Raw genomic sequence first — 135,517 nt, 5'->3', positions numbered from 1 at the left:
TGCGGCAGCGCTGCCCCTCCGCCCGCCTCGCCGCCTGGGCCGGTGCTCGGAGCCGCGAGGGGTCGGGGCTTCAAGCGAAGGCGTCCTTAGTGGCGGCTGACGTGGCTCGGTGCGGACAGAGCCCAACGGAGCCCGCTCGTTTCGCATCGGCCGTCGTCAGCGCTGGCGTCACCGGGCGCGAGCCGCGGTTAGCGCGCCGCGGGGCCCGGTTCCTCTTTGCCGGCGCCGGGTCGCCCTGCGCATCTCCCTTCGCAGCCCGAGGGCTGGGCCGAACCGGCCTTCGGAAGGAGCGGGCTGCTGGCGAAGGCACGGGAGGCAAAACCCGCAGATGGGGAGAAGGGCTCAAAGCCCGGGAGGAGAAAGGTTCCCTCGCAGCGCCTCGCCGTAGCTGTGCCTGCAGCCGTGTGCCCTCCTCGGCTGGGACGACCACGGTGTTCCCCCTGCACAGCCCGAACGCCTGGGCCAAGGGCCGTGCGGAGGGAAGCGGGCTGACCGCTGGCAGGCCCCGAGTCGCTTTGTGCCATTTATAAGCTCCGTAGCTGGCCACCCCAAGTCCTAGAATCATAGAATCATAGAATGGTCTGGGTTGGGAGGGACCCCAAGGATCATAGAGCTCCAACCCCCCTGCCACAGGCAGGGCCACCAACCTCCAGGCCTGGAGCTACACAAGGCTGCCCAGGGCCCCATCCAACCTGGCCTTGAACACCTCCAGGGACAGGGAGGACACACTGCATGCGTGTCCTTTCCTCTCACAGAGGGTGGCTGTAGATGTAAATGGCGCTTCTTCCTCCAAAGCATCATCCTCACAGTCCCCAAGTGGCAGGGAATATGTTGGCTCTTCCTAAGCCCAAGTTAGCGGCGTATGTAGTCTTATTCCAAAGAAACTCCATCAGTTTTTTCCTCAGTTACTGAAAAGCTTCCAAGTGCTTAGCCCTGGAACAGCACAGATGGCTGCTGCTGAGAAGCAGGAAAACGATATCCACAGGAGTTACCTGAGCTGTGGAGGTCCTGAGCAAAAGGGCTGCCAACTGAAATACGGGTAGAAGTGTGGAGAGGTTACATTTAAAACTTTCACACTCATTGGGAAAAAAATAATGAAGAATAAGCAGGAGAAGGAACTCATTTCTCTGAGATGGAAAATGTGGGCATTTCTGCAACAGGTGGGAACTCAGGAGGCTTTCTGGCAAAGGAATCTCTTGCATCGGCAGGGACAGAGTTAATGATACAGTACAAATATTAGCATGAGGAAAGGAGTCCTAGACTTCTGCCATGCAATCTTTCACATCTCATTCAAGGCAAGGAAGGGTCAGGATAGAACTACAAAAGCAACTTTACATACAGGAAGATGGGAGATAAAAGCACCGGACGGAGCAGAGCTCATCCGCTCAGCATCAGGTCTCATGTTGAGCTCCCTGTTCTCTTGTGTGCTGATCACCAGCAGCTGAGCAAAAGCCTGGCTTTGAAAAATGAATGGAATCTGCAGCTTGGAGTAAAACGTGCCCCTTAGGAAACTGCTAGATCTGAATACTATCAAGTTTTATGAGCAGGAGACTCCAATGAAACTTTTAACTCCAAATATGGATTTGTTGTAAAGTTTGTATTTCAGCCTCAGCTTTATTACAGGGTACTGTAATAAAGTGCATTGCTCTGCATGTTTTATGTTTGCCTAAACTCTTGTGGTATTTGAAGTCCAAAAGCCAGCAGTGTAACTAGCTGTATTTATTCCAGAGAGACTCAGCTATCGGCTGTACCCTTAATAGTCTTCAGGGTAAACAAGGAGCTCTTGAAGACATGACACACCGATGAGATGGTTTCAAAAAACTTGTAAGGCCTTTAGTCCTGGGGTCCCCCAGCTCTTTCTGACTTTGTCAGGGGTGGGATAACACTAGTTACCTGAACCAGCACTGCTCCCCTGTCAGTGAGGAGCTTGCAAGCCCAGTACAGACACCAAGCAGCTAAGTACTTCCATCACCCTGCAAATACCAACTGTCCAGGCCCACAGGGATCTCCCTGTGTGCTGGACCACAAGTCACATTCATCACAGCACGTTTGTTATGCCTCAGAAAGCTGTCCAGCCTTATACCTTAAGATAATGTAGATAGGAGTAAGCAAGCCATTCAACTAAAACAAAAAATACTGAGAACTAACTAGCACATCCTAACAGCTTTTTAATTCATCAGTATTTAAACTGATTTCCAAGCAGTTACAATGAAAAAGACTGAACTGCATTCAATCTGTTAGTCTATGATGACATTCACTAGATTTCCTCCCACAGTGTCTGCTGCTGGAGACGGTACCCCGGGCTGGATAGCCTCTTCCCAGGCAATCCCTCTGGCTCCTAATTCAGCTCAGCATCAGAGCTGAAAGATTATCTGGAGCCCACGCTGGTTAAGCAACTTCAAATTTAGAGACACCTGAGTTTTAAAAAACAAATCCATACTAATAAATCAGTATTTTCTTGAGCTTCTTTTCAGGTTCCTGTTGTTTAAACAGAGCATAGGCAAAGCTGTTCATGATAGTGGGGATTTTCCCCCATCTTTTCACTTAAATGTAGTTTTTAACGGAGCGGGGCTTTGGAAGATAGCGGTGTAATGTGTCAATTGCACCGCAACACTTCCCTCTTAAGACACTCGGCTGAGTATCCCATAAGGAAACCAAAGAACTTGGGGATCTGTAGCAGACACAGTAGTCACCTATAAGATGACTGATAGCCTGTGTTTAGAACTGGAAATTCAAATGGCACTAGAGGTGTACACTAGTGACCATGGGAGATGCTGACCTTTCCTATACGAGCTGTGCACAATGATAGGAAATAACAAGTTAAAGCAGTAGCTGATTTATATTTTAAATTAAAAGAGCACAATAGCACAATTAAAGGCAGGAAAGAAGTTATTGTATCACCCCAGAGCATTCCGGCAGGGAAGGAGTATCTGTGAAAACACTCGGCTCCCACTAGCCACATTCACAGATTCACAAATGCTTATCTGGTGCTGGTTGTTGTGGGGTTTTTTAATTTCCAGAAGGAAAAGCTCATTAACTATTTTCACTTTCCCTTGTAAAAAGTTTCAGGCATCCAGTCAAAGAGGGGGAATAAAAAACCAAACACTGCCATATGTTTTGATCAGCAACAGAGAATGAATAACAAGTAGTAAATAGCAGGGAAGCTTGCAAGTGATCTTATGAAAACACTGATTTGGAAGTACAGTCAACTGACTCACCAGGCAAGAGAACAGAAAGCCGATGTTATATTTGGCCAATTCTAGCTAACATCCAGGGGGAATTAATCAAAACAACCCCACAAGCCACGCAGAAAGGGGACAGCCTGTGAATGGGTAAATACGTGCGGAAGGTTGGCATTAATCTTTGATGAGCAGGCTGCTGCCTACTGATACCCAGGAAGGAGCCAGAAGGGGAAGAAACCAGCAGTGTGACAGAACAGATGTGAGAGCTTTTAGCTAAAAATCCCCCGAGGAGCACAAACAAAATTAAGGACTTTGGGAAGGTACATAGGGTTAAACTAAAGCCAAATCCACTTCTTACGTGAAATTAGGGAGAAGGTTAAAGGACTTGGGTTGGACAAAGCTTGTGGCCTGGATAGAATGTGTTTCATTGTAGCCTTTGTACTTGTGAAAAATAAATGACTCTATAATTAGAAAACTTTCTCCAAGACTCCTTAAATAATTGAACTCTACAAATTAATGCAATATTACTCTAAATCACATGAATTTTAACTAAAAGCAAGATAGTGTTTTTAAACTGCTTGCTTAGAATTTATTTTGCTTTAGCTACAAACAATAACCACTTCAACAAATGGACTCATTTCCCTCATCATTTTTAATTAAACAATCAAACTGGCATCATGACATTCTACTTCTAAAGATATCCTGGCACTTTGATTGCCCTCTTAAAATGTAGAGAGTGCTGAGCTAATGCTGAAGGGGCAGGGAGAGCCAGCTGTGATGCAGGTTCTTGGCAGAGAAACAGCCTGTGTTCCTGAAGTGATCCTTCCCAGAACTGGTAATTTTGGGAGGGGGGGGGGTGGATTGTAAGATGGGAAAACATTTCTAGAGCAAGCAGCATGAGGTTTCAATGCTCAATAGTCTCCCTGTACGCATCAGTATATTTGACTCATTTTTATCCATGAAGCTTTTTGTTTCCCAATAAAGGAACGAATGAGTAAGTTGCTAAGATTAAATTGGAAAGCAGCAAACTCCAGCAACGTGCCCCAAACTATTCATTATTTAGAAGAACATTTGGTGATACGGGCATGCCCAAAGCCGCTTTCTGCACAGAGAGATTGATGACGTTAATAATAAGGTGAACAAGGGTATAGAGTCAAATTTATCACCACTTGACACAGTTCAGCTTTGTTAAAAAGCCTGGGTACTTCTTTAAATTCCTCACTTGTGTTTTCTCATCTCACAGGCACACATTGCCAACCTACAGCAATAAATCAGAGCACCGTTCAGGTGTGAATAGTATGGTAACTCCTCAAACCTGGAATTTCCAGCTAGGGGAAAGCATGTAAGTGGGTTAGGATCTGTGAAACAAGCTGCGAGGCAGGCTCAGCACCACCGCCCCAGCCTGGAACCTCCAAGCCACAAGGAATCATGTCACCCATGGAAAATCAGAGGCAGGATTAAAAATAGGATTTATTTCTGCTCTTGAACCTTCTTGCTCAAAAGCCACCTGTCATTTTCTAGGCCAGTGAAACGTTACAGGGGAGCTGACAGCATCAAAGGCAGCCAAGGGGAATCAACAGCATCCAACAATGAACAGTGACTTGAGCCTGCAGAAAAAGAAGTGATCTCCGTGGGCTCCAAAGGCAGCCACATCCTGAGCGACCAGTGTCTTAATATTGCACTTTGATCATCAAATGGACCATAAAAACATCCCAGCCCTGGTCCCAGTTTGTGTCTGAGCCCTCCACACCACTTGTACACCAGCAGTCACCCTGGCCTGGCCCCCTGGCACCTCACTGTGCACCCACACATCACACCATGGACACAGAAGCTTTGGGCACGCTGCAGCCCCGTACCCCAACACCCCTGCCTGCCTTGGGCACAGCCCCAATTTACAACTGCTTCTTCATGAAAGCAGCACCCGCCCCAGAGCCCTTTTGCTTTTTAGACCACCACAGTAAGACCTGCCAGATTTGTCTGGATGATGCTGTGTCCATGAGAGAGGCAAGGCAAAGGCAAGAAGGCAAAGGCAAGGCAAGGCAAGGCAAGGCAAGGCAGGCAGGAAAGGAGGGACTTTCCCCAACAGATTTGTTCTCTTTGGCAATTCTGAATAAACCATCATGGTAAACAAGAACTGTCACAGACAGGGCTGGTACTTACAAACCCTGTGATGTGACAGCAAGTGGCTCAGATCTGAGAGCGGAGCAGGTGAACCCTGCAAAGGCTTCTGATATTTTCCTTTTAATTTCTTTGTTTGGCCAACCACTGTGCAACATTTCCATAAAGCAAAACCATTTTACAGTCTAAGACTTCAACCAGGAAAGAAAAAGTGGCCAAGGGGCAACAGAACAGAAGTTAAATCTGGCTTTGTGCATATCAGATGCTTGGGGTTGTTTGAGAAAACTGAGACAAACTGCTAAATATTCATGTCGTGATTGTCCTGAAACCAGGACAATCTGTCAGTTTGGGAAACACCATCACTTCAGTAGGTGTCTGACTGAACCAGACGTGTTCTGGGGAAAGGTCCCCGGTTTACCTGCCTGCTATGCCAACCGCCTTCCCGATGGAACTCCTCCCTCACATCTGCAATGGGCTTTTTTTGTTTCAAGAGGGTCTGAGGCTGTTTCACAGCTTCACAGAACAGGCCACGACTACCCCATCATATTGGTGTAGCATTAATGCCAACGTTCAAACCTGAGAATCCTCCCCACAGGAGGATTCTCAGCTGAGAAGCAGGAAAAGGGTGAACGAATGCGTTTGCTTTCTCTGGGATGCCAGGTGGAGACAAACAACACAGACGCTTCAGAGCAGACCTGATTTCAGAAACAAAGTTGTGACTAAGCACAACAGTACTGAATTAATTCCTACTGAATTTGGCCATATTGGAAATTAATTCAGAATTATGAAGGCAGGAGGGAAAGGACTTAGAGGCTTGCCTACGTCATGAAGAAAGCTGTGGAATTGTTCCAGTGATGGATGCATATGGTGCTGGTCCATTGGAAGGTGAAGCTCTAACTATGAAGAAGTTATTCCTGGAAGGTACAAAGGTGACTTCTGTATACAAGCAGGCAGTTGCACTGCCTATCTTGAGTTGTTTAAGAACTAGAAGTATAGTACATATTTCAGAAAGAGAAAGGTATTGCAGCAAGTCCCAGGTCTGGTGTGTAAAAATCCTTCTGTGACTCTCAGACACCAGGGTGCTGTCAGTCCATACACTCAGAGTCCAATTATTCAAAGGGCATTATGAACTCATACATTAAATCGATTTTGAACCCTAACACCTGCATCTGATTTTATTTTGGCAGAACAAATTGATCGTTTTAGCATCATTTTAGTCAGCAAAAATGAAGTTCATTGAACACATGTGGATTTCCTTTGCAGTGAAGCACAGCAACATGTCTGTGGAACTGTGCCAGTTCAGAAGACTGGCTTTCCAGTGTGTCCTGCAAAGAGGGAGCATCCCCTTTGCTGCTGCCAGAGACAGGGAAGGGAAACCACCCCCCTGATTTCACTGAGCCCCAACAGGGAATCCCTCAAAGGGGAATCCCTCAAAAGGTCCAGGACACAGCAGAGGAGCCCAGTGTTGTGGGGATGCTGACCACTGCCAGGCTAACTGAGGCTTGACACCCACACAGCCACAGTGCTTGTGCTGTGTGTCCCTTGCCCACCACACCGCTGGAGACCCTGCAGCTGCTCAGCCGCCAAGCAGAACACCTGAGACACGAGGGGGAAAGTGAGAACTATTTCCTTAAACCCTCGTTTTCTGACATTGCTACATGTGTAACAGCAGGGATTATTCAGGGGTTTATGTGTCTGTGGGTTCTTCTTGGCAACGCTGTGCAGAGTGTCAGCTCTGCTCAACTCTACACTGACACTGCTCCTCACGGATTGTGCCCGACAGCCCGTGCAACCCACTGCTTAAGGGAACCTCCCCTCTTCAAGTCACTCCTTGGTAACGAGAACTTGAGGGATGTGCTGCTTTCCTTCACAGCAGTCACTCTTGTGATTGAAAGTCCAGTATCAGAGACAGCAGACAATGAAATAGAACTTCTCTAGCCACTAGGTTTTACGTGCTTAATAATTACATGCTAAATAAAGTAAATGGAAAGTTCAATAATTCAGTATAAGCAACTGCAAAATTCAGTATGTTTTAGGGGTATCCTTCTGCATTACTAAGGAAAGGGATCAAAGGACCAAGAAAAATAAATTCTAACTCTAAATACTAATACACTTACATGCACTAACATCCCATTGTATACTACAGAAGCGGGTTAGAAACCACAGAGAGCATTACAAAGCCTGTGGAACTTCACACTCACAGCTACAAGTAAAACCAGAATATATACAGAGAATAAAAAGAAAATACACAGAATGTAAAGGCAGGAGGATTCAAGAGAAAGGTCTCATTCAAGGATTCACTGCTGAAGGTGCACTAATGACAGCATGGTTTTATAATCCTCCTACACCTTGGCACCATTCTGAAGCCACTCTAAGGCAGCATACGTAACCAAAGACAGCGGGATCTCTGGTGACTGGAGTGATACATTGCTCTGAGTTCAGCCCTGGGGAGCTCTGGCTCTGGGGAAAACAGGCGGGTGGTATCGGGAAGCACACAGCGCATTCGTCCTCCCCTGACACAGTAAAGGTCTAAGGATTAGCCAGAATAAGATTAATGCAGACAGTTCATCCGTGAGGAAGACTACAACCACGCTTGCTTAGCTGCACACACAGAGGACATCTGCAGACTGTGGTCTGCATCACTGCCAAGTGTTTGTTTCATCAGCTAGTGGATCGTATGCCTGCTCTTCAAAGCACTGCATTGTGTACCTCTTCGCTCCTCAACCTCTCAGGGCCACGAGCACTTCGCAAGTAGGATACATGCAAATGTGTATCAAATTAGAAACAGCAAACCCTTTGTGTGTGCAGTGAATATTTTTTTAGGGGCTGTTTCCCTAAATCTGTCCCTTCAGAGACTATTTGTGGGAGAAAATCATAATTAAAACAAGTTTGAAGCCATGAAAGGCGGGTCCAGCTAAAACATGAGCAGTATTTCCTCCTGAATACTGTATGCTGGACCTTTCTGGAGACAACCCATGCTAACAGTCCTAACCCCAGTCCAAATACCCATTACCTTTGGCAAGAAGACAGCAAACATGAATGTATCCTCTTAAACTCGAGATCACTCGACACAATACCTTTAGGGTTGGCCTTTGTTAGCCAGTTGGGTTACTGAGGCCACGTACCTCTTGGCCGGCAGCACCACAGCACGGGTGCTCGCAGGGACCTCCTGCAAACAGAAACACACACTGAGCTTTTGTGCTTAGGCCTGCCTGGGAAAAACTGAAGGCTTCTCAGTTTTTTAGCTGGTGATCCCCTAAGCCACTCACTGTAACATTTCTTAATCATACCTACACATTGCCTAGCGTTATTTGGGCTGGTTTTAAGGGCATTTTGTCTCACCTTTTTTTTCCCTTGAGACAGAAGCTTGGAATTTTAAATCACAGCCATTAGCACAGCTCACCGGGGTCATGTCCTCACATAACCTGTTTTGCTCCTGGGAGGCACTTCCAAGAGCTCAATTGCAGTATTCCTCCAGAACTGAATGTGAACACAGGCAACAGCATTACTCCCGCCTGTAGCAGAAGCTCCCTCTGTACTGTGGGAGGGTCTGGCAATAATCACTCCCTATGTAAACAAGTAGAAATGAAGGATGTTTTCTGGAGGCCTAAATAAAAGTTTTGGCAATTCCTTTAAACCTGAATGGATGCAACAACTCAGACCTGGTAAATAGTCATAATTCATGTAAGAGTCTATTTCATCCCTTACACTAAAGTAACACAAGCAATTTGTTTCGTAGTATGCTGATGTGTTAGGAATGTCTGCCGACTATGGGGCTGGTTTAGCACACAGTATTTCTAGGATAAATTGGAGCCCTATTTTTGTCAAGATTGCAAGTCATTAGTAGACAACCAGACCGACTCTAGTGATACTGTAATTAACAGTCATGTAAGTGTAACAGTGAACACTGACTGTAGGTACTGAAATTGTGGAATATCTCATCAATGTGTGGAATCTGGATGCCTTTAGGATATGATCAGAACTGTCATTAGCTGTCATTTGTCTTGTTCCTGCCAAGGCAAAGGAGGCAAACCATTGAGAACTAATATTAACTCAGAAACTTATTCTAAAAAGCTTTCAACTCTCTCTATTACCTCCTTTCTTGCACAAGGTTTTGTAACAACTTTTAAGTTTCATCTGACTATCTCAAAGAACAAAACTCCTGGAGGAAAAAAAAAAAAAGATGCTTAAACTGATCCATCATTATTTCTATCCTTAACAGTTCACAACACCAGTTTGTGAAGCCCTTGATACTTTTTTAATACTCCATCCATCTGCTCTGCAGTGCGCAGCACTGAAGGTAAGAGTCGACACCACAGCCCTGGCACCATGGGAAGAGCAGTTACTTTTTAAGCAAGGAAAAAAATGCAGCTCACAGTTTTAGTTTAGCAGTTGATTAATAATTATTCTGCAAATAAACAAAGAATTGTGCAGTGTGGAGCAGATTACACCCCATCGCACTTGTTTAACAGTTTGATATGGTATTTAAGAATATCTTTTGTCTGGAGGAATACTAAGAAGCCACGCTCTAAAAAGCACCAAACGATCTCCCAACCTGCTGCACAGCACCACTCCCAAAGCGCTGCCAGCCCTCACAGCCAGCCTCTGGTTTCCCTACGTTTCTCTTACCTGAGTCAAGTACAAAAAAAAACTAGTCTTCACCTAAAAAACCCAACCACCCAGCAAACAAGACACCAGTGCTTGTGTAAACAAAGCCTGAAATCTTGGCAGGTCCCGAATGCCAGGGCTGCCACCTTACATTTGCTATTAACATGGTTTGGATTTTTTGTGGCGTGAGTAAAGACTTCAAAATCCAGTTAGGGTTAGAGCATGGCTTTCAAGACACCTACTGCCCACAGAGCCCAGCTTTGGATTTTGGAAATGCCTGTAGCTCTGATACCCTGGGAACTGGCTAACACAAGTCCCGAAGAAGTCGGGACAGAGCAGCCCAGCTGTGCCCAGCTGTGCCAGCAGGCCAGAGGGCTGCCACTAGCATTTCCAGAAGGTGTTACATTTCCACAACGGCTCTTTTAAAAATGCACAACAAAGCAGGGGAAGGAGAGGCCAATGCACAGGTAATCCTCCTGTTGAATTGTCCCCAAAAATTCCCATTTTTCCCTTCCTGCAAGACCCCTAGTCCTCATGCACAGCTTCACCTGGAGCTGCCTGCTCCTAGGACATAACTCACATGCTCTGACTTGGCTGCCATAACCCCACTGCCCCCATCACCTTCGCCCTTCATCACTCCTTGTGGTACATGCTACACAGCCCGTGATCTTACTGCAGCTGCCTTAGACTAGGATCAAAGTTTAGAGGCTGGCAATTGAGCGTAGGGAGGCTCCAGCCACGAGGAAAAGGCCTTTGCATATTTGAAAAACCACACACATACTTCTGCTGCCAAGTAGCTAAAAACATAGTTATGGTCAGACACATGATGATGAGTAACAAGGACATGGATTACTAGTTCTCGAGTGCACGGAGCTGTGCTCACGCCACCCGAAATGCTGACAGCGCCAGGATTCACCACTTGCTTTTAGTGACACCTCCCCCTACCTGCTTTTGGTGACACCTCCCCCTACCTGCTTTTGGTTTCCCATCACAAGCTACACTTTCAAACTGTGACACTAAGAGGCAGTTGTGTCTGTCCCGAACTGGCAAGCAAGAGGTTACCTGCAGAAAGCCGGATGTATCTTTAAGACAATGGAAAGCCCTACACCTGTATCCCATCTCATGGGCGCTGCTTGAGGTAACAGCCTCTCTTGGTAACAGGGTTAATGACCAGGGCTGCATTCCCTGCCCCTTAGCTTGGCTAACTGGTGGCTGACCATGCTGGAACAGACAAGGGAGGGGAGTCACAGACTGCATCCAGCTCTCCAGCTCTCAGTGGTTCAGAGCAGCTCTTGCTCCTGGTTATCGTTCAGTCCTTCAAGGGGTGACAGAAGAAGACAGGACAGTGGGCCTTTGATGTCATTCTTGGTGTAATTCCAGAGTGTGCAGCTGGTGTTGGCAGAAGGACACATCTCATGGGGGTCAGTGGAAGCACGGCTGCTCCCCAAAGCCAGTTGTTTTAAGTCACATCTAAACAAGGAATTATCACTGAAAGCCAGCCCTTCTCTGGCACAGCAGCTCCAATTAGATGCAATACTTGGTAACTATAAACTAAAATCTCATCCCTCTTGCTTGGGCCGGACTCATTGGCTCCAGCAGGTGTTGGCTGCATCAAAGAACATGCAGCCCAGCAATAGGTATGTGGGTTGGGACCTGGGAGGGTGGCGTGCCCGTGCTCCTCTGCCTGTGTAACTGGGTACCAGCCCCGGAGCCAGAATACTCATGTGATGTGCTGCTCTGTGTGTGAACTGCCAATGTCCCTGACTGTGGGGGTGGCCGACTCTGTGCCATCTCCCATGCCACCCACCTGGCAGCACCTCACTTTCTGGCGGTGGTGATCTGCACTCTCTCTAGCTCATCCTGCGAGCGAAGATCACCACAGCCCCCAACAGAGGCTGTCACTGGACTCCTCATGCTTCACAGCCTGCCCCACACATGCTCATTCCCCCAGCGCTCTGCGTACCTGGCACTTTCAGCGGTATTTGCTGCTCAGCCCTCATGCATTTAGTGGCAGTGTATCCACACCAGGAGTTCGCGTCAGGCACGCTGCTGTAGTCAAAGCAGAGGCTAGAAGCCTATGGCAGGCGTGGTCTTAGCAGCACGGAGAGGTTTGCAGTAGGGAAACCAAACCAAACCAAACTGCTGGTAACACACTGGTGGGTTTTTTTCTACAAAGCTTTTATGTGGCTTCTTTTAATCCACCGCTGTGTCACCTACACAGTGTTATTCACCTATGTACCAAACAGACTGACATGTTATTTCCTACCAACCGAATCCCAGCATCTGTGTGTTTGCGAGGCCTAGCTCAGGAAACCTCTTGCTGGTCTGTACAGCTGAGCACCAGCCCAGGGCTCTGGCAGAGGTCTGTGCTGTGGTCACCACCAGACTAAAGCAGCGTGTGGACACCCTTCCCCCCTGTAAGACAGAGCATTGCTATTGACACTTCCCCCCACAGCCACGTACCTCTGGAGTCCAGGTGGGTGCGGATCGAGGGCTGAAGCTCACATCTTATCCACAGCCAGGTGCTTCCTCGCAGCTTTACCAGCCCACATCTCGGGCTGTGGCTCCATGGAGCATCTCGCCCAGCAAAGCCCCACTTCTTGCCACTGTGCCTCAACCCAGGTCAGTCCCTCCAGCTCACTCTGGGCAGATTTCAGAAATGATTCACTTGAGGAAATACAAAGAATGGAGCTTCCCCTGGGGAAGAGGCATGAGCAGCAGGTGAGCAGCGAGAATACCAGCAGCCTGCCGTCACAGCCTGGCACTGTCATTACCTCACATTGCATAGAATTAAGGCTGCGATGTAGCATCGCTGAGTTAATTTGTTTACTCCTCATTCACCTGCTTTTATTGGAGGGGAATGATCTGAAAGGAGTTGAAATCACAGCACCGAGTCGCTGCATTCAACTACCTGCAGGCTCCGGCTGTGAAGTCAGGTTCCAGATTTGACCTCCTCAGTGTGGAAAGGAGAAGACTCCAGCCCAGACTTCTCTCTAGTTCTTTATGCCTGTTTCTTCAGTTGCCAAGATCTGTTTGAAATGATGAATCAGGGAACTTTCGAGGCATCTGACCAGAACAGAAACCCAGGTGAACTTTGCATATAGACATCTGGAAAGATTTCCCTTCATTTCATCAGCATTGCTGCACTAAGCACAGTGCTGCTGAGAACCCAGGTGTGCACCTCGTATAGAACAGTGGAGGCAGCCAAGGACTGGTGGTGGGAGTGCTGAGGGAGCTGATGCACCTTTAAAGCATCAAGTCCTTTCCTCCCATATTCGTTTGGCCTGGGGCATAATAGACCAAGGGCAGTCCTCAGACTGCTTCACACACCAGCGAGGCAGACTTCAAGTACTTTACCAGAGAGCTGCAAAAGCTCATGAGAACAAAAGCCATCACTCAAAATTTCTAAGTGCTGTTAGGAGTGGAAATTTGTTGCAGGAATTGTATCATTTCACTGCACAAACGTACACACATACCTGTTCATGGAGCTGCTTATTTACTCATTCATTAACTGCACTAAAAATGTACCCCTGTACCTTTCGGGCTGAGGGGAGAGGTGAAGCCCTGCAGAGGGTCAGCTGGTGGGGTTTTAATTAGTTCTGGCAACCAGGCTACAGCTCGGGACAGTGCCCAAGAGCGCAGGTTTCGCTTGCGATCGAGAGGGCAACTTGGAACAGAGGAGGAATCGAATGTCCCCTGCACAGTCAGGCCTGAAGAGGGAACTCACAGGTGGCCACGGTGGAGCCCAGGAGCTGGGGACAGTTGTATGTCACACTCCGATTCTTTTCTCTTTTTATTCTTTTTAATGTGAGTGATTAAAAATACAGCTGCCCACCTGCACCCCCCGGTGCCAGCTGGCTTTGCCTTCTGCTGGCTTTGCCTTCTCCCCAACTACATAAAGCCAACCAGTGTCTGCAGCCCCGAGCCCACTGCCTGTCACTGTCCCTGTTCTCCCTCCCCCGACTCTGAGCCACAGGGCACTGCGGTGGGACATGGCCACACAAAAGCAGGCTAGATGCCCTCGTAGATCCCTCACGCTGGGGAGGCCATGCCTGACCACTCCTCAACCAGCATGGGACAGAGCAGCCCTCCCAATGCATAGACAGGGTCAGGGATGGCATCAAGCTGAACAGGGATTGCAAGAAAACCCACAACATCGCACCCCACAGCCTCACCTTGCAGGAGCATCCTAAATCACCACACAGAGCTGCAGTTACGCCCTTTGGCAAATTCCTCTCTGCCATAAGCAGAGAAGCTGCATTTATATCAGGCACCACGAGGGTTCTGCAACACAAGACTCAAGAATGAGATCTCTTTCAGTGCAAGGGTGCACAAAGCACAACGGCATGGGATTGGCAATTTCACGTGGAGCGAGGTGATTTCACGCTCTGCTCTATTGTCTCCAGCCCTGACCATCTTGCCCTGTGAAATCCTGCACAGCAGACACAGTGGTATAGTCAAGCAGTAGTGGAAGCACATCCTTCCAATGCTGAAAAGGACACATCACATACAGCACTAACAATTTGTATAGTAATGTCATGTAAATATCAGCCACGTCAGAATCACTATCCAGCTGCCACTGTGAAGAACTGCAGACATACAAGGTAACAAATGGGTTTAAGAACAGGGATTTCCATGCAGGTACCCAGATCAGTGACCTGTTCCCCAAAGGTTTGGAGCGCCAGGCTCTCACCGTACAAAACCAGGTGAAAAGATTCTTATAGAAGACAGACAGGCTTAGGATTCCAGACAGTAGAACAATGAGTTGAACTCCAAGGTGACTTTATGCTGTTACATTCATGCTTTAGGTTTTGCTCTTTCAAGTGCAGATCATTTTCTTATACGCTTTGGTTTTTACTAGCAGTTTCCCTACAAATAATGTGCCCCTTTCATTTTTCCATCTCTTATAGAAGAGATCAGTTGTGGAGTTTATACCAGCCTCTCAAACACAAATTATTGTCTAAAGGAGAAATCTAGGAACTCTCCCTGCTTTGATGCTTAAAAAAGAAGACCTAAGTTGGTAACAGTCTCACGTACTAGTTTTACCTCCACTGACAGTGTGCCCAGACTAAGATAAGGACCTCACCCACCAGTGGTTGTCTTCAGAGGGAGATGAGGTGCTCCTGGGACATATTTCCATGTACTTCTGGGGATGGATGCCCTACAGGCACCAAGCAAAGTCCAGAACCTGAGGATAGCGGCTGGGGGAATTAACACCTCTGCACTGGCATTTTATTCCAGCACAGAGATGCACACCCAAACTGAATTTCCCAGTTGTAATGGTAAGAACTAGTTTAAGTTATGATTTGTGTGAGTCAGCACTGTAAATCTGGAGGAGTAAATTCCTCAGCATGGCTCTGCTCCCCACCTGGGAATGGCACAGGACTGGAAGGGGCCATTTCTTCCCAGGAGTTGGGATTCAGCGAGGCCTGTGGGTCCCAGAGCCCACACTGCTTTGCAATGCCCCCATGGGACATTGAGCACGCCCTGATGCCTCACAAATGGCAACGGATGTTTGGGCTTGGCTGTGTGCATTTCCCTTCTCCCTCTCACTGTCACTTGCAGCCGAAATTTCAGCTTCATTTTGCCCTCCCCAGCTCCCCAGCACACTCTGCCCACCTTGCAGAGCCTCTGCACTGCCATATACAGGATGTGCTGCCATTCAAAGGCCAAAAGTTGCTAAAGAGCTTATGCAAGTTAATTACTGTGCCTGTTTAATCCCACGTAATGCAGATTAGCGCTGTCGGCTACCGTTGGGAGCGCAGTTGATGTAACAGGCTGGGAAACTGCTCTCTGCACGAGCGTCACACGCGCTTGGAGGCAGGAGATGCCCATCAGCGCCGGGAACAGGAACCTCTCCCGCTGCTCCGCCGTGGCTGTCAGGACGTAGGAAGCGGACACAAAAGCTAGATGAGACAGGCAGGTTTAGGGAAGGCACCGCACCCCTTGCTTTGACCCCTTGCCCCACTTCTGCACGCTCAGGTGAAAAACGTGGAAGAAGAGTCCCAAGAAAGACAGCCTTTCCTTCAGGACATGAGCTGGAATGACATCACCCCGCTGGCTGCAGTGTTCATACTGCGCCCCAGATCCCAATACAGCTTTCCATCCAAATGAATTCCAGCAGACCGAAGCAAGCCGCACAGTTTGAGCAGCCAGCCCTCCCGACAGGCAGGAGACAAGGGAAAGGTGAACAGCTTCTGGGAACTGCAGCTTCTCGCAACTCTCATCCCGCCTAATTAGATTTATCTACAGCCAAGAGCCAGGCAAAGCGTCCTTTGGCTTCAACGTGCGTTTGCATGGGGCCTGCTTACGCCCCAAGAGAGTGCAGATGCGGTGTGCTCAGATGGGTAACTCCAGAAATTAATGGCATGTAGTATTTCAGGGTTTCCAACAATGCTTTTCCTGTTCTGGAGGGGACAACGCTGCCGGTTATCTCCATTCGTAAGCAGCAGCCAGGACCACAGCGTTTCACACGACACCACTGGTAACCCAGCTATGGTGATAACGCCCAGTTCCTCCCCCCAAGCATTATATGACAGTTAAGCAAAAATTTTCCACTGCAGCAGATTTTATGGCCAAATTACAGCCTTTTCTCTCACTGCTTTGCAGCTGAGACGGTTTTGTCCGATGGAGGCAATAGCGACAGCAGAGGTAATACGGCTGTCTGCTGCTGGCTGAGAGTCACAGCATGAGATACTAAACATCCATATTTTAAAGCCTTTCTTACTCTATGCAACTTGTAGATGCAGTAAAATTGAATCACTATTAGATAAAAAGTAATTGAATATAGATCACATCACTAGGTTGTTGTGGGGTTTTTTTAACATTAGAAATCTAGACATTTGTGTTCTGAAAAATGACGCGTAGCGAGGAAAACAGACGTGACATTAAAAGATGAACAAGTGTCTGGAAATTTCTACCTTGCACAGCACGCTTTGGCTGGAGCCCCAGGGCATGGGGATGCACAGAAGTTTCCTCGACCCGCGGCCACCTACCTCAGGCTGAAGCTCAGGTTGCCTTCAAACCTCCCAGCTGGGACCCCCATGCACAGTGTCGCAGCGATGCTCTCCCGGGAGGCTGCTCACAGGTGAATGTGCACAAGTCTTGGTGGCAGCCAGAGACATTCCTACCTACACCTGCCTCTTCCTCACACCACTGCCAGTTGCTGCCAGCTGGAGAGTCAGTGATGGCTGAGGTGAGATGCCAGGCAGAGATCTGGACAGGCATCTTGTCCTACCGGCTCTGCTAAGGGAGTGCTGACGTCCATCGGGAAGCTGGGGCAGGCAGCAGAGGGGTGACATCTCAGCCACCACGACAAGACCTGTTTCAGTACCAGTCACCCCACTCCTGTCTGCTTGTCCCCAAGGACAGCGTGAACCCCAAGAGGCGGGGGGTGGGTGTTACCTCTGACTTGGCAGGAGGAGAAGGCAGCCAACATATCGACTGGTCTTCCGCTGAGCCATGCACCTCACGCAGCACTGGAACAGACAGGAGGAAAAAACATCCCATGGAGGCAACATGGCAAGTACAGGGTGGCAGAGCAGGCCTTAGGAGAGAGGCTCAAAGGATGAACACACTGAAAAATAAACCCTGCTCTGGCAGAAACACATTTCCAGCGTGAGAATGTTGCATATTTTTTCACCAGATCTCTTTTTCTTTTTGCTGAAGATCAAAAAGCGACGACGTGTTTCAAACAGCTTCCAGTGCAGCAACAGTTGTTTTACCTGGGGATTTTTTTTTGCTTTCCCTCATCCTCCCAGCCTCAGGTATAAAAACAACAAGCTAGAGAGTCAGAGAGGGACAGAAATTTTTCAGGCAAAACACTGAGCCAGAAGGAAAAATGACGGAGGCAGATGAGGTAGCAGCAGGGAATGGATGCATTCGGGCAGCACACCTTCCTCAGCACCGGAATGAGCCAGTCAGCACGTTCAACTCTGCCCCAGGCAGAGGCAGCAACTCGCCCCCTCCACTGTTCCCTCTCATCACCCGGCCTCGGCTTCCTGCTCTGGAAGGGAGGAGGAACAGGATTCACTCCGCAGCCCACACTGCAGCCTGGCAGGGGATCCCCGGGGAACCACTTCATCCCGCTTGGGCAGCGTGAGCAAGTACAGGCCAAAACCGCCATAGGGGACAGAAAGGCCAGCGCACCCCACGCTCTCCTGGCCTTTGGCCCGAGGACTGGTCGGTGGCTGTTCTCAGCACCCCGCAGGCTTCACCTGGGACTCTCCTGAGCAGGTTGAGCCCAAGATTCGGTGCCGGTTGCAGAATCTGCTCGATGCCGTTTGGAGAGCCGCAAAGCTGGGCCCTCCGGGGGAGCCTGGCTTCCCCGCCTCGGCTCCGGCGGGCGCAGGGCTTCGCTTCCCGCAGTGAGCGGACCCACAAAGCCCGGCCTTGCCCGCACCTCTCGGTACGGGACCTGCCCCGGGCAGGGACCTGCCCCTACCCCGGGCTGCCCGAACCACGCCGAGGAGCTCCCAGGCCTGCGGAGGCACGGCCGTGCGGGCGGCAAGCGCTGGCGTGTGGCGGGGCGAAGGCAGCCGTGACGCCGCGATGAGAGGCATCCCGCCGTAACTCGCCGCCTGCGCAGGGGGCTGCCGGTGAGCCCGCACACGCCCCGCACACACCCCGCACACGCTACAGAGGCCGCCGGCGCTGCTGCATCCATCCCCCGCCCCGTCCCGCTCTCGTCCCGGTACCGGGCGCGGCGCGGTGGCGCCACCTAGCGGCGAGGCCGGGCGGTGACGCGGCCCACGGACAGGTCTGGCCGGGGATCCCTCCCGGGGCCCGTTCCCGTGGGGAGGGGGCGCCGTGGGGCTCGCCGAGCCCCCTCCGGCGACTCCGAGCTGGACCTCCCCCGCTCTGGGCCGCCCCAGGCGGGACGCGGCGGCGTTCCCGAGCGAAGCCACAGCCACGCGTGAGCTCAGCCTTCCAGCTCCGGGACCCCCCGCTTACCCTGCCCCCGGCGGGCAGGAGGCACCGGGGGGCAGCTGCTCGCTTTGAGAGCTAAAAATGAGCGTTATGTTGGTTACACGCAGCGAATCCCTGGAGAAACGGCACAGATCCGAGCAACCGACCCACCGGCCGGGCTGCAGCGGGGCAGGTTCAGATTAGACATCAGGAAACACCTCTTCAACAGAAGGGTTACCAGGGAGGGGACTGAGTCACCCACCCTGGATGTACTTAACAGACAGGTAGATGAGGTGCTCAGGGATGTGGGTTAGTAGAGGACAGGTATGGTTGGACTCGATGATCTCTAAGGTCTTTTCCAACCTAGTGATTCTGTTTTAGTGGAGGCTCTTACTCCAGTGCATTTAAAAGCACATACCGCTCCGCTTAAGACTCTGCCCTAAGCTACTTGTTTCCCAGGGAGAACACTGCAACCCCTGTCTTTACAGGGGAGCCTCTGCTCTGCCTGCTTTTCCATCACAAACCCATTCTCTCCCTTTCTATACTGCTCGCTGGCTGCAGAAGGGGAAGGTTACACCGCTGCGCCAGCCCAGCGCGGCGACTGCCAGCTTCTCCCAACCTGTTTATTAAATTTCATCACCGCCGTTCAGAAAGCAACGGGGAGGAAACAGCTGAACACCAGTCACACACACAGAGGGTGTTACTTGGCTCACGGTTGTAGCTGTTACTGCTGCCCCAGGCGGAAAAGCACCGGGGTCAGAGGTCAGGCACACTGAGCGTACAAAGGCAGCAAGTACTCCTTGGTCTTGGCACAGGTCAAGGGAACAGACCCCTTCCTCCTTGAGCTGCAAAAGGCTCAGGCCGCTCAGGAAACTCGCTGTTAGGGTATGGAAGGCACCCCATAAAGGATATGGTTCCTCACCTTATTTTAATCACGTTTTTTTAGATGGGTGTATCTCTCCAGCATGTAACCACATTAAACAAATTTCCTCCTTTTCCTCCTCTCTTCCACATCTACAGCTCCCCTCACACCCTGCTGAACTGAGACACAACAAGGGGCTGCTGTCTGCAATACAGGCAGTGCTCCAGCAGCTCAGCCAGCATGAAACCAGTACTGACCAGAAGAAACATTAGCTGAAAAACCAACCATGTCTCTCAGGCCGCCCAGTTCCCTTTGGAGTCAGCTACCTGCGTACGGAGGGAACATCACTTACCTACTGCAAGCAGTCGTCGCTGGGACTGGGGTAGCTGCAGCACTTCAGGAAGTGTGAAGAGTTGGTTGCTCTCCATTCCGTGTTTCTCTCCATTTCTTGGTTTACAGGCACGATTTCCTTCTTTTTAGCATTTCAGCAAAACCAGGATGGGGTGTCGATCCATCGATAAACCATGACACATCTCCTGCTTGCACATACGCAGGTGTGATGAGGCTACTCCAAAGCAATTCAAGACCACTTTCCTTTTAAATCCATTCCCCCCCTTTATAGAATACAGAGGTGCAACATGGGATCGTCCCACAAAGAATTAAAGAGTAACAAAGCGCAATTGGCCTTTCCCAGGCTTGGTAATTCATACCTGGCCACGTCGTTAATGATGATGACAAACATTGTCATACTTGCAAGAACCCCCCCCTGCAGATCACTGGTTTAAGGTGGCTGGTTTTCCTCATTCCATCAGACAAGCACAACGCTTTTTCCACTCCCAGCAGCTATTTATTTCCCCCGTTCGTAGCACTGAGCCTTTGTCCTTTCCACACTAAAGCTACTACTGCTTGGACTCCTTCATGCAAATTTCACTTAAAATCCAAAAACTTATGCTAAAACTTGAGTTGAATCCAACTCCAAAAGCTCCTTTGTCACCAGTTTCTCAGTCACCATCCACTCTGCTGTGCTCCAGCTTCCCTGCTGCACACCCTTCACATTCTGTTCCTGGCCGTGAGATGATGCTGCAGCCCAGCCCAGCCCAGCCCAGCCCTGCCCTGCCCTGCCCCACCATGGACAAGGACCACTTTTCCCCTGATCCTCTGGGACCACCAGCAGGAACCTGGCTTCAGGTGAGCCCTTAGGAGACTGCAGCAAGCAGTCCTTACCCCCATGTTTCTCTGCACATTGTGACTTCAGCCTTGTAGCTCAGCTGTGAGCTCAGTTGGGCTCTGGAGGTCCGAGGGATGAAGCCCTTCCCCATTAGCAGGGATGTATATCCAAATCCCAGCCAACACAAGCACATGTTGGTACAGACCTTTATTATCTCACACCTCCTCGCCACAGCCGTCATGGACACAACTGACATTCATGTTTCACAGGTACCACAAAGAGTTACAAAGTGTAAAACGCTCTGTAGGTCACAAAGTAAAAATTCTTGACGATTGATGTATAAAGACTTTCTGCAAAGGGAATTTGGCAGAGATGTTCACCCCTGAGGGAACAGGCAGGCGCTGGCAGCTGGAACACACTGGCCAGGCAGCGTTTGCCTGGTGTGGAGACTGAGCACCCTCCTGTTGACTGGCACCCTTGGGGTTACCTCTGACAGGAAAAGGCACAAGGAGAAACACCCCACCAAGTGAGGATGTCCCGCCAGAAGTCTGAGAACTACCCCCTTCCTCCGACCACAGCCGGGGCAGTGGGTGTCACCACTCCTGCTGGGACCTGCTCCTGCTCTGCAAGCACGAACTGCAACCCAAGACAGCACTGATACTTACTCTGCTGAACATGGGAACCTGCAGCAGCGGCAGGATCGGTGCCTGCACCAGCCACAACTGCTCTACAGCTTCCAGGGCTCTAGATTTGAGGCTCAGTACTGCAGGGCTGTTTCACAAAGCCACGCACTCACACAGAGGGAAAGGTTTTAGATGACACCGTGCCCATCAGGTCTAGAGACTGCTATTCTATTTTAAATTCCTCCTAGATACACTAGGCAATTTGTTAATAAAAGGTAGTTTGGAAGGACTGTTACCAGCAGAAGTTACCAAGCAACAACATCTATTTAAGTGGCTTGGAGATCGTGTTTTCTTTTCTTCTCCATCTTCCGGTGTTACAGAGCCATGAAAATTTCAGTAGTCAGAGTAACACAATCCCTGCCTGCTCGGCCTGCCCCAGCTATGGATGGCATTCAGAGCCCAGAAATAATGCCCTCAAGGAATTCAGAGGTAAGCCTGTTCCTTGGGTACCCTCTGGACCTGGTATTGCGCCGAAATCAGTACCTGCATATTCCCTAAAAGTGTGGGCTACTTTGATCAACAGTCCCTTGTTAGTTCCTATCCTCAACCCAACACTTTTAAGTTTACATCCTGAGTGCCTCTATCATTAGGATAATGGGTAAAGAGCAGGCTGAGAATGAGAGGACATACCTCATTAGAGCCGATGATCTAGGAGAGAACAATCTGACACAGACTCCAAATTCTTCTTTCATGAATAATCAGCACGACTCACCAGGGCAGGCAGCCAAATAACAAATCCAAAGGAAATTTCTCACAGCTGACTAAGCAAAAATGACTACTCAGGGCTCATCACTTACTACCGTCCTCAGGACCCTAAAGACCTCCTCCCAGTTATCAACCCTGCTGTAACTGACCTCCCCAGATGCATGCCCTTCCAAGATCTGAAGGCCAAATCCTGATCTTAAACTTGTGTTAAACATCCAGAGTCACAAAGCTTTCTCTTCTCAAGCCCTCCTTCTAAATCCTGTTCTGCTGAACAATAAGCCACCACTCAATATTCTGTATGCATACATAGTCCTTCAGAGTTCTTAACCCAGGGAAAGATGGACACAGCGTGAGGAATTAGGTTGTCTACACCATGATGATCATCAGGCAGCAAAAACATGAGAAGGGAGAGCAAGCACATGTAGCAGCAAGAAAGCTCAAGCAGAGTAGAGGTCAACTGTGGGCACATGGACAGCAGTCTGCCAGGGAGGAGTGGGGTCTTCTTCAGGCATCATGAATTCCAGCCACAGCTCCCAGGAAGACCTCTGTCACCCTAGAGAAAACAAGGGCAGGATCCACCGTTCAGAGCTGGTCCCCTCTGACTGGTGGGTAGGCACTAGAAGGAACAGCCCTCCTAAGCAAAGCAACCTGTTGCTGGAAGGGTTTTGGAGCACATCAGATTGCTGTTCACCTGCTCTGTCTGGCAAATATCTCCTTGGCTTTGGTTCATCAGGAGTCCATTCCTCAGGAGCCATGATACTTCCATACTTTTCTCTCCAGAGATTTATTTTTTTCCCCAAATCCCCAGCTGCATTTCTCCTGAGGTGACTGCAGCCCAGCAAGCACACGTGTCTAGTGCCTGTGTGGAACCAGTGCTGCTGTTCCCAGGGTACGCCAGTGCCGAACTGACCTGGCTGCAGTCACTCCCCGCTGCCCACCAAGCCACATGTCCTGTCAGAGCACCTAACTGGTGTAAAATTCAGGCACCAGGACTGGTTAAAGAAACCAGATACTCTTGAATAAAGCCAAATCTGCAAATTCCACATGCAGATACTTAGAAATACACTTAGAAATGCAATAATTTGTCTTGCAAAAAATGCAATAATATACCATAATTCTCATCACACGCCCCACCAGCTCAGAGACCCAGGTATTTCAACTAAGAGGATACACCTTCCTACAAGTGTAGGCACTTGGCCTGAATGCAAAGCATCCTCATAACCTGCTGCACCCCAGAGCTGTGCTGGCACTGCCTCGGCACTGCTTTGCATGTGCTTCCATTCCACACATCTACTAGCGGAAAAGAAAAAGAAAGAGGCACTTATCAGGTACATTTCCCTTGGTGAAGCATCAGAACTAGACTGAACAAACTGGGCTCTCCTTCCTTCCAGGGAAGTACTTGGCATCCGATCATTTTAACTTTGCACGAGAGGAAAAGTTCAGGTGATTCCCCCACTGGCTTCCTCACTGCACCTCTCCTGTCCTGTGCTTGTCATCTCCTCTGAGGCTGGAACTACAAAACCAAGCTGCTGCTTCTTCCAAACTGGCAATCCAAAGCACAGCTTGTCCAAAAAAGAGAGTCCCATCACTCAGTGCTTCCCAAGACCCAGCATGTACATGCACCCAGAACACGCTGTTCTTCCTCCTTTGCTCTGCTCCATGGTTTGGACAGACCACTTTCGGCGATAGCCTGTTCAGGGCAGAAAGCTCCTATTTATTCTTGAATCCACATGTAAATGCCCTGTATGTTTTCAATTATTACACCTTCATTGCTGTGGAAGAGCAGCAGGGGCTCAGGTGTTCAGAGAACAGCCCGATGACATGTTTGATACACGCCGGTAAGTCTCTCAACTTCTAGTCACAGACTTCTCGGGTTTTGGCTTCTCACGCTGGAGCCACGTCCTCTGCTCAAGCTGTGGTTCGGCACCATGGTGGCAAGAACATCTGTGCTGAGTCTCTCACTAGTATCTCTGGTATGGATGAACCTAAAAGGACAACTCAAAACAGCACTGGCTTCGAGGCTTACACCCTAAGGATTATTCCCCCCCCCCCAAGAGTAAGATAAAAACCAATAAATCATCTAATAATCCCCTCTCAACATTATTCCTTACACAAGGATAATTACAGATTGCAAAATACAGATTGCAAGAAAGACATCTTTCAGCATACACTGGTTTTTTTTCCCCGTGAGGTCTGGAATTACAAATTGTAATTTGCTACTCAAAGATGAGAGATTTGTGCTCGGGGATCCCATAATTTCTTTTGTGTTCTTCAAACAATTTTCTCAGTTCCTGTAGGTACAACGCATGTAGCTGTTCAATCTCTTCAGCAGTGGGGTTCAAGTTCCGTTTTACAGGGATGGGGCTTCCCACTGTAAATCAAGCACAGCAGCAGCATTAGCTTCGCTGACATCTCCCTCCTGCAACAGCTCCACCACACCTCCCTGCGAGGTGGCAGAACCCCAGTGCTGCCCTGATCCTGCCTTTCACAAACCCGAGCCCCAGGTCTGGCTCCTTCCTTTTGCTCAAGTTCAGACCAAATGAACTTAAGCCTCCCATCATTCCAGGTTGGCAGCAAAAGAGTAAGGGGGTTAAGTTCTAACTCGAAGGAGCAGTTTACACTTCAATATGCAATCCCATGGCCACGTGCTCTCTTGCACCTGGGGCAGTACAGCACAAGCTCAAAACAGCGTTTAAAAACTGTAGCTTCTCGCTGTGGGCTGTTCTGCATCATCACTAAAGGCATCCAGGGTGAGGGAGATGCCCAAGAGGGCAGAGCTGTCCTCAACCACACAGCCACACGGACAGGGCTGAAGGAAATGCAGGTATCCTCCAATTTATTCCCAACTGGTGTTGCTACACCAGCACCAGGAATGTTGTGGGCGACCGCAGCCTAGAGAGGGGTAGCACATAAAACCCCCAAACCCTGTGAGGGGTCTCTAAGCCTCGTGCTGCCCAGGGGTATCACTCCAGCTGAAGCATTCTCCAGGCGTGAGGCACTGTGCAAGGCCTGCTACCTGCTCTGTCGAGTGAGAGCAAGAGGGAGCATGGGAGGTAATTCCACAGAAGTCCAGAGGGCAGCCTCCTCCTCCACAAAAAGCTATGGCTAAAAAGCCTGCAATATGCTAAGAGAAGCTTCCCACGATCTCAGTCTTCCTTGTGTTGTTCAATCACTACAGATTTTGACAGCTGTTCTTGCACTGGAGGCACCGAGAGCTTAACAGGCCTGACTGAGATTACAGAGGAAGTCTGGAGAAGAGCAGAAAGCACCCAGGAGCTTTTAGAGAGGCACCTGAAAATCCCTTTCAACAGATGTTGCCACCTCAAATTGGATGGTGTTGACTAAAGGGAAGGGAAATCTAGCCAGAACCACAAAGGGCCTGACTTGGCACCTTCCTGCGGCAGGTTTGGCTGCCAACAGCTCTCACCCTACACAGTGCTGAAACTCTGACTTTACGTAGCCAGGGGTGGGAGCCCAGCCCTGGATTGGACAATACCTTATGGGGAGTGAAATCAATGCACTTCCCACACAGGATTTCCAGAAGCACAACTGGAAACACCAAAGCACCCCCCTCAGCGCTTCTGCAGCAGTCTCTTCTCTGAAGAGTGGAGACTTCTTGTGGAAACTGCACTCATCTCCCTGATTTTCTGTGCAGCTCTAAGCAACCTGCCTAGTGTGGGATTTCATAGTAGACTCTATTTCTGAAAAGCTGTAATAGTTTAAGAAAAACAAAAGTACTTCACTCATCAAGCCAAAACCACTCAGACTCCGTGGATCTTGGCTTTGCTGACTTGCATCCCCTTGCTTCTTGGACCCATGGCTCCTGAACCAGGAGGAAAATACCCAGCCATGCTGTCAGCACAGCTAACTGGCTGGGGTGGAGCTCAGCATGTCCCTGCAGCTTTCAGGAGCAGAGGTAACACTTTCCAAGCCGTGTTGAGCCACACCAAGATCTCCCTCAAGAATGCAGGGACACCAGAGGTAAGGGATTTCTCCAGATCAAACAAACTCTGTTGCAAGACTCTGGTCTTGCTGATTTGACACACTCCCACACTTTAGCCATGGACCACCTCTGTCCTTGCAGTAAATATTACAGTGATGAAGATTTTCCTCAAAGTGAAAGACGCTTCAAGCTTCACCACTCTCTGTGTCATCAGCCCAAGGAAAAACTGCAGAAAATATATTGTCCTTGTTCTAATTCTTTGAAAGCTTTTTGGCTTTAAAACAAGTGACATTTTTAGCCTGCCTGTGCACAATGTGGGCTTTAAAAATTAAATCTAGGCGCTGATAAGATACAGATCTGCATGAAATTTAACATAAACAGCTGCATGTTTGTCTTAAATATTTTAATTTGATCCATACTAAATATGAAATCATCCATCCATTAAATGAGAAGCCTTCTTAAGCATCCCTTGTGGAATACCAGAAAAGCTGAAGTTGCTTTTCTGTGGGAACAGGCTTCATTAGTTGACTCGGCTCAGAACATAGGAATTATTTATCCAAAATAGAGAGACAGATAACGATTCCCTTCGCATGATGCCCAGCACAGCTTCTTTTTTTTTAAAGGAGTGGTTGTCAGTAGCACTTATTAAAGCCATTTAAAAGAAAAAAAAGAAATATATAGGCATCCATTCTTACACTTGAGTCAGAGTAGACAACCAGGGACAAAGGCTTTTGGGGAGAAAAAACCTCTCTTCCAAACTGCCTGTCGACATGACGTGCATGCTCTCGACTGGACATGAACAGATCTGTCCACGGGGAAAAAACCCAAAAGGGACAGAAGCACCCTTGGGAGCAGCAATGCCATCTAAGCCACAGCCTGCTGAAGGGTGGTGGCAGAGCTGACACAGGGTGCCCTCTCCCTTCCCTCCTCCATCTCGCCCTGTCCCAGGGAGCACTCAGGTCTGCACCAGCTCCTTCCAGAAGCCTTGCTCTGGAGCACCACCACAGTGCCCGTGCACCAGCTGAAACACCCACACACTGCTGCTCTGCAGGGCTACAAAATGAAGGTAGCAGGAGTCTTACAAAGCTGCAGAATCCACAGCAATGGCTGCAGATTTGCAGCAGCCCTCTGGTACAGGCTGGGTAACCTCTTAGGTTTCCTTGAGGATTGCTTAGGATAGAAGCCCATGAAAAAGTGCAAATGGAAAATAAGATTTGGCCCGGTACAAAAAAGGGAAAAGGGAGGAAAGAATTTTATCCCCTCTTTAAATTGGGGAAAGATGGGAATTTAAGGGGAAAAAAATAAAGGGAATATTTATTTTAAACCTCAAATTCTTGCTTCAGATGCACAATAACCAATCATTTTTCTTTGAACAGAACTATAAATTAACAGAGGTATCAGTAGCACACGAGCATTTTTAAACCTTTGCAAAAGCATTAGAAGTGGCACAGGGAACTTACCAACAGTATGAATAGGTTGCCTGTAAGGTATTAAGCCAAAACTGTACTGAAATATTCCTCTGGCATGGAACAGTGGTAGAGCAAAGCCCATTATCTTTTGCAGCTTCTCCTGTACGTTTCTCAGCCATGAACCTCTGGGGTTTGCCACTTGCTTGAATAGTTCATTTTCACCAAAGGAAAACACCGGGACCAGATGAGCCCTGTAAGACAATGACCACACTGAGACTCCCACAGCAGCCTGCGGTTCACATCAGCAGCGTGGAAACAGTTTCACAATAACCAGCACAGAAAGCTTTGGCAGCTCCAGGCTTCATCAGTAACAGGCATTCAACTCTTCCCATATGCAGCTGCTGTGGGATTTTGGGGGGAGGGGGGAGCAGTTTTGGGTGTTTTTAAAAATCGATTGTCACGTAACTAGCAGCTCGCTTTGGGGCTGTGTTTAGCTGGTTACTACCTGTCACAGCTGTTCATAAAAATGAATTATTGTATATGTCATAATTATGATCTTATCCCCCATGATTTCAGCACGTCCACCCTCCTTCCTGTGCACTGTGCTCTCTCCTCTGGCAAGCCAAGAAGCCTCCTGCTAACCTTGTAATGCTCCCAGCTGGGCAGCATCAAAGCCAGGCCTTGGCTCTCCTCTGCCTTTTGACCCGAGTGATGCCCACGCTTGATTTCAGCACAGAGGCCATGAGGAAAAGCAGACATCCTCAGAGGGACGAGCGCAGTGCCAAATCCCTCTGCTGTCCGACTCGCAGTGAAATCCCGCTTCCGCCAGGCTTCTAAAGCCCCAGCCTTAATCCACTGCTACCAGAGGTCAGATCCTACCCACAGAAATGATACTGATTCACTTGGCTCCTTCACAGCCAAATGAATTCTCATTCAGTTCATTAATTGGCTTGGGAGGAAAGGCACTGACTAGCTCCTGGGCAAACTACTTGTGCTGATGGAATCAGTGCAGTTGTCTCCAAGAGGCAAAACCACCCCTGTATTTACACCCTCAATTGCAGTATGCTTTTTGATTCATGCTTAGTTTCATTAAATAGTATTCTACACAGTCTAAAGAGAAATCAGGTAATTTCTCTAATCTTTAAAAGTCTCTGAAGGATACAGGGGTGTGTTTTTCTGCTTTACTTAAGTCCAAGCTGCTAGATCATAGCTCCATTCAGCCCATGCTATCTTTGAGAAGAACCTTGCTGTAAACCAGCAGCATTGCCATAATACTGTCAGGATGAACTACTGCAGGGCTCTGAGCACCTGAGGATGCACTGAGGAGGGAGCTGGCTGCAAAGTACTGTGGACAATCAAAAGTCACCTGTATGGACAAAACAACTGCTTCTACCGCTTCTCAAGCCATGGGGCCCCCAAAGATTGTAATTTCAACTCGCTTCTGCTCAAAGTATGAGTGTACATCACCCAGCCACCTGTAAAGGAAGCACTAGAATGCCTGGTACATACTGTCCCTATGTAAATACTCCATTTTTACTACAACACTACAACAAACAGGAACATCTTGTGGTGCAATAGCACTCTGAGACTGTGGGATTTGTTTTAATCTGGTGAAGGCTTTTGCAAGATGCTATGTAGGAGGTTGAGACAGAGAATAAGTAACTTTGGATTGTGAAACTAAAGATAAGTTACCTGATTCATCATTTGCTTCATGTCTTTAGGATTTCTTCACTTCATATCAGATACCTGTACTACCTTGGACCAAAGTGTCTTTTCCAGAAGCATGGGGGACATTTGCTGACATAGTCAGACCACATTTGACAAGTTCCTGGCTGAGGAACCACAGCTTCTCTGTGCTGGCAGTGCAGGAGCCCAGGTCAGAGAGCACAGGTCTCTGCATTGCCCTTTCCTCCCTTGCTATTCGATGGTGCAGACCACAAGCACCAGAACCACAGGGGCACTGATGGCAGCTGCTTCTCCTCATCTGCCTCCCGCAAGCCCTTTCATTTCCACAGGAGCTGGAAGCTTATTTCACATGTTGTAAACTGTTAGAAACTAAATGTTGAAACCAGAAGCAGTTACTGGATGCAGAGTCTTAGGGCAAGAGCTGAGGACTGCCAACAGTGCTGCAAGAACGGCAGCAGCTGGAGTCACACCTCCCTGCTGCCCACTGCCACACAGAAAGGAAGTCAGGATTCCTGCGCTTCACGTGGTTTCTCCTGCCAGCACTCAGTCCCAGGACCTCCTGTGTGATTTAGTCTGTGTGACCCTGCTCTGGCAGCTGTGTTGGACTAGCTGATCTTTTGAGGTCCCTTCCAACCCCTAAGGTTCAGTGATTCTGTGCCTTGCAGCCTGGAGGTGAAGGTGACCACGTGTGAGGTGTAGGTGTCAGGTCACTGGGCAGAGACAGGTGTTACAACCCACCAGGAGGGCTCTAGACAACTACACCTCTTTCTTAAAGAGGAGGACCATCATTTGAAACAAAGGGCTTCATAAGGGAAGAAGTGGCCGTTCCTGTGTTTTGCAAGTGCCCTGATCTTGTTGTTGTGCATTGGGGGTGCTTTTGAAATACAAGCCATGAGAGGCACAGGTGTATCTAGTTTCTCAATCCAAATCAGTGTAGATGAGAGATAAACACCAACCTTTGTGATCTGACATTTATGGAGATGCTAAAAAAGAATCCCAAACTCAAAAAAAAAACCCCAAACCCAACCAAAAAAACCAAACCAACTCTCTGCCCCCCAACCCTTCCAACCCCCATCATTCTGTGATATAATCCTGGGAGCTGTTCACAAAGCTGAGCAGGACAAGTCTTTGGCTCCAATATTTCTGGTATACGAGACACCTAGCCCAGTCCAGCACACACATAGTGCTTAATACTGGGTAAATCACTCAAAAGATATTAATACCATCTCTGTTAAGTTACATGCTGATGACTGACTGTTTAATTGTTAAAATAAGTTACTACTTGATATTTTCACCAAAAATTTCCAGGAACTTACTTCTGCAAATAGCAGCCTTCAAAAGAAAGTCTCTAGAATAAAGGTGAAAACAAATCTTCCTTGGCCACAATTTGCAGTGATTTAATAAAACAGGGCCTAGCTTCCTAACATATTTTGTTTGCTTAAGTTAAGAACATTCTGTGGAATTGTAACTTCAATTCAGAAAACAGAATGCCAGCTCCACTCAGCAACAACAGGCTAGGTTTACTAATATTGTTTCATAATTCTTACTCTTTGCTAGTGCAAAAAACGCCAAGCGAAACAAAACACCAAGATATGCTAATAACACCTACTGCTCACAAATTATGAAAGTCAAAGGGAGCTTTCAACACTCCCAGATTGGATCTAGGTGGACAGACTGGCTCCTATGCCAGACAACTGCACGTTCTTAGACAAGTAACTCTTTCAAATACTAATTAGATAAGTTCACTATGTATATTATGAACTATACTTAAGAATCAATTTGTATTCAAAGTGTGCTCACTACAGCAGCCCGGTCAGGACACCTACCCATGTTTCAAGGCCATTTTAATGAAGCCCTTGCGCTTGAGGATGTTCAGGGTTAGACTTCCAGGGTGTGCATTCAGAGACTCCTCTGCTCCTCCGATCACAATGATGGATGCGTGACCCCCTCCTTGGTTATTCAGCACGTATGAGACGCTGTCCTTGGATGCAGAAACCATTCCTTCAGGAGCAAACATTTCAAGAGTGACCACTGGAACTTAATGTACCAGTACAATGGAACTTAAGAAGTATTTTTAAATGTCTAAATGATGTTTCAAAATCGTTGCAGCACAGGACAGGGTTCAAAGATTTGGGTCCAACCCTCTCATTCTGCAATACATGTGGTCTTAGGTAAGTCCTTTGATTTCACACTGAGGAGTTAAATTGCTTATCACAGGAGTTTTGAGATCTTCAGGGAAGAGTGTGCTCTTCTGCCAGCTTAACACCCCTCAGAGAGTCTGTGCCCAGGAACAGAAGAGTCGAATGGCAGCACATACTGCAGAGAGGCAGCAGCTAAAGCCATACAGCAGGTGCATATAAACACAGGCACAGAGGGCTTAGCAGAATGAATAGAGGGCTTGTTAACTCAAACATGTATCTTCAGTGCCAAGCTGATCTCCTTTGCTATGAAGCAGCAGCTCCATCTAAGGCAATGGCACGACAGCAGCAGAAGCACAAAAGGCTCGCTTGTGCCATTCCCAATGACTGCATCAGCTCATTCTCTAGGAACCAGGACCTGGCACTCATCAATCTATTTAGGCTAAAACGGAGCCTTCCTGGTACTCCTGCTGATTCTGATACCTCTGATCAGGGGCACACTGTTGTACAAGCCTTTAACATGGACTTAGGCCTTGCTCTGAACTTGGTGCTTTGGAAAATCCCCTTTCAGACAGATTTCCAGGTAACCCCTTCCAGAGTTCCTTTATGCCATAAGTTTTACTTCAAAGGCCCACAGTGGTACCATTTACCCAGAGGCCACATTAAATTACAGCATGTCAAATTAATATAGTCTAAGTGACAATCTAGAGATCAAGCCTAGTTTGCATTGTTCTGAGTTTTCACAAAGACATGATGCTTTTTCGATACTAAACAAGGACTTCATCCCCTGGTACCACTTGCTTTTCTTCCTATCAGGGACATTACAACCTAGATTATGAAAATCTCCCAGAAGGGGAAGATTATTAATCTAGTTTTGAGAGCTGGCCACCAATAGGAATAGATTGCTACTGGAGCAAACTCAGACCTCAGTAAAAATCTACTTCCCTTTGCCCTGTATGTCTTTATAGTCACTCTTACTCTGAAAAATGCAGCTGAGGCTCCTTGTTCACCAGTCGGCATGCCTTTCCTCTGGAAGGGAAAACAGGCACCCCAGTCTTTCCATGGGACAAGTCCCCTCCCTGCTGAGGCAGAGACATCAGCCTGTGTGCAGGGCCCTGGTCCCCACAGCAGTTCAGCGGTGCTGCAACTGCTCTTCCACATCTTGACAGCTGCAACCTGGCAGGCTTTGGGGATAGAGAGCAAGAGACTGGGGGGATGAAACATGCCAGAAGCATGGCTTCCAGTACACAGAAGATTTTGCAAGTGTTTTATGATTTGACTGATAACCTGTATTATATTAAAGGTCCTCTCTGGTTTATCAGCTACATACCTGTACTGTTCTATAGCATGCTCTTCACTGGAGTTTTTTTTACCTGCTAGATGAGAAACATGTTCCTATGGGTCAAGATGCAAAAAACATGTAAAGCTGACTCCCAAGATAGGCAATGTTTAAAATTGTCCTCTTCCACCACTGCCAATCCTGTAACTTTGCAGAATCCCCTCAGAAATGGCCTTTGCCTGGAAGGGCACTCTCAGGTATGCTGAAGCGGATATGCAATTCTGATGTTAATCTGAACAACATCCTAGGCACACTTCTACAAACACAGCAGTTGAGTAGCTTATCTGAGATCACAGTGTCTGTGTTGCAGGCAGGAATCAGTCTCCCAAACCTAGCCTTGTGCACCAGACTATACTTACTCAAATGCTCTAGCATTGTACTTACTCAAATGCTTTAACGGATTTAAGAACTCCTGTATTAAGCCACGGGGGGTGGGGGGAACACGAGTCCTGAATTCACTCTACATTCTTCTGCTCCCCAAACTTAATTGCTTGTTATTGTTAACTTTTATTACTGCAATATCAGTCATAAATATCACCCCTTTATGACAAGTGCTACTCAGAACAGAGGAAAAAAGGCTCCTGTCTTTACAGTTCACATCTCCATTAAAATTATATGGATTTGCAAAATGGGACCCTGGCCAGAAGCAGGTATTTAACTTTTGACTAGAAAGATACTTGCAATGAGTAGGACTAAGCCCTTGAGGGAAGACAGGATCTTCAATTGTTCTACAAGTGTCTGTGCAATGATTAAATAATGTTATAAATTAATATGCCCCTCTGTTCTTGCAAAGAGCTGATACAGCAGCCCTGTCTTACAGTTCAAGGGAAAACCAGAACTGTTTTCTGAAAGCATAAAAGGCAACTTGTTTTGCAACAACAGTTCATCATAAACCAGAGGTTTATTTCAGCACCAACACTGATCCTTCAGGAGTGACATTACTTACCGTTTACAGGTACAGGAATACCTTTTACACTTGAAGCAGAGGCTGTAACACGGAGCAACAGCCAAACGCTCTGCTTTTACCTACCCGCGCTCATTATGTATTCTCTGAAGAAGGGGCAGCCGAACCAGATAGGCATGATATGGAGATATGGAGTAAGCCCAGGAAATAGATCTGTGAAACTTGTACCAGTGCAAAAGTTTCCAAAGGCTCCAGCTACCAGGACCCCATGAGGGTGAAAGCCGAGTAAGTAGTTGTGATTTGGGTTCAGATCTGTAGTTTTTATAAGCTGAAAAACAGAGGCAGTGGAGGACATTATAATACTCAGCTCAGAAGGATTCTCAAAACCAGTAAGTGTGGAGATTGTACATTGTCAGGACACAGAACTGATGACAATTCATTTCCTTCTGAGCACTTTAAACTCCTGTCCCATTTCACAGTGGAACAAAGTTTAAATAAATGCATCTCAGGGTTATCATGCCTAACAACTACTGCACCAAGGCACTATCTTGTGACCCAAGAATCCAAGTAGAAAATCAGCCCCTGCCCCTTTTTGTCACTAAATCTCGGACTTCCCATGTTTAAAAAGAAGTGAAGTTCCCCCTGGAGTAACTGCTGGAATTTTACCACAGTCTTAGATGTTTTTCCACGCTTGTAGCTATCCAAACTGTCTCTGTTCCAATGTTTACAGTTCTCAGGTGAGAAATCTTTTACTCACCTGAATAGGAAAGTATTCCCGAAAGTACTTCCAAATAGTCCAGTTCCTGACCCACTGGTACCGCCTGCCCCCTGTGCATGGGGTTTCCCAGTCGAGGTAGAGCCATACCAGGTATGGAATAGCAAGGAACCAGAAGTTTCCCAGGAGCAGGAGCACAAAGAATCCACAGCAAAACTCTGCTGCAAGAGACAAAAAAGGAAACCACAGGAAGCATTAATCACACCTGTCTCCTTTTAAGACCTCAAATTCCCAGCCCAGATATTTTTATTATGGATGCTACTCAAAATGCACACAAATTTAAGTTAGTTCATGGTTTGTGAATGTTGTTACAAGGGTGCATCCCCTCGGTCTGTATTTTTTACTCTACTGCACAACGGGACAAATGAGCCTAAGATGATGCTGGTTTACTTTAATAAAACAAAGCCATGAGCTAAGGACCAACACAGTTGTCTTCTCCCCATGGTAAGAGTGAACACTAATCTCTAGTAGGGAGCATCTGGTTTACCTAAGACTGAATAAAAGGAGATGACAAGAGCTAACAAAGCTGCAACGCTCCAGTGAGCAAGAAGGGAGGAAAACTGGGGAAGGAACAATGGGAAAGGGAGCCACAGCAAGATCGCTTTTCTAACGAGAGTGGTGCTGGGTAATCATTTTCCTTTACTATTCCTTAAATTCTCTATCTGTAATACAGGATAGTAGACCTCTATTCCCTGTGAAAAGTGCTCTGGAGATGCAGTAGGTAAGACCAAAACATTAAGAGGCACCACTTCAGCCTCTAAACACACCCCTTTAGTGGGAGCTTGCCACTGGCATGGGAACACAGCAGCAGTGTAAGTCCTGATACTTTTACCTGGTGACATGGTCTAGTGTTGGACCTAGTAAGGCTGGACAGATAGTTGGACTCAATGATCTTGAAGGTCTTTTCCAACCATAACCATTCCATAAATCCATACTATCAGACCCAGGTTAGTAAGAACTAACATCCTACCACCAGGTGGAGGCTGGTGACAGGCGGTGTCCCCCAGGGGTCTGTCTTGGGACCAGTGCTCTTTAACATCTTCATCAAGGACATGGATGATGGAATTGAGAGCACCCTCAGCAAGTTTGCGGATGACACCAAGCTGAGTGGTGTGGTCGACACCCCAGAAGGAAAGGAAGCCATCCAGAGGGATCTTGACAGGCTGGAAAGATGGGCCCAGGTGAACCTAATGAGGTTCAACACTGCGAAGCGTAAGGCCTTGCGCTTGGGCAGGAAGAATCCCAGACACAGATACAGACTGGGAGAAGAGCTCCTGCAGAGTAGCCCTGCTGAGAAGGACTTGGGGATTCTGGTGGATGAGAAACTTAACATGAGTCAGCAGTGGCTCTTGCAGCTCGCAAGGCCAATGGTATCCTGGGCTCCATTAGAAGAGGGTGGCAGCAGGGACAGGGTGGGGATTGTCCCTCTCTGCTCTGCCCTTGTGAGGCCCCATCTGGAGTCCTGTGTCCAGAGCTAGGGCCCCCAATACAAGAAAGATGTGGAACTGTTGGAGAGGGTTCAGAGGAGCCACGAAGATGATTAGAGGGCTGGAGCACCTCCCCTACAAAGAGAGGCTGAGGGAGCTGGGCTTGTTCAGCCTGGAGAAGAGAAGGCTGTGGGGCGACCTCATTGCAGCCTTCCAGTACCTGAAGGGAGCTTATAGGCAGGAGGGGATTCAACCTTTTAAAAGGATAGACAATGGCAGGACAACAAGGAATGGATTAAAACTAAAGGAAGGAAGGTTTAGATTAGATATTAGGGGGAAGTTTTTTACAGAAAGAGTGGTGAGGTGCTGGAACAGGCTGCCCAGAGAAGCAGTGGACGCCCTGTCCCTTGGGGTGTTCAAGGCCAGGTTGGATGGGGCCCTGGGCAACCTTGTGTAGCTCCAGGCCTGGAGGTTGGTGTCCCTGCCTGTGGCAGGGGTTTGGAGCTCTGTGATCCTTGGGGCCCCTTCCAACCCAGACCATTCTATGATTCTATGATTCTACCACAACAATACATGGGAAGTAAATTGTAGACAATTCAAAAAGCCACAAGTTGTTTGATTAAACAAATGTGTCACTCTGGGGCTCAACCCTGAAATAATTATTCAGGGAAACCCTATGGGAACATCACTGCTGCAGGACTTGCAGAGCTCTGCACTCTTGCAGCAAGGTAACCAGCTCTGGCTGGGCTGAAGCGCAGCACGGCAGTACCTGCTGCTCTCATCACACCCTGCGGCAGCCTGCTCACTCCAATGCCTCCGGAGTCATTCAGTGGGTGCTGGATTCCAGGTCTGCAAGGGAGCCAGGGCTTCAGCATCCTGTCTTTGTACAATGGCAAGCAAAACACCACCCAGTCCTCAACAGCAGAACTGTATGGAACAGGAGCTTTTTGGCGTTATTTAAAGCAGAATTAGTACTTTTGCTGTCCCACAATTGACTGGCTTTCAGAAGGGCAATATCCTGTTATGTCCTGATAGGAGTTACCCAGTGAAACATCCTAAGCCCAATACCTAAGCAAATGGAGCAGAGTGAAAGCACACAAGAAGTACATCAGGCAATAATTTGGCTAACACAACAAAAGTATCACCAGAATTGAAAACTCTGCAATAAGCAGGCAGGCTGACAGTGAAACTACTCATCCTAGTTAAGATCAGCTTCATTCAAGAGAGAGATTACTTGGGCACTGAAAACACAAAAGAGGTCCCTATACCAAGCAGGCTTTGAGCTGCTGAAATTCAGAGCTTGACTTGGCCCGGGGGCACTGCTGTGTTTCCTCCAAGCCCAATACTTACTTTTTTCCAAACTTCTGCCAACTTTCCCTCATGCCTGGTCTGTGCTCTCAGAGTAGAAATGGATATATTGTTCCGGGGTCACTGAGAACTACTGCAGAACCCAGAAGCAGACAGAGCAAGCAAAGATGCTGGTTAGAGTAAGTAGGAAAGACAGGGATGAATATTCCCATTTCTAGCAAGCAATGAGCAGAAAAACAAGGAATTGCATTTGCTCCAAGTGAAACAACCATAAACAAAACCAGAAGCAGGATCAAATCTACTGTTTCAAAGGATATTCCATTCTTTAGTACCATCAGTAGAGAAGCTCATCGCTTCCTGCTTAGACAGACAGCCCTGGTTTGGCACAGAGAAGCACCTCTAGAAAAATACCGCAACTAACTGAGGCCCACAGACCTCCAAACTCAACGTGGGAAGCTCCCCAAACCTGCAGCAACTTCTAGGGACCATCATTAATGCAGGACAGTAACACAGGTGAAAGATGACACCAAATTCCCCTGCTCCAGAGGGAAACCTCACTGGGAATCCTGTAGCAGCAGCTCTTCAAAACAGGGCACAGGAACACTGCGAGGGAAAAGCCATTGCCCGTTCTCTGAGAAAGAGATCCTGAATGACAGACATTTCTAAGCATGCCAATCTAGACCAGAGGCCAAGGTTCACAGTCTAAGTCTGAATTAGTATGAGAAGCTTTTTTAATTGCCATAAACCAATTAATTTCAAGTTGTTATGCAAAAAATCTGTAGGCATTTCTATTTCCTACCCTTCCTTTCAGAAGCACTTCTGGCTCAGTGCAGGATCACAAGGCTTTTTACTATCAGCTTCCTAGGCAAACAGCTGAAAGGTGCTTTGGATCAAAGCATCCTAGCTGTGAGAGCTAATTAAATCAGTGGTGGTAAGCGCCAGATAGCACTGTTAAATACAATGCAGACACACATGCCTGAGATCAACAAGCTCACTGCTTTGCTTTAGCTAGAACACGTTCCTACGTGCATGTCAGGTACGGGGAGATAAGCGTGCTGTCGGCACTTCCTAAGGGGAGCTCAGCATCTTGTAGGATAAGGCTGATTTATTACTGCATTTGCAATGAGACATGGAAAGCAAATTCCTTTTTACCCTACCTCCTTATTATTTCAATGCATTAGCAGTCTGAAAGATGAGTTAAACACTGATGACTCAAAACAATGAGCCTGTAACACAAAACCAGTGTATTCCCCTTCCAAGAAGACAGTGAGTAAATAAATGGTATCCACTTTACATAAATTCACAAACGAATTCCAGGCAAAAGGTAAATAACTTGGAATTTGTCACTCTACTGTATCATTGCCTCTTGGATGTAGCTCCAGTATACACTGTAAGCACAATTTTTTTTGCTTGAACTTGAATTAAAGCTTTGAAAGGACATCTCTGTGGTGTAGTGGAACAGTGGGGGGAAGAGGGAAATAAGATGGAAAGACAAATCACTGCCATGAGATCCTGAACACCTGTCTGGTTTCCCAGTCAATCTGGCAAGTCCCTTTTACTCCATTTCCCTGTTTACAATGTGGATACTCATCTGTTGCAAGAAACAAAAGAAAAATATTTATATATAGTGTTGGCTAGCAGCACTGGCAGCCATCCTGCCCAGTGATGTTCAAACACCTGATGTTTCACTCATTAAATGGGCCCCAAGTTCACAGCAGTGGGCACCAAATGCATAACATAGTTGAATACCACAGAGAGAGGAAGCAGGAAACCGGCACATTGGGTGGGGAAATAAGGGTGATATCAGCAATCAGGAGCTCTGAATGCATTTTCAGTTACTAAGGAGTCAAAAATGTTTGAGTAACATCTGCTGTGAGGGCCACCAGATATAGTATCATCCACTAGAAGCATTACTGGATGATGCTCGTAGTTCACATGGCTCAGCTTTAGGTAGTCCTGTGAGGTGCAGAGTTGGACTCACTGATCCTTATGGGTCCCTTCAAACTTCAGATAAGCCTATGATGCTACTCTCAGAGCCGTCACAGAACATGGTTGGCCAGTGCAGGTGTATCGTAGGCGGCCAGGGCACCCACCTCAATCCAACAAGCACTACTTGTAGTAGCTCACAAAGCCAAGCAAAGGGGCTTGCACTGCTTTGGAACGGAACGTTGGAGGGAACACACAAGGAGAACTGCACAATGAGGTTTTTGTCCCTAATGAACATTTGCTCCTCTCTAGAATCCCTTAAGGTACTGCTGATAAGTTGGTTTTGGCGTTAAAAACCCCCTAGGCTTCCCCTGCTTAATGGATTCCTTCATTAGGGAAAAACAAAGTAAAACCTGCTTTAATTTCTGGAAATACTTTCTAAATTATTCATAAGTGGCAGAGAAGGGGATAGAAATGTAAATGCAATAACACAGCAAATGGACTCCCAACAGTCCCACCAAAGGAAGACCTGAGACCACAGGCAGCACCTGAGCAAGGCAATCTGCCAAGGCAACAGTGAGGAAGTCCATGCCTCTGCAGCTCTTATGTATAAAGTGTCCTTTTGAAGAAAACGAAGTCATAACATCAGTACTATCCTCTTTAGATCCTGCTAGTCTGTGTAACTCTGTCACTATACAGGTTTCCACCAGAACCAGGGGAATTTGCTGCCACTTTCTACCCACGTCAGGTACAGATTCCCCAGCAAGAATTACATCCCTATCAGAGAACAGACTGGAACTTTATTTAAACCAACTGCATGGGAAAATTGTTAAAGTCCACATGAATTTGGCAGGCACCTCCAGGACGGAGGTAGCAAGGATATCATCAGCATTTGTTGCCTGTGTACCACCAGTCTTCTGCAGGGGAGAGCCCTACTCGGCTTACTGGTCGCAACAGGGAGTCCCAGTCACAAGGCTACCTGAGCACTCCTACCAAAGGAGCTGCATTTCAACACTGCGATGATAACAGTGCAAACCCTCAGATGCCAAAGTTTGGGAACTGGTTTATAGGCTTGTTGACTCTGAAATTGGGTTCCAGTTCCCAAGCCAGCAGACCTCCATTGACAAATACTGATAAACCAGAGATAGGGAGCATTAGGCACTATTGACTTGCAGATAGAGTGGTCTGGATCCTGTAAATCCCCGAGTTACTAATTACCAAAGCCCGATGCAGCATGCCAGACACTGCCTACGTATTTCCTGCTTCCTTTACTTCTCCTTGGCCATGCCCCACCAGCAGCAGGTTGCTGAGCCAGGGCCCCTGGCCTGACACAGCACAGGCATTTTACTGCTCTTGTTCTTACCAGATACAAATGCACACAGAGAGGGGGCTGAATCCCCTCCCCAAGATGCAGGGAACGTAGGTCGCATTCCTAGAAATACTAGTCAGTCAAGCACCAGCAAACACCCTGTTATTGTCTGCGATCACACAGCAGTCCCTGCCCATGGGCCCACAGTAAGCTGCAGGGATAGATGAGCACACACAGACAGAAACAAGCAGCAATTCCAGCCAGCCTGCTAGGAAAGGCTTCTAGAGCTTACTCGAGTTTTCTTGGGTATCAAAAGAGAGGTTTTTTAAAAAGCCCTTTGAGGAAGAATGAGACCATTTTAGTTAGCCAGGTACAGCTGATGAATTACATCAGCACCAGGTAACAAAACATCTTGACATGCTTGGGGAAAAGTTTGGTATTTGCTTTAATACATTACACTGACACTTGCTTTCCCAATACTTAGGTCACTTATTATTCCAGCAGCAATATTTTACTCTGTAGCAAATGTTTCATCATTTCTATTCTTTTGGGGAAGCCAGATCCACAACTCAGAACTGTCTCCAGCCAGCTCCAATTAACAGGGTGCTTCATCCGACATGCACTGAAGTTTAATCACTAGAGAACAGGATGTACTTTAATATACACCAATGTCTTTAGCCTATTATTTTGTGGCCTCATGCATATTAAAGTATACATCTTCTTATGTACTGATTTTGTATAATTAAGTGTTTTGCAAATAAACAGAGGGGTGCATACACAACAGTCACTTCCTAGGCCCTCAGTAAGGAGACCCCCACACCACAGCTGGACCTAGAAAGTGTGCCACAGGAGATGCACCATTCTCCCCTACCACCACCTTGTCTCAAAACAAAATCCTTGTCCCAGGGTTAAACTTCCTCATTTCCAGCTCTCCCTGTCTGGACCAAGACACCACGACCCCACACAAGTCCCCTAAATCTGCATGTGATTTTGTACATGCTCAAATGCCACTATCCCTTTTCACATCAAGTTAGCAGAGGACCTCACCCACTCACCTTCTACCTTTGTTTTCTCCAAACACTGTAATTTGATTTGTGTACATTAGAGAGGAAGGAAAACAAAAAGGTTGAATTGCCCACAGAGCAGCAGTTAAAACAAATCTCATTGATTTTTCTTTGTTTAAATTGTTTTGTCTTGAAAGGAACCTTTTTGATCTACCTACCACCTCCTGACCACCTCCTAACCCCGTCCTCAGACGCACAGTCCTGAGGCACACTGCTGACCCTGCTGCAGGCTTACATACCACCAGAAGCCACACAACAGAGGTTGCACAGGATGGTGTCCAGGTGGGTGTTGAATCTCTCCAGAGAAAGAGATAGCTGGTTTTATTTTATCAATAAAACTTTCCAGTAAGGCTGACCCGATGATTTGCCTCACTCAAAAGTTGCCTAGTTTGTCTTTATCCCATTTACTTCTGTTGTTAAGCTTATAAATCTTTTTGACTGAATTGATTAAAACCACAGATTTCAAGCTAAACACTAGTGGCGCCTGTTGCATTTATGAACAGTGCCCATGTTGTTTGTGTGTATGTACCATCAGACTTACAGCACAGAAAAGGGGGCGATGTGACCTCTTTGTTCTTGCCCCCAGCCGGTCCAGCAACGCTTTGAGGCTTGGAGATTTCATTTCCCCAGGTGATGTTCTGCCTGGGGCTGGGCTGGGCAGGGGCACAGAGAGCTCTCAAGCAGCACACAGCTTCAGAGGCGGGCACGACATGGGTGCTGTGCGAGCCCTGGAGCAGGGCCAGAGCTGCCCCTGGACTCTCAGGTCTTGGCCAAGCTGATGAACCTCTAACAGGAATTACAAGCACAAAACTACATCTATCGAAATTATCTGTTTCAGCTTTTTTTTTTTTCTCCAAAGTAGGTATTCCAAAATTGCAAAGCTTCATCTATTTGCTGTTTCAGCAAAGAAACGATAATGGCTTGAAATTATGCTTCAGCCTGAAGCTGTTTTGGATTTCTGCTTACCATGGCAAGGAACAGCATCATTTTAGCATTTCCTGTTTTGCAGTTTTCATAGTTTTAGTTTCCTAGATTCCAGGCTGGTACCACTCTTCTTTTAAAAGGCAGAATCCCATTTAAAAGACTTCTCCTTTTCATGGAGCTTTACGACACCGGTTCAGCCTGCTGCATTTAGAGCACAGTAAGAAAGGAAACCACATGGCAGCTTCTGCTGGCACAGGGTGGGAAACTCTTAGATGGACATTTCTCTTGCCTAATCCAGATCACAGTATTTCAGAACTCTTCTTTGCCTCTGTTGTCGTGCTCCTGGACAACTAACAGAGCCAGTGCTACAGTGAAAACTTGCCTGTTCTCTCCTGGAGGGCGAACTTTGGCAGCTTGCAGCACAGAGCAGGGAAGCACAAGACCTTACACCCAGAATTTTAAAGAGGTGCCTTTTGTATGTAATGAAATTCTGTGCACATCTGTACAGCTTTTTGAGGCAGAGGCGCGTTTGTGCTGCCTACACTGTACAGGAGAAGCCATGTATCTGTAGTGCAGACCCAGCCCAGGCTGGGACACTGTGCAAAGCAGCAGAACTTTCTTGTTTATACATCACTCCTGCAGCTGTTGCCTCAGTATTTGTTGACTGATTTGCTCTTTTGACAAGCAGTGATGAGATTCACCATCTTCAGCAACTATTGCATACAGGTATTTTGGGCCAACTTACAACTAGCCTCTAGCCACAGCAGCACAAGGGCACTTTCCATCACCAACTCCACAGCCTCACAAAAAACACACAGCATTACAAGGCAACCCTGGACAGCAAGGGGCAAAGCCAGCACAGCAAGCTTCAAACGTTAAATTCAGCTACTCTCCAGGCTCCCAGCCAGGAAGATAACCCCAATGCTTGATTTTCAGAGCCTTCCACCCAAGTCACATTATGGGTTCCCAGTTGTAACAGACTCACTTTCCCCTCACTGCTCTGTGTGCCAACTCACGTTTTCACATCTCACTCCCCAGATTTAGAGGATACCATTGCCCAACTGAACTTGTGTCTTTCAGGGCACTGATTTTCAGAGTTCTTGCATCCATGATCCCTCTTGGCCCATTTTATTAAGCTGTAGCACCTCACCACATGCCTGCACGGGCAGCTTTAGCAACTGAGCCAGTACCCTATTTACTCTCAGCTCTAAACAGAATCCCCATAATATGAATCATTACTTATCACATGATGTTATCTGTTTGTGTTTTCACATGCAGGTATCTTTGCATAAGACTGAATCTGCAGACGATCTTGCTTGGTATAAACTGGATCCAGCAATACACTGACCCCCAAACACCACCTACCCCTCCAAGCCATCCTGTGATGAATTCACACAGCATGTCACTTGTACTGGGGCATGATTTGAAAGTGTCACTTTTGAATTCAAGAAGTTACACACAAACAACGTTGCCACACTTAGTCTGATCAGCAGGGAAAAAAAGAAAACAAACTGGAAAATGCAGCTGTAATGGCAACCCAGAACATCAGAAACCAACGTGGCCATTTAGGATTCAGCCATCTGCATTTTCCTGGAGCTAAGTGAGACTTTTTGGCCAGATCACTCTGACTATCCTATGACTGAAAGGGTACACCCACAAAATGTCAAGGTCACCTTGGGTAGCTGCAAAGATAAATATCCCCAGGAAAGAAGCAGCAGATTATTATTATCATTAGAATCAAGTTTTCCAAAGTTTTAACATTCTTCCAAACAGATTTCGATCACACACACCACTACATGTTACCAGCCACAGGACCACCCCCTTGTTGATCTTCCTTGACATTTACTCCCAGGCAGCACCAGCTGCAGAAGGCAGCTGCCTACTTCTCAGACCACACTGCAGCAAGAGTGGGTTTTCTGCAGCCCAGTCACTTCTAGTAAGCAAAGGAGGACGTAATTTTCTGCAGCAGTATTGTTACCAACCAGGCTAGGATAAAAATCGCTTCCTTCCACTCCAACTAAACTTCCACTGTATTATCATTAGACAGGAATAATGGGATATGCCAAGATCTAATTCAATAAGATACAATTAAAGGCACAGGCTACATACAATGCAGCCACAAACATGAACTGTTTATAGTCCAACCACATACAGTTTAGATGCAACATAAACCAGTCAAGTGCTAAGGATAAACCTGTGCAGGTGCTTCATACCCTCCATTCTTCCCCCACATACCCAAGCCATTCACACGTGGGCTAACAACCTAAAACCAACTGCCTGAAAGACAGCTCAGCACCACCTGAATGATACCAAATCTGCAAGACGCACACAGAAGACATGCACACAGATTCCTTCCTTCCTGCAAGCCCTAAAGCCTAGATCACAAAACATTCCAGCATTTCCAGCAGCACACAGGTAACCAGTCACTCCACACCTCAGAACAGTGTTGTCCCACACAGGCTACTCAGTAACCGCTTGACAATTTACACAATCCATGGATCTGGTCCCGGGGAGTTGCGGCTTGGCTTTACCTTATCAAGTGACTCATTTTATCAAGTTCAAGATAACAACCCATGAGAGTAAGATTTGCACTGTGAATAGATGTTTAGTGATAGGTGCCTATTAAGGTCTTAGGAAGATTCACTATAGAGGAATGACCAGCGGGAGAAGTTCACCAAGTAAAACTGTCAGGAACACTTCCCTACAGCAAGCGAGGACACTTTTCACAGGTTTATGGAAGTGGCTGTATTTAAGTCAGTTCATCATCAACCCTTAGTAACTTTTCTCACCTGGTTAAATGAGGATTTTATTCAACTACAGTTCATGGGAGTTATTTTACAAAACCAGCAAGGAAAACAGCCACAGCCGTGTACCAGCCTTTACAGTCACGTTCAATAAAAAGCTGTTAGCTGTCAAGAAACGTAGTGGGCACCTCTATGAGAAGATGCAGTAAGCTTTGTAAGATCATATTTGAAAGAGAACCCTCAGAAAGCAGCAGGCCCCCAAAAGATGAGCAAAAGCCATCCAAAGTTTTCAGGGAGGAGAACGGCCAAGCCTGGAGGTGTCATGGGCTTGCCCACCCAGGGACAGCCGGGACCCACTCCCTGCTCAGCTGCCTCATCTCCCACGTGGAGCCAGAGGCTGACACAGACCGAGAGATGCCCACGGCTGACACTCCTCAAGGAAAACACCCGACTCTCTCCCCTCTCTCTGCGGGACAAGGGCAGGAAGGCAGAAGGCAGTTACCCAGCAGGAGGAAGGAGAAGATCCACTGCAACACGGCGACTGTCTGGATCCTCCTCTTTAGGGGGACGTTGATGGGGGCAAACTCGACCTTCATGCTGACGGCGGAGAGCAGCGCGGGGAGGCACGGACCCGCCGGTCCCGCTCCCAGCCCGCCGCACCTGCCCGCCGCCGCGCCGCTCTGCCGCCCGCAGCCGCGGCCCCCGGCTTGCGGCGCAGGGACGCGCCCCCTCCCGCCGCCGGCGCTGCCCACGGCCGCGGGGCGGCAGCGGGGCCCGGGCGCGGCCCCAGCAGGCGGGGACCAGGAGGCGGCCGCTCCGGTGCGGCCCGCCCCAGGCACCTTCCTCCCCCGCGCCGCGGGGAAACCCGATCCCAATCCCGACCCAGAGGCGGGCAGAGCCCGGGCGCGTCCCCGAAGGCGCGGCGCGGCTCCCGCAGCGCTGCCCCGGCTCCGAGCCGCCAGACACCGCGCGCACCTGCCCGCGCTTCAAATAAACGACACCAGGCAGCAGGGGCGGAGGCACCGCGGCTTTATTAGTCCGAGCTGCGAGCCCGAGGGGCCGAGCCGCCCAGCGGAAACCCGCCTCGCACCCAGACCGGCCCCGCAGCCGCCCGGCGGGCTGGGACCTCCTCGCCTCAGAGCGAGCGGCCCCGCAGCCGCCCGGCGGGCTGGGACCTCCTCGCCTCAGAGCGAGCGGCCCCGCAGCCGCCCGGCGGGCTGGGACCTCCTCGCCTCAGAGCGAGCGGCCCCGCAGCCGCCCGGCGGGCTGGGACCTCCTCGCCTCAGAGCGAGCGGCCCCGCAGCCGCCCGGCGGGCTGGGACCTCCTCGCCTCAGAGCGAGCGGCCCCGCAGCCGCCCGGCGGGCTGGGACCTCCTCGCCTCAGAGCGAGCGGCCCCGCAGCCGCCCGGCGGGCTGGGACCTCCTCGCCTCAGAGCGAGCGGCCCCGCAGCCGCTCGACGGGCTGGGACCTCCTCGCCTCAGAGCGAGCGGCCCCGCAGCCGCCCGGCGGGCTGGGACCTCCTCGCCTCAGAGCGAGCGGCCCCAGAGCCGCCCGGCGGGCTGGGACCTCCTCGCCTCAGAGCGAGGGGCCACGCAGCCGCTCGACGGGCTGTCCCCCAACACAGACACACGCCTGGCCGCCCCCCACCCCCCCCCACCCCGCCACGCCTCAGCCCGCGGGCGAGGCTCTCGGAGCGGAGGAGCTCGCGAACTCCGGCGCGGGCTCCAGGTCGCGCCGCACGCCTTTAACGCGCCCGCCTCTCCCTTACACGCCGCCCGCCGGCGCCGAGCCCGCGGTGCCAGCGGCGGGTGCCCTAAAGAAACAACCCGCTACGAAGACCGAGCCGCACCAAGCGCTGAAGCGCTGCCCGGCCGCGCTCGCCTCACCGCGGGCCAGGGAAGGGCCGCAGCCCCCGCGGGCCGGCACGGCCCCTCACGCCGATTGCACCGGCCGCCTCACGCTGCTGACAGGGCGCGAGGATTCCCAGCCCAACGGGATGACGTCTGCGGCGTAGCCGGCCACCGCGCTGCCGGTACTGGGCGGCGTTGCCCACCGCCTACCTGGGGGCGAGAGGCGGGCGGAGCCGCTCCGCAGGCTCCCGACCAAGCTGTGTCTGCACCCTCGCTCCGCGGAGCGAGCGAACCTGCCGGCGCGAGCCGGTGGAAAGGCTGGCGTCCTTCAGGCAGCCCGGCGGAGGCGCGGCGGGGTCCTGACAGGAGGTCGCGCAGGCGCGGTGCGGGCCAGCCGGGGGCCGCCATGCCGACTGTCAGCGTGAAGCGCGACCTGCTCTTCCAGGCGCTGGGCAGGACCTACAGTGAGTGGCGCGGCGGGACGGGGCCGCCGCTCGCCTCACGCCGCCTCCCGGGCGGCCGGCCCGGCCCGCGCCCCGCGGGGTGCCGCCCGCAGCGCCCGCTGCATGGAGAGTCCCGGGCACTCCGCGGGTGCGGTTCCGGAGGTGGCTGCGGCCCTGCTGGGCAGCTGCCTCCCATCACCGCGGCCGCGGGGCCACGACCGGCCGCGGCGCCGTCTGACGGCTGCCCGCCCTGGCCAGACCCGCGGGCGATGCGGCTGTCCGGCCGCCCACTGGCAGCTCCCCGCGCTCCGAACCGCCCCGGGGAAGCCCGGGCTCCAGCCCACCCCCGGTGCCGGTCAGGGGCGCTCCCCGGCCGCCTGCTTCTCCCGATCCCGCCAGGAGGAGCCGTGCGGCGGCCCCGGACCTCGCCGCCCTTGCGCGGTTGGAGTGCCAGGCCCGCGGGACAACCGCCCGGCTGCCAGTTGCGGCTTGTGGGGGGGAGGTTCACCGGGTGAATGAAAAGGGAGAGGGGGGAGGCGGCAGCGGGCCAGCCGAGCGGTTCACGCCGTGTTCTCACCCAGCCCTTCCCCCCCGCCTTTCAGAGTTACGGCTTCAGCACCGTTGGCGCTGCTGACTGGGGGACGGGCACTGGTTTGTCTGGCCCACACGGGTCGGTGGGCTCGTCAGGCATCGGCGCACATCTTCCCTTTCACGTCAGGGATGTGTTACTCAGCGCAGTTGGCCCAACCTCTGTTCAACAAGCTGCCTGGTTAAAAAAGCAGCTGCCAGCAGAAGCTGATCAGTTACTCCTGTTTTCGTTATCTGGTCAGGCCAGCATTACTCTGACAAACTGGGCTGTGGGGCTGGCAGTGAAGCCAGGCTCTGAAGCTCAGGAGCCGTGGCTGTAAGAATAACATGCCAATAAATGCATTATGTACTAAATCCCCTGCTATTCAGGTGCAGATACCAGCAACATTCTTTATATTGCTTTTACTATTTTTTTATTTTTTTTCCAAAATAGCATTTGTTATCTTATTTGGAAACATTCAAATCAAATAAAAAAATTACTTTCAAAGTCAGGTCTGCTTAGTAACCAAAATTCCCTTTCCTTCTTCACAGCTGATGAAGAATTTGATGAGCTTTGCTTTGAGTTTGGTTTGGAGCTCGATGAAATTGTGAGTAACATTTTATTTGTTACTTTTTCAGTAGCTGTAGCCTACTGCCAGCATTTGTATTCAGTAAGAGTTTGTGCTGCCTTATTTCCAGCATATTCACTGGTACAGTGTTGGTCGATGCCCTCTAGCATGTACCAAGAAAATGTCTAGGCAAGGTTTGGAAGATACCACGCTCCAGGTATCTTCCAAAAGCAGCGTGGACAAGACTTGAAGGTCCCCTTGACCTATACACAATCTTTCAGCAGTACTGCAGCAGTCTTTTCATCCTGAAATATCCTCATGCATCTCCATACCCCGCAGGACAGAATACGTAACACATACCTTAAGGTTCTTCTTATAAAATACCGCTGTAACAGACTTTGTTTGGAGTCCAAAAGGAAAACATACAAAAAATACCATCTTGGAGGTAAGAGGCCCCAAGATGGCACATTCCCTGCTTCATGGAGGCCGTCAGTCTGTGCTGTTTGGTCTTCAGCCTCTGGCTCCAATTCTTTTAGTAATGTAAATACAGCCACAGACCATGTATTAAACATGTTTTACCAGATGTTTGGCTCAGCCTTGTATGCATTTTTCTGTGTGATCCACAAAAATGTATTTGTCCTGGACATTGTTACCTAGAGTTGTAACTAATTTATATTTAAAGTTAAGGTTTACATTCCATACTTGGGAAAATTTGCTGCCCCTGTTAACTGTGTCTGTGTAAATATTGGTTAAGTAGACCTGTTTTGGTTTTGCTTTTTAATTGGAATTAATTGATCATTTAATGATTGTTAAAAGACATCTGAATGTCCAATGTTGCACTTAATTTTGTAATAGACTTGATATGACAAGTCATTTGCCGATCTACTGCCAAAAACAAGGTCTTGGTTCTCAACTGGGATCTGCTAACCTTGCTTCTGTAATCTCTTTTTCTAAAAGTTTGAATTCTGATAGTGATTTTTTCTTTTGGTACACTGCATTACAATCTCTGAATCTGAGAAAGCTTTAGATGTTATGTCATTTCTCCTATTCAGTGCGTCCCTTGCTGTATAAATCCAAATTACAACTCAGAGCTTTTAATGAATACAATTTTTCCTATTACATGATCTCACTATCATACTCCTGTCAATGTTAAGTTACTTCAGGTTAAAAAGACATTTTTTCTGCTTCATTTCAGACATCTGAGAAAGAAATCATAACCAAAGAAAAAGGTGAAGGGAAAGCAAAGGGCGCATCTGACACCGTTCTCTATAAAATTGATGTTCCTGCCAACCGTTATGATCTCCTGTGCCTGGAAGGGCTGGTCCGAGGACTGCAGGTCTTTAAGGAAAGGTAACACAGAGCTGTGGGATTCGTGTGGGATTTGTTATTTGTTGCATACAAGTCCATTTCTGGCCAATAACCAAACTTGCCACTGGCTTGGATTTTGAGTATGACTGATTCCTTAGACATTCCTGTTGTATATTTTTAAAAGACTAGACTAGGATGTTACTGGGTTTTAGATCTGTCCTAAAAAATTTTCAACTGCTGGTTTGTCTGAGATTTATCCTCTGTACAGAACACCTGCAGAGGAACTTCCTCTATAGTAAATACCAAAACAAATAGTTTATTTAACTTTTCTGCTATGACTTTATCTCCTTGAGTCCTTCCTTTCTCATTCAGTAATCTGCTTACCATCCCATAGAAAACCAGTTCTAAACAGCTAATTCACATGCTGGGAGCCAGGAAATGTTACTGGAGAAATTCCTTCTCAGAAAGCGTGGTTGGGCGTTGGGACGGGTTGCCCAGTGGTGGAGTCACCATCCCTCAGGGTGTTTAAGGAAAGGTTGGGTGAGGTACCTGGGGATGTGGTTTAGTAAGTAATAGAGGTGGACTAGATGATCTGGAGGTCTGTTGCAGAATGGCTTGAGAAGCAAGGCCACGAGCCTCTGGAGCAGTTGTTCAAGCAGCCGCCTGTGTAGCTCAGTAAGACCAGGCCCCACACTGTCTCGGTGAGAACAGAAGGGTCAACAGTCGGTCAGCATATTCTTGTGTATCGTGCAGCAAGGCCATAAGATGTGGGAGCAGGAGGAGTGATAAGGACTGAGAAAGAGACATGATTCCCAGGCTGCAAGATGGGTGGAGTGTGTAAATGTAACCTCTAGTTAAGAGCCAATTAGAATACAAGTATAACACATGGTAGGAATAGTATAAAAGGAAGTGTGTGCTTGCAATGAAGTTGAAGTGCTTTATCAATCACATTGATTGGCAGCATTCTTCCCTCTCACTGCGTCAGAGGTCGTTTCCAACCTCAATGATTCTGAGATTTCTAAAATTTCCTGAATTTGGGGAGCTTATTTTCGTTCAGTTACAGACATTTTTGGTTTTATTCCAGGATAAATCTCCCTAGGTACGAAAAGATAATACCAGCTCCAGGTGAAGGTCAGAAGCTGATTATCACTGAAGAGGTAAAAGTGTTTGCTGCACCTTTGTTAATTTGTTGGGAGTTTTGTGAACCAGCAAGATAGGTGTCTGTACCAATTTCCTGCAAGCAGGGAGACTAGAAATCATATTTGCAAAACAAGAGCTGAAGCGATTTAAGTACCACTACTTGTTATTTACTTTTAGGGAAGGGAAGAGGGAGGAGCACTAGATAAATTATTTTGGGTGAACCTAGGAGAAGATCAAATCAAAGCTTCAGATGTTCACATTGTATTGACCTCTGTGCCGTTACACAGTGTTTTGGAAACCTCCGTGTCTCTAGCAGACCTGGAGATTTGGGGATTTTCTAGCAGACCTTTGGGATTTTGGTGCCCTTCTATTAATTTTCTTTTGGATTACTACCTTACAAAAGAGGATTTTATGAAGAAAAGCATACATTTAATCAGTTGTAGTGTAGTATATTCTGTGTACTTGAAATGTATAATGTGTTGGTGTTGTCAATTGCAGACTGTCCAAGTCCGTCCTCATGCTGTAGCTGCAGTCCTTCGTAATATAACTTTCACCAAGGAACGTTATGATAGTTTCATTGACCTCCAAGAAAAACTGCACCAAAACATTTGCAGGTTAGTGCTTAAATTAGTGTATAGTGCCCGTGTGTTTGATTTTATCATGTTAAGACTGCAGATCTGTATTGCAGGGAGGCACTAGATTTATATTTATGCTAGGGAGAATCTTTTATAGCAGCTGTCTTGAGCCTTCCTGTTTCCTTGCCTGATCCTGCCCACTCTCAATAATATTATTCCCAACACAAATAGCTGTTAGAGCCTCTGCAACAGTTGAAAAAGAAATGTTTAGCAGCAGTCCTGTTGGATTTGCCTTTGACCATTAGGTGTGGTGTCAACATTGGTTAAAATGTTATTTGTGAAATCAAGTTCTCAAAATCGTCCTTCTACTTTTTCAGGAAGTTCTGTGAACACACTGGAGTAGAGAGCATCATGAGATACTATCTCAAAGGAACTCCAAATATCAGTAGTAAAATCATCATTTTGCCTTCTTTCTTTCTTTCTTTCTTTCCAGGAAGAGAGCGCTAGTAGCAATAGGTACCCATGACTTGGACACCATATCTGGTCCATTTACTTTTACAGCTAAAGCTCCTTCTAAAATTAAATTCAAGCCCTTGAATCAAACCCAGGAGTACACAGCTTCACAGATTATGGATCTGTATAGGGTAAGTGAGAGTTTTCAGACTTGTTGCATTAAATGCCAGAAGATAAATCTCCATGGCCCAACACCTCTCATAGCCTTGTTATTAAGAGTTGTCCTTACAAATAAAACAGCTGTCTTCTGTACCTTCAGCCAGTGAGCATTCCATGTTTTGCTTATTAATGAGAAATTCATGGTTATACTTTATTGTCCATGAAAGATACATCATGGTGTTTTGTGGCTAAGCACAACCCTCTGGTTTATCAATGTGAAGGCTGCTTTTCATGATGTTCTTAACAGTACTGTAGAAGGGTTGTATATTTATCTGCACTGCTTAGATAACTCAGTGTACAAAACGAAGGAAAGCTTGGGGTGAATAATACCAGATTTTTTAATATTACTTTGATTTGGCTGATTTACTTGGGGAATATGTTAAATTTTTTACCTAGCTACTTATTGGGCAAGTGTAGCTGTGTAAAAGGCTCAAGGTAATTTTGGCACTGCTCTTGGCCCAGCATCTTGATGAAAACAGGTAAATACTAGGAAAAGATTTTGTCAGGTCTAATTTTACAGTGTTTATTTGTGCCACTTTAACTGTCAGCATTTGAAAATGATACTGTTATCATCATCACTGCTACAAAATCAGCCCTGCTGGAGCACATGTCTGGTCAGAGATGGATAAATTCTCAATGCTCTGACGAAAGATGAGTAAGGGCCTGGGAGCAAGAGGTATCAGAGACACTAAACGTAAATCGTGGGTTTGTTACAGCTTATACATATGTCACTGGAACAGATGTACATTTTGAATCAAATTTAAGCATAAATATACCCAGTGATTTACAATTAGAAGTATTTTATCACTTCTGAGGAAAGTTCCTGTAAACTAAGGATGTGTGCTCGTGGGATTGGCAGTGAAAGGTCTGCTGAGGTGAACAAGTGCACTGTTTGGACAGCATGGCCTGTGCATTATTGAGAGACTCCTTAAAGAAATAATTTTTAGAACTTCTGAAAAAAAATCCCCAACCCAAAGTTCAAGTTCTCTCATTTCCAAGCTTTCCTGCTTCTGAGAGCAAACAGCTTTTGCTAGGCAGTACCTAGACCTGAGCCCAATCCTTCCTTCTTTCAAAACTCCCATTAATTTCTCAGCAAAGGCTTGTGGCACTATGGAAGTTCACACGTGAGGTAATGTGAAACTCAGGCTGTGCTTTGTTTCTGCAGACTGACAGCCACCTTCGGCACTATTTACACCTCATTGAAAACAAACCACTCTATCCTGTCATTTACGACAGCAACGGAGTTGTTCTGTCCATGCCACCCATCATCAATGGTAAGATAACTTAGGAGTAGCTTATACCACTGCTGACATTCCATGTGTGAGCCAGGGCGACTGACAGAAACACTGATGTGTCGTTCATAATTCCATATAGTTGTCTTTCCTTCTTTCTGTTTAAAGGCAGCCAAATGTTTTGCTCCTTCCATAGGCTGCTAGCATTCCTCTTTTCTCATCCTCATCAAGAAGATGTCAAGGTCCCGCTGCAAACCTCTGCATTTGGCTTCCCATACCCTTCTGCAACTCAGGAAAGGTTCCTTGAGACCTTTGTTAGGAAAGCTTTTTTTCTGTTGTTTTTTGGTACACAAACAGTGCTCAGGAGACATTTAACTAAAGGAAACACATAACAAATTTTGTAAGCTGCTATCTGTAACAGTCAGCTTTGTACTCCATTTTGTGTGGTCATAGTAGGGAATTTATCTCCTACGTCTTATGCCTGGTGTCTTTATCAGCAGTGTGAACCAGTACATGTGGCTCCTTTCACTATCACACAAGTGATTCCAAAAGACTTTAATGTTTAAAAAGAAGAAAATTTCTTGTGTTATTTCTAAACATGGGTTACCTCTGAATGCAAACAAAACTGGGGGGGATTTTTGAGAACCATGTTTACTGAGGTCAGTTAGTGGCACAGCAAAAATTATTCCTTTAACAGATATTTCAGTATCTGTTTATTTAGGTCAAGAATCAGTAACTTTTCCTATACTGATCAATAAAATCTGCAGTGATAATCTCTTTGGATATATTTTTCCTAATTCATCTTATCCATATCTTGAACAGCTAACCCAGATCTTCTTAAAAGGCAGATCAGACTCTGTGCCAGGGACTTGTAAGAACCACTGTTCTGAACCACAGATGGTGTCAACCACTGTGTCTGATTAGGCTCATTCTTTATTTGGGATGCTCCACGTATAGGCACTAATATCATTTACATATTGTCAGTGAAATAAAGCTTCAGTTAAATTCAATACCTGTCTCTATTTTAAAGAACAGTATTTGAGAGAAGCTTCCAGGTTAAAGGTACTTTTTAAACAGATAATGAAATGTAAACACCTGTATTAGGTTTTTTTCATTATCTACAAACACACTTAACTGAAAGGTTGTATTTGCTTTGACATGAGTCCAGAAATGCTGAATACATTCTACCCCCAAAGGGGTGCAGCACAGCATCACAGGCAAGGGAATACAAAATCCCTCAGTCTTAAGACTTTCAGCACACCTAACTCTCAGTCCAGCCATGGCCCAGTTTCTCAGGTAGGAAACTGAAACACAGCAGCTGCATGACTTGCTCTGGGTCAAAGGAATCGAGAACGCCTATGTGCACCCAAGTGTGTGCTTCCCCCAGCCCCTGTGGGGCATCTGCTTTACTGAACAGTGCAAAGGAAGGTGAGTACAGATGAACCCCTAGTAGGGCCTGAATCACTACCCCAGACAAGCCCGTAGTGTGCCAGCAGAGAGTGTTGAGACATCTTGGTTATTCACACAACTTTTTAAAAACTATTTAATTCCTGTACAAGGCTGCCTTCTTGGGCCATCACACGTGTTACTGAAGCCAGGAAAAAGGAGATGCTCTGGAGGTGCAGAACCACTTTGCAGACAGCAGATGGCCACTGTTCTGCTAGTTTGCTTTTTCAGGTGGATACAGAGATACCTGTAGATTAGTGTATCTCTCAATGTAAAGCATAACCTAGCCAGTGAGTCTGGTCTGCCTTTCCTCTTTTTTGATTCATAAATTTTAAAACAGAAAGAGCTGCTGTTCTGGTAAGAATTGTGAATGTTGGTGCAGTAAACAGTGGTTTTTTAAGCTGCAGAAGATGACAGTGATCTTGAATCACAAAAGGAGTTAGTATCTGTGTCATTGTAAGAAAAGTAGTAATGTTTGTTAACATGTTGTTGTCTTCCCATGTTTTAGGAGATCATACAAAAATAAACTTAAACACCAGAAATGTGTTTGTTGAATGCACAGGCACAGATATCACAAAGGTAAATGAATTCTTCCTGGTTTTGATATATTGCAATAGCTTTGTTTTCATTCTGAGTGGTAAGGCTGCAATACAGAGGCTGACAGTAGCCAGACATGTACTTTAGGGAGCCAACCTCCTATTGCAGGAGGGCAGGATAAGTTGAGGACTATGTGGAATTACCTGAACACAGTTTTAGGCTTGCTCTATAGACAATGTTGTATTTTTATTGGATTTTGGTTTTACTATGTCTTTGCATTGACACCAAGTGTTCAGTTTGTATGGGAAGTAATTTAGGTAAATTAGGGGCTCTGTGGTTGAGCACTTTTCTGAAGCTCTGGAAAGCAGTCCAATGCACTAAGGCTGTCTGTTTAGCCAGAATTCTCTTTGTAAAGAATTGTTTTGTCTCCTACTTAAAATTTGGGCTGAGGGAAGGAAGACAACACTTTTTCTTCTTAGTTATCTTTTTCAAGCAGGGATGCTGTGCAAGCAGTTGTCAAACTGAAGCCTTTCTATATGCAAATCCTGTAACTCAGAGCTGCAGCATGAAAGCCTGGCAGTTATAATTGCTGGTTCTCCAGTACAGGTTGTGCTTTCATTGATAGTTTCCCTTAAGTGTGTATCTTGACATTGAGGAGCAGGAATGCTTTTAACCTACCCTACTACATAATGATATGTTAACATAAATTAAGTTGCATGTAGGGGAGTGTCTTTTAAGAAGCCAATAAATAACTGCTTCATGCTACTGCTTGCCTTGATAGTAACAATAAAAATAGTGTTACCCCATTTACATGAAGGAAGTTATAGTGTGAGGCATCAAAAAACCCAACCCTTGTAGATTGAGAAGGTGATCTGAATCTCATTATTATGTTCTGTTATTAAATATTATAAAATATTAACAGTAAACCCAAAGATTTTGCAGATGACATAATTTGATAAAGAATGCACAGTCCTTCAGCCTCTATATTCTCTCTTGAACTTCACTGAAATGATTAATTAGACTAAAGGTTGGGAATACGCCGTTCCAACTGGTAATAAAGACCCTGTGTATCTTTGGAACAGAATTAACCAACATGTAGAAATGCTTCAGAACCTTAAAGATTTCAAGTTTTTGCATAAATGTCTTTGCAGCAGAAGAATATTTTTTAAAATTCAATCTCGCCTTCTAGACTGTTCTGATTTTGATTATTATTACATAGAATAGAAAAAAAGAGAGTGAGAGACAAGATTTCCCCCCTCCCCCCTTTTTTCCTAAGATATTTTATCTGCTTCAGCACAAATAGATGGCAGATTTCAATGTCATTCTTCTCTTTATTTTGTAGGCAAAAATCGTTCTTGATGTTATAGTCACGATGTTTAGTGAATATTGTGAGAAGCCATTCACGTGAGTATAAATCTCCAGGCAGAGACACATTACATCTGAGCCACATGTGAAAGCTGATTTTACTTCTGTGTCTCTGTCTCTCTCAGTGTGGAAGCAGTAGAAGTTGTTTATCCCAATGGGAAGACCCACATCTATCCGGTAAGCGTAATGTTGTGAGATCTCAGCATCCTCAGGGAAAGGATTTTGTTTACCCAAAGCCTGATAAGAGTGACACTGTCTGCTTTTGCTGCAGAGGTGTTATATCCTGGTTCTGAAGTACAGTGTAAAAACTCAGCTGGGCACTCTCTGTGTGTTAGTGAGACTGGGCCTTCTCTAAGCCCAGGGAAAATAACTCCAGCTTCCCCTTATCTACGTGTAACCGCAGTGCCTAGGGACATGGTTTAGTGCCAGTATGGGTAGGTTAGTTAACGGTTGGACTTGATGACCTGAAAGGTCCCTTCCAACCAAGACAACTCTATAATCTGGGAAACTCATTCTGAAGCTCTGCTAATTTATTTATGACAAGGCTCAGAGCAGCCTCACTGTCATCACCTGATGCTCCAAGCAGAGGGGTAAGGTTTAAAGTTACAAGGGGTGACTGCTATGGTGGCTTAGAGTTCATGTGATACAGACTTTTTCAGGAACAAGTAGAGATTGCAATCAAAGGTCATAATCTGTGTCTAAAGCCTTTAAAACCTACGTGCTCCAAATCAGGAAAAATGAATGCAGGCAGGGCTCCTTCAGGCTGAAACCAGTGGATGGCTGAAGTCAGCCTCAGCATAACTTATTTATCAGATCTGCAAACTTTAATATCCTTCAGTTAAAACAACCTTCTAGCACTGGATTTGTCAGTCTTCCACTATAGAAAGGTCTGTAAGTCAGGATGTTGGTTTGAAGTGCAAGTTTTCCTGCATTCAGAGTCCCAGAGGCAGACCTCTCTGCAGCAATAGACTCTTACTTTTTTGTTCTCTTAATAAATACAAAGAAAGCAATTTCTTCTGTTTCCTGAAGACAGACAGAGATCTGGTTGAGTTATAAAATCAGATGTGTCAACCAAGTACAATATTCTTAGAGGTAAGGAAACTTATTTTTACTGAGAGTTTTTCTGGTGGTATTTTAACTTTTGCTTTTAGCAGTGTCAGCTTTAATCAACAGAGGAAGGACCTAGAATCCTGAAAAGATAGCAAACAAAAGAGAAATCTGCAGTAGCCAAAGTAGCTTCCATAAATACAATAGAGCAAAAAATCCCCCAAGTTTTAGATGTTAAGGTTTTTAAGGATTTATGTATCTAGAAGTTTAGAAACATCTAAGTAAATACATACAAAATAACTTTCCTAAATATGTTGTAAACTGAGTCAAATACCATTAGATACTTCTGTGCCAGTACGGAAATAAACAGTTTTCTTTCCTTTTCCTCTTAAAGTCATTTGATCTGTATTAGACCCTGAGATCTCATGCATGACCAGTCACTGCTTTAGGGCTTTGACTGGGATGAACCGGTGACTAGAAACTTTCAGCAACTCTGTTACTTGCATATATCAGAGAGTAGCGGAAGCCTCAGTAACAGGGATTTCACGCTGCATTCAACCTTCTAGCTTAACTGAGAACAGCTTTTGCATCACATACTGTATGTTTTCAAGAATCCTGTTACCTTAAAATACTGTTTAGCTTAATATTCCACACTTGTCTTCCATGAATGTCATTTTAGTATCGTAATTAGAAGCTAGGTTACTAAGATGTCAAAATTGAATCCTCTTAGCTAGAAATTTAGGGTGTTGTGTATGCTGAAAATCTTTGTCTTTATTTTTAGGAACTGGCTTACCGAAAAGAGAAGGTGAAACCTGAACTCATTAACAAGAAAATAGGAATCAGGTGTGGTATTGCAAACAGAAATACAGTTTTGCTTATGAAAAAGGCCCTAGAAAACATTGATTATTGAATTGCTTTAAAAATGTTTACACTGTGTGGTTTTGGTTTGGTGGGGGTTTTTAATTTATCAAAAATTTTGAGGTTCCCTTGTGTAATTCGATTAACTCTGCAAGACTTCTTGCCCAACTTTCAAGGAAAGTGATTGATTCTTTATGGCCTCACACAACTGGTATGAAGTAAAGAAAAGTAACTGCCTTGAGAGCCAGAGTCGGTGCTGGCCCTGCTTGCTTTAAAAAGCCAGTCGATACAGTGCAAGATCCATATATTACTCCTCTCTTGTTTTGTTTCAGTGAAACTCCATCAAGCCTGGCAAAGCTGCTGACTAGGATGTGCTTGAAGTCACACGTCGTAGGGAATGGGAACAGCCTAGAGATTGAAATCCCTCCTACCAGAGCGGACATTATCCATGCATGTGATATCATAGAAGATGCAGCAATAGCTTATGGTTATAACAACATTCAGATGACTATTCCGAAAACGTACACCATAGCTAATCAAGTAAGATTGCCCCTTCAAATAAACGCTCTGTTGTCAGTAAATGACTAGTGCATGCCAGAAGGGCTTTGGGGAAAACAGAACCTAGGAATTAAATATTTTGACATGCTTTGCCTTGAGAAGTATTTACCATGGGTAGGATACAAAACAGATGCCCCACTGATTTGAATAAGTCCAAGACCAGTGGTTGCTGGGACTTGAAAAAAGACAGGGTTTAAGTAAGGAGCCCCGTATTAAATCTCTAATTGGGAGATTCATTTCCTCAGGCAAACCTAAAAGGCAGCTGGCTGACGCTTTCAAAAATTTTAAGTGCCCAAGCATAGTACCTCCCTCGTGAATTCACCGTAACCTAACAGGCAGAATCACCCCAGGAAAGAAGAGGAAAGTGGTTTTAGATGGAAGTTGAAAACTTTTGTTTGTTTGTTTCATTTTAGCTCCCCCTCAATAAGCTCACAGAACTTCTGAGACTGGACTTGGCAGCTGCTGGATTCACAGAAGCACTCACTTTTGCCCTGGTATATTATATTGATTTCCTATTTTTCTTAGTTGCATGTTAGAACAGCCCTGCAGCCAAAACTGCAGAGGATGGTCTGAGGATATGTTGCTCTATAAATGTACCAGTATTATCCATTAGTGTTTTGGCAGATGATTGTTTGCTAGTGCTTTGGAATTACAGTGTATTTTTTGAGTTTGTAGGTCAGAGGAATTGAATGAGTCACTGTTAATGTGGCATGTAGAGATAAAAATAGCTGCCAAACTAATGTTTTTAGTTTAACTATAGGATGAAATCTTAAGACAACAAACCTCTCTTGAGATTGCTCACCAGATGAGAAATTCATCATAGATAATCAGGAAAACAAACATCAAAATAAATACTATTGTGGTGGGTATTACTGCAGCTTACAGATTACCCTGCTTCAGTTTGTCTCTTTTTAGTATTGTCACTTGCCCACAATTCCTTGCATTAGACACCAAGCTGATATGTAGCTATTCAGTAAGCAAACAGTTCATTTTAAGAATTCCTGTAGAAAAGTTATAATGCATACTAAGGGCAGAGAAGTTCCTCTGTAAACTTCACCACAGGTGGGGATTTTTGCATGGAAGAATAAATGAAAATACAGTAATTGTTATCACTGGTTTCAGATAGTATCCATGTTACTTTTTGTAGCCATGCCAATAGTTTCACCAAGAAAGCAGGAGCTGTGCCACTGCAGTACCAAGAGCTGGCACAATTTCTAATACTGGAATTTTGCAGCAGGATTGTTTTGTTGAAGCTGTTCAGTAGGACACACCAGCTGTATCATGGCCAGTTGTTCATACCCCTTTGCCATAGTTGTGAACTGGATCAGAGAATGTGACCTGCTATTTTAAGAATAATGAAATGAAAGGACATCCCCAGGCTCTCCAAGTGTTTATGGTAACCATCCATATGTGCAGATTGGCACAGCCAGCTATTGAAGATATGCTACACATTTTAGAAAACCCTTTCCCTTGTGAGAGCTGCTCACAGCCTGTGCTTTGGAGTGCAGTTTGTGGTCGTTAGCATATGGGGAGCCACCATCACACATTCTGTTAAAACCTTTTCCTGAGCTTAAAACTTACTAGGTGGCTGGAAGCACACATCCCTGAAAGTACAGAATTACCTCCTCTTAGGAGGTAATTATCTGATCACAGATTGGGTTTTGTTGTCTTAAAGATTTTAGGATACAGTGATGCAGGCTCCTACAACACAGCCCAAATTACACTTCTACACACACATTTGAAAAAGGAAGGTATCACAAGCAAGGCTGGTAATCCAAATTGGTTGAATAAAACTTTAACACCTTCAGATTTCATGGAGCTTGAGAAGCAAAATTTGGACTAATTCTGAAGTCTGAAATAGTTTTTGTTATTACCTCACTTAAGAAACCAGGACAGTGACTACAATTACTTCCTGCAGTGCTAGTGTTTGACAGATACTCAGCACCACGTCGGCAATGGCACATGTCATGGTCAAGCTTTTACAGATTTGCCTCATTCATTAATAATTTTTTTTTCAGCACTGAATAGGTAATATCCTTAAAATCTTTGACTACATTACATCACTACACCTGAGGACTGTTAGGAGCTGCAAGCACAGATCTTTGTAAGATCACACAGTGCATCGTGTTCCCACATTACATATTGGTGTTCCTGCTGCAGTATGACAACACCCTCAGTCTCCAGCTGTGTCACCAGCACTTTATCAGAACACCAGTGTGAGGCCTGTGCCTGTGGCAAATAGCATTTAGGCTACAACACTCTGTAGCCTGGTGTTATGTGACAAACACTGCTTACGTATTTCTGCATACAGCCTGTTTCTTGGCTTGAGCCCCAAGTTTCACTGTACACAATGGCATTCCTTTTTGTGAGGAGCTCCAATTTAGTGAAAATGCATTTGGTTAAATCACAGTAATGTGCTGTAGTTCAGATGCACATCTGAAAACTGTTTCACACAGTTTTCTCCTCTTATGGCCAGCATTCATTTTTAGATGGATTGAATTTTTTTAAGTCAATAGTCCACTTTTTCAGATGGTATCATTTCCTCACATTTGGTCTATCAACACACTTTCCAGACAATTGCCAGTGCATAGGGGATGCTTGTGGGAGACTGCAGTATACCTTGAAATACTCATGCTTAGTCTGCTCTGGGTTTCTTTAATACATTAATAAAGCTATAAATTCTAGAAATCTGTAGTGTGGATCTTATCAGAGGCATCTGTTGCTGTGTGTGCAGACATCGTCTGAGCCTGGTTAAAGTGCATGTGCATTGATGTACTGACAGCTTCAAAATGCAGCTTGAGAATCTGGGCTTTAAATATACTCTAACTCAAAAACATGAAAACAGCAACAATGAGCTATGAGAATCCTGTGCAGCTGTGAGAATTGAAGGCTTGGGCATCCAACCTGTTTTTCACAGACAGTACTTAACTTCCCATAAGTAGCCCCCAAGGGATTTTCTGTGTGAGAGAGCTTGGGTACCAGCCCCTCTGCAAGTGCAATTTTCAGAATCAAATACTTGACAGACAGCAAGTCAGGGGGCAGAATCTGAGCCTCTGTTTTTAAAACAAATGACAGCAATCCATGACAGAAGTCTAAAGAAACCTTTTTTTAAAAAAGCCCTAACTTCATTTTACTAATTAACAGTTGTAGATAAACCAGTTTGCCTACGTAGTCTTAAAACTGGGATTTAATTTTTATCATGAGTCTGTGTTGCACAAGAGCATATATTATGGGGCCTGGGAGCAAATGCTAGAATTGCACTGTTCATTCTTGATATCAAATGTCATCGTTGGCTTATTGTCTATTTTAACTACTTGACCTTGGTGGTTTTTTTGTCTCTCCCTCTCAGTGCTCTCAAGAAGACATTGCAGATAAACTTGGCATGGATATCTCTGCAACAAAAGCAGTGCACATAGCAAACCCCAAAACTGCAGAATTTCAGGTGAGATCATTCAGGTCAAATTTTGAAAGCAACATTGTCACAGATTCTATATTTAGTGGGGAGAAAGGAACCAATAAAAAAGAACATTTAGAAGCTATAGAGCTACTTTTCCTGCATTAAGATGTTCATATCTATGTACTAAGCTTGCAAACAGTCATCTTCTGTTATTGCTTCACTGAGAAATACCTTATTTGGTGTGAAATACTATTGGCTGTTTACAAAGTTAAATACCATGCTCTGTATGACAGCTTATGGCAAAATTGAGCCATTTTATTACAGAAAATCACAGGTGAGTAATCAACTCCTGCATTTAGAAAAGCCATTAAAGCTGTTCAGTATGAGGGGAACTACTGGACCCAACAATCTCTAAGCTTCTTGAGCTCTGGATAGGAAATGGTTTTTTACAATTAGTAGCCATTATTACTCTTTTTTTTTTTAAATTCTGTATTGCTCTAAGTATTTAAATACCCATTTCTAGATCGTTTGATCTTTGCTAAAGCAAAGAGTGTGAGTTTAAGTACAGTACTCTCAACATCTCTTAAAATACCTAAAAGTATACCTATAGCTTTTGTATTTCTTTGTGTGGTTTGGTTTTTTTAAAAAAATATATTATTTAATTTACAGGGAAGATAACTTTAAAAGCTTTTTTTATTCCTGACCTAAGATATACAATAAAAAAGTTTAATCAGTGTGTGGGTATTAATGTTTTATGATTTATGGGGGTATTTTTTCCACTCAAGATCATCCTCAGTAAGTTGATTTCTCTTAAGTGTCTACAATACCTTTCTAATTTTTATCTCTAGTACTAAAATAATTGCTGCTGCTCAGATTCAGGAGCAGGATTTTGGAGTACCTTCATGTACTTTCTGCTCTATTTGGTACCACAAATAAGGAGTCATGCAAGACCCTGTTGTGACCTGTTTTATATATATATATATATATCAATATCATTTGGCATGGTGATTACAACTGAGCAGTATAGAAAGTACCACAAACAATACTGAGTAGGACAAAAAAGAGACAAAGTGGCAGCCCTTGGAGCCAGGTAGAGTTTTGGGTTCCTGTTCTTCAAAGGCAGCAGGCCTTTGCTGTAACAATGTTGCTAAGCAGTTGCATTGTTGGCTGAGTATTCTTTATGGCAAAATGAGCCTCAAGCTTTTAAAGTCTGTAGGCCTCCCTGAAAATTGGAAAGTATTCCTCTTTGCAGTGCAGTATAAGCTTTTGGCTTTATGTTAACTGTGATGGGATTCTCAGAATGGCTCTTCCCCCATCTCCTATCCTGTGCTGGCAAGACAAGGGCAGGATGATGTCAGGGACCCTCTTGCAGCTGAGCATGCAGCTGGAGCTCTTGATTGGTTAGGAAAACCAGACAGAATCATTGCAAGACCAATGGTGAGAAGTAACTGTGGCTTAGCATGGGGCAGGTCAGTCAGTCCCATCCCTTTTTCCATTGGACTTACTGAATCAGACTCCTCCAGTTTGAAAAACAAAGAAGGTGCACTTCTGTGGAAGTGTGTGAATGGAGAACACAGGAAACTGTCTCTAAGGACAGTAACATGATGTCCCCTGCTTGATTCTTTGTGTATGTTTTCTATGCATTGCAGGTGGCCCATCCAGTGATACCCATTTCTGTCCCTTTGGTTCTGCCTGTGTCATTGATTGATACAAGGAGGTATCAAGATAATACTTCAGATATCACTTAATATTTCCAAAATAACAGTATTTTTTTCATAAGTGAAATAAAATTTATGGGGTTTTTTTTTCCACTTATATATATATACACACACTTGTTTTTCTGCACTGCAGCTCAAGCCCCTGTGAAATTCTACCTGTTCTTCAGCTCTCATCTGTGCTCTTCCAGGAATTGCAGTATAAAGGACACATGGAGAATGTACACTTCCAGTTTTAATCATTCTAAAGCAAAGATTCTTAGACATAAGAAATAAGCACAGTATTTGCACCTGACTACTTTTAAACTCGAGTTACAAATGTCCAAAACAAAAAATAAATTAAGAAAACTAACTTTACCTATTTTGCAAGATATTTCAGTTGCAGCATCTGTGTTTGTCCTGTAGGTGGCACGGACAACCCTCCTTCCTGGGCTTCTGAAAACTATTGCTGCTAACAGAAAGATGCCCTTGCCTCTCAAACTCTTTGAGATTTCTGACATTGTAGTAAAAGATCCTAACACAGGTAAGAGAAGGTTCCTCAAAACTTTTGATAATGGAAATATGGTTACATAGGTAATGGTAATAATAAGTAAATCTGTATCTCTTTAAAAATGTAGCAGTTGTTACATACTATATTAGGGGCTTCTTATTTATGTGCACAGCACAAGAGACTGGCACAAGCAGCTAGATGTTAGGGTGGCTAGAGATACAGTTGCACTTTAAATGCTCTCTCAAAAGTGCCAGTAGGTATGTTGCAATTTTTTTTAGTCATCTAAATATCCCTTAAAATCTGTCAAGAATTCTGCAGGGGTAAACACAAGGGAACTTTGCACTACATTGCTTATGGTGATGCACCCATTTTTGCTTGCTCTTAATCTACTCCTCTTTTGTATTCTTATCAGGGATGTAACTCATGAGAGAAACTCCCTGCTGGTAATGTTTTCAAGTAGCATGAATGATGAGAAGTAGTAAATATCAAAGGCATGCTGCCATTGCAGTACTGGAGCCTGCTGAAACCGCTGCAGTCTCAAAGACATGCAGTCCTGTGCCAACTGAAAAGCAGGATGCCCTGGGCCTGGGAACAGCAGGCTGTGTCTGCAGACAGATTCTATTCTGTGAAGCTGGAATTCAGAGGAAAATTGTAGGGTCAGCGTATCTCTGCATGAATCCCTTCTCCATCTTACCATCATCTTTAAACAGGATTGTTTGTATTTGTTCTCCAAAATTACCTTCTAGAAAACTGACAGCCAATATGAAGAATGAGATTGGCAGCACAGATAGAGGGTAAAGAATGAAGCAAGTCTATGTGGAAGCAAATAAAAAGCTCAACAGTATAAAGTTTCCCCTCTCATCTATGAAAATAGCTTTCTTATCTTTCCACTTCATCCAACTATGCTAAGAAAGCAAGGCTGCCTTGGAACTGTTCTGTACCCTTAATTGTTTTACATGAAACAGGCAAAGCAGCTAGTTCATTGTTCAAAGCTTCAGGGAGATTCTTCCTGTGTTTTGGGGCCTCTCTGCGCTGATTTCACTCTACAGAACCAAAATTTCAAGTTATCTTTTTTATCTGGGAAAATATATCTGAGTAAAATTAACTGTAAAATGGATTTTTAAATGTTAACAATGTGTCTATAATTTACTGATTAATTTGTTTCTTTGTGGGATATTGGAGGAAAAGGAATGTACAAGCTACAACTGGGAGGAAGTACAAGTACACTGAGTTACAACTCTGATTTAAAGGCTGATGTTACTTTAAATTCAGCAGCACAAATGCTTCTGTCATTTCATTATCTGGTTTCAGATTTTAGTGGTTGTGTTTAAGATATCTGGGGTCTGCAAAACAAAGGTTTATATAAGGCATAAACAAAAATGGCAACTAAATTGCTTTGGTGATGAATTTAATTTGTAGCTTACTTTTTTTCTAAAGAAAAAAAAAAGCCTTGCAAGGCAAAATAAGCAGTTTTAGCAAACCATGTAGACTTCTTTTTTATTATTATTACATACAGACTGTTTGGTGGTGCAGCTCACTCCTTGTTGGGCAGGCAGTGAGCTAGAATACAGAAAGCCACGGTACAGATGGCAGAATAGCACCAGCATTCTTCAGAGCCAAGAGTGGGGCTGTTTATCTTGGACTAAGGAGCCCGTTTATTCTGGCTTTATAAAATTTGCAAGTTAAATCGTTACTTTTATTTCCTGTGTGTTAATTGTAGCTCTTGAAAGCTTTCACTGATGTGGATGGCTGCTTAACAGCTTTATAAAGGCTGGTTTTGTAGTGCACTTAATTTTGATGAGAGTCATTGCAACAGATGAAAGATAAAGACTTGTGAAGCAGCAGCTTTGTACCCTGTGCTCTTGGGCAGCCCTCTCATGGGTCGAGCACTTGCAGGCTGTGAACAGTGTCTGAAATGGGTTTTAATGTTGTGTTTAGAGTAACTACCGTCTTTCCCAAATTTATTTCCAAAATTAAGCTTGCCTAATAAACAGTTTGAGAGGGGAGGGCAGAAAGAATTAACTGTAGCTCTGCAAACACTGAAAAATGCAGTGCTGTCCTCTCACATATGGAATGAGATTTCCTGCAGAAGGCTTATGTCATCAGACTGACTAATTTAATTTTATTATTTCATGATTTTGGCATGCAGAATTCCCAATTAATAATTTGAAAAGTATGGGTCAAAAGAGTACTGACATGAACTGTGTTTGAAATGGCATCTTGTAGTCATTCATGTGTGAATGAACCTAGCTCTTTTAAACACACTGCTTTCCAGTAAGCTGCCTTCCTACCCAGCACTCAGGCTTACCAAGGTGAACAGAACGTGTTTCTCTTCAGGCACAACTGGCAGGAAGGTTTGATGTCCCAAATGAGCAAAACGTGTGCTGGATTGAACAGAACTAAATGGAACCAAGTCTGTGCAGGGATGTTTCTTCTCAAGGCAGGAGGAAGCCTGCTGGTTTGGGATATGTTACACAGCGTTTGCACGGGTGGCTTGTCACACACCAGATAGTCACTCCTGGTAGGATAGTCGTGCTGGTTCAGCATATAAGTCATCCCTCCACACCACCAGTCCTCACAGACACTACCTTTTCTCTTCCTTACCACAGCAGGAGAAGGCAGTCCATTAGGAAGTCACCTCTGACCAGTGATCTTGGATAATCCAACACTGTTACAGTAGCACACATTTATCACACATTTACCTCATTTGCAAGTACAGCCAGTGCCATATTTTGAAGCATTTTCCCAGACCGCCTGGAAGTGTTAGTTACATGTGGAACACAGTTTGGGATTTCTGTAATGCTGGGGGACAAGTTGAAGTGAGCAGGTGCCCCCTTTCAGATCACCAAGTCATTTTTCTGAAGCATCTCTAATTTAGAAGGGGGCAGCACACAACACTGCTTTATCTTCCTCTGCACTCTGTTGGCTCACATCTCCCTAACCAGCTGCCTATCCTTCGGATTGTTTTTCACCAGTGTCCCCAGGAAGTGCTTTGAAGTCTCAAAAGAAAAAAAAAAGTATATATAATTTAGGTTGACATACTTGGCAGACTCATGTAAAAAATAGAAATGTTTCATGGCATGACACAAGAGATCCCTTAAGTGAGTTATAAAGCACTGAAGCATTTCTAACATCCGCCAGCTTGTGCCTCAGTCCCTAATACTTTCTTTTTTTATTCCCATCGCCTGTAGTGAATGAACTTCCATTGTCATGTAACTCTCTGAAGGAGTAAGTTTTACAATGCAGCTTTTCTGAATGCTTGAAAATGCAGCCTTTCCTTTACCAAGGATTTCTGTAGTTGAAAACATGAGATACAAAGATCGTTGTGTATGTTTATTCCTGATACTTTAAGAATAGTGATCTGAAGACACTGCTGACTACCTGAAAAATAATGACATTAAAATTCAGAGTTGTCACAAATTCTGTTAGCATAATGACTCACAGGAAGAGGAAATCACTCTGCTGAGTCTAGCCCAAAGAACATGCTGTCTTAGAGACAGGAAAAGCATTTTCTTCTTTTCTGTTGGTCAGTACAACATGAAAAATCATCCTCTGTTCATGACTGTCTTACTGATTGGTATTGTAGTGGAGCTGGGAAACAGGTACCTTTGATGGGACTGAACAACCAGTGTGCTCAGACCACAAGTCAGATGTTTCATTTACTGATACTTTCTCTGCAGCCTTTACTGTTCTGTATTGTCACTGACTTCAGGACTGGAGTCTCTAGCATTAGCACTGCAAATTACTGTGTCAGGAGAAACACCCCAGTGCCAAAATGCAGTCTTGCTGCCACACACATTCAGCTTGCAGTGACTGCTGAGAGAACTTGCAGCTGTGTAGCTGCATTGCTGCCCTAGAAGTTTTGACTCACTCTTGGCTCAAAAGGCTGTGCTTTCATCTCCTGTGTAGGCTCTTGCTCCTGTATTTTGCAGTCCTTTTTGATCTGTGAATTTCTAGGTGTTTTCCTGTTTAGTTTATGACAGTTTTTTTGGTTACTAAATGGTTATTTGGAACATACAAACAAGATGCAAATTTATTTTAAAAAAAATATCTCTTCTTTAGTAGTAGGTGGTAACAGTTCAGAGAACACTGTATGAGTGCTGGAGTTTCTGCTTGATTTAAGCTTGCTGTGCATCAAGCACAAAGATCAGCTATGTCAAGTCAGGCCAAAGGCTCATTTAGCCAAATAACCTGTCTGCCACAGTAACTGTAAGTGGCTGTCAAGGGAAAAGGCATGAGAGCAGGTACACATAGAGAGACTTCCAGAGTGCTCTGCTCTTTCTGGCCATCAGTAGCTCAGGGACTTCCCAACTAAAACATGGTTCTTTGTCTGCAGTAGGAAGTAACAGATTTGTCTCCTATGAGTTTTCTCTGCCTCCTCAGAGCTGTGTAAACTTCTAGTATCCACAAAAACCTGTGGGGGAAGGGGTTTCACTACTTAACTCCATGCTGCCTGAAGAACCCACTCCTTCCCTTGTTTGGAGTTGCTAATGTTGATGTCACTGTTTCTTGTCCTGCATGCAGCAGCAAATAATTGGATGTCTGTAGAAATGAACAGTGTCTTGAGGTGTGAGCCACACAGTTGTGACACTCAGTCCAGAACTGCATGGAAGTTCCTCAGTGCAGCTCTAACTCCCTTGAAGTCACTAACTGTACTGCTCTTGAACCACGCTCTTGCTATGAGCAGCACGCAGTGCAGTGCCACTTTTCTCTGGGAACACTAAGTCCAGTTGAGATGTTTTGTCACTACAGGTCCTGACATGTTGTATGTGAGCACAAATTGATTATGTCAAGAACATAATTCACTCTGGCATATATCAGATTTCATGTGCCTTCCTTTTGGGCAGGTTCTGGAAAGAAATATGAAAGTCCTATGCATGGAACTTTATGTTGCTTTGTGCTGCCCTACTTTAACTTACAGACCAGACAGACTTGGTCTTACTCATTCCATCTTCACTCCATAATTACTGAAAAGTTGTTACTTCCCCTGTCTCCTCAAACATTACAACTATTTAAAGATCAGAAGGGTTATTTGCAGTGGGGGGAATATAATTACCATTAATAAAAACATTTTCTCCCTGTATCTAATCACCATTACGTGGAAGAAAGTGGAAGAGAAAGAAGAGAATGTCCATCTAGATATGAGCACCTAGGAGTCTACAGATGCCAGAGGACTCTAGAATGGAAAAAGAATCTATGCATGAAAATCTGTCTGTAACTTGTTGAACTATATGTTAGTGCAGTACAGAAGGAGATGAGCTGATGGTTTGTGGTTTGCAGTCCATGCCACATGCATGTAAGCTGTCCATTTGACCAGCTCTAGTCTAAGTATGTTAGTGCTGAATCCCCCCGAGTGGTTGAAGCTCTTTAGATGCCCTTCTGGAACATCTGTCCTGACTGAACTGCAGCTGAAAGGCCCCTAGTTTATATCCCACAGGGTCACTTTACAGTGTGAACACAGTACGTGGGGATATTGGGAGATTTTCTTCAGAAGCACAGGTCTGGTCCCAGCAGGAACCCAATGTCTATACTCAAGATGCTTTCAAAGCATATGAAAGTCCAGAAGAATAGTGATATAAAGAATCCTTTCCTGGTTTCAACAAACTTTGCCCTTGTACATGCCCACCTTGCTGAAAACAAACTTGAGCTTTGATATGGAAAAGACCTGAAGGCCATGAACAAGCTCACTGCATTACCCAGTATTTTTAATGTCACTGCTAGCAATTAGCATTTGTGACAGTAGACTTGCTACTCTGTTCCCAGTTTGTTCCTCTCAAAAAAAGAGGATGTTGAAACCCACAACACACAGAGCTTCAGAGTGGGCCACAGTAGTCCTAGAGAGCATACACTGCAGCAGGGCAGCCTAAAGGGACACGTTACAACCATGCACTACTGCATACTCGTTTTGGAAGTTTGAGAGAACTAGTATTTTGATGAAATCAATAAAGTAAGAAAACTTACAGCAGGGAGAAGGCAGAGCTTGGACTTGAGAAACTGTCCAAAATGGGAGACACTCATGCCACAGTCTGGAGTTAGTGATATGTGGCATGTTTTTCATAGGCATTTGGTTTTGGGGATGGCTCAGATGATCATGAAAAACATTGGTTGGGATTTAGAACCTTGTGTGAATTTAGATCTTTTGTTAGATCTCTGTGCTGACATTACTACTCACTTGAAGCTGTGGGCTAGTTCTTTTACACCAGCAGCTATGCTACAGCCCATTTCTGTAAATATTTTGCTTTCCCACCAGCACCACAATGCTCCTGATGCTTGCACTGCTTGCATTTTGGCTCATCTGGTTTTCATGTCTTTAACAACTATATGCTTGGTACCTGTCACCACATAGAAGATGAGCTTGTTAAATACAAGCATTTCCTGCTCAAAGCATAGCATACTTTAAATCTTTCTTTGCAGTTCTGTGAGACTCCAGTGGGTTAAAGAAATCCTGTCCTTACCTCTGATTGTATGAGAGATGCCATTTTACATTGTCACTTTGCCTTTCAGCCACAAGCACCTCACAGCACAGCAAACAAAAACTGATGCAAAAGCAAAGTTGAAAGCATGATGACATTTCCCAGATAACATAATTGTTTCCTTCTTCTTCAGATGTAGGTGCAAGGAATTACAGGCATTTCTGTGCTGTTTATTACAACAAGAGCCCAGGCTTTGAGATTATCCATGGTTTGCTGGACAGGGTCATGCAGCTTCTGGAAGTGCCACCAAATGAAGAGAATGGATACACCATCAAGGCAGCTGACGGTAAGGAAAGCAGAGCTGCTGTTTACAGCAGAGGTTGAAGGGTTCCCCCACAACCTGAGATGAATTTTTGGTTTTCAGCAGCAGGTACTAATAATTAATATTACACCACAGTATGATGGCATAAAGAAGCAAAAAGGCATTAACTGTGTTCTTTGAATGTAAAGGGGAGTGCTGTCTTTCCATGAGCTTTACTATATAAAAGTAGTTTATATAAACTGAGTCAGCAGCTTTTTGAGGAGACACAGTAAAGCATCTGCCATGAACTTCACAAACTGTTTACAAAGAATTCATCCAGCCATTGCAAGGGTAGGTAGGAATTCACAGCATTGACAGCTATGCCAGGCACTCACTGAGTTCTCTTTGGCTAAGAGTGCCTGGAAAAGAGAACGTTGTAGCTAAAAAACTATAAACTAAAAGATCAGGGCTATAGTTTTCATTCACATGTACCTTTTATTTCCATTCTGATATGAAGATACATGCCTTGTATATCTTTTTTCCAAAGACTTGCTGTCTTTGAGACTGAGCCCTCTGCTTAAACAAGTAGTTGTATAACAGCCCTCTTCCTTCCCTGTACAGGGTGAGCTGCACATGAATTAAAAATAACATCCTTAAGTGCAAAATCTCCACTGTGTATGTGCATACGCATGTAAGAGAGAGAGAGCAAGCAGGCTGACCCCATTACTTCATTGAGAGAGTGTAGGCTGATGCAAGAGAGCCAAGCATCAGCAACTGAGCTACTCTGCTACCAAAAATAGCAGTGTAGTAAATACAGTATAGAGCAGCACGACTGCAGGGATAGTGGCTGTGGTTCTACTTAGGTGTCACACATTGAGGTTCAATACAAGGAAGTGTGGAGTCTGGCATCTGGGAAGGAACAACCATTCATTTCAGTACAGGCTGGGGGATGACCTACTGAAGAAGAGCTCAGTGGAGAAGGACCTGGGGGTCCTGGTGGATGACAGGGTGGCCATGAGCCAGCAGTGTGCCCTGGTGGCTAAGAGAGCCAATGGGATCTTGGGGTGTATCGGGAGGAGTGTGGCCAGCAGGTCAAAGGAGGTGATCCTCCCCCTCTGCTCTGCCCTGGTCAGGCCCCACCTGGAGTATTGTGTCCAGTTCTGGGCTCCCTGGTATAAAAAGGACAGGGATCTCCTGGAGAGAGTCCAGAGAAGGGCTACGAAGATGATTAAGGGCCTGGAGCATCTCCCCTGTGAGGAGAGGCTGAATAAGCTGGGGCTGTTCAGCCTTGAGAAGAGAAGACTAAGGGGGGATCTAATTAATGTCTATAACTATCTGAAGCAGGGGATGCAGCGGGAATCAGCCAGCCCCTTTTCAGTGTCTGTGGGGACAGGACAAGGGGCAATGGCTGCAAGTTGGAGCACAGGAAGGTCCACACCAACATGGGGAAGAACTTTTCCCCAGTGAGGGTGAGGGAGCCCTGGGACAGGCTGCCCAGGGGGTGTGGAGTCTCCTTCTCTGGAGAGATTCAAGACCTGTCTGGACGCTGCCCTGTGCAGTATGAGCTGGGGAGCTGCTTTGGCAGGGGGGTTGGACCCGATGATCTCTTGAGGTCCCTTCCAACCCCTGTGATTCTGTGATTAGTGCTCAGAGATACGAGACACTGACTCAGCTGGAAGAAGTGGCTCCATTCTACATGGAGCAGAACAAGTGGTGGGAACAGGGAGCCCCTGTCAGCCTGACTGGGCTGCCTGCCCCTGAAACTTCAGTGAGGAGTTGGTATGTTCCTCCCTGTTTAGCAGTGTGCTGCTGAGATGCCAAACACCACTTGAGCTAAGTGGCCTCCAGCACTTGTGTCATTTTGATGCTTTTTCCCCTCCTGTGTTTTTGACAGGGTGGTATTTTGATTACTATTATTTAAGCAGACTTTAAAAGGCATTATTAAAGTGTTGTTCATAGAATTCCCTGGTTGACCAGAAGAACATTAAACAATTGTACTAATTGTTCTAATTCTACCAAGCACAGAGCAGGTGATAGCAGAGCTGCTTGTTTGGAAGAGGGGTAGAAGCGCCTCTGGGATTTGGGTATTCAGCCGACATTGAAGTCATCTGAACTGTTAGATTCCTTGTAAAACTCTTCCTTCAGTAGCTTGTTTTTGAACAGACATATCAAGAGTCTGCTGTAGCACTGAAAATATTTACAAGTATTTTATATTCTGTACTGTAGCATTTCAGTGGTGTATAGCTGGCTCCAAGAAACTGGAAAAAACAATCCCAAAAAAATAAACCTAACACAGTCAAGAGGTTCCTTCTAGGTCCTAGTGCTGTTTGGTATTCCTGGTGCTGTGGAATTTGTAATGTCCATTCAAAATCCTGCATTCCTATGACATTGCTCCATAACACGTGTAATGTAAAGGGTGGATTATGCCCTGTCATGTGCAATATATTACAAGCAGTTTTTGGCTTTTTTTTCTGTAGACAAAGGAAAAAGTGCCTACTGCTTTGTTTCACCAGTGATTCAGAAACTCTCCTGGGATGACACGTAGATGCCTTGCAGTTCTCCTGACATTGGAATTTAACCTTGGGAACAATGCAGATGGCTGATACTCTGGTGCCGTAGTGAATGCAGTGTCACTGCACCAACTTACTCAAAAGACCTTGGTTGGAAGTCAAAGCAGTTTGGGGGCTTTTGTTTGGTGTTGGAGTTGCTTGTTTGGGGTTTTTGTTGGTTTTTATTTTTAAACTTTCTTCACAATCTGTCAATTAAACATGTCAGCAGATGATGGAGAAAGGTTAATTGCTGAGTGGAAAAAAAGGCACCCTGTAACATCTTAAAAGACTGCAGCATACTGAAATAATTCCAAAGAACAGGGCAAGTTACTTCAGAAGTTTTAAATCAGGACATTACACATGGCATGGATTTCTAGATGCATCTTTATGGAGCACGCTTTTTTATTGCCTGTGCCAAATTATAATTTGCACAGTGAGAAATGGGTTTATCCTGGGACTCCGATTTAGAAAGATCCTAATGTGATCTTAAGCAAGACTTGAGACTATAAGCAGCACAGTGTAAAGGTAGGGGTTGAAGTACAGGGGTTTTTTCATTCCTTATCTCATTAAAATAGTTCCAGTCATTACAGGAAAACAAAAATCCCAAAAAAAACCCCAAAATTTTCACTGTTAGGAGGGCAACAAATAATAGCTAGAGAGGAGTTGGGCACATATTGGCCTCTTCTCTAAATTCACTTTGAGAAGTGAAATGCCTGTGCTACAGCCCTGTTTGGTCCATATGTGCAAATCATGGTTATTTAAGCTCCTTCTGTTCTGCCCACACCTAAGTGCCCTGCGATTTGACCTTAAGGTCAGAGCCTTTTTGCCTTTATAGCAGCACCTGTGGAAAAGTACAGATGCTAGAAAATATGGGTGAAATTGTGATGTTCCCCTGGCCTTTGCACTACACTTTGGTGTAATCTGAGCTAGGTAATAAATGGAGAAGAGCTGTTCAGAGCAGCCTTAAGGAAGAGAGTGGTTTGAGTGACTGAATTCAAGGTTTTCAATGCCCATTTGGCACCAAATGCTTTTCAGTTTAAGTTGCTAAGGAACTATTTTTTTTTCCTCATTATTCCTCAATATACAAAATTACAAAGTCCAACAGACAGAACTCTGGTGTCCTTCCTGTTGTTTTCAAAAACACAGAATGGACTTTTTGATACATTAGTGGATCCTACAACTGCTGGCCTAGAAAAGCGTTTGGGGTTTTTTCCTTTGCTTTGCAGTGTAGCCATCCACAACCAAACAGACTGAAAAGACTACAACTATTGCATCAATCCTCAAATCTGAATGTGCTCCATAATATTAAAAAGTTTTTGCATAAGACAAAGTTTTAGCCAGTTCCATACCATTAATAACATTTTAAAATCAGTATGGATGTGTATTGCTAGGAAATAAACAGTCAAACTTGTTAAAAACCTAAAAATATTGTTAGAAACAGCCAATAAATTTGGTCATATATTGTCAGGTAATGTAATAAAGTTACATATTTTTGAGTTCAGTTCCTTTGAATTGCAAGATAGAGACATTCCAGTAACTGTATTGGAAGGTATTCTTAGTTTCAAGATGTAATCTCTGTAGGAATGTGTATGTTTTCCTGAACATTTTGGTCATCTTGTGCTTCTGGAGGACCATCTGAGATTACTATTGAGGAGATGATGTTAATTGTGGCATTCAGGTCCATACTGAAGTCTTACTTAGGCTAAAAAGAATAAAAAAGGGCTTGCTTAATAAATGCTGGCAGTGGATGCTATATTGCAGTCTTCAAAGGAGTGGGGCAAAGTGCACTCACATCCTAACATTTAGGCAAAGCAGCCCTAATTTTGCAGTACCCTCCAAGAGTCTCTGTTTTGGCAGTAGAAGTTAATTGGGCACAAACTGTTTGGAAAGGGAAAATACTATCCCTATTTTATAGAAGGGAGGCAGTTGGGCACAGATGATGTTAATGGTTCATCTGGGCATCAGTACTGCTGCACTGTGTGCCCCACTGCCTTCCATGACCAAATGGACATTTTGGGGACTAGCACCCATTCCTGTGAAAACAAACAGTCCCCAAACAGCGTGAGCTTGTGACATGAGCTACTCTTTGGCCTGTTTTTATTTTTTTTGTGGATTTCAGCTGGCTCTTGGATGTATTTATTTTTTTCCTCCAGAGTAAATGTTTGTGCCATCCATTGTTTTGGAGTAATTTGGGGAGTCAGCCCCTGTGTGTTCAACATAAATAAGCACCTCATCAACGCCTACTGAGTGTCGCGTCCTTCGGTAATTGGCAGCTGTCCTTGCAAAGAAGAGAAAAGATAAAATTGCACTCCCTTCTTTTTACTGCCCTCATTTAATCAAATGAAAGGTGTGGTCAAGTGTAGAAAATTTTAATTCCACAGTAAATCATAGCTAAACCTCACTAAATGAGAAGCTATTACTATGAAATTAGGGGTGTAATAGTTATCTCCGTAACTAAGAACATCAATAAACATTTGCTTTTATGATAATAATTAAAAGAAGATTTAGACTGTGGCTTGCTCTATAAAGTTAGCCTCAACTCAGGAGGCAAGGACTGATTCCAAGTTTCACATACAGACCTGAACCCCAGCATCTATCCCTGGAGACCAGTTCAAGTTGGGAGCCTGTAACACACCCGCCGGGAACTCGGCGTTGTTAATGCCTGTTTCATTCCAAGGCACTGGAACTCGATTGCTCTTAGTGGCAGCCCTGGCCTGTCAGATCCCTGTCTTGGCAGCCTCTGCGTGGTCCATGAATATCAATAATTGTGGTTTTACTCAGAGGTAACTAAAGGGAATTTTAGTACCCAAGCATGATTTGTGACATACCATCAGAAATGGATTAGGAATTGACTGGTGTAACTGGCATTCAGAAGTGGATACTTCGTAGGTCCTGTTGCATCCCCGTAATGTTTATCTACCAAACTTGTTATTTGAAAGACTACAATCAGATCTGTTTATATCAGCTGGTAACTGATTGTTTTCAGGTCCCCTCTGACTTTCACACTTCCTAATTCCCAAATAATTTTTTCCTCACCTTGGAATACTGACACCACATTAACAATTTTCTCTACTACAGAATTCCCAGTGCTGTTACTGCAAGTTAACTGCAGCAGGCAGGATATTTGCTTTGAGAATTGCACTTCAGAAACAACTAGTCTAGTAGATGTAACCAAACATATTCTTTTTTTTTTTTTTAAGGACTGGAAGACACTTTTTTATATTCCCAAATACCCCTTCCCCCCACACCCCCAGATGAAAGAGAACTATTTATTAAAACCTTACACATTTCTGTCTCACATAAAAAGTTCAACCAGCCTTGTTAGCAGATGAGAGTATCTCTGCTTACAGCATCCAGTACTACTAAAAAAAAAATCATATCTTTCTAATGCTGTCTTCATTGCTGCCAATCATTAATATTTTCCAATTTATTCAGTTTCCTTGATGAATTTTCAGCTACTGTTGTTAATCACAGTTTATTAATTTATTTTTCTCATTTTCATCTGCAAGTAGCTTCTATGATTTTTGACCACTTTCACTTCAGCTCAAAAACATTCCCAGGTTTTGCTGTGAAACTAGTACTGCTCATTTAGCAAATGAATTGTTTGTGAAGACCTTCCAACCTTCCACTCCTATTTTTCTGTTTCTTTCCCTCCCACCCCTGTAGTCAGCTCCATGAAGTAACACCACTAAGAGCCAAGGACAGGTTTTGAAATCTCACTCTTTCAGTATTATCCTGATTCTGCAAGGGATTTCAGGAGTCCCACTGCTGATCAGTACAATGGCTTAATTATAAGGCATCCTGTAAAATTGGATGTTTGTCACTAGTTCTTGTGGTTGTTCCAGTGTTGACCTCTACTTTGGGATCTAATGAAATTCTAATTAATTTCTCATCCTTTTCTCTTGAGCAATATTCCCCACAGCATCATTAGTTACATGAACTGCAATTCTAACAACTCAGAATGAAATTATCTAATAAAATGGGTCTGTCTGCTCACTTGATGTCCCTTTAATTGTCTCTTATCTTTGCTTCAGATTTATAGGAATTAAAATCCCTATACACTTAGGCCAAGTTTAGTTCTGTCTTACCAAGTACCATCCCACACCAGTGATGATGCCTCACAATTCGGCTGTAACTATTTTAACACCCGAGGAGGTACCTGGTGAAGATGGGAACAGGGAGCATTGTTTGTATTATTCATTTAGCCAGAGCAGGAGTCTGCAGCATCTGGATTTTCTCCAGATAAGCCTGACTTATTGGGATTTGACAGCACAGTGTGCCACTGGACATCTCAGAGCTGTCTTACTGTTACAAGTGATGCAGTTGTGCCAACCAACACCATCAGTTTGTGGCAAACCCCATAGTTTGTAGTCTCCTGATAGAGAATTGATGATTATTATGAAAAAAAGGGACTATCAGAAGTGCATTTGAAGAGGGCTTTTTTCATTCCTATGGTCACTTCAGCTCCTCAGAGCAGGACAGCCACGTTTGGGCAGACACCGTATCGCTCCCCATCCTGGGCCATGCGCTGCGGCTGCAGGGCATCGGCTTGCCACACAGATCTGGGTGGCCAACACCAAGGGATGAGCAGCTCAGCGGCTGCTGAGGCTCATCACTTAATGATCTACTTATTCCATGCTGGTTTGTCGAGTCATTTGGCAAAAGGCATGAAGTGTGGGAGCTGTGGAAGCGTAACATCAGGTGGCTGTTGTGTCTCAGCAAGTCCTGTCAAGTCACTGGGAGGGGAGGACAGCCTGGTCTGGGACATGAAGTCAGTTACCACCCAAACTAAATATGACACACTGAACTAGACCTGCAGACTGACTTAGTGCTGGACCTTGTTATTCTCCAATGCTGGTATGGAAGCAAAGACAAAAAGCCCAAGTCTGCTGCCTTACTGTGCACACACAGAGTACGTTACACCCCCTACAATGAAGAGGGTATTTCGTTGTTTCCTAGATTCTCATGTCTGTAAGGGGAAAGTATTCTTTTAGAGATTTAGAGAGGGATCAAAAACAGAACAAAGAAATTAAGTTTTTACTCTCTAACTCAAGTGAAATAGCAAGGTACCTTAAAAAAGTTTTATTTGGGATTAAGAATTCTCTAGTTTTATAAATGGCTCTGACACAATATCAGCCTAGATTTGTGACTTTAGACAGGATGGAGTATAACATTTCAGATGAATTGGATAAAACAGGCCCGTGAGCAAAGCTTAGTATGTAATGGTAATTACAGCACAGCTAAACTCCAGTGTAGAGTTGCTGTTTCTCACCACTGCCACACAGATGCAAGTTTATGGAGCTTTATACACAGATACAGATTTCTCCAAAGCTACTTGGAATTTGAGATTTCTTTCTAGGTTTCCTACCCAAGACAAATTTTTCTGCACATGTTATTTAAGCAGCCACCCTGGTACTCCATCACTGAGTACATGAAATACTTTTGCCCAGTTCAGTGACCCAAAATGCCTGCTTTCCTTAGCCTCAGCATTCACCAAATACTACCTGCAATTAGGAAAGTCTGGACACAGCAGTTTTACCCAAATAATCTTCAGTGTCTGACACTACTGCAATCCCAAGAAGACCACAGGCAAATAAAGAGGAGCTCCAAACCCATTAGATTCCTGAACCACTTCCTGACAGCCAGGAACACCCAGCATCCTCCGTTAAAGCTCCTGGGGCCCTCTACAACAAGAGTGAAATATCAGTCCAGTCTGTGTTGGTCTGTCCTCAAGGAAACAGGACTAGTAGCAACACCAGTCCCCAGTTCATCACTACACCACACTTGAACTTGACTCTGTACCCAAGCAGTGTTAGGATTATTTCCAAACTGTTTACAGTCCCTAAACAGCCTTAAAGTCAAATAGAGTGCATTGTATTCAGCTGTCAAGATGTAATGAGGGTTCTAAGGTAAAAGAATTAGTTTTTCCTCACGCCCTCACCAAGATACAAGTCAATACAGAGGCAGCCACGATGTAGCTGTAACGCAAGATGATGATTGACTGACCACTGGCAGATCAGTGGATGATTATCCATATTCCCTAGCCTTGCTGTCTGCACAAGGACAATGTTCAGCTCTATTTTTGGGTATCCAGTGTACCAGTCCAGGTAAATAATTAATTGTCCCTTTACCCTCTTCTGCTGTGCCCTGTATGTGGAGGCTGTTGAGAACACATAGGAAGAAGTCAGAAAGATGTCCTTGAGACAGAGGACGTGTTCATTCTGTCATCTTTTCCAGTGTTACTTTCTTGGGGGTGGATAAATTCTGGTGTTTACCTTACACTTGATTGTACTGATTGGGATTTCCTGATGTGCTGTTACAGTTAGGCCTAATCTGGGGAGTGGAGGTTGGTCTGACACAGCTTTGGTGAGGACTTACAGACCAGGAAGCTGAAGTTAATAAATATCCCACTGCTCCTGAGGTGCAGTTTTTCTGGGCATGAGACTATATGGGAGAACTGCTGACAAAATGCAACTTAAAAGAGAGCAGCTGGTCTCTCAGTGGGTTCCAGAAACTGTGCAAGATTAGAGGTGCCTGTGATTTTAGAAGTTATATGAAGGTAAAATCATCCCACAAGAAGATATGATTTCAAGGTTGCTTTGCAGAAGGTTCTAGGAGCCTGGCTGCACTGCATCCACGAGCAGGGAAAGGTGGTCGCTGCCTTTTAAAATGGGCTGACAGCGTCCTATAACTCTGCATTTGAGCCCGTCTGCCAAAAGAAGGCATTAGTCACAAATGCCAAGAACCTGATCCTGAAGAGAAAAACAAGCACCAGCTTCCCAAAGCCTAATTCCACCCAGGGCAGCAGAGGTAAAATACTTCCCCAGGTGAGTTGGGATGAGGTAGTGAAAGGGCAGCTGGAGCGACTGAGGGGATGGAGAATTAAGATGAAAGGCTAGATGAGCTCTGCTCTATTACCTTCTTAAGCTTCAGCTTCCGATGTTCCTTCAAATTACAGGAACAAACGAGTGGGCTGGAAGGCTTAGTGCAACTGTAGGCCTATAATACTGCTTTAATCTATTTCTTCTTGAAAAGGAGGGAGAGCAAGGCAGAGAAAAAGAAACTGTGCAAGGTGTTTGACAACAAAGAGTGCAGGGAACTCGCAGCTCTTTGAGGGTCAATTAGCCAGAAAATGCACTGAAGACGACATGCTCTATTGGATTATTGGCCAAAGAATTACCCCAAAGCAATCAGAGTGGCCCCCTTGCCTGAATACAGAGAGGCAATTACAGATTTTGAGGACGTGCTACAGAAGCTTTAATTAAAGGTATTATTTCTACATCACTGAACATTGGAAATTAAATTCTTACTCGCAGCCAGGAGAAGCAGCTTTTGTGCTCTGCTTGCGTGTAGTATGTCAGCATGAGACACGTCTGGCCTTGGCATCTCCTCCTCAGGAATGCACATTGTGTTTCACCCCACCCCTTCTCATAACTACCAATTATGATGTTGACATACTGAGAGGTGGATTTCCATCGCTGGACCTTCTGGCTTCCTCTGCCATGGGACAGGCCTCTCAGTGAGGACAATACAATCTCTGGCTGTATTTTAAGCTGAGGCTTATGAAGTACTTTTTGTATAGAGCAGAAAGGATTAGCTATAGCACAAGTGATAAGCTCGTTATCCTGCAGGTGGATGGGATAGCAAGTTACAGTTGTTTAGTTTATTTTGGCTCTCAGTGGACTGCTGATGGTACAACGATCCAGGCCTACAGGAGCAGCCTTTCAGTGTAACTGCAGCAGGAGCAAGCACAGTCCCTTCCCAGCACACCTACCCACAAAGGTGCCGCCCTGTGTGCTTTAGCAACTGCTCGACTAGTGAAAGCTTTCTTCAGGAAGACCATGTCCTTCACAACCAGACTGCTCCTGATAACATTATCTACAGAGATAGGACAAGCTCTCTTATCAACTTTGAACTTCTTCTCAAAAGCTGCAGGTCCCAGCTGCTGGATTCTCTGAGAAGGCATCTTTGGGCTTCTTTTGGCCGCATGACTAGTGAGGTTTAAGAGCACAGGGCTTTGGCTTCACAGCATGAGTTGTCCAGAGGAGGTAGCAGCATGTGTGTTTTCTGATGATTCCCTGTACTTACAAGTAGCACATAAGCACACACCTTACACACAGCCCTGACTCTCACAGTCCAGTCTGTAACACAAGCTTTGCCAAACCCCTAAACCACCAGTGCTATTTAATTGAGAACACAAGAAACACACAAATCAGGAAAAAAAAAAAAGAAGACTGAAATCCCCCTACCTTTGTTTTCTGGTTTCTTTGCCAGGTCCTGGGGCTTGCTGGGCTGCGCTGTGGGTTGGTGAAGCCACACAGCACATGGCTTATCCTCAACACAGTGAGGTTCCTCCACCTCAGCTCTCCCTTTTCTAGTCATGGTTGGTCCCTCAGTCAAATCACTCCCCCAGCTGCAAAATGCTCGTTTCTTTTTCCCCCACCCCACCCCTCCTTGCCCAGGTTTTTCATGTTTCTTCTGAGTTTTTTCTCTCTTTCTATGTTTCCTTTTCAATGTCTGAGTTTTTCAATCTGGTATTTACATTGGCTCCAGATTCTGGTGTGGTGGCAGACTGGGCTGGTGTGAGCCAGCCTCCTTCCCTTGCCACCTGTGTGGTCACTGGGAGAGTCACTAAGATGAGGAAGACCTCAGATCCCCCATCTGTGGGATGCAGACTGGAGACCCTTTTGGCAGGCAGGAATATACTTAGAGGCATTCTGTAGTGCAGCCAATTATCATAATAATGCTTTCATTATTAACCAGAGTTCATAAACTCTGTAAGCCCGTTCCTCAGCTCATGTTTCTCTGGTGCAGGAGCCAAGTGTTAGCTGGACAGATGGGGACCTGAAAGCTCTTAGCAGGTTCTTTCATTCTTATCTGCTTGCTGTCTGATCTCTCCCAGCCTCAGAATTAGACCCTGCACCGCTGTGGCTGCAAAGCACCGAGCCTGCTACTGAGTGTGCTGCAAAGTAACCGGCCTCCCAGGGTTACCTTAATGAGAAGCGGAGAGGTGGTTTGAGGGTCCTGCGTCCTGTGCTTTGGGGGGCTAAATGTCCCCCCTGGATATTAATTAGAACCTTGCACTGCAAGGAAGCACCGTGGTCCAGCGTTGGTTGCTGCATACAAGATGGAAGATGTGGCTGAACGCCTGAGGCGTAGCTGGAGGAGCATATCCAGAGCCACACTGAGCTGCTGGTTTCGTGGCACAGGCTCCAGCCAGATGAGCAGCTTGTCCTGCTGCCCTCTCCAGGTAGAGGGCCACCACTTCCCTTCCTCTAGTGATTCACTGCTTCACTCCTTCCATGAAGCTGCTGCAGGTTTGTGGTGAGAAGTTGTGTCGGTGTCAAGGTCCCAGGTAGCGTTATGCCCCACTTCGTGCCATCAGCGTTAAGCCACTGCACTGTTCCCAGTATAATGTCACGAACTGCCAGCAGTTTTCAATATGAATGTGTATTGTTTAGTTAAATGCAAAGGGACTTCTAATGAAGTTAACCTTCTAGGAAAGGGCAGTGGTGGTGATGGGAGGGTTGGGAGAGGCTTCAAGTCCCTTCCCGCCTGTCCACCTCCCAAACTTCTGACTGGGAGACCAGCAGCTGCCAGTACCCAGATAGCAAAGTATTTCTTGTCCCTGAACAAGTAAAGCTGTTTCACACAGCAGGAAGTGGTGCAGGTCTTGGAAACTGCCTTTGCTAAATTGGCTGAGTGCAGTATAATTTTAGACCCCCATCCAGATGTCCAAATCAAGCTTAAAACCAGTTAAGTCTCATGATATAATTGGGTCTAGATGTGCAGGAAGATAGAGGAACTTTCCCAAGGCTACACATAAGGCAGCTCAGGAGAACTGACAGATCACACTCACAGCTTTTTAACTAACCATGCTGTCAAAGCTCTTTCCTCTGATAATTTTGTAGCAGGGTACCACGCCAGCAGTATTAACTTGGCTCTTGCTCTCATCCCAGTTTACACTTACAGTCAAGCTTCTAAAAGAACGTCCCTGTGCTGCTGACATCCACGGGACAATACCAGCTTTATTCACAAACAGCCAAGCCTTCACCACTAACCACGGGGGTACTTTATTTTTAGGCTGTGATTTCACCCACAATCTGCAGGGTGATCTGAATGTGTGGCGTTTGTTTCTTTTCTAAACTCATTTCGTTGAGTTTGGGTTTAGCTCTTGCCTTGGATAGTGCAGCTGGGCAGTGGCGAGTGTCTGCTTGGCTGCAGTCCCGTGCCGCTGACGTCTGGGGGCAGAGCATTCCCCTCTTGTACATCCAGCAGAAGTCGTTGGGTTGTGCCAAAGGCTGGAACTGCTTGATCTAAAAGATACTCATTTTGAAGGTTTTTCACAACAGCCTTCGGGTGACGTCACTGTGATTGTTTACTACTGCCCTCAGATGCCACAGGGAGCCAGAGTCGAAGTACATGCTGGAGTTAATTTGCATGTGCAGCAAGTTGGATGAGAAGATGCACAAATTGCCCTTCTTATTCTTGTAGCTGCAAGTTATGACCACAAACCTCACAGGAGACACCTCTTGAGGAACTCTTCCCACTGGGAAGCTAACGAAGTATTTATCTCTGGGCTTGACTGGTAGCACCCAGACTGTCAGGAAAATGCTCCTGAGGTTTGGCCCTAACACTTTATTGTCTTTTTTAAATAGCTCCTTGTAAATGTCCAGAACCTTACATAGCATTTGGAGAAAGTGGAGTAAGTTGCTGTTAGGAAATCCCTGGGATCCTTTTGCAGGATGCAGAGGATGCAGAAGAGCTGAGTGCCGTGCTAGCAGCAGGGAGCAGCTTCTCAGCTGGTGTCTTTGTACTGGTGTTGGATCAGGGATGTGTCCCCTCTGCACTGATGCAACCTCGTGCATACCCAGCAACCCGCTCTCGTAGAAGATGCCTTGTTAGATTTTAGGCTGTTGAGGTAAGAGATGCAGAGGCAGGGGTGAGGCAGGACAGAGACAAAACAACAGGAGCATAGCTGCTATCAACAGCTTGAACCTATTGCCAGTACAGCCACCGCATGCAGATACATGGCCAGGTAGGAAGGGCCTGAAAAAGTCTGCACAGCTCCTCCAGGTTCTTCTGGGAGTTTTAATTTTTGTTAAGTCCCAAATAACGTGTTAAAACTTGAGGCTTGGTTTGAGGCAAGAAGATGATCTTTGACTTCCTTTGAGTTGCTCATCATTCCGCAGTTTTACAGTGTATATGAGACTGCTCAGAAGCTCTTCTCCAGATGAGGAATGCAGGTGGCTGCTAATGATGTGACATGTAGTCAAGCATGATGTGCCTACGTACCCTGGAGATGACAGCAAGCTTTATTTCCTTACACAGAGTAAGGTGGGAAATGCTCAGGTGTTACATAGCCTGAAGCCTGCAGAAGTTCTTCCTCTCTGTAGCCCTGTGATGCGACTTACCTGTGCTAATTTCTATTCCTGGAGTAGCTTAGTCAAAACAACCAGAGTGTGAAAAACACCCACACTTTGGGTTTTCACGTTTTATTTTTAACTCAAAGTGTTTTCTCATTCTTTGTCAATCTGTTAATGCAAGAAAGTGAGAGTCCCTCCTCAGCATCTTGGCAGGGAGAGCAGTTTAATACTGAGAGCTTTGTTCTCCACACTAAATGCCTATTGACTCCTTTGGCCCGGAGAAATATTGATTTTTCTCTCCCTTTCTTTACAGGCTCTGCTTTCTTCCCTGGTCGCTGTGCTGAGGTCTTTGCCAAAGGTCAAAGCATTGGGAAACTTGGAGTCCTACACCCCGATGTTATCACCAAGTTTGAGCTCACCATGCCATGCTCTGTCCTAGAGATCAATATCGAGCCCTTTGTGTGACAGCGGGACCGTTACCCTCCTGCAGCCATCCGCTGTCACTCGTAGCACCCTCTCTTCTTTTGTCTTCTTGGCAAGGCACATCCACTTACACTTTTATGTTCCAATAAAATAGAAAATCAGAGCCTGGCTCCCTGGGTAATAAGTTCCTTACAGCGCAGTTTGGCCAGCTTCCCCGGGGTCAGAATGTGGCATGACCATGCCCGTGGTATTTTTAAGGGGGGGGGGCAGAAACAAGTTGGGTAAAAGCCCAGTGTTTTACAGGAGAAATGTAATGGCCGAGCACATGATTAGTTTTCAAAATCAGAAATGTTCCAGAGACACAGCTTCATACTGTAACTGATTATGGCTGCGTAACAGGAATCTCATTCTTTTCTTATTGCATGAAATAAGATAATTGATTAGAGCAAATGTTGAGTGAATGTGAGCAGAACTAAGGACTTGAGCTTTTATTCTGTACGGTTGTCATGTGCTCATCAATGGCTGGGGGAGGAAAATAAACTTGTTTCATGAAAACCAGAGCTATTTTGTACGCAAGATGTGTGTAGTATCTGCTTCCCTACTCCAGACATTACTGTTGATCCTTTATCATTCTAAATTCAGAAAGGGGAGGGGGTGGAATTAAATGTTTTCATGGTTGATGTAAGCCCAGTGGTTTTTTTGAAGCTCCAAACCAAATTGGGGAAATGCATTTAAGAGCATATGCCAGCGGTCTTTGCGTGAGGAGCTGACGAGTATCAAAGCCCTCGCCCGGCCGAGGCCGGCGGGTTTGCCTGCGGAAGGTAACGCTGGTCCCTGCCGCGCGCGCGTGGCCCCAGCAGCGGCTCTCCGCTCCCCAGCCGCTCAGCAGGGACCGCCCAGCTTCTGGAGAGTTTTACTTCCCCTGTGGCTGCGCCCCTGCCAATGTAGAAATGCCTCTGAGGGGTCAGGCTGTCCCATGGCTGGCTTCCCAGCAGGGCAGCAGTTCGGCAGCAGCCTAGCACGTTGTGCCTCAGCTCTTTGGGAAACAATGCTCTGTTCAGAATGGGGATGCCCAACATGCCCTTCACGGTGTAATGTCACCAAGTGGGTGGCCAGCTCAGTATTTCACAGCAGGCTCCTTACCAGCTTCTGCTGAACCCAGCTCTCCCTCATTGGTGGTACTATAACCATGGCTAACATCACAGGCTAACAATGGCAAGGACTCTCTGTTAGGCCAACACGCTGTGGCTCCATTCCATGGTGACAGCCAGATCAGCTGTGGTCACAGGATGGGACCATCCAAGGCTGGGCACAGCAGTGACAATGGGAAAGCGTGTCACTGTGACCAGCTCATTGAGAGGTGCTGCAGCGATGGCAAGGTCAGCTCAGAGTGACACGAGCGGCATGTCCGTGCACATCCCCATCACCAGACCCATGATGGCTTTTCGGTGGTATCCCTGTCAGTAATCTTAACAGGTGGGAGGGCGACAGGCAAGGCTCTTCTGTGCAAGTGTTAATCCCGTATGAGGAACACACTACAGTTCCCCTCAGATGGAAGTGTAGATTTTCATCATCCCTGCGTGACAGACGTGCAGTGAGAATATAGCTGTTGCCATCCATTGCACGGCCAACCCCAGTGCCCACGGAGAGTGAGGAAACTGCAGCTCACATTTTAACGTCTCCCAAGGGGTTCGGCAGCTTGTGGTTTGCAGGATGTGTCTCTCCTCCATGCCCACACAACTGTAACCAAGCAAGCCTGCAGTGTGGGAAGCAATCTGTAACGCAGATGGCGAGCAGTAACCCCCCCGTTTATTAGTGTGCCATGCACGGGGATTAGGACGACAATAAGGCAGATTTGCATTTCAGCAGAGCACAGGCGTATCTGCGTGCACCAAGTATATTTCTCTACACAAGATTTTCTGACTCTCTGGGTGTCCCAATTCCCCTGTGAATACGCTATCCTTTGAGCGTAAAGACCAGATTAGGCTGGGACTAAGGGCTTGAGCTGCAGAGGTATGTGTTGGGAGGCTTTTAGGGATCACATCTCCTTCGTAGCCCTTGGCCAGTGCTCCACAAACGGGACACGAGCGTCATCCTGGAGAAGCAGCATTACTTGCTGAGAGTTGAGGAAGAGAATCCAGAGGAAGGTTAAAAAACCCTCTCGGAGCCACTGACCCCCCTCACAGGCAGACGCGGTACCAGCAGCCTCGCCAATGCTGCCACAGCTCTGAAATTCAAGCTGTGCTGTAGCACTGAGCTCAGGGTTAGCTGTGAATCCTGATGAGTGCGACCCATCACAGTGTCAAGCCCATTCTAAGGTGCTGTCCAGGTGCCTGCTGGACACGAATACTGACTCCTGGCTTGGTCCTCACGGTGCTTCAGCACTGCAGAGATGCTCTCCCAACCGCAAGGTGGCCTGGCGCAGCTCCCAGCCACCGGTCTCTGTGCTCGCGGTCACCACTGCACGACAGCATTTCCATAAAGGTCATGCTCGGGCCTGTTTCCATCCCTGGCTCACTTGCAATTTAAATCCTCCTAGGTTTGGCAGGTGAGTGTGGAATGGGCTGAGCAAAACCACGGCTGCTGCCAGGAGACCGCCGCAGGGATCACTGCCTCGGGCACACGCGACACCTCTGACCGCACGCTGACCTCGAAACCGAGCCTGATGGGCAGGTAGCAAATCACCTGTACCCAGAGAGGCAACCTGCCAGCCTGCTTCGGTTCCAGCCAGGAGCTGGGAAGGACGAGGAGACTGGGCTCATGACAAAGCTGCTGCTGGAGATTTAAACCAGGCAAAGCCAGTGCTTGCCGAGGTGGCTGTTAATCGCTGCCAAGGGACGCGGTAACGTTTGGCCTCTGCCTCGCATGGGGACCAGTGCCCAGAGATACTCTGCACAGGAGGGAGCCTGGACTGGCACCACAGCCCCCGGCACAGCCTGCAGCTGGTCACGCCTGGAGGAGGCAGCCTGAAGGCCACACAGAAGGGACTATGCACAGCAAGATGCCCACTGTGGCCTTCTTGCCAGCATGATGGAGCAAAATTAGAACAAGTGTCATGGCCCAGCCCTGGGGTGTCCCTGCGGGGCAGTCCTGCAGCTCCAAGGCTGAAGCTCCGTGCCTGGAAGCCATCTCCTACCCCATCCATGTCAGACTGGTTTATTCTGAAAGCCAAGCACCCCAACTCAAGAGGACTCAGCCGATGCCTTTGTGCTACCCAGGAGTGAAGTGACCTGCAAACCGGCTGCTAAACCTGATTTTTTTCCACCACACCAGACACATGGAGGCACCCGTGCTGTGGGAATGAAGAGGTAGGGAGCATTCCCAAAGACAGCAAAGACCCTCCTGGGTCTGCAGCGAGGACCTGGTGCTTCAGGTCAATGAAACACAGAGAGGGTGACTTACCTGGTCAGAGGGCTCGTCTCTTCAGGCCTGGCACTGCAGAAACGACTGGGGTGCCATGAGCACAGCCCCTGCATGGAGCCCGGCCACAAGCCTCACCTGGTCCTGCAGTGACCAGGCCTCATCCCAGCCAGCTGTGGACACCCGGGGGGCCATGGGCACCTTGCTTCCAGGCAGCACATGGTGCTGAGTGGGGGGACACAGCCCTAGCTGGGTTCAAACCCACATCCTCAATGAGAAAACCTTGTCAGGCTCCTCTGTGAACACAAACTATTCTGCACATTATGGGATGTCATGCTGCAATCACATACATCAATTTAAAGTCGCATTTGCCTTCCAGTTGACACCTACCTTCCAGTAGGTAGACATTGCAGGTGAAGGCAATTCCCAAGCATCCCCCATCACTACGGGCACAGCAGCGCACGTGCTTCCATTTGCAAAGGACACAGCACACAGCTGTAAGTACTTCATGTTTGCAAAAGGGAGGCTGCTGCTGCTGAGCACGGAGGAGCTGAAGCCCACAGCTAGGCTGAGCAGGAGAGGAGGGGACTGAGCAGGACAGCTTGGGAAGAAAGGTGGGTTGGGAGCATTTGGGAAGGTTTCTAAACTGTGACTCATTCCCCTTGTCTCAGACGTTCACAAGGAGCAACAGAGGACGCAAAATAAAGAGAGGAACAACGCACTGTGCAAAATAGGTATATTTTTAAATCTGAACCAAGCACAGCTTGCATGTATTGCAGGAATCACATGCAGGTAGATAAAAATACCGGTGTGCATACTTTATAAATCCAAGCATTTATGTATAACTCATAAACTCTCCATAGCATTAACCAGCTGTGATTCAGAACAGAAGTTTTAACGGGTAAAACTGCAGGGATGTCAGACCGTGCCTACTATGGGGCCAACTGATCTCACCCCACAGCTTAAACACTCACCTTGCTGTCACCTTTTTTTCCCAGTTCTGGTCCTGTCTGCAGGGCTCCCTGCAGCTGTACGCCACGGAACAGAGACTTTAAGGTGCTTTAAGGCCTGACCACAGCAGCGTGCTGGAAGGAGGGAGACCAGGGATGGGACCCCATGGTTTCGGTGACCCGAGTCTGGCGCTCACTGAACAGCACGTGTGAGCAGGTACATGCTTTGCTCAAAGGCTCGTTGGAGCTGCTTGCATGCACATAGACAGTCCTGACAGCCTGACTCAAAGCAGCTTCCCTGAAGCCTGGGCATTCCTAAAATCAGCAGAAATCTTCATTTCTCCTGGAGACTGCGGACCTGGGTTTAAAATCACAGGCTGCCCTGTGCACACACCTCCTGCTCCTCACACAAAACTCCCAGCTACGTTTTGGGTTTTTTTTTTTAAACTTGATTATATTTATCCAAGCAGCCAAACCGACAGCAGAGCACCTCCTCTACATTTTTCAGGTGGGTGTTTCTTGCAGCCAGGAAGACAAGTGTACGTGGTTAAAAAGCTGCCTTTTTTATGTACATGCTGCCAGGAAAGGCCCGGGGGCTGTGCCTGCAGCTCTGTGCTTAGAGCAGGTTAGCTCTTCTCCAGCCAAGCAGACCACATTCACCGCTGTGTTTCTCAACAGCTCGGTGGTCTAACAGAAGATACACCTATTTAAATAAGCAGCCTGAGTTATAGTGCCAGCCCTGCAGACGCTTCCCAACTGCTCTTCTACAAGCGTATGCACACAGCATTGTAGGATGCATGGAAGACCAACCACAGAGCTGTGCAGTGCCAGAAAATGATGGCATCTCACCATCGCCACGCGTTGCAGTCACCCGAGTCACCACGCGGCTCCTTCCACAACACGCTGTAAGGATGCTGCCCGTCACCGAGCCCCTGTGCCATGGGAAGGGCTCTGTCCCAGCGCCTAGGCAGGGAAGCTAAATCAGAGCAGAGCAGTTTGAGCACAGGCCTCAACACTGCAGTAACTGCTGCTCCTTTGTACGAGGGGATCTTTTAGCAGAGGCTTTCTTATTGCTGTTTGAGATGACTCCTAACAAAGTCACTTAAAATGCCTTGTGTTGGATCTTTCCTCCTCCTGTTTTACCTTTTCTTCTCTTTGAAAGGCCTGCAGTGGGTAAATCCATTCGCACAGAACAGCCAGGTCTGGCTATGCTGCTGGAAGACACTATGACAAGCAACAAGCACAGGAAGGGCAGATTTGCTTAGCCACACACACAGCTGCACCCAAGCGTGGCCGCCCGGACTCTGCCGACACTGGCTGCTGGAGCAGCCTGCCACCTCAGCCAGCAGCACGCTCCCACCAAAACTGGACAGCAGGAAAGTACCAGCACTTCCATGTCACCCTCCCACCCTCATTGCCCCCCCCCTGCTCCCCAGGGATCACAAGGGAAAGAGCTCTGCATGCTGGGGGAGACACTTTGCTCTCAGATGGCTGTCTCTTCCCCAGCCCACCAGGCACTTATTCCCCACCCTGCACCCCCAGTGTGAGCCCATCCTTGCCCCACTCTCATCCTGCAGCAGGAGTGACCCTGCGGCCAGGCTGGCAGTTTGGCAGCCCACAGAGCCAGCATCCCATGGGCACGGCTGCGCTCCCTGGCACCCCAGCCCCACGGCAAACCAGCCACTGCTGCGACTCTGCAGGGACCTTGGCTTTGTCCTCTGTTTTTGTCATTTGCTTGCAGCTGGGCCAGGGGGTCTCTACTTATGGGACAACACAGCCGGGTCAGTGATTTTGAGCCCAAAGTTATTTGTGTACAGCAGTTCCTGTGACTCTTCTGAATCCAGTGTTTCAGGCCAGTGCAGAAAGGCACAAAACAGTTTTTGGTCAAGTCACCAGCCTTGAACAGCTTATCGTGTCTCTGCAATGGCGGCGGCGTACGCTACGGTGTAAGGAAGGGGCTGGGCTCACATCAGTCCCAACAGCTCGTGCAGCAGCGGCACAAGCACCGTGGCACTGAGGCCAACCGAGGAGTAGGTTATGAATTTATACGGCACTTCGACTTCCCGGCGTCTTCGGGCTTCCAGGTCGCCCATGGAAAACTTGTACCGATAGCCCAGCATGCCAAGGACCACGCTCTTCATCAGCCGGCGTGTCAGCAGAACCACAGAGATCCCCACGAAGAACCTGGCCAGCACGACCACTGCCAGCTTACTGGTGAGCAGAGGAAATCCAAGCTGAAAGCCTTTACTGGGGTGGGCTGGCACAGCGTACTGGTTATTGAACCAAAATCCCACAGTTGCTCCAGCTCCTGCTCCTAAGATAGTTGTGGTGTCTCCCCTGGTAGGGCTGTAGTAGTCTAGTTTAGGGTAGTTGTAACATAAGATGAGAGGCACAGCTATGGACAGCAGGGGACAGAAGGGATTAGTTAACAGCAAGTGGTCGATCACGTCCCACACAGGATACAGGAGCACGAGCAGCACAGCCGAAATCAGCGCCCCGCCGATCACATCCTGCAAAGAGAGGATGGTTAAAAGCTCTGTGACACCTGGAAGGCAAGACAGCTGTTCTCAGGCAATGAGAGACCCCTGTCCACACGGCAGCAGAGGAACACCCTGAACTCACAGCACAGCACAACACGTCTGCTAAACAACACATGGCAATCCACGAACCCAATCTCGGCCTTGCCCATGCAAATGTGTTTAGTGACCCATATTTCTCCCTTTCCTGTTTTACGGGCACTCTGCACCTGCTGCCTCCGTGGAAAAGGCGCAGCAGCATCTCAGGGACAGCAGCATGGGAAACTCACAGAGCCACAAGGTTGGAAAAGACCTTTAAGATCACCGAGTCCAACCGTTCCTGTCCTGTGCTAAACCAGATCCCCAAGTACCTGATCTACCCTTTTTTTACACACATCTGGGGATGGTGACTCAACCCCCTCCCTGGGCAGCCTGTGCCAGGCCCTGACAACTCTTCCAGTGAAAAATTTTTCCCTAACAGCTAATCTGACGTTTTCCCTCATACAGACCCTTCCCCTCCCCCAATCCTGCGAGGAATGACATCACATCGGCAGGATTATTGCTCCCTCCCTGTGCATAAAGAGAAAGGTGCTGTCCCTTGTCAGAGAGGGAGCACCCAGCCCAGGACCTCGGGCTGCGGGGGGGAACAGTGCAGAGCTGCAGGACGTGGTGCCTGTGCCACCATTTCTGCAGACAGCAGCACGAGGTCGGCACCGCCGGGCAGGAATCCATCAAGGAAACATTTACAGCCCGCACCTCTGGAACCCAGCTGGCAGTTCAGCACCCAAGGCAAGCAGGCAGTTAAACCTTAATTTATTAACAGACACAAATAGGGTGTTTTGAGAACTTGATTGTTGTTACCAGCGAGGCTGGGAAGGGAGACAAGAGGTAACCCCTAACAAAAGCCGCCTGTGCCAGAGCAACCAGATAAAAAGCGCCCTAACAAGTTTCCCCACGCTGCTCTCCTGGCATCGCTCAGGAGGCAGTAGAAGTCGGATGCTGACCGTGAGATGCCCTGCAGAAGCTAGATGTGATCACAGATAGAAATGCCCTCTTAATCAAGATGGTATCTTTTCCACTGAGTCTTGACAGTTGACTATTACCACGCTTGGTCACAGTCTAAAATGAATTATTTATTAGAACTTCACATATAGCTGGGCAGGAAGGAGGAGACTTGATCACAACAGAAATATTTAATGGCTTTCTGGTGAATGCATTACTCCAGCATGGTGGAACTTCAGCTGTTTCACGGTACATTTGGGTTTAAGCAACTCCCAGAGTCATTTGGCATATCCATAATACAAATTCCCACTTACCCTTATTCCCTCACCCATGACACGAGGACAGCCACAGAAATACGCAAAGTTGTTCACAGACACCCAGCGTGTAAGATACCACCAGGTGTCAATACTTCACATCTTTCCACACTAATTGTTAAATCACAACTTTACACACAAAGGCGGGTTTCTGCCCAACACTAAGTACCTTGTGTCAACCTGGAAGAGCTGGGGGCTTTCCCAGCACGATGCTCAGAAATCCCACAACCACTGTGCACCTCTGTTTCCCACCTCATTATTTTCTCTGCCTCATATTAAAAGACAAAGTCCCGACATCTCACTACCCCCTCTGCCCACATGCAAGGAAGGAGTGAAATGTGCTTTTCTATTCCAACTAACGACACTTAACCAAACACTGATAGTCTCCTAAGAAATGCTTTGCTCAGATTTACCTGGCTGACCCCAGCAGTTCCTGGCTGGGGCGCAGACAGCCTCCATTTATGAACCTGATCAAACTTTTCTAGATTTTGTTATTGCACAGGGAGGACTACACGGTGCCTGGAGTTTCCCAGCAGGGCCCAGATAAGCAGCTGCACTCCTGACCAGTACCTTATACCGGTGGTTTCCACAGTGGGCACACAAGGCAACCCACTGGGCTGTGGGAAGAGGCCACATTTTATACCACTAATAAGTAAAATTGAAAAAAAACATTTTTTTTATAAGTAGTATTTCCTCCTTATCCTTAATTTCTGTTTTTCTGTATATTTTATAATGTATTTATCCATATAGTAACACATCCATATAATCCATAAACAAATATACATAATATCGGGTGCAGATGCTAAAAATTTATTTTACTGATAGGGGTGCACGACCAAAAAAGTTTGGAAACTAGTTATTTCTACTGTGCCCTGCCCCCAGCCACCAATACATGAGTTTCTGATTTTGGAGACTCCTTATGGGCAGCTGCTGGAGAGCACAGGACATGCCCAGCTGTGTCCATCAGGAGTGACTCCCTTTCCCTCAGGTACCACGGGAAGATGTTGGACTTTCTGAACGCCCAGAACAGACTGGCAAGCTCAAGCCTAACACTCTATGAAAACATTTAGCGGTGGGGAATTAACGCTTCCCACCCTGTGGCTGTTGAAGCAAGGGGGAGCTGGGCAGAGACGGGAGGCTCTGATCCCTGAGAGGAGAAGCAGCTTCCCGGGATGCTCCCTACTGCGCACCCAGGAGCGGGACCTCCGCTCCACCCCGTGGTGCGGGCGCTGTTTGCACTCCCAGGAAGCACATTCCTGCCCGTCCTGCCTGTGTAAACAGATTAACCTCTTGCCAAACCCACAATTATAAAGGAATTTTTAAATGAGGACAGGCACAAATTCTGCTCAAGGTGCAGCACTACGGGCAAATCCCAAAACCTCGTTTCCTTGCTGAGACAGCCCAGGTCCCTCAGCACTAATGAGTCCTCCTTAGGCTCCTTCCCTTCCAAAACCCGCACAGCCCCACTCCCACACAGCAGCCCCGTGTCTCCCCCACAGCATCCCCCCGGCCCGCAGACATGAGGCTGCACTCCTACTGATTGTAACTGGAGGGCTGTCTTTTGTATTTGCCACCTGAAGAACAGCCCAGCGCTGGGTTTCTAACACCCCATGTCCCCCAAGTTATTTTGCTGGGCTATGGGTACATAAAGAACAATGACTGGGGTACAAATCCATGCCTGGGACACGGGACCGGGATGCTCCCAAAGGCTTTCCACCCATCACAGAGGGAGCACAGCAGCACAGTCTGTGGGTACAGGCACCGTTGCTGATACTCTGGTGCTGGGTGTTTCTTTAATTTCATGAGGTCTTAGGAGCATGATTTGGTTTGGGATTGGAAAAGCTTTCTGAAGGCAAGACCGTGCTGTGCTCTTCCCACTGAAGCTGTGGTTGGGGATACAAACACTCCGAGACTACTGAACCAGCAACCCGAACACGGTGGCACTCGAGCATCTTCCCCAGTACTGCCAAAGCAGGGAAAAACCATTTACTTTGTCCAGAGGAACAACTTAGAGAATTATTTTTGGTTGCAAAAGTGACCTTTTGACTTCTCTGTGCATCCTATCCCCCCCTTGGCAGCTGGCACAGGGCACTGCTGTTCTCAGGGCAGCCCAGATGGGAAGCTGTGGTTGTCCCAACATCAGCCTCAGCTCTGGAGTGACTGGCTGCCTCCTCAAGGCCCTGGGGAGCACACACTGCACCCAGCTCTGCCACCACAGTGAATGCCAACCCATCAGCTTGGTGCATGATGAAAAACCTGCTGCTGGCCCCAAAGGGTTAACAGGGGGATAAATGTCCACCCCCTCCTTCTTTCTCCCCTGCTTTGGGGCTGCCCTTCACTGATGGAGCTTTCCCCATATGATTTGCAATGGCCTTGCTTGTACCTTTTTGGAATGCTGGGTGCCCACACGGACAGCATTGCTCCTCATTTCAAACATGAGGTGACTCTGACACGCTCCAGCAGCAGTGAGGCAGTAAAACCTGGTAACCTCACCAAAACAAGGACCAAAAACTGCACCAGCTTTTTAAGATGGGGAACAGAGGGATGTTTTCTGAATTGCAGCTGTCTGGGGAAAAAAAAACCCCAGCAACCCCCAGTCCTAGTGTCTCCAATCGCTCTTTGCTCCTAAAAAATAACCACCAAGATGTTTTGGGTTCTCTGCTTCAGAATCTGCACACACCCTTGCTTTGCCCTTCCCAGGTAGCTCCAGACCCCCTCTTTGCCAGCTCCTCAGGCCACCACTTCAGACCCAGGAGGAAGGAGCTGGCCTCACCCCTGCTCTGCCACTCACACGGGTTGTTCTCGTGTTACAGTGGTGAAGGTCACCAGCAGTAATTAAATTCTCTCCCAGCAGTGGAAGCGTGTTGCTTCCTCCCTTTCCCTGGCTGGGGTAAACACAGGCAACGGGCGCCTACTGCCTCTCCCCCAGCAGAGTTGTTTTCTGATACAGCCATAATGATGCAAACAGCTCTTGTGCCAGCTCAGCGCGTCCCCAGAAGGTCTTTAATCACCTCGTCTCTTCTACTGACATAACTGTGCTTTTTGAGGTCATTCCTGATCCAAAAGTGATGCCAGCAGTGCTGAAATACAGGCTTATTCTTTGGAGCTGAGACTACAGAAGGCTGGCCCCTGCACCGGAGCCGCAACAAAGCACAGTGCAACCGCCTTGCTGCTCCTCCTCCAGTTCCTCAGGTGGAAACAATGCAGTTACATTAGCTCACTGGGTATGCTTCACTCTTTCATTTGCTTTACTAACACATTATCATCACTTAATACTTAACTATATCCTGTAGGCAACCATTTTCTATTAAGACCTCCACTAAAAATGCATCAGAAGAGGCTGTTTCAGCTGCTGGGCCTCAGCCCCACGGCATCTCGGGCAGCTCAGAGCGGGAACCATCCCTAAAGTGTGGTAAATGGCTCAGAACTGCACCTCTCCCCTGGCAGAGCCTGCATCTGCAGAGAGAGGGGCTGCATTTGGGCAGCTGCGCTCCTCAGGTGCTTCCCCAGCTCTGTCCCCACCACGGCACTTGTGGGGTGAAGACCCCAGTGATGTACATTTGCCCTTTGGAAGGGCAGCATTGCTCACACTTCAACTAAGGAGCTTTTCCTTATTTTAAAGCCCTTTTTTATCATGTTGAAGTCACAATGGACTACTTCTTCACCCTAAAATCCATCTGAGTTTGGGGGAGACCTTCATCACAATGGACAACCAGCAAGGGAAGTATGCAGAGCTTTTACCGAGTGACTTACAGTCACTGGCCAAGAACGGGTGTCTCCGGCATCAATTTAAGATATCGTGTTGATCCACTAGGCCTGGAAGGCCAAGCTGTATTTTATAAGCCCTCATCAGGGCTCTCTTTCTTGCAGACATCAAGTCCCCTTATTACAAACATAATTATTACTTAAAGAATGCCATTGTTGATGCATATGCAACCAAGCAACAATGCACATCCAGCTCCTCGGGGAAGGAGCCGGGAGTTTTTATCCATACATGGGAAGCTAAGCTCCCTGACCCCCACGTGTAGCAGAACAGTAACGTTTCCTCTTGTCAGGAAGGAGCCAGCTCCTCTGTCATCAAATTTACACTGAAATCTGTTCTTAAAGCAGGACTGACATCTCCAAACAACTGTGCCCAACGAGTGTGTCACAAAGCCCTAACTGGTTTACGATTATTTTCAGGCTAAGTATTTGTGCAGCTCGGGCCTTTAAGAACTAATTTCTCTCCAGCTAAAAACAAGAAGCTTGTCACAATATTTTCAAGTGCCACGTCCCTGCATGATAGCATGAGGGCTGCTATCCCCCAGACCCCAGGGCAGCTCACTCACCACGTTCCACCCCCTCCTCCGCTCCCCGCAGGTTGCCATCCTGACTCACCGACCTGCTATTCCTTCTCCAACCCTCCTGAGCTAAACCAACCCAGAATATTTCTCACCAACAACAGTGATACTATTGCACAAAAGGCTTGGCTAAGGAGCAGCACGAATTGCCCAAGCACATTCCTCGCAATTAAAATGTCAAAACAGAGAGCTACAATTTAGGTGCCACACCAACCTCACCCGGCTCCTCAGCCCACGCACACCGCTGCTTCCCCGATGGTATAAATAATTTCCTTTCAGACTCAAATAGCAATAGCCTGAGGGTTTCTCCACAGCTGCCTTTGAATGTACAGCCTGAAATTCGGTGCCAGGACTCCTATGTTCCTGCAGTGGCGCGGCCTCGCCGGATGCACGTAGCTCAGGCAGCGGGAGGCGGGAATGGCTACAGGTAAGTCAGCAGAGCTGGAGGCAGGAATGACGTGGGGTGGTGTAGGGCATCCTTACCAGGACTGTGTGCATCCCTGTGTAGAGCCTGCTGAGGCACACCAGCGTTGAAAACACAAACGCTCCGATCAGGCCTAGTTCGAATGGATACTGCAAGAGAGGAAAATAGATCCATAAATACACCTGTTACACCATTACCCACTTTAACATAGGTATATATCTGAAATAAAACACACAAGCAGCTGGGCTGACATGGGGATCCGGCACTGGGAAGCACTCCCAAGCTGTACCTTCCTGAAGGGGTTAATGTGACCTACGAGGAGTCCTCACATCAGCCAACAGCCAATGGGCATCCCTGTTGGAAGGGTGATGTGATGGCCGTGGTGCTGCGTGCTTTTGGGAAAGCCTAGCCTGAGCGTGGGGAAACCTGGGGAATAGATGGCATTTGCAGAGCTTTTGCTCACCTGCAAAATCCATGTTAATGCTAATGACCTTAAGGGAAAAAGGCACAGGATGTTGTTCGAGTGATGCCTGAGGTGGAACCGCAGCTGCAGGTCGCCCAAGGGGAACATGATAGCTGCAGAGATGGACAGGAGCATGATCAATAGTCCTTCTGCAGCAGGCTTGGAGGGGAAAAATCAATGTCTGGGTTGAAACTACAGTCTGGCTATTAGAGCAGCCAGGACCATTCTTCCCTGTGACACTTAAGGCTTAATGATCTTCTTATGAAGCCACGTTTGCTTAATTCCCTCTAGGAGTTGCCTACGAACATGGAAGGAAGTGTTGAAATAAATTGACATTCTACAAGGAAAAAAACCCCACGCATTCAGTAAAGAATGAGCTTAATGTGCCAGCCCTTAATCCAGTCACTCAGCTTCTGAGGCCCAGGGCGGGGCTGGTGGGCCCCTCCCAGTCTCCAAAGGACATTTTTCAGGAAAAAAGGTAAATGAACCCATAATGTAAATAAATGAAATTAAATAACTGGATTTGACACAAAGTCTCCACCTGGAGAGGCTGACAGCTGACCAAGGTGGCCACAGCTCAGCCCAGTGTCCTGTGGAAAGTCTGAGGCATAACAACTCCCTCCTGGCCCTACCCTGGGCGTGCTCCTGCCCCTGGAACAGGGAGCCCAGGCCTGGCTGCAGGGGTCACTCCTGGTTCACAAAGCGCTATTTCCTCCTGGCTTCCCTAAGCCTTTGTAGGATTTACACCCACTTTATTCCCCCCTCAGCAGGCAGCCTGGGACTTAGTCCAGATCTGTAATTGATGACTAAGGCAGCTTTAGAAGATAGCAGCATAATGTACTGGTAGATTTTTCCTTCTTAATAGAGGCAATTAAATCATTTAATTATTTTACAGCAGCTTTATTGTTTCATGGCAGTTTCCAAGAACTATGAGACAGCCCGTGAAGAGCTGTGGCCCCCAGTGGTAGCTTATCAATGGAGGAGGAGAAAGTGCTGCTGGCCAGGTCTTTCTGGCAGGGCTGACAAATATCCCACCTTATGGCTCCTCATCCCCACCCCATTTCCAAGCCACTCTGACCAGTTACCATACTGTTATAGGGATGAGGCTGGAGGCTAAATGAATTCAGAGATCTCAGCATAATTCAATGATCTTGGCATAATTCAGCAATTCCTGTGAGTCACAGCCCCAGGACACGGGAGGGAGGACACCCAGGGACCCACAGCAAGACCCCCAGCCTACTGCAAGCCCTCTTGCTTGATCTCTGAAGTGTGCCTGAGAGGGCTGAGGAACAGGCTTAGATACAATGCAGCCAGGAAGCTGTTACTGCTGGAGTACAGGAAGCATACGGCTGGGTTCATAGAATGAAATTGAAACAGTCATTGCAGAGAAATGAGTTTGTGGGAAATAAACCTTTGAGAAAGATAAAATACTGAAGGTTTTGGGAAAATGACCATGAAATCTTCCCAAGCAGCCTACAACTCTAGAGCAGCGAGACTGATGTTACTTCTCGGACAAACAGGCTCCCTGAATGGTGTTGGATGCTGTTTGTCTAGGGCAGGTTAGGGCCAGGGGAATTCCAAGGATGCTTTCCCTGCATCACACAAAAAGCAGGCGGCTCAGGGCTCCTTTGGTTTCCCTGGAAGTTGGCATTTCTGGATGTGCAGCAGAGGCTCAGCAGGCACGGGGCCAGCACAAGACACCGACTCTGGGCATCTTCTGCAGCAGCCCCATGGGTCCCCCCCCATGGAAAACACAGCAAGCCCACCCAAGCACAGCAAGGCAGCCCAGCCCACCCACGGCTCTGAGCAGGGCTCATGCTGAGGGAAGGAGTTTTCTGCTGAACTTCGCTCTGCTATTGGCCTCTTATGGTAACAGGAGGGAAAAATTCATGTCTGTGAAAACAAACACAGAGCCCCTCTGGAAGCAGCAGCAGCTTTGGATTTGCTAGTTTTCTGGAGGGTGCTGGAAGCAGACACATGCTTTGGGGTTTTTTTTAATTCTTTATTTTTGTCCCTCTTACCTTGTACTGGTTCACAGTTGCAATGAGAAAGGAGAAGGAGATGGCAGTAGCTGCCATGGCATGGGTGGAAGGCATCCCATACTCTGCAACTGTCCTCAGCTCCAGCTTGACAACAGGTGGTGAGAGGGGCCGAGGCCACTTCAGTATGTCCTTGGAGACCTGGCCAATGTACATCACTATCTGGGGAGAGGAAAGGCCACAGGGCTGTCAGTCAGCACAGGCAGTTCCCATTCAGCCCACCCAAGAACCACCTCTGTTGTTGCACTTTTTCCTGCAAAACCCACCATGCCAAGTGCAGAATTTATCCCCTGAATTATTAAAGGGTTTTCCATTATCCTGGTCAGTGAAGGAAGTGGTGGCTTTCCTGCACAGTGTTGTAACCTGATCAGAAGTGGGACCAGCAGGAGGGTTTGCTGATGAGATGCATCAATATAGGATGGTCTGAAATGGACAGCTGGTTCCCCCCTGCCACACCAGAGAAGTTTAAGTTCCTCCCAATCCCTTACAACCCTTCTCCTGCAAAGCAAACCTCTGTAAGAAGAGTTTTTCTTAAATCAACACCTTGGCCAGCTGCATCCCTCCCAGCTCCACGCAGTAGCTCTCCAATAGCAGCACCAGCTCTCCTATTCCCAGCAGCTCCCACTCACCCCACCACACAAGGTGCTCCAGGATCCCAGCCAGGACACACCACCAGCTAAACAACCTTGGCACCCACTGTGCTGACACCCTCCTCCCAAAGACAATGGGCTCTCAGCATCCACAGAGAGAAGGATGTAAACAAAACCTGCCAGGCTGTCCCTGGAAGATGTATTTTCTTTCTCTTGCCACCCTCCTCCTGTTGGATAGTGCAGCCAGACATGTCCAAAGCAAGCTCTGCAAAACCAAGCAAACCTCTTTGGGCTGGTTTTAGTTGGTTTTGGTTGGGTTTTTTAGTACAAAAAAATCAGGTTAACTGACATCTGCCATGAAAAAACTCAGTTGCCGTGCGAGACAGCTCACTGTTCTGCTTCTCATGCTTTCCCTAGCAAAGGAGGGGTCTTAAAATAACACCCTTCCCATGCTGGTGTTCACCATATGCCAGAACAGCAACACAATCACCCGCTGCCTCATTTGTCACCAGCCACATGGCATCCCTCCATCTCCCACCAGACATTCAAAAACTGGCTTCACGTGAAGAGAAAGACATCAGGACTCAGAATGCACAGATCAGGACCAGAGAAAAGCCAAAAAGTCACATTCCTTCACTCCTCTTTCTACTCAAGCACACGCCACGGGGAGCACTAGGCTTCCAGCCAGCACCAGAGCTTGGCAAAGCGACTGCTGGTGCCTCTGCATCCTGTGTCCCTCATCCCATGAATCACATGACTGTGTTGTTAGCAGCACTGCCTGCGGCACGCCTGGCTGCTGCTCCTACCTCACCTGGGCATATGGGGCAGAGGGCAGGCAGCAAACAGCCTGCCCTGACCCCGCACGGCAAACAAGGGCTCAAGGAATACACGTCTTAATGAAACCCCTGTGTGGGTCTCTGGTTAATGCCACAGCTTGCCAAGTGGATGCAGGCACGTCTTTGGGAGTTAATTAAATTCCAGGGTTGAAAGCAAAATTACTCTCTCTGCCAGAACATAAAACATTGAGGCTACCGTTTGTGATAGCATCTGAGAGGCGAGTAGGATGAGCCAGTTTATCAGCAGTCCTCTGTAATAATGACTTCCACTTGTAGAAGTATTATTAGCACTAGTACGTAAGAGCATTACAGAAAGGGAAATGAGTCATCTTTGAAATGAAGGCTATGCTGGGGCTTCTGATGGTGAAAAACAGGCTGAGCGCTGGAGGTGGTATGGGTAAGCAAAAATACCAGGCATCCACACACCACCTTCCTTCCTGGCCTTCCAGATTAAATTCTGACCCTTCTATTTTCTGGACACATATTGCACAGACACATGGAGTAATGAGAGGTGAGACAGACTCCATCAAACGTGAAAAGGACCCAAGACACATTCAGACTAAGCACCGATCTCTGAAGCGCCAGACCTTTGCCTTGAGCTTATCTGGGTGCTGTGCATGTGGTTTTACACACATTATTCTAGATTATTCGGCAGAAGCAGCAGTTGTAGGTGCACTAAAACACACAACCCCCTCAGCTGAACTGGCAGGCTACCCCGGGAAAGTGGGAGATGACAGTTGCATCATTGATAAAAGCCACCCAGCAAAGGTGTTGCACCAGTTCACCTCCCTCCTCACGTGCTGCTCACAAGTGGCTGGGGAGCACAGGACTGCCCAGGCACCACATGGGCTCTTCACCTCACAGCATGGCCAGGCAAGCAGCCCGGGGCTCTGGCCAGCTCTGCCCAGGGTGGGCAGAGGGGCAATCCCAGGGAGACAGCCCCACAGCACCGAGTGGGGCAGGCAGAGACCAGCTGGGAGCTGCGCATCCCTCTCCAGGCCAGAGCATCAGCCAGGCCTGCTGAGGCCATCACACAGCTGGCGACTGAGGGCAACACTCCCATGAGCCAGCCAGGCACAAACCCCCTCACCTCAGCCACAAATAGTAGAAAACCCAACTAAGCTAAATAGGAAGCCACCACAGATGCAGTCACTACATGACAAGCATTGCAAGGAAACATGCTTACAGCATAATATTTAATTGCAGGATGTCTCTGAATTGCACTCTGCTGCAGCTCTTGTCAGCTGAGGATGACAGGAGTCTGCTTGGCTAAGTGGCATATTCTCTCTTGAGCCCCATTTCATTGACCCTTTGGCTTTACTCTCTCACAGTCCCAGGAAAGACAGCAGGCAGCCTGAAAGTTTTGACCCATTACCAGCTTTTTTCAAAGTAGTAGACGAGAAAGTTCCTGTGATAAACATTGTGAGCCATAAGCACCGGGGCACCGGGAAAGGAGGTGGAGAGATGAGCACGGGGGACAGGCTGAAGATCAACACTGAGCTCGGCCTCACCTACACTTGACTTGAATTACCTCTTTGCGCAATGCCAAAAGCCCTTGATAGCCTGGGAAAGAAATTTATCATGGGCAGAAATTAATCCCAAGCCCGGACCAGCAGGTACCTTGGGATTGCTTCAGTCACAAAGCCAAGATGACAGGGCTTGGCCTTCGCTGTGATTTCCAGCTTACCCTAGGTGAGCCAAAGAGCACATTCACAAGTGCCTTGCACAGAGAGCCAGTGCTGGGCTGCACAGCTCCTGCACCCCTGCCACTGCTCTGCCTCGGTGGGACACAAATCGCACCCTTCGTCTGTGTGTGTGAACGGGGGAGCTGCAATCGCCGGCAGAGCCTGGGGTAGATGAGGCAGGCTCTTCCTCCCAGGGGCTCCTGCCCTGTGAGGCAATGTATTACCCACCCCTCGTGCTGCTCAAGCTGAAGCAGTGAGCAGCCTGGTTTACTAGGTTGGAAATCTAGGGTACAGCTGGCCTGGGCTGTTCAGAGCTGGACCAGCCACCACTGTTTCTTCATTGCCAGGTGCTACGGCATCCACTCAGGACACCATGGTCACGCCGGGAATGCAGTGTGGCACAGACCATGCCCCAGCTGCCATCCCTCCCACGGGGGTCCCATGTGTATACCCACTGGCTGAACGCCCAGGCAACACCCCGACAGACAAGGGCACCTTTCTAACCCCCAGCTCGCACCACCACCAGCCAGTGTGGGAGCTCCTGAATTGCCAGCGCTATGCAGATGACTCTGAAGCCTTCTGAGCTACCTTCCTTAGCACTCAGGTAAAGAATTCTTACTCACTGTACACACTTGCTGCCCCCTCCAAGAACTGCTCTGTACTAATGTGACTTCAAAACAAGACTTTCCTCAAGCTCTGGTGCCTACCGCTGATGCTGGGGCAGCCTGGGCTGCAGTGGGAACAGCAACCAGTCCTTCACAGCCAAGGCATCAGCTGAAGTAAAGGCAAAGCTTCATCACCACGGTGGGTCAGCAGCATTACATTTTACTACAGGAATGCAATTAGCAGTTACTATAGGAGCAGGGTAGCCTTTTTCTGAGGGTTGCCCTGAGTCATACGGACCATCTCCAAAAATACATCCTCACCTGGGACTTTGCACTAGGATAAACAAGATAGATTCATCTTTGAGTTTTAACAGACCTTGCTTTCACAAAGAACAATGGCTCAAACCCAAGGCACTGACATGCACATCGCTCCAGGTGCCAATGTGTTTGTCCCAACATCTGCAGGTGTTCCCTCAATGTCAGGGGCTGCTCCCCTCCCTGTGGGCATCAGAGTCCTGTCAAGTGACCTGGCTCCTTGACACCTGCATAACTCTGTTAGTGGTTCAGTAACTTCAGAAGTGGTTTTGCTCACCTGCAGGTGTTCTCCAGCATTTTCAATGGCTTTCCTTCACCCCTCTCCTAATCCCTACGGGCAGCACTGCTGCAGCAGGAAGCAAACAAGCCCAACATAGGTCTGCCACCACAGTGCAAACATGTAGGAAGGCACACAGACAAACAAAGCCAAGCCAGCTCCACACGCAGAGGCATGGGACCAGCACTTCAAGGCACAGTTTCCCCTTTGGAACATTCACACAGCAGCTGCCCAGACCCCAAATCCCACAGGTATTAGGGAACTGGCCTGGTGCCGCTGGGGAATGTCTGACATCCTCCTCATGCAGCTATCTTCCCTCCTCTGTCACAACCTCTGCATGGGGACAGTCACACCTGGCCATCCCACAGGCCTGTGGAGACCAGGAGAAGCAATTCTTTTTGCAGTCTGCAATGGTTTGGCTAACAAAGGTGAAGCAGAACACATTTATTTTCAACTTCTGATTCTGCACCATTGACCTATTAAAAGGGCAAGGGGAAATTCTAGAGAAGACACGAGGTCACATAACACTGGCGACTTCTTCCCCAAGACTCACACTGTGGCAGCTGACTGAGTCTCCTCTTTCAGCTCCAAAACAGAACCTCTATAATCTGGCTCTGGAAGCCCTGCCCTGCCATAGTACTTCTTGCCTTCCCAGACAGGAAATCTACAGCTTGAAAATAAGGTTCCTTTTGGATTTATTATAACCATTGTGTGCTGATAGAAGCAACAGGAACACTGGAAAGATGGAGGGAGGGAAAAAAGAACACACTATTAATAAACTGGCATTTACAGGAGATTAGTCAAGCAGAAGCAGAGACTGCATCCTCAAAGTGCCAGCTATTTTCTGTGGTTGTCAAGGCAGGCGTGATCTTGATTCACCATCCAGAAATTAAACCAAGCATGCAGCCTGCACTGTTCACAGCTTCTATTCTCAGCATCCCCAGCTAAGGCTTACGCGAGGAGATAAACACTGCAGCAGATAATAGCTGCGGCTGTGCCCCTGGAGCATCGCTCGCTTCACAGGGAGAGAGGGACACAGCAAGGAAGAGCATGTTCTTCTGGAGATGCTCCCCCTACCCCCAAGCCAATGCCGAGCACTAAGGTTTGGCTTCAGGGTATTAGCCTTGGATGTCACCAAGAAGCACTGCTGGCCTTTCACCCTGGTGACAGCCCAGGTGGAGGAAGCCCTGCAGAAGCCCAGGCACCCCCAGCTTGGAGGAACTTACACCACCCTCCAATCACATCCTGCTCCACATCACCACCTCAAACCACCCAACTGCTTCCCACATGCAGAGAAGAGACAGGGCATGTCCTTGAAGCATACACCCCTTAAGTGAGAGAGCAGCTGGCTAGGGGTACCCAGGGACCAGCCATCACCAGAGGCACCATCCGTCTCATCATAGCTGTGCAGGAACATTACAACACATTTACCAAGGGTTTGGTTGGATGAAACAGGGTTGCATTGAGCTGCTGGGATGCTCAAGAACCTATGTGAGTTATCCTGGCCCTGATATGAGCAGCACACTCAGGAGGCAGGTCCCCAGCAGCCGCGAGCAGGGAGGTGCTCAGCAGCTACTGGCAGAGCAGGGTGCATGTCACAGCAAGGGGAGGCAGGGGGCAGGAGAAGGGGAGAGATAGTGCAGGCCACTTCTTTAAATATATATATATATAGGAGGGAGCAGTTTGGTTCTCTCAAGTCAGACCTCAGAACAACAAAAGCAGAACAGGATCGTGAGAGCCTCATGCCTCCAGAAATATAACTTCCCAACATCCTGGGGTGTTCCTTCTGCCTTTAAAAGAAGCCTTCAACCAAAGCCATAAGATAGCTGACCATCTTGTAATGGGTTTAAACCATATAAATTTGGAGCCACAGTGTCCTGGTAGCAGGGAACATACTGCCACATTGAGCTGGTTTGCCATCTACCACCTACAACAGGGAAGCTTTTACGCCTTGTAGTTCTAGTAAAACACAAGAGCTTCAGATTTAAACTTCCCTTAAATGACTCTGGCTGAAGCACAGCAGTCTGGAGCCGACAGCAGACAGGTCGTGCCTGCCTTCAGGTCAGGTCTCAGCTACGGCACTTCCTCTTCGAGGGCAGAGTACAACTACCAGCACATACTGAACTCCCCATAGGAAGCACCTTATCTTGCATGTGGCATTTTCTTTTATGGAGCCTTTATTTGTGTATTCTGGCAGTGTATAGTTACTTACATACTGGAGTACAGGCTCTGAGGCAGTGTAAAATATGTCACTTTGAAGAGCTTGACTTTCCCCAACGTTTGTCAGCTGTTCCATGCTTGTTTTGGTGAAATGTTGCAAAGCACAAAAACATTTACATTGAATGTGGCAAAGCACAAACAATAACACAGAAGACCCAACAAGGCCAGAGTCAGCTGCAAAGTGCCTCTCAAAGCGGCGTCCAGGGGAGATCAGTTGCTGCACACGACTGTCAGCAGCGTTGTGACTGTGGGTAAACTCCTGCTGGGAATTGAAGTCCACCAGGTTACCCTGAGCACCAGAGTCCAGAGCTTTTTCACTGTGAGGGTGACAGAGCACTGGGACAGGCTGCCCAGAGAGGTTATGGAGTCTCGTTCTCTGGAGTCATTCAAAACCTGCCTGGACGTGTTCTTGTGTGAGTCAGTCTAGGTGATCCTGCTCTGGCAGGGGGGCTGGATCTTTCAATGTCCCTTCCAACCCCTAATGCTCTGGGATTCCCATGTAACAGGCTGCCAACAGCCTTTGGCAAACTGTGTCCCTGAAAAAGCAAGGTGATCACTGTGGATTCAGACCCAGGACCTTCCCAGACTCGCTGAAGACGTCTGTGCCCAGGAGCCCACAGGGCCACGCACATCACTGCGAGTCCCCCAGCACCACCAGTCACCCAAACTCTGTGTCCCTTTGGGAATGCCACCGTCACCTGGCACCACGGTGCAGCTTACTGCTCTGAGGCACCGGCAGCTTCCACACCTGCCCTGGCAAAGTCCATGCTGGCCAGTTCTTATTTATATTTTACAAATTAGAGTTCTATAGGCTCCAAAGAGCTGGGGATACATTTTACATCCACTCACCCTGAAAAAATGACATGAAAAATATTTCCAAGCATGCTGAAGAGCAAGCAGAAAACATAACTGTCTTCTTCCCTCCCCCCCCCCAGGTATCTATTTTAGCACTGGAATTCAACACCAAAATATAAAGCTTTCAACCCTGAAGGGGTGCAGAGATTAAAAAAATCCCCACAAACTGAACTTTCACCTCTGGAGCCAAGTTGTGCAGTAAATTTCAAGTAGGAGCTGGCTCCTGTGAAGTTATTTTTCACCTTTGCACTTCCTGGTTGAAGTAGCAAGGGCCACAGGCATCAAAGCCTCATCTGAGCAGATGCAAGAGCATTTGCTTCAAAGAGTTGAAGAGGAGAAGCAAAGATGCTGGGGCACCTTCAGCACTGACCCAGCATCTTGCTCGGAGGTTTCAGGCTATTATCTCCCTCCTGTAGCTGTAAAGGGAAAGGTGTATCCCTAGAGGTATACTGTGAATCCTTAGAGGAAAGGCACCATCATGGAAGCACAACACACTGTTTTAAGCTCCCAGAGCACCTAGATGAGACCACAGCCACCATTTCCCAGAGCTAAAGAAAACCACAAGCAGTTGATTTTGGAGATCCAGGGCTGGAGGAGACATCCCAGGGCACCGAGTCCACTCCTCTGCTACTGCTGCAATGAACGTGGTAATTTTTCTTACTGCCCTTTTAGAGCTTTTTCACAGCCTTTGGCTTCAGCCTAGCTTATTTGTGACTGCCTCATGCATGTTTCCTCTTGTGACTCTACTTTTAAGGATCTCCTTCCTTCCGCTGGTATTTACAGTCAGCCCCGTTCTCTCTCCAACTTCATTTTGTTAGAGACTTGTTTCAGCTTTCAGTCTGCTCAGAAAATAGCCTGTTCCCTAATCATCCCTGGCCCTGCTCCAGTTCAGATTTCTCTCTCAAATGTGGGTGACTGGTTCTGCAGAAACTGTGACAGATAAGATGGCAGGAGGGCCTTACAAGCAGCATTAACAGCACTTGTATTAGGGGAAGAAGTTCCCCCAATCCATCCCAGGACCCCGACACCGCCATTTCCAAGTTGCAGCAGAAGCTCACAGGTCTGACTGCTGGTCACACAAGTACCACAAGTAGTACTGCTCCTGTTTCTCCACTGCCCAAGGGTGAGCCTACCTCCCCCTCACAGCCATCAAGCCCCTCCATCGTGCCTTGCACTCTGACCAGGTTTTACCAGCACGTGTTCCCCACGTACCCGTACGCCCTGCACCAGGCTCAAGAAGAGGTCATCGCTGGGCCAGTCTCTCCCTGATGGAGAGCTTCACTAATAACCTTTCCTTACCCCAAACAGTGTCCCAAAGGGACCTCTCAGCATCTCCTTAAAGCTTTCCAATACCAAGTCCTTCCCCTGGCTGTGCAGGAGCCTTCCACAGGCTGTGTTGCACTTGCCCCTTACTAGCAGCAGCATGGCAGGCTACCCAGGTATTTCCTTCTAGCACAGCCCGTCTCAGCCACACATCACCACCCATGCAGAAACAGAAGCGTGCCTTTCAAGCCCCGAGCTGCAGGCAGCCTGTGGGTCTGAGCTCCTGCTCACCAGCACAACAGGCATGGTGCCAGCACTGTCCCCAAGGACCTTACAGTGATGTAAAAGCACAGCTCTGTCACATGGAACACCCTGGCACCTCCCCTGCCGCTGAGCCCATCCTGCTGCTGCGGACATGACCTAGGTGTTGTAGGCAGATTGGCAGCAGACACTGTTGCCTGTTCACAGCCCATTCGCCAGCAAACAAGCTGCCCAGCTCAGCTTGCCAGAAGATTAACACAGCCTGCACAGACATTTTTAGCCTCTTCGCTCTTACATGTTATTAAAGCGCTTTTAAAACTGCAGATCATCACAAGCCTGTGTATTTCAAACAGCTTCTCCCTTTCTGTTAAAAACACAACTCTGACTCCCTCGGTCACTGGGAGAATATCATCAATAATCTTGACATCATATGCTCCAATACTCTAATTACTGCAGCCTAGGTCTGGCCAGTACTCAGATGGAGTCCTCACAAGGTAAAGGCAAAGCAAGCCTGCAGAGTGGCACGCAAGGAGCTCTGAAGAGTTATTTTTTGAGCAATATGCAATCCCAGAAGGCAGTGACTACCAATTATCATCTTCTGTGGCACATCTCCAGAAGCTGTAGGTGTACTCCTGGCCAAAACCCAACTCTAATTATACAGTGTCCACCTACTTTGAAATTTCATCTGCAAGTTATTTTTCGTGTTCCCTTTATAAAACGTATTGACCAGGGTTCCTGGCACAGAACAGCCGAGGCCGCCTGTCCGAGGCCAGGTGTGCTTGAAGTGACCCAACTCAAATCATTTATATTGCTCCTCATCATGCTTCTTGGACAAAAGACAGAATATTACTAATCAGAATTTACTAACTCAAAGAGAAGCTTCGCTGAAAAGAAATAAAGGTAGGTATCACATCCAAGCTTTTTACCAAGCTTCAATTACTTAAATCAATGTAGATTGACAGCTAATCCTCCAGGGCCTGCTGTCCGCCAGAGATGCTTCCTGCCTCCTTTCTTTGTTCTAAAACTGTCTTATTTGGGCAGCACAGATCTGATCGATACCAAGATGAGCAATGGCCACGACAAAACAACAGCCATTCCCAGATTAAAGTGCCTGGTTATCTACTGGTTTTCAGAGCCAGAATGGGAATACATTATTCTGGATACCCCAAACCACCTTTGCACAAGATGAAGCCTGGTAATTTGAGAATGGTCTCATAGTGGCAAAAAAACCACAAACAAGCAAAAGAACCCACCCCAAAAACCCACAATGCTTTTAACTCTTGGCCTTCAACAGAGAATCTGATTTCCACCCTCCAAGTGACTGCAGAAACACACCATTTATTCCTCAGCAGCCTGTGCATCCCCTTCCTATGAAGGTTACACTAATTTCAACCGAGCCAGAACTATATGAAGATGTCACGCAGAATAAATTGGGACAAGAGAAAAATTTTGTAAAGTAATGAAAATCAGTCCTTAAGATACCACGACACATTGGGAAGGAAGTGTTTTCCCAAGCATTCTGTGCAAACCTTATCAAAAGCAGCTCAGTCAGTTCTTGGGCTGAAAAAAATAAGTCAATTGAAGATGTGAAGGAGATCAACAGACAACCTGCATCAGCTAATGCCACTCACCTCCCTCAGGGTAGCAATGCTGCTGCTTCCTGGACATGCCAGTTGCAAACATAAATAACATGGAGGTTGTCTGAAGGGCTGCTCTTACTCTTAAAAACTCATTTGTTATATTTAAATAAAGTCATAGAAGTACTTACAGACCAAACAATGATCATCCTTCTAGACACAGAGTGATCGATGTTCCAGTAGATAAATGGAAGGAAAGTGATGTAAAAAATCTCTTCACCCAAAGCAGCTGAAAACTTGAACAGGTAGTAGTAGAAGTAGTTCTTCACAATGTACTTCTGCGTGCAACCCTGGACATGAGAGAGTTTCAGAAAGCTTTAGTGAATTAGCAAACTATCAAACATTTAAGAAATTTTAACTGCTACAGTTCCCAGCGCTTAAACCAAATAATTTGTTGGAACAAGCATCAAGAAATCAAGTCCAATTTTTATACTAAAATGAAGACTACAGCGATAGAATAAATGCATTTCCTCAGATCAGAAATCTATTCAAACTAATTTAAAGTAGCAGCCCCAGTGACAAGGATTTTAAAGAGATTGAATCCATCTTTCCTCCAGGGACATGGAGTACATTTCATAAAAGCATAGCAATGCATTCATTTTGAAGTTTCTACACCAGCAGATACAGAAAGCCACCATCACCTTCACTGGAAACGTGTTTTGAGATGAAGAAGAGTAAACTGCAATTACTGAACCTTTTCATTTAAAGCTTTCCTCTTTATAGCAGGCAAACTTCACCCTATCAGATCTGGAAATTTGCCATAGGGTGCTACTGGCAACAGCAGCACCCCCTGTGCCCCTTCAACATCAGGTTCTTCCAGCCCCGTGCTCTCTCACTGCAGGATGCTGATGGGATCACAGCGGGGCGGGATGCCGTGGCTGTCCGCTACAGCCCTGGCATGCGAATTATAATCACAGCTGGGTGGGGTGATCAGGGCAGGGGGAACAAGGCTGTGAGCAGGCAGAGACAAGACCTACCCTGTCACCACTGAGTTTTCATTCCAATATCTTTAAGAAACCACCACTGGGTTGTTTGGGTGAACACCACCAGCAGGTATACTGCAAAGAGTGTTGGGTGACCCCGTTAAGGACATCATTCATTTAATTGAGCCACAGATTTCATTTTTCTCTGGACTTGGCAACTAGATTATTCAATATACCCCACCTAGCCCACTCCTTTTCCCTCCTCCATGAGGCTGTGCCCAGCCCACCGGAGCTGGGAAGCCACACATCAGCGTATGTTATTAAGGCTGTGGCTTTGGTCACTTGTGGAGCTGTTTAGCTCCTGCTGCCATCTGCGACTAGAACCCCACTGAGAAGCCTTCCACCCTGCTAGCAGAGCAACATGCACACCAATCACGTTTTCTATACACACTTCCATGTTTCTGAAAACTTATATGTGTGTATGAAGAGGATTTTTGATATGGGGGCAGGTGCAAGGGACCAAATCTAGTCTCTCTCCATCTCCCCAAAAAGAAATCATGTATGGAAGGGAGCTGCATAAATATGAGATGAAAGAACTTCCTAAAGATGAGAGCTGAGAAGTGATCATGAAGGCTTAAGCATAGACACAACGTTGAGATACAGCTTTGACATAAGCTCCTAAAACCATTCTAAGGGGAAAAACTACTATGCTTGGACTTGATTGTGCACCTGATCTACCAGAAAGAAATTCTCATCCTGCATCCTAGGGAGAAAATGCAAAGATCACCCAAGGAGTCTAGACGTGCAACTGTGACTCATTGTGAAAGCAATTAGAAGTTCCATTCCCTTAATCTGCTTTTAATATGGAAATGAGGCAAACTGCATGAAGGCAACAAAGGCAAGATGGAAAGAAGTTCCATTCAGCATCATTTCTATCATAGAAAAAACCCACAGTTTATTTAAATTGATTTTTGCATCAATAAACAGAAAAGATGACTCAATGCTTCCTAAAGACCCAGGTCACAGGAGTGTCCCACTATGTATTAGTAATAGAGGTCACAGATGAGTTACTGGCATCCCTCTAAAATAATTCATGCTTGGCTATGCCATGGCTGGCCAAATGACAAAGCAATCAGTCTGAGTGTCTCGAGTCTCAAATGCCAATTAGAAAACACCCCCAGTGCAATTAGCAACTCTGATGCTTCTGCCTGAGATTCTGGACCTGTATTTGGCCACACTTACATTGCCCCAGAGAAAACCCTCTTCTGGCATTGCTAATTTCTCAATTAAGCATCAATCTCCCATGTATTAGGAATTATGTGCTCGTGTGCTTCAGATCAGAGATGATCAGACATATCCCTGAGGTAACTCTTTTATACTTGGAACCTTGTGGGATGAGGAATAAAACTTTCTAATTCCAGTAGTCTCTTTTGAGGGGAGAAAAAAACCCTGGAGTCTAAAAGAAATCTGGAGTGAAGAAAGGTAAAGCCAAGTCCTTCCAAGTAGTTTTTTAAACCTCTCTTTTTCTTTCTTATTTTGCTTTTTTATCAGGAGAAGTAATCTCCCACTTGTTTTGTTGGGTTTTTAACCCTTTTTTTAAAAAGAAAAACCCTACACCAGCAGGTGGGGACAGCCCAAGATGAGAGGCAGGGGATGAACAGATCACATCTGAGACACAGGGTGGTAACAGCCACAGTAGGCACGTAAGGTAGAGAGAATTGCCCCATTTGATTTTAGGTAGTGTGCAGTAATGAAATTTTAAACAAGGGGATGTTTTGAATCCCTGTGATCCTAAAGCATTGCAAGAACTGAAACCCCACTCCAAGCACCTTCATAGCCCAGCTCCCATTCAGTCACAGCAGTGCCAAGGCTGGGGCCCAGCAGCCAGCTCAGGTTTAGTGCTTATGGCCATTATTTCTGCAGAAAGCAAAGACCACTGTGCTTTGTGCAGTGCCTTCCTTCGCCAGCCTTGTGCAGAAAAAGGCTATTACATTATTTGTGTGAATGTCTGGCATCTTCTGACACTCTCAGAAGCTTATTCAGTCTCTACTTACACAACTCTAACCTTTAGACTGGTTTATATTTAATATACTGAAGCGACCTGATGCTTTCCACCACCTCTGAAGCGCTTTTGGTGGGTCAGCCCCTCCATCCACCCCGGTTACTATTCAATCAGGATCAGAGAGGTTTCAATGGGCAGCTACCAAGGCTGTAGAGATAATCCAAAGTTTAAGAACATTTCAGAAGCAACATGCAATAAGCCACAACATCCACAGAAGCCGGAGACAGGCAATTTCACACAGGGCTCCTCAGCTACGAAACATCCATTCTGAAGAAGCTTAACTGTGCAAATTACAAGAGACTCACATTCATGTGAGTCTTTGTATGTGAAATGCTCCCCTGAAGGCCTGGCACAGAAGATGTCTCTATTCTACGTCATTCTAATGTCACAGTCTCTGCGCATTGGTCACAGGTGGGTCACCCACACATCTCAGGAGGCCAAGCGTAGCCCCTGTGCTGCCACAGAGCCCACCCAACCTCCCTTGGAGTGTGGGAGCATCCCCAGTGCTTCCCTAGGGAGCAGTAATGACAGGGTCAGCAGAGCAGATCAAGCCACCACTACGGCAACTCTTGGAAGACACTGACACCAGGACAGACTACAGCAGGGATCATAGAATCACAGAATTGTAGGGGTTGGAAGGGACCTCGAGAGATCATCGGGTCCAACCCCCCCTGCCAAAGAAGCTCCCTGGGACAGATCACTCAGATAGGCGTCCAGACGGGTCTTGAATATCTCCAGTGAAGGAGACTCCACCACCTCCCTGGGCAGCCTGTCCCAGGGCTCTGTCACCCTCACTGGGGAAAAGTTCTTCCACATGTTGGTGTGGAACTTCCTGTGCTCCAACTTGCAGCCATTGCCCCTTGTCCTGTCCCCACAGACCACTGAAAAGGATCTGGCTGATTCCCCCTGCATCCCCTGCTTCAGATAATTATAGACTTTAATTAGGTCCCCCCTTAGTCTTCTCTTCTCAAGGCTGCACAGTCCCAGCTTACTCAGCCTTTCCTCATAGGGGAGATGCTCCAGGCCCTTAATCACCTTCGTAGCCCTTCTCTGGACTCTCTCCAGGAGATCCCTGTCCTTTTTATACCAAGGAGCCCAGAACTGGACACAATACTCCAGGTGGGGCCTGATCAGGGCAGAGTAGAGGGGGAGGATCACCTCCTTTGACCTGCTGGCCACACTCCTCCTGATGCACACCAGGATCCCATTGGCTCTCTTAGTCACCAGGACACACTGCTGGCTCATGGCCAACCTGTCATCAACCAGGACCCCAGCTCTTCTCCAGCAGGTCATCCCCGAGCCTGTACTGATACAAACAGTTATTCCTCCCCAGATGCCAGACTCTCCACTTGAGGTTCAACAAAAGCATCTGGTTTCTCCCTGCCCAGCTCTCCAGCCTGTCCAGGTCTCTCTGGATGGCAGCGCAGTGTTCCCGTGTGTCAGGTCACTCGTCCCAGCTCTGTATCATCGGGTACTTGCTGAGGGTGGATGCTGTTCCCTCATCAAGGTTGTCAATGAAGATATTAGACAGGACTGGAACCAACACCGAGCCCTGGGGAACACAGCTAGTCACAGGTCTCCAGTCATATTCTGCTCCACAAATCACAACTCTCTGGGCTCGGTCCAACAGTCAATTCTCAACCCACCTCACTGCATCGTGTTAGACAGTACACACAGAAAGAGCATTTCGCCTTTATAGCCACAGTGAAAGAATAGCAGCTGAACCACTAGCACAATGGATTTAAAATGTGTTTTAAGACAGAGGTATATCCTACATGAGGGGAAAAATAAAGAGATTTAAAAGTACCACTCTCCTTCTGTTCCTCCGGATATTTCTCATCAGCGTGCTAAACAGACACCAGCCTTCCCTGCCCTGTCTCTAGAGACAAGCTTTGCAGCATCAGACGTCTGAGGCTCCAAGCCTGACCCAGAGATACCATTAGCCAACACTGTTCTCAGCTCTCAATTACTTCGGATCCTTCAGGAGACATGCACGTTTAATTTAAGTTCCTGAAGTCATTACGTGGCTTCCCTTCCAAGAGAACTGCCTTGCAGAAGTGCAGGATTTCTTTCCCAGAGCCCCCAGTTAATGCATTCTAATACTTGTCACTTAGGGGAGTTTTCTTTTTAGGCTTGCAGAAAGGCAATATTTACAGAAGCCATGAAAGAGCAGGCACGAGGGGGGGAAAAAAAAGCTCAAAAAAATCTGACATAGATGCTGCTGTGCACAGAGACAATGGAAATCAGACAGTTCAAGACTTGGTGGAGTAAAACCAGTGGGGAAAACCACCCCTCAGTTTCACAGTCTTCTGTACAGCAGACTGGTGTATATCATTTCAGTTTATTAACTGTGCCAAATTAATGAAACAACCTACCAAACCACAGCCAAAAATCAGGTATCAAGGACCAGATTTTGGAATATAAGAGAGAGTAAAACAAATGATACCAAAGACCTCACCCACACCTCTTCCAGCCACCTACCTAGCTAAACATTAAAGAATTTCGAAGTTTTCTGAAGATCCAACAAGTAGTGAGAGCAGCCTGTAACATCTCCAGCACCTCCTCTCACCTTCCCTGGGACCATCAACCTTGCAAACTCATCACACCAAGATTAAAGAGCGGGGTGGCCAGGACAAAGGGGCTGTGCCCCAGTGTGAGACCATGGCCTGGTCACAGGCCCCTCACAGGGGAGCACAGGACCGGTGGTAAGGTGATAGAGAACATGGCAAAGGAGAGATACAGACACATGGAATAAATTGCAGAGATGCCAGAAAGACAGCAGAGGGGGTGGCAGTAGCATCCCACAGAGCTCCCAAAATGCACACAGGGAGCCCCAAGGCTATCTTACCTAACCTCACTCACACAAGCGTGTGGCTTCCTGCTCTGTTCCAGCACTTTTAATCAGCCCATCACTTATATTTTTCTCTCCCCTCCAGAATGTGTTGCAGCCAATTAACAAGTGTTGTCCAAGTCTGTTGTGTCCTGGTTGGAGAGACATGTAGAGCTAATGAAACCTGAGAAACGGGAGGATGGAGGCAAACAGCAATCATGAGAAAACCTTTCTTCAACCCTGCAAAGGCCTGGCCAGCTCTGCTGTTAGCAGAAGGGGCTTTTTGACCAGTACACATAGTCATAGATGACATCCAGCTTGCAGCTGTTGTGCAAGTGTTTGCAGTGGCACACACTAATGGGACACAGCCTTGAATCATCATTTGATGCAGAAGGAAGACAATCACCACACAAGAAGTTCTGACACACGAGCTCCAAGCCAGACAATCATTGCACTTTCAGTGGTCTCCGTCACAGAACAAGCCACAGGACAAGAGTCCAAAGTCAGGAAGATTCCTGGTAGCATTTCAGTAGTTTGATTCACTCAAAACACCAAAGGACATCATTACATAAAGCTGGCAGCAAGGCACTGCAGCTCAGCAGTGCTGCACAGCCAGCAGCACCAGGGATGGGCTGGAAGGGGCTGTGCTTTGCAGGACCAAAGGCTGAGGTGGGTCAATCGGGCAACAGGAAAGGTGCACCCAGGACTCCCTCCAGTGCTGCTGTACTGGGCATGGTGCTCACCCATTTGTTGTCTCACACATTCCTCTCATCTTAGATCAGTGCATCTTCATCCAAAGCTTCCCTTCCAGACTGCAAAAGGCAGTCAGCTGAGACAGACACACACACAACTGCACCATCAACACGCACCTCAGCTCACCCCCAAAGATTTCATTTTTTAATCTGCAGATTATTTTCCCTTCCACTCTGATTAGCACTTGGGAGGCAGACTGAATTATAGGTTCCATTGCTGTATATCGCTCTTGAACTAATGTAATTATCCCTCCTTCCTTCTGCTGAAAGAACACAAGTAGATGCACAGAATCTGCCAAGTAATTTAAATATGAAGTGGGATAGAATAATACTAGAGTTGACAGAGCACTTGTTTAGGCAATTAATAGGAAGAATCAATGAAGGAAAAAAATGTATAATGTCATCTTCCTAAAAGAAAACCTTCTACATTAAAAACAAAAAAGCACACAAGCCTTTCAGAGACAGAGGGGGAACAGCTGCTGAGGAGGCTGAGACTGCTTGAGAAGGACTATGCCTGCAGTCAGCTGAAGGACAGCCTTGTGTGTCCTGAAGAACAGCCTAACCAAAGTCCAGTCCAGCTTGTCCACCAAGGACAGACAGTTAACACCCCCATCGCTCCGACAGAAGTTCAACCTGTCCTTACCGATGCCAATGGTGGATGCTCCACTGCTTGCTCCAGGAGATCTCCAAGTGCTTTGCTCTCCTGCCACCTAGCCTGAAACTTTCTTATTGAAATGTAAACCTATGACTATTTTCTTACCTACTGCAGACAAGGAACAAATTGTTTCCTTCCTCTGAAGGTTGACACGGGAGAAGCTTGTTACAAGCATTCAGAAAGGACCTAACTGTCCTCTCCTCCACTACTTAATCACCAGGTATTTCTTACAGGAGATATTCAGCATTTTCCAGACACAGCACTTACCATGCCTGCCTTGAATTACAGTGCCCAAAGATCAGACATGACACAGTAATGCTGAAGGAGTGGTCGTGCACAATTTCATCCATCTTGCTGGCTGCTTTCAGAGTTGCATGCCACCATCAAGCCATGCTCAGCCCACCATCTCCAACCACTCTGTCCCTCCATAATAATGTTGCCAAGCTCATCATTTCCCATTCTGTAGCTGAGTATTTATTACACCTGGTTGTTCAATAGGTATCTGCACCTACTGGACAGAAGTCAATCTTTAACCATACCTTTAAGTGTGACATGACTATTCAATTTCTGGTCTTGCCCTCCAGCCTACCCACATCTGTTCCTAAATTCTCACAGGCAGCCTGCCTCTCAGAGCTTTTATTTTCAGCTACTTACTTCCATGTGACAACTATTATAAGAGTCTCTGGCTTCGCATTGAAAGGTCTTCTTGGTGGCACTCAAACTCACAGGACATTCACCACATTCTCTTTTCTCCACATATTCCTGGAGAGTTGACATCCATGGTTGGTCCTACCAGCTCATATGCTTTGCAGCTTGTCCCAGTTGCTAATAAAAAGGAAAGATCAACTGATCTTCTCTGCACAATGGTCTTCTGGTATTTCTTCCAATACCATTCAAAGAAACCCAAAGAGGTTTACTTTCCACCATGGTCCTCAGAGTGGTGAGGACTCTCTCATGGATGGTAACACTTTTGTCTCTATTTCCTTGCATACTCTTTATGCAAAGTTGTTCCACTCGTGGATATTCCAGTTGCCCAAGTAACTCCTCCTCAGATGCCCAGTTCTTACGCTTTTGTTTTTAATCACCCATGGGTGTCAACAGCAGTTGCCTGCCAGGAAAGCCACTCAACACCAGCATAAGTAGGGTTGTGCACATTATCTCTTGATGAGCACTGTTAAGGTGGCTCACCTCTTCCATCCTCTCAGCAAGTGACCAGCCCTGCTTTGCCAGCCAGATGTTCGGCAGGTTGGACATGGCTGTTACATGTCCTCCAACAGAAGTGGTGGGTGAGCTTCCCATGCACTTCAGCATCCTCCTAGGTACCAGGAAGTACAGTCTGATCTATGCAATAAGGAAATAACAGGGCAAGAGAGAGGCAGGAGAGGGAAGGGCAGAAGGAAAAGGCTTCTTTCCTCCCTGTTTTACAGTGGGAGAACAGGTTTGTTTCATTGCATTTTAATTTGCAATAATTAGATGGTGATTTTGAGGTGCACCATGGAGGCTATGCCTGAAAGTGTCTGAAGAAAAGGTTTTTTTAAGGGTTAGGTAGCTGTGAATGGGGAGGGGGAAACAGGAGTTAAGAACCAGAGAAAGTAAATCACAGATGGCTCAGAATGAGCTTCAGAAGACAGATAAGAAAATCTCTGAAACTCAACTGTATTTCATATATCCAAAGGATGAGTTTACTAAGTTTTTGGATAGAAGAAGGATGGGTAACAAGTGTTCAACCTGCACAGCATTAGATGGTCACCCTGCCCACATGACAGCTCCCCATGAGCATCACCACCTCTTATGTTTGACTTCCTGCAAAACACACCAGAGCATTAGTAGGACCTGCATGGCTGCTCGGTACCTGAGGTGGTACCTGAGATCCAGAGAAGTGGGAAGCCTTTCAACATTTCCCCCAGTACACCAGGTCTGAGGAGCTTCCAGCTGATGGGAATTCCTCAAACAGACGTCAAACATAACCCAAAAGAAGCACTTTGGGAATGGCCAAATGACCATGGAGAGCCAGGACTTCACTGTTATGTTTCTTCTCAGACAAAAAGCTTGTTCTCACCTTAAGACTTGGTTTTAGAATTTAACTATAACCTGGAAATGAGACACCACAGATTTGTCACATATTTCTACCCAGCAGCATCACGAATCCTGTCAACCTGCTTCTGCACACAGGTCAGTTCCACAGCAGCAGTTTGTTTTGGGAGGTGCAGAGCAGCAAGGCTCCCAGAAGACAAATGGGCACAGTAACACTGCACCATTTTCTGACAACTAAATTCTTGGGGTTTTACCCTGTTGCAATCCAGTGCCAGCACAGGGACAAGTGACTGTTTCCCCAGCAGACAGCTCCAGGATTCAAGTTAAAGAGCAGCTTCCTAAGGTGGTGCCAAATAAGGCCTTGGGTTAAGTATTATCACAAACATGCAAACCCCAGGTAGACACGCTCCCAGAAGGCAGAGACCACTGAAAATAGGGAGGGACAGTGTTCAAATTGCAGCTGTGACTGTAGGGAGGCACGTTGGAGGGCACCCCAGCAGCCCTGGGATGAGAGCCATAGATAAGATGCTGTCAGTCCACTTGCTGCCTCGTTATTAGTTGCAATTAGTGTCGGCCATACCAATGCCAGCTCTGTTTCTGACAGGGAAACACACAAGGAGACCAACATACCTCCCAGTGTTGCCAACAAGCCCTGCTGCAGGGCCAGGATCTCTTACACTGCCAAACAAGCGACTCAGTGGCTGAAGCCCCCTTGGCAGCCCAGCAGCCTCCGCACAGCAGCGCTGCTCGGCACCGCGCCACTGCCGCCACTTGGCAGGCGCTCCCAAAGTTCAACACTTCAGTCTGTGCCTGTTCACCCCTCACCCTGGCACCTCACAGGTAGGGATCACAGTGGCATCACAGCTGCCCTTCCACACACACCTCTCTCTCCTCCATAGACTCCTCATATACTCTTTTGCCTATTCTACCCTCTGCTTCATGCCACACAGCCTGGTCCATGGGCCTTACGTTCTCCAGGGAACAGGTTTCCTTGGGGCTAATGCCTCTGAGCCCCTTCCCAAGCAAGCACTCAGCCTTGTGGCACGACTGATGAGTCTGACGCAGTCTTCTCCTGTAAAATACAGGAGAATACCCCAGTGCTCGCCCTTTGCCTAGAGAAATGGCAATAGGGAACACTAAATTCAGCTGGTTAGCATAAGTAAGCATCTGCGACTACATCAAGTAGCACTGACTGCAGAGGGGATAACAACCACCTGGGCTGCTGCTACAGAAGGACCCCTCAGCTTTGTACATATCAGAACCGTCAGGCTCAGGGAACACCATGTGCAGTAGTTTGCAACAGCCAGTTGCCTTCAAAATACAATAAAATAATGAATCAGCAGCATAGCCCTATAGTAAGACATTTGCATACCTCTACATGCAGACCATTACCAGTTTGCCTTGCAAAAATAAGTTAGAGGTGCTAACTATACTGGTTTGAAATGAAGTCCTATAAAGCAGGAACTTGAATGGCCATTTTAAATAAATATCATGGCTTGGACAACACTACCTGTACATTCTAAGTCTCAGATTCACTTGCCACAGCAGTCACCTTCCATTGCCAAGATGACCCATAAGTATTCTGTGCAGAGTGTACATACAAAGTAAAGTACAAGAACTGGACGTCCAAAGGAATCTTCCAGGGAGAAGAAGTTTCCTCTGGCTCCTCGCCCATTAAACGTACCCTTGTTCTCCAGAGACCAAAGGAGAAAAATGATGGCAGATGAGCTTTTATTCTTCTGGTTAAGGTCTGAACTAATGGCCCAAGACATCCAGCAGAATTATAGAACAGTAAGTGGCTCACCTCCAAGTCCTGGAATTAATCCTTGGATCCTGACAGCTCCTCATTACGTGGTTCAGCAGCCTCCAAAAAGATGACTCAGGCTGTGAGCCAGGAAGCGCTGACTCATGAAGCATCTCTTGATCGGTGGAACGCCGCAGGCTCCCAGCACAGCTCTTCACACACCCCCTGCACCACCACCCACTTTGCCAGCAGCAGCTCTCTCAGCAGTGGATGCCATGCAGGATACCCACTGCAGTCAGCCAGTGAGGTTTCACAGACTTCGGTTGGCATCAGGTGTTTCTGCAGCAGGACCTGGGCAATGACTAGACACTGGTAACAGCCTGTTCCTGGCTCTGCTGCCTGTTCTCTGGACAGGACACTGGGCTTCTTGCTGAGAAGAAGGAAACCCAACATGAAAACCCATATCTACACATGGTTGCCACACGCTACTGTAATCTTGGATGTGACCGTACTGTCATCTTCCAAAGGACCATCACACAACAAGGCTGGCCAAAACCATCCGATGAAACAGTCTCACTCACAGACTGACATCATCCCTCACCAGCTGCTTTCCACAGGAAGATTACAACAAAAATGGGACACAGGTAACCTCCCCTGGCAGCTACAGTGGGTAGGGGAGATCTGAACGTGAAGTGCCAGAGCAAACAGGAGTGATGCTGAGGAACGTGAGCCTCGTGCTAAGCCCATCGAAACAAGAAACTGGATCTCATGTTTCTCCAGCTGCAGCTCCAAACTGAGGAGCTTCCAAAAGTTCAGCTACATTCTCTTGAAGGACAAAGCACTAGGACTTGGGGCAGAGATCCTTGCTGCCAACTCTTCTAATAGTGCTCATGAGCTATTCTCACAAGGGCTTGTCTCACCAGCTGAGCCTACCTCAGCTACCATCAACCTACTGCAGCACGAAAGGGAAACGAGGTAAAACCCAGTAACACGATTTAAAAAGGAAAAACAACGTTGAGGCTGATGCAAAAGTCTCTAAGGGAACAACACCGAAGTCAGACCTTGACTCGAGCTCTGGAGCAAGTCTACCCCACATCACCAGACATCCCACCCCAGCAAAAGCAGCGTTGTCACCTGTGCCCTGCCAGTCAGGAATGAAATGTTGTGGGACTGCGATACACCCGAGATGGATGGGCAGGTTTTACCTTCCTTTTCACTCCTGTTACCACCACCCTGCTGTCACTCTGGTTATTCGCTTCCTCTCCCAAGGTGTGGGCAAGAGCTATACCATCACTAAACATCACGGGGCAGTTTGTAAACATTGCACCAATCTGGAGCAGCTCTGACAGTTAAGGTATAACTACAGAGTAAACACAAACTGTGCTCTTTCAAAGTCAGGAAGACAGATCTCAAGGGACGATAAAGCATCTGGGAAAAGGTAGAGCACAGCAAGACAAACAAATCACTATTGAGAACTTGGAATAACATTTTTTCTTTGTTCTCTTTAGTCCAGGCTATCAATTTCAGGAGCAGAAATCTGTCAGGAGGTTAGAGATAAGCAGACTGCTACTTTTTAAATATACATAATATTTCTTTGGCCATTCACTAAAATGCTGGACCTGTCTTCAGAAAGTTAGTCAGCGTGTCTAAGTGTGCAACTCAAGGACTTCATACAGAGCATCAGGCAGAGATATCTTCCAGGCAGTTTAAGAAATAAATTCCCTGAGACACAAACTGGTATTAGAAAGGAGTACAGAAAACAAAGACGTATTAGCTAGAGACAGGGTAATTACAAGAAGTTACTGTCTTGTCTTCCATAATAATAAAATCTGGCAGCTTGCTCAATGAAAGCCCACGAGTCCCATATTAAGCCCAAGCCAGGGCATCAATCTGGCTAGCATGTCAGGCCAGCACTGTTCTTTATTGTCCTCAGAAATCCAGGTTTTCACTCGAGGTATTACAAGTTGTTTCTAACTGAACTGGTAACTAAGGGAACATCAAGAACACAGGCTAAGCAACTGATTGAATATTTAGGAAACACTTGCAGCCCTTGCTGTCACATCTAAGCATTTCATGCCTTGTCTTGTCACCTCAGGACAGCTCCAGTGGGGCAGGCAGGACTGAATTATGAAGATGCAGAAAAGCAGCCACTCATTGCGCTGCTGACCACTCTAATGAGGCCTTGTTGACTTTTTTAAAAACAAACAAACAAAAGGCAACGTGCTTAACCTGCAGGTTACACATAAAAGACCACAGTGATGCATCACCAGCAGCACTGCTGGCAACAAATACACGCAGGTAATTAAAGGCCTCCTTCTCCCAGATGAAGACCTGCCCTGCTTCTTTACCCTTCTGAGGGATCATGCCTCTCTCCATGCAGTCTGGCATCTGTCCCTACTGGGCGTGTCCTTCCCCTCCCAATCTGCCACCAACCACCAGCCCTCAGCTCCCTTTCCCCAGAGTCCCTCCAGCTGGGCCACACAACCCATCTCCTCTCAGACACAGAGACAGAGCTGGCACAGAGCAATGGGGGAAACGTCCTGGGGGGATGGAGCTGGGGCAGCCCCAGAACCTGGCTGGCCGCTCACATGTTCTTCACTCAAGCACGCACTTACATACTCTGTTTTCACAGGTATAATATACTGATTGTTCCAGAACTTATGTAGGAGAACCTGGAAATCTTTAAGACCACTGCATTGTGGCAGTACAGACAACATAATGTGACCATTACTTTTGCATAGAAACATTCTGCCCTGATAATATAAACTCTGAAGCTCCCAGGCCTTAGGAAGGGATGCTCATGCTGAGCACAGAGGTATCTAAGGTCACCAGGAGCAGTGCTTAAGCACCTTTCTGCAAACACCTGCAGCTAAGAGCAGGGAAATGCCACTATCCATAGAGAACTTGTGGCCAAGAAGTCTGCTTTGCACATTAGGTTCCTAAACCCACTTTACAGATTCACACCAGGGCAACCCCAGCTCATTTAGCAACTGTGCAGTGAGCATGAGTTTAATGTGAGGAGTACCAAAATTCACTTTCTGCTTCTTCTGGCAGGTCTGAGAGAGGTGTCTTTGCATAAACAGACTCTCTCAGAGGCAGGCTGTCTTTATAACCCCAGCACTCCATTGCAACATCGTTCAAGCCATCGCTCTCACCTCCCATTTTTGAGGGGTTTGAACCCAACTTTCACATGTTTTAGAAGTAAATGTCCTAATTCTGTGGAAACAAGCCCAGGTCTCTGTCTGCAGGTGTCAGAGAGTCCTACCCAGGACAGGTTCAACCTTTACATAAAGGCAGTCGTGTCGCACTTTGCGCAACCCAAACCGACCGCTCCAGGTGAAGCGAGCGGCTCCATTCACACAGCACTCCCTCAGAGGGCATCTTTAACATCGGTTACATTAACCACACCACTGCTCAAAAGCAAGTCTTTTTGTGAATGGGCCACACAGCTCCCTTAGGACAGAGTTTACTGGTGTTAGTTCAGAAGTGAACAAACCAAAGGACTCCTCCGGTGTTCCTCATCTCCTGACTGATGAGTCAAACAGCACCCAAGGAAGAATTGTGAGATGCTTGAAGTGGAAACCCAAGCACTGGACATAGAGAAGGGAAAGGTAAAACAGCACGAGAGGGGAGGAGCAATGGAGTTGTGGCGCTTATGACTGACCCGCATCTATTTTGCGGGGAGAGCCTGGAAGACCATTGTCGCACCTCCTCGCCAAACGGCACCACAAAGGGATCTGCCAACGAGTTCAAGTCATTACTGGGAGAGAAAAAGCAGGTCATCCAACCCGTACACAGGGGTTGCGTCACGCCCTTCCCCGCTCCCTTCAGATACACAGGAGAATTACACACCGCGACCTGCTTGGCCGGGGGCAGAGCGCAGGGCTTATCTCCATCGGACCCCGGCTGCGGTAAACACCGCGGAGCAGCGCCGGCCCGGGCAGCAGCGCGCACGGCGGCGGGCAGCGCGCCGCGCCTCGCCCCGCGGGACCCCAGCCAGCCAGCCGGCCAGCAGGTGCGGGGCAGCGCGGCACCCCCGCGGGCGCACCCCGGCAGGAGAGGGACCTGCGGCAGGCAGAGCCGCCTTCCCACCGCCGCCCGCCGGGAAACGCGCATCCCGGGCCGAGCGGCGCTGCTGCAGAGCTCTGCCGCCGGCTGACCACCCCCACCCCCCACATCGTCTCACGGCAGGGGTGCCGGCGATCGGGGGCAAAGGGGACACCCCCTGAATCGTTTCCGCGGCGGGGCCGGGCTGATGCCGGGCTGCGGAACCGCACGGCGCTGCTCGGCGCCGCCCCTCCTCCCCGCGCGGCCCGGCCTCTCCATCCTTCCTCCGGTTCCTCCGCCCGGACGGGATGCAGAGGAGGAACCCACCCCCACCACCCACCTCCAGGGGAGCTCCGGCGCGCACGACCGCAGGGGAGGGGGCGGCTCTGCTGAGTCAGGGCCCGGCTTGGCCGCCCACCGCGGCACTCACCTGCGGGCCGCGGCCGCTCTGCACCCCGTTGAGGGGCTCACGGCCGGCGGCTGCTGGGCGGCGCTGAGCGCCCGCTCCGTTGCGGGCGCCGCGGTCTCGGGACCCCTCGGCGGGGTCGCCAACGCCGCCGCCCTCCTCGCCGTCGGGGAAGAGCCCGCAGCAGCGCTGGAAGCGCGCCACGGGCTGGGAGCTGCACAGGGTACCCAGCAGTCGGGCCATGCTGCCGGCAGCCTCCACGCACCGCGCAGCCCGGACCCCGGCAGCGCGGCGGGGCCGCGGGCAGGTGCGTCCCGCCAGGTGTGCGCCGCCCTGCGCCCCGCCCCGCCCCGCCCCGCCCGCACAGGTGCGGTGCGGTGCCCCGCCCGGCAGTGCCTCCTGCCGGCCGGGCCGGCCGGGCTCCTCGCTCGCGTCCCCGGCGGCGGCGGTGGTGGGAAACCCCGCGGGTCCCTCCGGTCTGTCGGTTTTCCTCCCGCGGCTGCCCCGGTGCGACACAAAGCATCACCCCCCGCGAGGAGAAGGCGGCCCGCTGCTGGACCCCCTGCAAACCGCCCCAGGCTCCCCGGCAGCGACGCGGGTGCCGTGGCAAGGCAGGAGAGATGGGGAGGCTCTCCCCGTCCCTGGGCAAGCTCCCCGCGCGGAGGGGCTGCGGGGACCCCGCTCCCACTGTTCTCCACTGGGACGCAAAGCATCCCCGGGCTGCCCCCGTTCCCTTCGGTCCCGTCGCAGCACCCGCACTCATTTCCCCCCCCCCGCTAGCAGTTCCACACACACACTACTCGCATACGTGTGCCCACCCACCCGCCTTCCTCTCCAACTTCTTTCTCCTTTAAATCCAGCGATGGAGTTTCCCACGGGAAGAGCGAAGTTCCCTCCTGGGGGGTAGGCTGCAGCCTGCTGCAGGTGACACTTGCTGGTCTCCGCTCGGGAAACACGTGGGCCCCTCGTTTGTGGTGCTGCCTGGAGGTTTAGAACTGCCCGTTTCTGTGCCCAGGAACACATTCCATACAAAGATGGCACAACCATCCCTCGCTCTGTGTAGGCTTCTTGCAAATTTGTTACTTTCTTCCCCTCCCAACTCCCCCATACTACCCCCAATTCCATCCAGGCTTTGTTTTTCTTCCCAGAAAACCTTGAACCCCAAAGCCGTGCTCCTCTGCTTTTAGAAAGCCGGTTTGTCCCGGTGTCATTGGTGTGCTGGCTGTGGGAGATGCTCGCCCAGGCTCTGACAGCATCTGATGGCAGGGCCATCTCCTCCCCCAGCCCAGGCCAGACCAGCTCCACAGCCATGGGCAGCATGACCTCCGTGAGGAACTGCAGAGGCGGGTCTGCTCTGCACCTGCCCTGACACTGGGGCAGGCTCCATGGATCCCATCCAGCAGTTTAGTGTGATTCATTTTATCTTTACAAAACATCATCTTCTACCACTCGAGGTTTGCCCAACCTGGGCTCCAGGTGACACCATGTTTTGAACGCTTTCCTCACCACACTCATCCACGGCAGTGATGGCAGGGCTGCCGCTCGCCTCTTGGCAGAACCGGTTCACGTGGGCTCAGGAGGGAGGCTGCCCGTGCTGGCAATGTTTGTATTGTTTACTGGCAGGAATTATTCGCTCTTTCCTTCTGGTTTTGGTTTTTAATGGCTGCATAATTTATCAGGGGCATTCATAAGTACCTGGGAAGCTTTTTCTGTTCTTTTTCCTGTCCCTTAGACAGACAAAGCACCCACAGGTGTTTTCAATTAAAAATTGCCTTTATATTGCTTCACTTCTCCTACCTAGACTGACTTTGGTAGAGCTGTTCATAGCTCCTCCGTGGTTACTTCCCTCACATTACAGAAAGAGCCTTCAAAACTATTTCATCTTTACTTTATCGACCAGTAGGACAATGAGTACAAAGGTTTTTACCATGTTCATTTAACGAGTAAAATTACAGCCCTGCCAGCGTGGCTGGGAGTTTTGCTGCTGATGCTGGCAAGATAGGATCTCATCCAGAGGCACGGTGTGAAGCAGCAAAGCAGGAACCAAAGTGCACGGCTGGGGCCAGCACTCCATGGGTATTTAAAAACATCTCTTTGCCAACCACAAGCCAATATTTATCTGATCTGCCTACATACTTGTGTCTCCCTGTCGTCATTATAATACTTCCCGAGTATTAAAATAGAACTAACAGTTCGTAGCCAGCTTGTACCTAATTCTTCTCCAGGCAAACGCTTGGGTTAGTGGGAGTGTGCCTCAGGGAGGACGTCAGCATCCAGCTGGTACCAATTCAGGATGACTGGCATTTTCTAAACTTACTCTTAAGCCTAATAGATCTCAATAAATGAAGGGAGGGGGGAAGAAGAGAAAAAAGTTAAATAAAAGAATATAAAAGAAAAGAAAGAGGAGAGGAGAGGAGAGGAGAGGAGAGGAGAGGAGAGGAGAGGAGAGGAGAGGAGAGGAGAGGAGAGGAGAGGAGAGGAGAGGAGAGGAGAGGAGAGGAGAGGAGAGGAGAGGAGAGGAGAGGAGAGGAGAGGAGAGGAGAGGAGAGGAGAGGAGAGGAGAGGAGAGGAGGAAGGAAAATAAAAGAAAATAAAAGAAAATAAAGAGGAGAGGAGAGGAGAGGAGAGGAGAGGAGAGGAGAGGAGAGGAGAGGAGAGGAGAGGAGAGGAGAGGAGAGGAGAGGAGAGGAGAGGAGAGGAGAGGAGAGGAGAGGAGAGGAGAGGAGAGGAGAGGAGAGGAGAGGAGAGGAGAGGAGAGGAGAGGAGAGGAGAGGAGAGGAGAGGAGAGGAGAGGAGAGGAGAGGAGGAGGGTTTCTAGCTATGGTTAATTTTAATCTGCCTTCTCTGTGTCTCTGAGCACTGCAGCTCTTGGCTTGCCTTTGCTCACTTGGGCCAAAGAGGGTGTGGAGGGATCCTAGTTTTAAGAACTTACAATTTTCTTCTCAGTTGCTTAATACAGCTGGGACTTTCGGTGGCATCAGCGGGGTAATTTAGCAGAGGCACTCGCACAGAACATCAGCGTGCAGCCTGGCCCTGGTATTCCCTGACGTTAGCTTGTGTTACAAAGCAAGAGACAAAGGCAGGCCTGAGGCCTTCCCCGTGCTCTGTGGGAGCTGGAGCACCAGGCTAAGCAAGGCCCCTGGCCTCGCCGGGCCACCAGCAGTCAGCACCAGCCAAGGACCAGCGGGCCGGGGGAGAGAAAGCAAGGCCAGAATGGCAGTGACACTGATCAGGAATGCAAACCACGTTTGAAGGTCTGAAGGAACTTTAGGCATCCCTTAAATCAAGGCCATGGTGACCCTTTGTCCCTGCAAAACAAGGCTGCACGTGGAAAGGATGCTGCCTGTCATTTCTGGCTGAGAAACGAGCTGACCCTCATTAGGTGGGGGGGATGGACACATGGACGACACACATCTTACAGAGGTCTTGGGGACCCAGGAGTGCAAATATCCAGCAAATGGGATTTTGTGGGAACACCTGGAGAGGCAAGATGCCCAACACTTGTGGAATCAGCGTGAGCAGCTCCAAGTGGTACATAAGCTGATGATGGAATCTGTGCACCCTGTTTCACTAAGGAAAGTGAAGGGGTTTGTGAAGGTTGTTCCCAGTACAGGCTGATTTCTGGAAGGAAAGAAATATTTCAGGTTCTGTTTGGGACACAGAGAAAACTCACTGATGGCTCTCGGGACATTTCCTGGATAATGATCAATCTACCTGATCTGCCTCTAACTCTTCCCTTCAACCAAATTTTGAACCATCTGGCAAACTCAAACCACATTCACCATGGGAGCAGAGGTTTCCCCAGCCTGGCACTCCTGTGGTTTTCTGGAGGAACAGCAGTGGCACAGTGGACAAAGACACAGTTAGGGCTGCTCCCTCTCAGGACACTTCTTTCCAGGTGTGCTGCTGGCAATGCCACCTCCTGCCCACCCAGTACCGAACAGGCATGGGCACAGCTCATGGATACAGCCAGGATACAGCAGCGTGTTTTGGGGGGAACAGGAAGAGAGAAATAGATGGAATATAGGAGGGACCGTAGCACATCAGTGGGAGGTGACTGCATCACAAAGAGGGAGGGTTTGGGGAGAGAACTGAGAGCAGAAGACTGACTATTGCAGTGGGAAGTGCCTGGTAACATGGAATAGAAATCTATAGGACACTTGTTTGATCATTTGCACTGCTCATGGAACAACTTGTTTATTCTTGCTCAAAGCAAGAGCATGAATCATTCCTCTTCTCTTACAGAACAATGCTCTAATCACCTTTTCCTGAGACTTACTTCACATTGCCTCTGATGGCCAAGAATTTTGCTTTAGAAAAAGAAACAACCAACCAACAAACAAAACCAATGTGAAACAAAGACCCCAAGAACTGCCCAGACTTTGCATGCCCCATACAGATTTTCTGACATTTGGGAAGGCAGCTTTCTGTAAAAACAGTGCAAGCAACATCCCTGCAAACACTAGATGAGTAGCATTCTGAAAGCATTTAGAAGAAGCTATTTATAAACTGCCCAACTGCAAAGAATGTTTTTAAAGCTTCAACCAGTGAAGCTACCTCATCTAGGGCCAAAATATCTCACTAATAGCTGGTCAGCATTCAGCTACATTTTCACAAGGGAAAAAAAAACACCTCTGGGCTGAGGATAAATGTGAAAGATGAGAATACAAAGGATAAGTTTTGAGAAAGCCAAAAATAGTGCCTTGCACTGAAAGCATTCTCTTAACAACAACGGGTGTCACTGTCATGACTGTGGATAATTTTGCCTCCAGCATCAACAAAGCAAAGAGCGAAGTACAAATTCAATGGCTGGGGGTGGATGATGATGCTAGAACACAGCTCAGTTTTCAGATGCCAGCGTGAGATGCAATCCTGACAGCCAGACAAGTCTTGTTTTGACTCGTGAGTCGAGGGGATGGGTCTGAAGGAGCGAATACACACATTGCTCTACAACCACCTCTTGTCACAGTGGAGATTCATGCTGTCCTGGTTTCAGTCAGGATGGAGTTAACTTCTTTTGTAGCAGTGGATGGAATGCTGTGTTTGGGTGTTAAAATGAAAGCAGTGCTGATAACACCCTGATGCTTTTAGTTGTGTCAAGCAGTCAAGGACTTTCTCAGCTCTTCGTATTTCTCTATTCATGAGAAAGGAGGGGACAAAGCCAGGACAGGTGACCCAAATGGGCCAAAGAGAGTATTCCATGCCAATTACATCCTGCTCAGTATAAAGGAGGGCTGATGGGACGAGGAGCAGGGGCAGCTCCAGGACGCGCGGTTCTTGGGGAACAGTCGGGTTCCAGGACGGTTCTGGGTGGCACGGCCTGAGCTGTGGGTTCAGTGAGAAACTGCATCCTGTATCGTTTCATATATTTTTCACTCTAAAGTCCTGTTAGCATTGTTGTATTTTATCTTTCTGCTATTCTAGTAAACTATCCTTATCCCAACCCACGGGCTTTTGGTTTCTTGGTTTTGGGGTTGTTATTTGCCCCTTCCCTTCCCTCACACACACCACCCACCCCACCCCCCTTCTCCCCCTGCTCTTTTCCTTTAAAGAGCAGGCAGCTGTGTGGATCTCGGCTGAGAGCCGCGGTTTTTTATGTAACTTCAGCTGATGGCCCTTTCAGGTGGCAGCAGGTTAGTAGCACACTCCCACCTCAGAACTGCAGTTTTCCAAACAAAAACCACTGAGATGACATGAACACAAACAAGCTGATCCCCCCACTGAAAGGCCATAGAGCAGGCACAGAGCCACTGCAGCATGCAATGTCTCTGGTGCCAGGTTAACACCTTTAAACCCTAGAGGGGTGATGAAGATTTAACAAGGTAGAGCTACAAACACCAGCACGCTGAGTCCTGGGACTGTGGGATGAGGTCTGTGCCAGAGGGAGGGGTCAGAGTCAATTTACTCTTTTGCATTGATCCCTCTTCTCCACCATTGGAAGACACTTCAGGGCTACACACAGAAATCCTTCAGCCCTGAGGTGAGGACAGAATTCCCACCAACTCATCAGTATCATGGCACATCGTATTCAAACAGGCTTTGGACAAATTTCCTTTCCCAGCTACATCCCATGTGGGTTTTTTCCTGTCCTCAGACATTTTCTCAGTGCACTTTAGAGCCCAACTCTTACCTTTTTTTGAAATTCACATCTGTCACTGTTTATACTGCAAAAGAATCTGTCACAATTTGTACCTTTGCAATAGAAAAGCTCCAAGCACTCTCTTTGTAACATACCTGCATTTTTTATTGCATTTAGTTGACACCTTACTGAACACATCGTTTTTTACCCACGACTTTAGATGGAACAACCTGTTAACCTCGCAGGGAACAAAAAGGGCCTTTCTCAGCTTAGCTGGAAGAACTGAAGATTTTGAAGTAAGGTGAAAAGATGGCAAAGTTCTGCAGAAGGTGCCCTTAGAAACTGATAGCATTCGAGAGACTGGTTTGCTCAGCACCTGAATCTTTTGCTTTTGATGTAATGCATGTCAAAGCTCAAATAAAACTCACACTGAAGAAATTTTCTTAGGAAAAAAATCTTTTGCAACATAGGCCAATAAAGAAAGCATTGCAGAGTTTCACCAGGCTCTGCTCTGCGATAGTAGGAACAGGTTTGTGTCTGCAATGTGAAGCCATGGATAGGCACGATCCTCACTGAACCTCTCCCAGCTTCCAGCTCCATCTGAGACCTAACAACACAAACCAGCCTGGGTTTGCCCAGCGGGGGTCCACACAGCTGTAAGGGGTCTCAAGCCTGCATGGTTTGTATGCTGCTTTCCTGGCTATGAGAAAATGCTTCCTCTGCAAAACCCTTCCTTGGTTTAACTGAGCGGTACAGCAAGCTTGGAATGTGTTTGTGTAACAGCTCAGCAGCCTTCAATGCACCGAACACATCAGCAATTGTCTTTGCACAGATGGCTCTACAAATGTAACGCTCCTGCACACAGCACGTGCTACGTATCTCAGTCCTTTCAGGTCCCAACTGCTCATCCACCCCTGTGACTTTAGGCATGGAATGTAGAAAATGGAATTGTAGACCCACGTCTTTACAATTCTAGCATCATTTTATTACAAAATCCTTATTGTGTATATGGCCATACTTGCAGCTTTAGAGAATATAAGTACAAAAAGCAAAGTCCGTTTTAGAACTTGGAAAGATGAAAGCTTCTCCAAAAACCCTGGGAAAGGATGTGCTGAAGCTGCGGCTGCCGCCTTGGGTAGGAATAATTAACTTTTCTGTTTGCAGTGTAAGTAACCAGATAATGCTGTGTAATTGCTTGTGATTTGCGTTGCTTGAAATGGTATTGCTAATTTCCAGCGCCGATTAGCATATCATTTAAATAATTATTCTGCACCGTATCATTTGGACACTTCAATTGCACGCACATCTACTGTGAAATTCCTAAATTCAAGCAAAGGTGTGCTCTCAACTTCTCCAGCTATTGGTAGGCTAGACCATACCTCGCCTCTTTGAGTGTTCTGGGAAATAACAGCAGAAGAGAAAGTAATAATGTCATGTTTAAATAGCAAACTTAATCCCTGAGAGTTTTTAAAAGCTTGACTATCAGAAGAGTGGACCTGTATGGTTTTATTTACACTATCAGGTTCTAGCCCGCTGGAAAAACTTCCCATCATCTCCACAGCAGCCTAGGCTTAAAATGGTGAAAGCTTCTCTTTCTTCAGGCTGAATTTTGCCTTGATGTACTTGAAACCATGGAAAGGGCACCTGGAGATAGTTTTGTAGTGGTTCCCATGCTGCTGTCCAGTGCCTCTCAGCTGATGGGTCAGTGCCTGGACCGAAGGGATGACAACAAGGATGAGGGAATTCAGCAGCCTCTGTAAATCACCCCTGTGAAAGCATCTCGAGGGACTTTACTCCCCCAGAAGCAGTCAGAGAGCACATCTTTGCTACAGGGATGTGGGCACTGCTGGAAGGGCTCAGCTGAACAAACATCTCTCTGCTGTTTTATGAGAGACATCTCCTGGTACGAGATCCCCTGAATAAACCCTCATGTATGGAAAAAACGGTGCCAACATGACAGTTCTCAAGCAATTAGCACCGAACTCGCTGTAATACCCTGGGCTTACAATCTCCTTGTCTTTCAAGCAAGCCATTATTCGAGAAAGGCCAGTTTTGCCCTGAGCCCCCATGTGCAGAAGGAAG

General features: G+C 47.3%; 3 protein-coding genes across 3 annotated transcripts; 1 reads left to right on the top strand and 2 right to left on the bottom strand.

Moving 5' to 3' along the window:
* Positions 1–24,449: 24,449 nt before the first annotated feature.
* MOGAT1 (monoacylglycerol O-acyltransferase 1) lies at positions 24,450–45,744 on the bottom strand (the record flags this gene model as incomplete). Its single annotated transcript, XM_084267211.1, has 6 exons — positions 45,632–45,744; positions 34,410–34,588; positions 33,779–33,980; positions 31,098–31,272; positions 27,637–27,836; positions 24,450–24,604 (listed from the first exon to the last, which is right to left on the bottom strand). Exons 1-6 carry the CDS (start codon positions 45,723–45,725, stop codon positions 24,450–24,452), a joined length of 1,005 nt encoding a protein of 334 aa, XP_084123337.1. The 5' UTR covers positions 45,726–45,744.
* A 1,642-nt stretch (positions 45,745–47,386) lies between these two features.
* On the top strand, positions 47,387–86,505 carry FARSB (phenylalanyl-tRNA synthetase subunit beta; the record flags this gene model as incomplete). The annotated part of the gene is made up of 17 exons (XM_084267516.1): positions 47,387–47,444; positions 48,543–48,598; positions 49,755–49,909; positions 50,952–51,024; positions 51,506–51,621; positions 52,076–52,226; positions 53,420–53,528; positions 55,441–55,511; positions 56,812–56,873; positions 56,960–57,011; positions 58,663–58,724; positions 59,072–59,279; positions 59,711–59,791; positions 62,647–62,739; positions 64,815–64,932; positions 71,506–71,658; positions 85,842–86,505. 17 exons carry the CDS (start codon positions 47,387–47,389, stop codon positions 85,991–85,993), a joined length of 1,770 nt encoding a protein of 589 aa, XP_084123642.1. The 3' UTR covers positions 85,994–86,505.
* Positions 86,506–92,225: 5,720 nt separating this feature from the next.
* SGPP2 (sphingosine-1-phosphate phosphatase 2) lies at positions 92,226–127,599 on the bottom strand (the record flags this gene model as incomplete). Its single annotated transcript, XM_084267635.1, has 5 exons — positions 92,226–92,771; positions 98,917–99,006; positions 101,342–101,521; positions 112,035–112,193; positions 127,381–127,599. The coding sequence occupies 5 exons, from the start codon at positions 127,597–127,599 to the stop codon at positions 92,226–92,228; spliced, it is 1,194 nt and encodes a 397-aa protein (XP_084123761.1).
* Between the last annotated feature and the right edge of the window lie 7,918 nt (positions 127,600–135,517).

This window comes from Gallinula chloropus (genome assembly GCF_964237585.1).
Source record: "Gallinula chloropus genome assembly, chromosome: 8".
In the NCBI taxonomy this organism is placed as follows: domain Eukaryota; kingdom Metazoa; phylum Chordata; class Aves; order Gruiformes; family Rallidae; genus Gallinula; species Gallinula chloropus.
This window is presented reverse-complemented; position numbering and strand designations above follow the sequence as displayed.